This window comes from Brachyistius frenatus, unplaced genomic scaffold, assembly GCF_029030835.1.
Source record: "Brachyistius frenatus isolate BFR_SWC_R1_liver_20210118 unplaced genomic scaffold, ASM2903083v1 Contig_55, whole genome shotgun sequence".
NCBI lineage: Eukaryota > Metazoa > Chordata > Actinopteri > Embiotocidae > Brachyistius > Brachyistius frenatus.
In genome coordinates, this window is record NW_027210654.1 from 1710305 (window position 1) to 1854483 (window position 144179).

Consider the following 144179-nt stretch of genomic DNA (forward strand, 5'->3'; position numbering starts at 1 on the left):
TATCTGAAAAAAAAAAAAAGGAGCATTAAAACAGTAAGTGGATTTCCCACAAGTACATTTTTGGCGTTTATTATTGCTGCAACTCTCAATTCAAATTTTTTTTTTGTCGACAGATAAATAAAATATACAGCATATTGTGCACCTGGCAGAAGGAAAAGAACAGTCCAAACATGCTATTTCTCACCAGTGTGGCAGCGGTAAGACAAGTATGTTAACTATAGTGTGAATTTGAGAGGATTATGACAACCAAGCAGTGCGACGGTGTGTGTTGATCGGTCCTTTCGCCCTTGAGAAGAAAAAGGTTACGGGGCGCCCAAATGTTCAACTAAAGCCAGTGAAGGTGCTGCTACGAGCTTCTGCTGAGGGAAAGCAATATATATATAGATAAACATCTGGCGATAAGAGCATACCGAATACAGAAATGAATGCAACTTGCAATGCAACTGTGGTATGCAGGAGAGAGGAGATAAGACACGTGCAGCTCACAAATATGAGTAATAAGTTGTAAGATATATGGACGCGAGAAAGCACGTGTGCACAAGGCCTTAGCACACGTACATACACTCACATACAACGCGAAGTGCAGAACGGAAGGACACAGAACGAGAAAGCATCACAAATCTTGCCATCTTATCATTTTGACACATCCCAAAAATATCTGGCACGTGTTATTCCTGAAACGCCTCCTTCTTAACATACTGTACGCAAGCCGGTGTGTAATTTTAAATACCACGTTCGCTGAGGGGAAGCAGGCAGGTATGGATTAACAGATAGATGCAAACTGGTGAGTTAAAAAAAAAAAAAAAAATGTAACTGAAATACTTAATTAAACGGTGCAGGGGAAAGTAAAAAAGAAACCTGCCGATTTGTTTTACCCGGCAGTGGTTTTGTAGGAGAAAAATATTTTAAAATTTAAAAAAAAAAAACGAGTGGGTTATATGACCCTCAGGTTATATAGTTAAATTAGTGCTTCTAATATAAACAGAACCTCCGTGTGAAACATTTTTGCCATTTGGATGCCCGGAAAGGATGAATTTAGTTGCACCATCTCTGTAACAGCTTTAATGTTTCCCTCAAACCTATTCGACGAAGAGTCCATCAGCACTGCGGATGAGGAAAATCGAACTACGTGGAAAACATGGCAGGTCACAAAAATGAAGCGGGGAGGAGGGGGGGGGGGGCTAACAACATGATTTGAGCAAACGACCCCGCTTGAGTCATCGTCGCAGCCTATAACCTCGTTTTTTTTTCTCCACAACTCAAGCTGCCTCCAGACGACAGCTCCACAGAGCTTCCGCACGCAGCAGCACGGCGGAACTGATCATAAAACCTTAGCGCGCGGTCCACGCGTCACATAAACCGTCCTCCATCTAATGGAGCGTTTCTTGGTGAATTAAGACACTTTTCATGTTTGATTACACGCCGTAAAAAGAAAATTACATTTTGAATCTCATCTCGAGGACTGTACGGAAATTGGTTGGCGGGGGTTCAAAAAGTGGTGACGGGCACTGTGGTTTTTTTTTGTTGTTTTTTTTTTCGCGAAAGATGGTCTGACTTTCTGGGAGGAAACGGAGTTGTTTTTTTTAAGCTGTTCTTTTTTTTAATTTTTTTGTTTTCTTCAACCGTATCCTGATATACAGGTTGTTGTTGTTTTTTTTTCCACAAGTTTTTGCATAAATACACTTGCTTCGAACAACGCATTTGCACGATGCATTTGCACGACGTCCGTTCGGAGCGTACGTACCGAGATATTTTTCGCAACGCTTCCGTGAGGTCCCGAACGCAGATGACCAGCAGGGGGCGGTGTAGTGGCAGTACGGGTGAGCAGGCGTTTCGCAAAGTACCGGGGTACCCGAAATGGGTGCGAATGCCACAACTCTTCATCCCCCGTTTCAAAAAGACACAATTGCAATTAAGAAGTCGGTTCAGTCAGTATTGCGAGATGTTGCGGGGAGGGTGATCAGGTTTTTTTTTAGTTTTTTTCTTTTCTTTTCTGAAGGTCCAAAGAAAAACAAGGGGAAAAAAAAAGGCCCCAACCGGAAATGTCCATACAGTCCTCGAAAGGACATTTCTGTTCGTACTGAAACAAATCTCCCTCGGTTAGGACTTGGGAAAATGGGCCGTTGTGTTGCTTCATTTTCAAATAGGATACTCGGGAGTAAAACAATGTCGGTGGGCAACGGGTGTTAAAACAGAAACTTTTCAATAGATAGTTCTCTAGCCGAGATATTGTAATCTTCCCGGCGAGGTAGCAGGATAATAAAAAAATAAAACAAACACGTCATCGGAGGGTGACGCATGACAGAAACGACAATGCCACAAACATCCAGCAACGCTGTCATGTTAACAGTGAGTCGGGTGGAGCTGAAGTTTGAAGGGATTTTTTTTTTTTGGGGAGGGGGGGCTGATTCTACAAAAAGATTTTGGTATAGTGCAAAGCCTTTTGGCATGCCCGCAGTTTTTCCACTGTTCTTTGTATACTCCGAGGCAGAAAGCGTCGCTTGTCAATCAAACCACAAAGCAGAGTCACGACACGCAAGACTGACGGCTCGCGTCGTCTCCGTGACTTGATATACATTCTGTTGCCTTGGCGCTGGATGCCAACGGCAAAAACCCATTTCAGCTACACATACGCAAGAATGCCAACACACACGTGCACACACACACACACACACACACACACACACACACACAGCACGCATCAAGAGATCAGTCCTGTGAAGTGGGAGACTCATCAGTCAGGCGGTAGATTCCAGTGCAGGCCTGGTTGTTACAGTTGCAGTTACAGCAGCACAGATCTGCTGTTAGTGAGCTGCCAGTGTGAGTAATGATTCCCTCTTTCAGTTTCCCATGTCCACTACACTCCAGGAGTCCAGAACATGATCCACAGAGAGAAAATAAATAGTTAAAAAAAAAAAAAAAAAAAAAACACATGATAAAAATGCACCAAAATGCTGCTTTATCATAATAAAGCCAAGCACGTTTTGTTCTCAGGGGCTTGATTTAAGATTCTGGTGAGTTTGTTCAAGGATCTTTTTTTTTTTTTTTTGGCTTACTGGCACTTGGAGGTAAATTGTAAATAATACCCTTTTAACAGAATACTGTAAGTCAAGGCTGAACACACACACACACACACACACACACACACACACAAAAAAAGGACCATTTTTACTTTGGTTTTCTCCATATCCTGGCACTAAACGTCTCCCCAGACAATTCTATCAACATTGGGAAGGATTTGACTAAAAGGCCTCGAGTCATCGGTAGCAGCGTTTTAGCTGGCGTTCAAGCTGCTCGTAACAACAGCTGCGCTCAGCCCAGTTTAACCCGCGTGTCTTGATTGTAAACCAGAACCTGGAGTAAGATGGCCACGTCGATCAGGATCTGGACTGAACCGCACACCCAGAACTGAGCTGGGCTTTCATTCAGCACAAAGTAGGTGGTCTTGAAGACATCGCCGGCCGTCCACAGCAGCACCATCTTCACGCTGGAGGAACGGAGACACAAAGAGAAGAGAGAAATAGTTTTGGGAAATAGGCTTGTCTTTTTTTTGTTGTTGTTGTTGTTGTTGTGTTTTGTTTTTGCTCTGGGTTGGATGACAAGATTGGCAATGTCAGCACAATATAGCTGGAAACCTGAGTAGCTTAGCTTAGCCTAAAGCTCAACGGGAAACAGCGAGCCTAGCTCTGTTTAAAAGCAGACACACCCACCAGCACCTCTATATCTAAATAATTAGCGTGTATATATTTCATTTGTACTAAAAAAAAAAAAAAAACAGTGTAAAAATAAAAAAGTCATGTTTTTGCATTCTGTATTTATTTAAAAAAAAAAACTTATCATAGATTTTCTGGTTTGGACTTGATTAAGTTCTCCCTGTGAGTTTGGCCTAAACTGTTGATTGATCAGACCAAGTTAGAAGAAGCAAAGAAAAATGACAGACACAAGAAAAGACTGTCTGGGGCTGAGAAAAAAACCCCCAAAAAACCCGACCTAATAGAAGACGCTAGTTATCCTCCCAGCGGGAAGCCTGATCCCAGCACAGTGCCTGGTAGGACTCCTCTGAAACTTACAGAAAGCAGACTATAGAACAAATCATCTCGCGTCTGCTTATTATATTCGTCCACATATCATTTGTCTTCATCCTTCATCGTACTTTTTTGTCCCGTAATACTCTCTCATGCCGTTCCTTCCTTCATTCCCTCATCTTCTGTTCTCCTGCTGTCTCATTACCGTCATATTCCTTTACCTCTTACCCTTCACGCTTCTTGTTCATACCGACTCCACCCACTCTCTCTGCTCCCTCCTCCGCTCTATATTCCTGCTCTCTGGACGCTGAGGTCCCGTGGGCATGAATGCAATGCGAGTTTGTCCTTTTTATTAGCGCTGACTGGGCAATGAGGACGGAGCGGGACCATCAGTCATCGGCGAGACATACTATGAGGGTCAGAAAGGGGTGAGGGGGAGAAAAAAAAAAGGAAGAGAAGAGAGACAGACGGAGAGCCTGCAGAGGACAGCATTTATCCAGAGAGACAGGGTTATCGAGAGACAGGGTGAAGGCAACACGCCCGTCAGAGAGGAAGAAAAGGACCTCTGTGAGATGGGGGAGGAGACCTCTGTGAGATGGGGGAGGAGACCTCTGAGAGATGGGGAGATGAGATGGGGGAGGAGACCTCTGTGAGATGGGGGAGGAGACCTCTGAGATGGGGAGGAGACCTCTGTGAGATGGGGAGGAGACCTCTGTGAGATGGGGAGGAGACCTTTGTGAGATGGGGAGGAGACCTCTGTGAGATGGGGGAGGAGACCTCTGTGAGATGGGGGAGGAGACCTCTGTGAGATGGGGGAGGATGATGAGTGTGTGTGGGGTTAGAGGCGGCCTAATGACTGTGGGGAGAGCGGTCCTGCGCTATCCTTCAGCTACCCTTGCAGAGTCACATCCAACTTTCCCCTGGCCTCCCTTCAGGCCCGGATGAGGTACCGAAACACTACTGGCAAACAATCCTTCTCTACCATGGAAATGGCAGAGAAATATTCAAAATCTCTCGGAGGTCAAATGTAGATATCGCACGGTGTCAGGGAGTATGCCGAACAACCCGGACCGATGCGTGATGAATTAAAGTTAAACCCACGGCCGTTAGGACACATGGGACGGTCACGCTGCACATCTGGACACTATCACGGACAATCGGGGTTTTCCAGACTATTATAACACTGAGGCGCTGCGACAAAGTGGTTTTTTTTTTTTTTTTCCACAGCACCGAAACCGAACAAACGACAACAACAACAAAAAAAAAAACGATTCTGAGTGTGCAGTGAGCGCAGGTGTGAGATGGAGAGACCGGAGGAAACTGGAGTAAACAGTTTAGGCTGTTTGTCAGTGAGCAAATGCTTCGACAGCTCGAGACCCAAACCGAGTTCCTGCGTCTTGTTTTCCGCCCGCTGGTTAAAGTGAAGAGGGTTAGCTCGCAAGTTACAATAGGTTAGCCGGATCTGAGCACGGATGAGTCATGATTTTCAAATAGTCATTAAAGAATAAAAAAAAAAAAAAGTCAATTAGTATATGCAACTGTCATTCTTTCTGATTTCCCCTGTATTTACTGGCACCTTGCTGTGATGCGTTACTCCTGTCAGAAGGTGGCGGTAATGCACCTAAAAAGCCGCCATTCAACAACATGAAGGAGAAGAGGAACGCGTTGCTACCAGGTTCCGGAACGGACGATTTTTAAAATGGTATTTTTGCTTGAAATCTCAGGCTTCCTTGAGGTGGACTGGACTTCAAGGTGGACCAGCTATTCCAGTTTCAGTGACGATTTCTCCTAAACAGAGAGCCGAGTCCGCTTTCTCAGTTGAGCTCCGTTTGCAACAAATATTAAAACTGGTCTAATTCTTGCAAAGGTAGCTGCCGGCTGAGGTTGCAGCTCTCCTCCTAAACGAGCCCGGCCTCCTTCTACCTGCAGGAGGAGGAGGACGGGAGCAAAGACACAGTGCTTTGATGTCAGGAATGTTATTTATTTTACTGACATTTTTAGATTTGACAGTTTCTAGTGACTTTGCTGTTATAAACATTACCGTTCCCGCTGTAGAAACAATATTTCCTCTTTCTTTCTGACGCTCTTCATACTTTTAAACTGCCAATAATTTTAAGCCAAGGTTACCCAGTCTTGCCTTCGACTGATGCAGTATATCAACCTAGAGCTAAAACTGGTCCAAATGTGAGATAAAAAAAAAAAGTCACCGAGACCAAGCAGAAAACACACGCTGCTTCTTCCCCTAAACAATCCAACCAGTCCTCCTACCTACAATTTAACCACCCCAGGCTCTATTAAAAATCGGGATATTTGCACCACCCTCAGTGCTGATGGAGAAGTGATTGTTTGGAGGACATCTGAGTCTCACTGATGTGTTCTGCTGCCCTAACGATTTCAACTTTCCGGGAGGGGGGATACTCCAGGGTTTGATTAAACTGCTCCAAAAATAAGCGCGCTAAAGAATTTAAAATCGTCATGCTTTGACTTCTCTCTCTCTCTCTCTCTCGAAGCTGCAAGTGTTCCCCTGGAAAAAAAAAGAAGCTTCCTTTTTGTTCCACTGAAGTTCCTCTTCTTCATAAAATACCCTTCGTTGATTCAGATTTCTTATTTAATTTCTCTCCATATCTTTTCCTTTCACCGCGGCATGTTTTTTTTTTTCTCTGCGTTGTCCCACTCAGCTGTCATCTTTCCTTTTATTGCCTCTGTCATTGCCTTTACTCCGCTCCTTGCTTCCCTTTAAAAGGGAATCAAGTTTTATATCATTATTATTTAATAAAGACTTTTATCAGCCACAACTGTGAAACATAATGCCGCCAAATAATCAAGTTGCCCTTTAGAGTACAGTAAGTCAACTGATAGAAACTACCTAATTTGACCTATTACAAAGTATTATTAATAATAATAATAATAATAATTTCTGCTCATTTATGTTTTCTCCAATATGGAGAAAAGTAAAAAGCTGTGTTTTATTCAAGTTATGTAGCTCTCAAAATATATTTTATAAAACACCTGGGTGGGTGGCCTTATGCTCATTAGTCTTCATTGTTGCATCATATTCTTAATTAAGAGCAGCAGCAAGAGGCTAACTAGGTTGCTATGGAATACATCTTAATGTAAATAATGACAGTATTTATTTCCTTGTTCGCTCTCAGAGGTGCTGCCATGCCTGGCATTCATAGACGCACAAAATACAACTTCTCTGCTTTTCTTCTTGAAAGTGAAATTATAGAAAAAAATGTCATATTTCCCGCCTCCTCTCCAGAATAGGATTGTGCATTGGGGAGGAGTGCAGGTTTGGGGTCAAAGTTCAATGAGCTGCACAAGAGAGAAGAGAAACTCTCCTCCCTGGAGATAAGACGTTTTTCTTTGTGTAATGCCAAACTTACAGTTTTTCTGTCACTTCTAATTAATTCGAGTTACATCCCTGATTCTGGTGTTTGACTTTACAAACACATCTTGCGAGACAGGTTGAGTGAATATCCTGTAGCACTGTGAACCATATTTCTGTGGCAAAAAAATGATTAATTACAGCAAGAACTGGAATAAAGTGGCCCCCGTATTAAATGTTTTATTCAGATTTTTCGTTGACAAGGAAGACGTCACTTTGTGGTAATATGTGCACCCAAAGAACAATTAAGCGAACTATAGTGAAGAGGATGGAGAATCATAAAATAGAAGATGAAGAAGAGAGCTATAAGAGACCTTGCTGGTGGAAATGTTGCATACAAATCTCACTTGCTGCACCGTTAACATTTTTGTCCTCTGTTTCCTATGAATCTTTGTTTATGTTTATCCTGCTTTCAGCCTCTGTTTTTCCCGCTACCCTCCCGCCCTCTGCCTAACCTTCCCTACCTCACCCCGCCAAATTCTCTTCTTCCCCCTCCCCCTTTGGCTAATTTCTTTGCTCAGGAGAGGCAAACATCATTAACGACGATGAGTCATTAACAATGTAATTAAGGAGGGCGGGTCATCTGTACAAAAGAAGTCTTTACTACAGAGCAGAGGAACAGAGACAAAACAACCAGTTTGAGGTCGTCCATCTCTGGCAGCCAGGCTCACAAACACACACACACACACACACACACACACACACACACACACACACACACACACACACACACACACACACACACACACACACACACACACACACACACACACACACGCTCAGTTCAAATCAGCTCAGCCTGGACGAGTCTCTCATTGATTACTACTGTCCTGGCACCTCCACCTGAGCTAAGAGGCACGAGATGAGAGAGGGACGGCTGGAACTGTGAACTGTGGTCTGATTGCACTGTGCGATGGTTGAGCCGTGTGGGAGCCGGGCAGTAATTGTGCTTTGTATTGAGCGAGTGTTGTCAGGCTGGCTATTAACCTTTCTAAGCAGCTGGAGTGGATAAGTGGAATACTACAACAGGAAACAGGGCTGAGTGACACTCAGAAAGGGAAACCGAGACAGAGGCCGAGACGGAGGGCGATAACTAGAGAGAGAAGAAATGAAAAGCACATGCGCGTGTTTTTGAGCAATTTACTGGTTTCACGTCCCAAATACTTGCAAAAAGTTGCCTGCAGCATCTTTAAATGTCACTGAATTTTGTATTTGTTCATTTCTGACATTCTTTACAACTTGTAAAATCAATTATATTAGTTGTGTGTTACAGTGCAGCATATTGTCCCAAAGCTATTCCCAGACAGGAATTCATTAAACCGCGACGGCAATGTTTCTAAATGTTTCAAGCAGACTTGGAGATATCCCACAATATCAGAGCGTATAGCAAAGGCACTGTGATTAAGGTCAGATTAAAACAACTGCCACGCCTGGAAAAGATGATGGGCATTGTTTTAAAAAGCACTGATAGCGTAGTGTACTCTGATAGCACGTGTTTGCTTGCAGGAAAAGAAACCCCAAAAACCTATTACTGTAAAACATGGTGCAGTCTCCGGGCCGTATGACCGTGACTAATACATAGCAGACAGTCTAGAGCTCACAGACCGTGTGAGACTCTCCTAAGCGCACGTGTTATTGTGGTTCATGCAGGTGTAAAATACCTGGGGGCAAATGAGCCGCAGTGGGAATTTCAAGGTGAGGAGGCTGCCAAACATTTGCCACCGCCACAAAATGAGGGTCCATTGAGTTCTTTCTGCCCCTTTAATCAAGGGAGCACTTTCAGTCTCTGTCACCGTAACACCACTTTATTTGGAGGTCAAAGTCAGAGTACACCCATTGCTATGTGACTAATAATCCCCAAATCCACAGAAAATTGTACGTCTACGCCATGGTGAGTAGAACCGGTCAAACTTTGTGCCTTTGTTTTCATGCCAATGGCAATATCAGTGTGTTTTAGAATCTCCATAATTGCTTGGGTGAATACTTTATTATTTTAACTGATAAAAGTGTTGGGTGGTGTAACAAAACAAATAGCTGGGTAATAATAAAACGTCAGTGTGACGCAGGATGCAGACAGTTACCGGTGTCAAATTCAGATACGCTGCGTCGCGATCCACCTGCCGACCCTCGACGCCGACCTTTTCACCTTGATACCAGAATAAAACCCACTGAACTCTGAATTGTCGGTGGATATAAGGTCAATTTTATGCAGCAGAAATGTCCAATACTATTTTTGGTAAAATATGCAATTTAAACATGCAATTTCCTCAACCTAATGGAGGATTAAATGAGTACTTCTGATCGTTAATGGCGATGAAACACTTGGCTGATTAGTCAGACAGCAAAGATGTATGTATGACAGCTGCGAAGTCATTTGTCAAGCAAAAATGCGACACCACCATTTCAACTGGATACACTGAGGTAAAAAAAAAAAAAGAAGAAAAGAAAGGGGGCAATTATCCCCCTACAAAATGCTACATTAAAGCTGCAGTATGAAATATTATTTCCTTGATATTTAGTTTGAAATAACAAATTGACCATTACATGTAACAAACAATATTTAACTAAAGTGCCCCTTTAAAAATGTGTGTCTCTGAGAAGCTGTTTCTTTGTATTTAATGTTTTAAAAACCAGACCGAGCCTGAATCAAACAACCAATCAGGGTTAGCTAGTACGTAACTAGCCAATCAGAGTGACTCTACGATCATCCGCTCTCAACATGTCTTGCTTCCGTACTCGCTTGGCAACGTACGCACAGAAGTTGTCATTCAGACATAACTAGCCGAGTAGAATAGACGTTGGCTCGGAAGTTAGTTACAACATTTGACAACCTTGACGTTCCGCGATAAGCTCTTCAAAATGCACGAGGATGTTTGGTGCTTCGTTTGGTGGGAGGGGCTCGGCTTCGTGATTCGAGGCTGCAACGCGAGAGGTGGAAGATCGTGGAACGTGTTTGATCAACTTGTCTACAGCTGCTGTAATCAATAACTACATTAATACGTAATACCAGTTTGAAGCCAAGCAGTGGTTACAACCATAGATCCTAATCTTTAGCCATATAACACTTCTAACGGCAAGGATCAGAAGGCTAAATTATTGCAGCAGGTATACTTCATTACAAAGTATTTTATTCGACTTCCTCTAATGTATGACCGTTTCATGTCTTTTGACATCCCTGCAAATTACCCGTCGCCCTCACCTTTCTAAACCCATCGCTCAGCTGCTTTATCTGTATACAAATCTGTCTCCTTCTATGGTCGTTCATCACATCCCCCGTCTCCCTCTTTCACGATCACCTCTCAGCATCCATCAACCTGCTTCTAAAGCTTCATCCTCAGCCCTCATTCTTTCCTCTACTCCTGTAAACTGTTGTCTTGTTATCTTCTTGTCCCAGCAGCCTCTGCTGCCACCTTGTCCATTCCCCAAGAGACCACTGGATGGATGGATGGATGGATGGATGGATGAATGAATGAATGAATGAATGAATGAATGAATGAATGAATGAATGAATGGATGGATGGATGGATGGATGGATGGATGGATGGATGGATGGATGGATGGATGGATGGATGAATGAATGAATGAATGAATGGATAGATGGATGGATGGATGGATGGATGGATGGATGGATGGATGCTGGAAGTTATTTGCAGCCACAACACAAACAGCTATTTGTGACTGCAGTCCAGAGTAGAAATGTGAAGGTAAGGTGTGGTTACAGTGTAACCTTGGTTCTCTGAGTAAAGAGACTGTCTCTCCACTCGGTTACAATTTCACATGTAACCGAGTGGAGAGACAGTCTTGAGATGATAGAGAACGCAGCTTCATGCAGCTTTAACAGAAACATTGTGGAATGAATTCAATGATAATGAAATGACTGGAATGAGCCCTTTTCCCATTTATGGCTGAGGCACACTGACTGCACAGGTTTGTTGCCTGAAAACTTGATTTTCAAATAAATCGGCTTGTGGTAGAATTGTCAGCCTTTTTTTTTTTTTTTTTTTTGGTGAATTTCCCATGACCAAATACGCAAAATGTTGACCGCAGTATCTCGATGGAAACACAGCACATTTTACACCAACGCTGTGGAGGTAAACAGGCAGATGATCACAAATAAAACCCCTGCAGGCTTAAAGCTTTGAGTGGGGAATCACACTTTGGATGTGAGACTTAAAGAGCCTTCCGGGAGGATGGAGTGGAGTGGGGTGGGGTGGGGTGGGGTTGGGAAGTGGGGGGGGGGGGGATGAAACAGTCCCTGTAATCATTTGATCATACTGATACAAAGCTCTATTCACGGAGACACACTAAGCAGCAGGGGCTGATGTTTAAAGCTTCGAAAGGCTCCTGGAACCGATTCCATATACTTTTCAGCGCAGCTATGCATGTGTGCATTGGGGTGATGTGTGTGTCCAGGCAATGGTGGTTTATATGTGTGGATACACATATGTGCGCCCACACACTAGGGTGCGCGTGAGGTGATTGAGCAGCAGGGCTGCAGCTCTCCCCGAGGGGAGCAGATAGAGAGACGGAAATCAAAGGGCCCGGCGAGAGAGAAGCCGAGCTGCTCTTAACCCACCAACTATGAATTATGCATGTTGATCGATCGCACACAGGCAAACACTGAAAAGTTCCCAACCTGCCAGAAAAAGATGAATTCTTCTTCACAAAATGAAGTGGAGGGGAGGCAAGGAGAAGGAGTATTACACAGAGTTTCCTTAAGGGTATTTAGGTACTTTTTTTGGAGAATGTATACAAGATGCCTGTTGGTAATGGATATACAGTATATGGATATATATTTATTACATCTATAATCTAAAATTTAAAGTTAGTAGAGATCATCTTGTGCTGACTCGGATCAACACAATGACAAACATAGCCTCGGTAGGAAATAGGTCTAGACAAGAAACTTCTCGTCCTATTAAATATACTTTTCATAAACAGTCAACAAGAGGAATTAAACACTTGAAAACCTATAACCCTGTGCAAAGGTTTTTGGCACTTTAGATTCTTATCCACAACACAACGACAAGGAAGGAGGTATCAGGTCGGTTTCAGATTTATTCTCGAGCATGAGACAACATCCCCAAACATACAGCCACAGTCATAAAAAATGATTTTCAACAAGAGGAACAACAAGTCTTACAACAGATGGTATGACCTCCACAAAGCCAAGATCATCATGTCGGCATATAATCACACAAAGAAACGGCAGACAATCCACAGAAGAGCTGGAAGTTGTCCAAGATTCTTGCAAAAGCCTTAACAGCCAGGTACCTTGAAAACCTGTGTGTAAGCGTAACAAGGAGAGGTGCTATTTTGAAGGCTAAGTGGTGGTCACACCAAATAAACCAAAAACACTCAATTTGATTCCATTTGTTTGCTTTGTTTACTTTGTATGACGTCAATAGATGAATAAGAACTATTACCGGATTTTAAAGCACCCTCGCTTTACTTTTAGTGTCTAAAACTGTCATACGTGAAGACAACACAAGGGATCCTTCAGCTTGTAACTCCAAAACGAACCCTGCAAGAATAATATGGTGCATCAAATGAATCTGCTGTGCCCTGAGTTTAGCAGTTTTTGTATATTACTTCAGCTTGTTTCTTTCCTTAAGAGGCTGCAAACAAAACAAAAAAAAATCCTGCTTTTTCACTGTTGCATCACTGTGTGCATTAGTGGTTTTACATACAAACCAATAGGAATGGCTGTAGCCAGTGTTACCGCTGCTTCAGTTATATAAAAGAATATATATTGTACTGGAGAGATTTCTGGTATGTGCTTTACATATTCATAGTAATTGTAAATTCATCAATGTATTCACACAAATAGACACAGCCAAAAGACCCAAAATTGCTGTACTCCACATCCCTACACAGCATAACTAAAGAAAATGTGAGGTCTCCTATGCTGTGTTGCCCCAGGTACAGAAGTGCTGTTCTGACTTTTAGAATTTGTTTTAAAGATGTTAACTAGACTCTTGCAAATACTATTATACAGTATGTGCTTTACACTCTACCATGCATTAAATATAAGCACGCTTAAATGCATGTCCATATGCACATAGACACATAGAGAGACACAATTACAATTTAAGGGCTGATCCCTGTATGTGTATACTGATGGCTTCTGACTCTGAGAAGAAAACATGCTCTTAAGGACACTGTTGGAAGAGGACGTGTGCATAGAGAAAATCTTGTGAGCTATTCATATTGTATTTAAATGATTAAACATTTCTGCTGTATATCCGTTGTACTTACTTCATTTATATGCACAGTCAAATGTCAGAACTACTCAGATATTTCAGAAAATTGAATTGAGGGCTACTCTAGTGACAATGTGTAAATTTGTTTCTCTTTTTTTTTTTTTTTCCAGATTTTTTCTATTGCTGGGTGGCAGCAGCATATGTAGCCAACCATATACTTGTGGGCTCCTCTGGGATACAGCTCTGGCACACAGGTCGCAAATTGCTTAGAGGCCATCACAGTGTCCGCATCACATCCCTCAGGATGAGACTGTAAAGGTAAAAGTACAGGCCGTTATGGCCTGGAAGTAATGGTTGCCTCAAGAGAAACCTTAAAAACTACCATTATGCTGCTATCAAAGGGACATGGTAATAGGAACGCCATTAACGCTTGAAGGGTGCTACCCTGAACTGAAAGCAGGGGGAAAAGCCACTGGGTGTGATGGTGTAGGAGAGAGAGGGACAAAGAAAGGGGGAATAAGAGCTGAATATGCAGCACAAAGCGGAGAGGTATTTATGCTGCAACAAGGCAATTTTCCTTCGTGGATCAATCAAGTTTTTCTGATTTCTGAGTATGTGTAGGCAGCCTGACTGCTGTTGTCACATTCATGACAATAAACAGCAGTCAATTGAATTAAGAGAGACGGAGAAAATGGTCCCGGGAAAGGAAAAAGTAGTGTATTTGCCTGCGTAATGTTGATGCTCAGACACGCCGCCGCCTTCATCGTGCCCGCCGCTGTCACTGAGTGAAGGTTGGCAGCTTTGGTGCAGAGCAGGGAGAGGAGAATGGGCCGGGAAGCAGAATAGATAAAGTTTAATGAGAAGGAAGAGGAAAAACAGGCAGGTTCCCCAGGCAGCAGAGCGCTGAGCAATCCCTCGCACACACAAACACATTGTTTGTATAAACAAATCGCAACTTTAGCAGTCAACTGTAGCATCCATCTGAGTAATGAGAGCTTTCTAATGCGATGACAGCTTCACTCAACGACCGAACGCCGTCAGACGTGAACCTGGCATTTCCATTAAGGCTGTGCTTAGTGAATATTGAGAAACAACTCTCCTCTTAAACTGCAACAGCATGTTACACTCGCACTATATACTGGTGTAACAGTGAGTATAACAGCGGATGTTGAGACGTAACACAAGTGCGGTAGATGTTCAAGTGACGTAACTTCAAATACCGACTCGCTGAAGTTACTGCTTCCCGCTGATCGGTGCACATTACTGCGATGCACTCTGTTCGTGTGCAAAGCGACAGTCTCTGAGCTTTGTGATCGTGTCACGTGTAAGTCAGCGTAGCTCTAACCCTTCAATCTTGTGGGACTGATTGGACTCAAGGTTTTCTAACTCCTGACTCTAATTAGCTTCATCTGATGTCGTTAGCCCTGCGGGAACCTGCACCGTAAATGTTTTAATCATGTATTAAATATGAGCACAATAGAATTATCTGTGTGTTCTTAGTTAAAATATATTGTGCTTGTGAATGATTGTAACTTGAAAGAATGTCTGAACATTATTTTTTAAATGAATGTGTACATAAATGCGGAAAATTCCAGCGGGTTCACTTACTTTTTCTCGCCAGTGCACTTTCCTTATCTAGTCTGTAAACGTCATCCGGTCGTCCTCTCTTTCAGCGTATCTTTCCATCAACACTCTGCCCCTGCCTCGATTTCCCTGGAGGAGTGCTACGAGTGCGAGTGTGCGTACGCACACGCACACATGGAAAAATGCCAACCGTGGCCAGGCAGCGTAATTACACACGGCTGCGACTGAAAGTCTCGCTTTCTCTCGACTCCGCTTTTCCACTACATGTGACTGTTTGAAGGCGATCGTTTGGGTGACCTGGAAAAAAAGGGGGGTGGGGGGGATGGGTGCAGTCCTTGATGAAACAGATACATACCCTCAGCATCACACTTCAGTAATTGGGGCTCGGGGGGATCCGGCTGTACAACAACAAGTAACGGTTTCACATGGGATAACATGAAGGGAAGTGCTGACTATCCGTCACGTCGTCATATCTAGAAATATCTTGTTCAAGCTTAACTGGACATATTGGAGAGTCCTTAAGTATACCTGACGAGGGTCAAACCATCTAAGAAGTGGTGACTGGGCAGTTTCCAGGCAGCATGGTCATTAGGCCACTTGGATCGATAGGGAGGTTGATAAATATTCATTATTTTCTGAAAGTAGTCTTCTAATACTGTGCAAAATGTATTTTAAAATAAATATATACATCCGGTTGGAAAAGAAAAAAAACATTTGTGGCTGCTTTGTTTTTTGGCGGCTGCTGAATATCTAAATTCAGGGAATTGAAGTTCAAAACATACTCATCGGCCACCTCAGAGACCCAATGTACGAAATCTCTGGCGTGACATTCACTCTGAACTCAATCACACGCAGTGCAAGCCCAGATGTACACCCTGAGGACACGCTGAGTGTGGGACATTACTGAGAGAGAACAGTAAATCCTAAGAACACCGCCGCTTCACTTGAAGACAAACGGTCCAAAGCTTATTTCATGTATTTATGGAGTGGTATTAAGCAAAATATGTGCAGGCAGTTCATTCAGAGAGACGTGGAGAACACAAACACAGCATGTGTCACGTCTGTCACTTGTCACTCTTGTCACGCAGTGAAAAGAAGCGCCTCTCGCAGCAAAGCATGCATCATGAAACAAGGCCGCTCTCACCTCCTCGTTTTATTCCCAAGTGCACGTGATTTCTATGTTTTGAGAAATCAACAAAAAAACAAATATAGAAGAGCACGCTGAGACGGAACAACATGCAGCTGCAAAAGGCAAACTGAAAACTGTAGATATTTCAGGTGTTTCTTGAAACCCAGCGCATACGGGTGACTTTTCATTTTATAACTGAACACATTCAAGCTGAAACAACTGGTGGATTCCTCTCAACAACTATTGAATGGATCAATGGAAAATACACACAGACATCAACAAGCTCAGAAATAAGTATGATCATCTTGGTGATCTCTTAACTTTTCACTTAGTGCCATCATAGGTCAAATGTTAATTCATCCAACACTTATACTAATGAGGAATTTATACCAACAGTAAGTAGAAAATGTCAGCCTGGTGACCTGCTAGCCACGATTAGCATGGTAAATATTAAACAAGCTGAACATGAGCATGTTAGCGTTGTCATTGTGAGCGTGTCAGCGTTTAGTTGAAAGCACCGCTGTGCTGAGGTGCAGCCTCAGTGAGCCGCTAGTGTGGCTGTGCACTATTAATCTGGTTCAAGCAATGTCAAACACCACTACACATTCTTTTGTGATTGTAAACACACAAAAAAATCTAACTTGCAATTTGATGAGCTTGAGCTTCACGAGACTGTGAAAATATCTATCTATATATATATATATATATATATATATATATATAGCCATTGTGTCTTGTATGTAACAAGAAGATTTGATTCAACATATGGAAAACCAAAACAAACCCAGGGAGAGTTCCTAATATTAGCCCGCCCTCTCCTCATCACACTCCCCTGGTACGCATGTTAACTTAAGCCTGACTTCCTGAACACCTGCTGGAAAAAAAAAAAAAAAAAAAAAAGATTGTTTCCTACAGAAGAAAAGTGAAATATTTGTTGTATCTCTGCAGGCTTTTAATCAGGCTTTTAATCAGTGACCATCAGAGGATGTGAGGACGAATTCACACACACACACACACACACACACACACACACACACACACACACACACACACACACACACACACACACACACACACACACACACACACACACACACACACACACACACACACACACACACACACACACACACACACACACACACACACACACACACACACACAGAGTATAATGTGGAAATAATGATCATAATTGGCAAGAAGGTTTTGTGCCATTAGGGGCATAATTGTCTCAAAATGCAAACTAAGGCTTTTGTTTGCCTGTGGTCTATCTCTTCATTCAAGGTGACCTTGAATTTAAAGTGGGAACAATATAAACCTTCAAATGTAGCATTTATTAAATCTATCAATAACATTTCTTGAAAGCGACCAAGTGTTTTAATTGATTTTACAGGGAATACATTTTCTGCTAATAGTGCAGTTAAAACACAGTGTATGTAAAGAAGGACTTCATGTAAAGTTAATCCTTTTTGTGTAAAATTGAAATCCATGTGTCAGTGAAACAGACTGAGCTTATGTAACCGTTCAAAGCTCATCCTTTGGGTTTATCCAATCTTTTACTCGCTTTTTTTTCTTTTTCATGTGCACTCCGATGACTATAATGACCTTGTTAGCGTGTTTTGTTTATGAGAATAGAAAGTACTCGGGCTCCTTGGGCAATAGAGATAATGAGAGTACCACTCATGTGGCGTTAGTGAGCTCTTGCGAGCCCTGAGAACCTTTCAGGCCATATGGGAGCGTGCCTCTGTACGCCAGTGGGAGTACAGTGAGTGGTGAGGTTGGGCAGAGCTCTTGTTTGACCTTGGGAGTGTGCTGTACCTCATGCCTTTGGTGGAGCGGTTGTGGAGGTTTTGCAGTAGCTGCGGGAGGCCCAGCATGGCCTCAAACACCACAGCCAGGGAGCCCAGCGTCTCCACGAACACAGCGGAGTCCAGCAGCAGCAAGGTGACGACCGCACACAGCACGGTGAAGCCGAAGCAGAAGAGGAGGTAGTCCTCGAAGGCGCTCCACTGCCAGAAGTAGTGAAGGTTCAAGTCTGGAGAGAGAGGAGAGTAAAGCAAATTCAGACAAAATATTTAACTTGTAGTCGATGTTTGTTGTTCGTATTATTTACGGGCAAGAATGAAGTGAACAGGTGGCAGGTGGAGGAGAGAGGAAATGGAAAGGAAAGCAAAGATTGGGAGTAAGTGACTGAGAGAATTTTAAAATGACAGAAAGCCCGGCGAGATGATCAAAACAAAGATGCAAAGCGAGAGTGAGGAAGTGCGTGTGCCGCGCTGAAGTTGAGAATATGCTTACAATACGTGCAGTTGGAAACGGAAGAGCAAAAGTGACAGGCAGAGAATTGAAAGCAGTCAGTGGGATATAGCGGGAATAAGGAAGGCAGGAGGAGAGTGCAGGAGTGAGAGTGTTTCATTAAAGTATGCATAGAAATTCTGCAAAGACAGCACTCTTAAATCAATACTCTGCACATGCACAATTGAAAGGAACAAAGATAAATTAGATACTCAAAAGCTTTTACATTTCTATTTTGGAATAACGTGGCCTTCAGCGAGGCCAGCCTATACATTTAAGTTTATCAACTTTGGTTTAAAGCTATCTTTTCACTGACACAACCCTATTTATCATGAGTGCCTTCACAATTCAGTAGCACAAAGACCAAAGCTTTTGTTCGTTCTTTAAAACATCAGACTAAAAAGGTGCGATTGTGTGATAGAATGTAACTAATGTGGACAGTCACATTGGTCCTGGTGCCCTTTTCTGTCCTGCAAGCTTCGGGGACGGTCAGCTCGATGCTTGGGGGACGTTTCAGGAGCAGTCGAGGAAGGCTTGTGAGCGGAAAACATTAGCGCTCTAGATTCCCATCACCATCAGCCATCTCTTCAATGGACCATAATGTGAGAATGATCGACAATCTCTCATTGCTTATGTATGACCATTGAGCGGTGGAAAACCAGCTGACATCAGCTTAGGGGGATTGATAAATAAGAACACATTTGTTACCGTGGTGACTCAAGCATGACTCGGCATGCTGCGAACCACCTGATTTCACACTTAATACTACTTGAGTTGCACCTTTATAATTAGTTGGAGTGTGTGTGAACATTTCGCATGTGTGTGCCTGTGCTTGAATTTCACTGTCAAGGGAGGTCAAATGTCAGCAGCACGGACAGGTGACATGCAGGCCGTTTTGGGCTGAAACTTTTTTGTGTGTTATTTTTCATTTATTTATCACCTATTTTGTCAGATTGACAATTTAATATAACACAAAATTGTGTTTTCAGTGAATACCATGTGATAGCAAGTTTTATTCCACATTTCGTGCCTCTCTTTTTTTCTCATGTATCCTGTCCTTGTCTCTAATGTGGAAATACTGAGCAAAAAATGTCAGAAAATAGTTTATAAATAATTCTCACAAGGTGATTGCATTTTCGGTCAACTAAAAACTGGGTTCTCAGTTCTCAGGTACTCTATTTAATGCTCCCGTTGTCCGAGGGTGAAAATGACCCGCAGCTGTGTTCAATCAAGTTATATTTTATTTTATATTTTTATTTTTATAGGAGGCTGCAAGGGTTTCTTTAAAGAAAACCCTCACAGCCTCCTTATCACCAATGATCCCAGAAAATATTAAAATAAAATAGAACTTGGTTGAACACAGCTGCGGGTCATTTTGACCCGAGGACAACGGAAGGATTAAATTGACACAGAAGAGAGAAAAGCAGCAGCAAAATTGTCAATTACTCTTTTTGTGTATCGACTTTTTCATTAATCAACAAACATTTTCAACACCAATCAGTTTAAGGTCAGGACTGGATTAGTTTGTGTGCTGTGCTCTGCTATAACATTTAATTCAGAAATAGATTAGTGAACTGAAAATGAATCAAGTCAAATAAACTTCATTTATTTAGCCCTACATCTCATCATACATCCTCTGTCCTTAGTCCTGAAAATGTGGGACTTTAAAAACAGAGGAGGTCTCACTCCTCCAGAACGAACGCACATGCAAAATATGTTATGTGTGCAGGACAGAAAACCACAGATTTACAGTAAGTACAATCAGTATGAAACATTTTGAAACAAATTTTTAACATATATGAAGAGGACAGCTTTTACAGTCAAAATATTGATAAATGTTTCATAGTTGTCACAGTAATACATTTGGCTTTTTGGCTGCATGCCGTACTGGTAACACATTATAAAGGGACAGGCAGTGTTGTTCCTCTGTTGCCTGGTAGGTAGAGGTATGTGAGGAAACTGCAATGATTTCCCTGTTGATGCAAAGAGGAAACCAGCAGTCACAATTCCTCCGTCTCACTGAAAGAGAAGCAGCTTTAAGTGCGTCTCTGTCTGAACAGGGACTTACGCATTTACAGTATATAATCTCACATGATGTATGTATGTGGTCACACAAAATATGCATGACTACGCCCGGACACCAGGCTGGGACTGTTTTCCATTCTACTCCAGTGAGCTGCATCTGCCGTCGCATCTCGGGACAGACAGAGTGAGACATCACGCGGCAAGTGCAGAGTGGCATGTTTGTGGCAAATAGGGAACGTGATTAATGACTTTATTACCGGTAGCCACAAAAGACACATCGCCCACAGCTGACAACAGGCGAGTGAGGTGAGAGAGGAGAGGCCTAACACAACGCAACGTAACGTAATGCGCACACACACACACGCACGCACGCACGCACGCACGCACGCACGCACGCACGCACGCACGCACGCACGCACACACACACACACACACACACACACACGACATGACAAATATATTCTCTCTGGGCAGACTTGTGTCTGTTATCAGAAAAACTATGACGTGGACAGAAGTGCTGGAGACCGCCGACAGCCTGCCACACTTCAGTTCTCGACAAGGTATTCCCAAATCCCTCCTCGCTCCTGATGCCCCTTTACTTCAAAAGGACATCATGCCATTGCAAAGTCATTGCAGCCACCGGGGGCTGCCAGATGGAGACTGGAGAGCCAGGAGAGGCTGCCCTTTATCAGGAACATAAAAGCCTTTTCGTTTCCTTTCGCAAGGTGGTAAAATATAAACATGCTGACAGCAGCAACAATGAGAGTAGCGTTATTTCAAAACTACCGTCAACTATTCAGAGCATAAAACCTCCAGCCGAGGCACTCACATTTCAACTCTCGCATTTTTTTTTTTTTTTTTTTAGCTCATCTCACCCTCCCCTTCATCTCTCCTGCTTAACGGCAGCACACACACGCACAGACACCGAAATACACTCTTGTCTTGTACCCTTACCAAGCAATCCAATCTATTTCATACATAAAGCAACGCACCAACTTACCCCGGCTCCCTCTTTCTCTCTCCACCCCATTTCATCACTATACAGCCCTGCATGTTTACCTGCATAATCAAATTGCCCGGAAGAGTATAATGAAGAGAGAAAGCTATGCATCATTCATGGACTCATCCCTTTTATTTGTTCTCCTCTCATACCGTGAATCATCCCCAGCTTACTTTCCCTGACACTTCTTTCCTCTCAGTATTTCAGTCCCTTTTTCACACACCTCGAAGTCTTCCCTTCACCCATGCTTTCATGGCGGCTGTCCTGTCCCCCCTGGATGGTACAGGTGGCTTGGCCTTTTCCAAACAGGATCTCCTGTCTGGTGTGTGTCAAGGCCAGGGCCGCACTTCAAAGACCCCAGAGACTCCTGAGTGCCAGGAGAAGATGAGGCTCTTTTCTTCACACAGACTCTTTGTTTACACAAAGCCCATTCAAGATCAAACAATTCAATTACTAAAAACGGCAGAGGAAGCGGTCCCGAGGATGCCAATACCTGTGTATGAAGTTACTCTGGGAAGATGTGAAGTTGCTCAGGCAGGATAAGTCAATCAATTTGTGTTTGTGTGTGTCTGTTGAGGTGAAAGTCTGGAGCATTGCCAGCCTCAACAGGTGTAGCTATGGTGTAGCATGGTCTAGACTTTTGCTGGTAGAGCTTAACAGCAGTGTCATGCAAGCTGCAAAGAGGCGGGGGAAGTTGATTAGAGATGGAAGGAGGGATGGAGAAAGGCAGAGGTTGAGTGAGTCAGTCAAGAAGATGTACAGTACAGAGGCTGAAGTCAAGGTATTTCCCATCAGGCTGAGCAGAGATAGAGAGAGAGCGAGAGAGAGAGAGAGAGTGCAGTATGGAAATGAGAGTAGCAACTCTGAGACAGAGAAAAGGATTGACACTGACAGGGGGAGAGCTTTGAGATAGGCTGACTCAGCACTGCAAGTCTGCGAGAACAACTTGGCTCCATGGAGTCTGCTCTGCGTTGTTTAAGATGTGTGAAAGTTGCTGTTTGACATCTCTTGTAGGCTGTTTGTTCGGTGCTCGGCTCGCTGGTCTAATGTGTGGTTAGAAAAAAAAGTATTAACTGATAGCTTCCCTGATATCTGCAGGTAGTTTGTTCCCCAGCTTTGGAGCGTAGTTGACAAAAGCTGAATCCATAACTATGAAAACAAACATTGTGCTCTATAATGATGTTCCCCAGAGGCAGCATGTAAAGTGAGAATAGTAAAGGACCGAGGCAGCTGCCCTGTGGAACCCCACAGCAGCTGCCATGTTTCTCGGGCACACGATCTCCAATGCTGACATAAAACTTCCTCCCTTTGATGTATGTTTTGAACCAGTTTATGTTCAATTAAGTTCAATTATTCAAGTTGAGCAATTCAAACTCAAATGTATATGATTCAAATTCAGTTTCGACTGACACACATTTCTGACTATAATTTCTTGCATGCTTGCATCTGTGTGTGGTTTTCCCAGCAGAATGGGGTTACACAGCATTGCAATACACTGGATAGTGTATCTGAGATTAATTTGTTTTCTGTTGCATTATCTTTTCAGCTTACGTGTCTAAATCAGTTTTGGATTTGTTGCTTCAGTGCCCTATTAGTTCCAAGTACAACCAGTGCTTTAATCCTTTGTGTGCAGTACATTAACAAAATAAATTAAGTTTTGACAGATGGCCACATTTGTTCCTTTGCATTCTTCTATGCATATCTGTTCACAGGTACAAATGGGAAACATTTGCATAACATTATGTGTATTAGAAGTCATTCATGCAGTAAAATCCAAGTAATGCCTTCAGAAATCAATAGTTTACAGGGTCTTTCTTGAAAGCCTAATGGTGAGGCCCTGGGGAGCTGTTTAAAAGAAGGTTTCCTACAAAGCATGTGCTATAAGCTGCAAGGCTTCACAAAACACAAATCCACACTCAACCATAGAAATAAATGCATTTCTATTACAAAATCCCCCTTTCAAAAGTGTTTTCATATCATCATTTTTTGGGCTCTACAACTGCTGCGACATTTTTAGAGAGAACAGAAGAAAATGAAAAGAAAGAAGTGAAAGTGAATCAGTCAATGCTGCTGCAGGTAATTACTGTATAGTGGAATCTATGTCCATTATCGATGCCTGCTTTTTCCTGTGTAGGGCCATGGGGGAGTGGAAGGGACGATCCCAGCTGATTATGGATCGATTATCAGTTCACGAAACATTTTCTGATGATCGTTTTAGCTATACTGTTTACACATTATATTTTACTAGTGCTATTATTATTAATATTATTATTATCATACTATTACATCTTATTTGCAGCATTTTGACTCTTACAAAAAACAAAACAAAAAAGCCATAAAATTAAATATAATTCAAATTTGGGAGGAGCGTAAAGAGGAGTTAAATGTCTTTTATTCATGCTCCGCAGCAAATCATCTTTTGTCAAGAGCACTCTTTCCTGTCCTCCGCTTCTCCTGTCGTAGCACTTCTGAAAGTGGGCAGCTTTGACCTTGCTAATGAACAATGACTGTGTTTTTCCACCAATGATTATTTCCACACCGAATGTGTTCTTTCTCGCCTCTTGACCGAGACGAGGCTCAACTAATGAGCTATATTGGCATCAACAATGCACAACAACAATTCTGCGACCCCTTGACCTCTTCTACATGCTAATGGTTTCCACATTTATTCCCATTTCATAAAAGAATAATAATGGGATACTTAAGAGCTCCATTTCAATGTCAGAGCACGCACTCCTTCTCTGACAAGGACTGAGCAACTTTCACATTATACATGTGAATAGAGCCACCTCAGTGTGAAACTCCTGGCAATGGACAGATAGAGGCATGCAGAAAAGGTCTATTTAAATTTGTTTTTATAGACATGTACTGGTAAAGATATTCAGCTTTACAATAGGAAGACTCATGAGCCTGTCTGAATGCCTGTTGACAGAATACTATATGTATATCAGTCAGTACAGTCGGTATGACATCTCCACGATTGAAAACATTTGTTTCAGCTTCAGGTCCATTGACAATTCTGGTGTATCGTCACCCACCCACATCCTCCACCCCAATTCAATCTACCTTTTAACATTCATTCTGGCTCTACTGGCTCCGTCCACTTTCGGCCCAAAAAGTCAGTGACTGATGCCTGCAGCTCTGAGATAAATGAGAGTGAGTCAGTCGGCTGCGCTGTGCTACAGCAACAAAAAAAGATACACAGGCCTGCTTCCAGCGCTGGCCAAGGTTCCTGCATGTACTGTGTCTATATGTGTTTACTTCTTTGTTCAAATTTAAGTTTCATGGGCTCATGCGAAACTAGAGTCCGAGATCCATTTTGGCACTTGACACCGAATGAGCTTTCTCAGTTGAAGCTCGGACACTTTGGAAAAGCCCTCTCCTCCAGATCAGGTCGTCAACTTCACGATCAGTATTATGTATTATCACTGGCACTTCCAGATTAGGCCCAATTTAAATTGAATGTTTTTCAGTATTGCTGATTGCTGCTTGTGTACATCCTCCCGAGTTGTTTTGGGTTAATATTGTATTTAATTTATTTTACTTTTGTTGTATTAATTATTTCAAGTCTATCTGGTTTGCTTTAATTCTGTTTGATGTTGTGCAGCACTAAAATTGTGTGTTATATACATATACATAAACGGACTTGATCATAATTCAAAATGAGTATCATTGTGATTCACTATAATTACAGCCATTTGTTTTGTTGAGCGCAATGCATAACAATAAAAAAAAAATTAGATTAGATCTGAAAGTGACCCGAGAACCAATCAGAAATAGACCAGAGGATAATTAGACTTGACTAGAAATTCAAACCCAAATAGACGATAGATAGAAACAGACAGGTGCATGTTGCTTCACCAACTGATGTCTTTCCCCTGCACTTCATAATACACACTTTAATCTCCCATCAAAAATCCTCCTGTGACTACTACCACATGAGCTAATATAAAGTCTGCCTGGATCAACTCATATATTAGATGTATTAACAAGACCTGAGATGTGACAAAGAAATTGGACTCTATCTAACCCAGCTACACTGAAGGCAATGCGGGAACAGACTCAGTTTAGATTTTGGGTTCTCTCTAGCGTTTCTTTCTTTTTTTATGCCCTCTTACTCTGTGGCTCACAGCACCTCCGGCATTCTCTGTAGGTTTCCTATACTGTAAGTTCCATTAAGCAGAGAAAATCAGATATAAAAAGCTCTTCATTGGCTCGTGCTTCACTTGTCCTGATAGTAACTGCATAAGATTCTGCATTTCTCCTCGCACACCAGCTAAATCCGTAAACTTCTCAAATCTTGTGAAGATCACACGGGTTTGGGTGTATCTGCAGGTGGTTTGGCCCTAAGAAACTTCAGCTTGCTCTCTTTGAAGTCCTTTACTTGTTTGGGATTTGCTGTCTGCAGCAAAGTGAAAGTTTGACATTGTTTCAAAGAAAACGTTGCTCTGTTTCCTGTCGTTTTCTTTTTCAAAGGTCATTATGAGCAAGAAGATATGTTTTGTTATGGATGCCGTTGGTTGATGAGCTGTCATCGTCTAATCCCAAACACTAGCAACTTTCATTTCTGACATCAATCAAACTAGATGACTCGGTTTCTCCAAATCTTTCATTTTCACCATTTTTTGTAATTAATAATTTTGTTCCCAGAAACTTTAAAGGCAACAAAACTCTGATTTGATTCTTTATTTTCAGCAGGAGTAGAACACTGGCTGAAAAAACATCAGGAGATTCAGATGAGGCAAAAACATCCCTGGCTTTCTTTAAAAAAATGTCTTCTTGCGCTTTCAGCCGGTGTTGGCAGCTCATGCTGTCAGACTACAATGAGCTCGGGTGGTGAATGCTTGTTTGATAGCAGAACATCAGAGTACTGAGCTGACACTGAGCTGACAGCAAGCAAAAAAGTCCAGGAAAGTCGACTGTGCTAATGCCCATAAATGTAACTGCTTACCTGATTATATGAACAATTACATGTTTTTTTTTATTGTTATAGCTCCACATGTTGGAGTCGAAATAAAACAACAGCTGTGAGACAACAGCGATGGCTTTTGCTAAGTTCAAAATGCAGGACTAATTTTGTTTTTCTTTTTAAAATTATTTCACAATCTTCCAATTTTAACACAATGCATCAGGACAACAATATTATTTACCGTGTGTCAAGGAGAATTTCCAGGTCCTGTAATCAGCATAGCCACAAAATGTACTCCGGCAAAAGGGCTGTTACTTGTTACTTTTTTTTTGGAAACGGGGTTGTACATTCAATAACAACCCCGTTTCCAAAAAACCCCCAAAAAACAAAAAACTAACAGCCCTTTATCCGGAGTACATTTTGTGGCTATGCTGATTACAGCTGATATACAACGGCATTTTAAAGACTGAACTGTGGAAAAGTGTTGGAGTAGTGGACCATGGCGCTGAGCGGTGAAGCCCCAGAGCTGAGCTGCACTGACCTTGGCGCTGAGGATGACAGAGTGGAGTGGAAGCAACTGAGGAGGTGAAACATCGCTGGAGCGCTCTACGCTTCCTAACACATGCTGGGAGAGCGTGACAGAGAGGCCGAGGAGTCGGAGATCAAATTAACTATACTTTGGTTCTTGTTCTTTTGTCCGTTCTTGACTCATTCTGCCTCCCTCAACACTCTCTCACAGACACACAGCGCTGGTGTGGGTGTGCATACTGTACTCGTTGCTGCCCTTTATGATATAGAGCTGAGCGGGTAAAATGACCTACAGATAACATTGCGATATATTGTGATACGCAATATATACATATATATCTTGATATTTTGAAATCTCCTCTAAAGCACTTCATTGAATATTCAATTTAACCTTTTGACGCAGTCAATCCCACCAGTGAGATGACACTGGTGGATGCAATACATGTTTGCATGAAAACATTGTTGTTCATAGTCATCAGTGGTTTCCATTGGAACCATTTTAAACTTGCACGCAACTAAAGGGGGGAAACACAACCATATTAAATTGAACAAAACAGTATTTATCAAAACCAACGTGTGACCCTGATAGCTGGTATGTACGGTACGTAAATTGGAGGAGCTGGGCATACTGAACCCATCATGTGGAGAGGAGCAACATGCTGCCTAAAGCCTGGAATACACTGCCTGCTTTACCTGTTGCTGTGTGGCCTCATTTCATATCAACGGATCAGAGCAGCCACACTCAGACGCGTGTCTCATCAGCGTCTACTCATATTTGACGTTACCCAACATGAACCTCAGCTCACTGAAAATGCTGCTGACTCGTTCGCAAACAGTCTAACAGTAGCTGATGGCGTAACATGAATAACAAGCAGTTTTACATCAACTTGGGCTGATTTTGGATTGATGTCACCAGGTTAATTCAAGGCTGGCGGTTCAGTTTTTCTGATGTGTTTCTTGATGTGACATTAAAACAAGTTCAGTATCCGAGAGCAACAGATAGGAGGTCATTGTGTGACTAACAGTGACAGACTTCTGATAGGGTTTCACAGGTTCAACTATGTGTTGTGTATGTTGCCCAGGATACTCAAAAGGAACTGTGTGTGCTACACAAAGCGTGTAAGTTTGTTTTCATTGCAGTTCATTATCATATTAGCAGGGTATTTTTTTTCAACCAAACTGTCCCAAAATGAATTTACATAATGTTTTAATTAATCATTAGCTAATTCCTTTGGTAATTGTTAACCTCGAGCCCCAGCCAAAGTAGGTCTTATTCCAGCAGTTTAAAAAAAAATTACGTGACAAGCCGCAATATATCCAGTGTATTTCATCTATTGCACATTACTTAAAAACTTAGATATTCTCTGTTCTATTTGCCTCTTTGTTTCCTTTTTGTTTGACACACACAGCCACATATACACACACACACACACACACACACACACACACACACACACACACACACACACACACACACACACACACACACACACACACACACACACACACACACACAGAGTCAAAGTTAAGCTTCCCTGTGTGTGAAGGTGATCTGGCCTGATAATAATCAGCTGTTGACCAGATGGAGGCGTCAGTAGGTCCAGATAAGGACAAAGCAACACACGGGACCAAAAGGGGTCGAGACTATTTGTTGGGGTTTACCAGGACAGACCCATTATCAATGGGGCGCTTTCTTCCTTTGGAGATAAGCAGGTGTAACTCAAAGATAATGTGACTGAGAAATAAAATCAGGGGGAGCAGCGGTACTATTATTAGCTACAGAATTACATTGTGTATGTCAAAAGCTCTCCCGATCAAACAACATGACCTTCATTTCAGAGCTGGCAGTGCGCGATGTGGCCCGTCTGTGTACAAGGGCAAGGCTTTGTTATCTATGTGGGTTTCTAATGGTGTGATTATATCCATTATTAACATCAGTTTTAACATTATTAACGTGAATGTTAATTGATATCAAGAAGCATTCTTGCGTTTTTATTTAGTAGTGGGAATTTGGCGTAAGTCAATGTATCGTTCATGATAATATTGGTTTGACAATTTGATTATGGCAATATTTTAACTTTATGCTTACATATAAAACTATAACACTTTGTATTTTATCGCATTTGTATGTTCTTGGAATTAATACTCAATTAGTTTTCAGTATTTTGTCATATCTTTAAGGTTAACGTTATTTGCAGACATTCTTTTCGTAACATTATTTCAGGGCAGTTCAGCCCACCTTTGAGGTTCATTAATCATATTCTTCAATCACATCTGGCAGGTTGCTGAACCTTCCAACAGCATAACATGCATCATGAGGGCTCGCGAACAATCATTGAAAGAGAGTGAAATATCTGAGGCAACGTGAGACTGGACAGCTTCCGAAGATACATAGCACAAAAACATGAAAGGCAGTAAGGACAGGTCAAATTTAAATTAGTATGACTCTCGCATGAATAAACATGTGACGGCTCACATACTTGCAAACCTGGAAAGCTGATACAGTGTGGTTAATGTCATGAATATGGAAAGAGAGTGCTGCACCTTTACTCACACTGGTACAAATGAGTTCTTCCACCATGTCTGCATTTAGTGTGAGCTGCATGTTTGGAGAGCGAGAGCAGCAGCAGCAGCAGCAGCAGCAGCAGCATGTGCCGTGGGTCACATTTATGGGTGTATAGCGTGACTGTCTAGACTGCTGGCTTTACTATAATAGCTATAATAACTATAATATATGAGAAGAACAACTTAACAAAAGCATGTTAACAGTGTAAACAATAAACTGTTTACCCTATATATGAATCATGATACTTACACTTACATGAAAAAAACAACTATTATTTGTCTCACAGCATGCTCAGAAATGTGAGGAAATAACTCGAATTAGCAGCTATGATCTTCTGCCAGATATTCATCTGTTAATGTTAAAAGCAAAGCAATTTGAATAAACTGCACAAACGAAATGATTTTTCTTTGTCTCACACATGATTGCCTCTGGCTTGACATGCACACAGTAACGACGCGTCATTCTTCATTCGCTTAATTTTCTGCTTGAGCAGTGCATAGAAAATACGAATATGTGATGGCATCACTGAAGTGATCCAGGGGATTCGTGATAATTTATTTTTTCCTGCAAGATACGGAGGACTGTGGACACGCGCACGCACACACACACACACACACACACACACACACACACACACACACACACACACACACACACACACACACACACACACACACACACACACACACACACACTACACTACACTACACAGCCACAACCACTTCATCTTCCTCAGGGTACAATTACCACATCACCCAGTCTGAGTCCACAGTAATTAGCAAAGCGGCGACTCATTAAAACTCATTATTTAGATAGAATGTCCATTGAACTTCCTCCCTATGCGACTGGCTACATTCCTTTGTTCCTTTCTTCCCGCGTCTGTGAAGTTACCCACCAAAGAAAATGTCCATTGAACTTTAATGGGAGTGTTTATACCTGTGGCTTGTTATTTATTTGTCTTTGTTCCAATGGTTCTCTGCTCTAAAAATTTCAACTTTAAGTGACATTTAAACAATTTACTCAAAAACGTGTTCGTCGGATTTGTCACCAAACCTGGTCAGGATCATCTACAAGATGTGTTGATTTAAATTTCTATATGTAAACTTATTTTAAAAGTAAAGGTCTCTGGGCAGCAAGTTAAGCGTTTACAGTAAGGGTTTGTGAATTTGAGGAGGTTTAATTAATTTCCCTGTGTTTCCCACAGCGTTTCTTTTTGCCATCTTTCACTGAAAAGACGGCTTGCTGTAAATAGTTATCATATCAGTAATAAAATGATGAAATGACTTCTGTATGCAATGATACACCGTGTTTACAGGCAGAGCCCGTCCCTTTAAAGGAGCTGGCTGTGCATCTGACGTCAGATTGTGTGGGGAAGTGAAGTTTTCATGCGAGTGAAGGAGTGTGTTGTCAACGTCCTACTGCGGTCGCCATAAATTAGTAAAGGTCCGGTTCCTGCAAATGCAACTGTCTCTCTCTAATAGGCCTCTCCACGGCGGAAAATAAGTTTGGATGTGTGAGGCTAGTTACCGGCCACGAGCCAGGCAGAACGGGCAATATTCAGCACAGAACCAGAGTCTCCATGCTCTGCGCTATCTGGGGAAATATAGGTAACACATGGAAAAAATCAAGAGAAAATTAAATCAAGAGAAAATTAGAAATGCATTTTCAAACAAAAACGTTTTTCTTCTTTGCATGGTGGAGTTTTAACCAGCATTTGTCAATGCAGAGACGAACTGTGTGCACAGACACCGTACAGAGATATCTCCAAATTCTCTGAAACGTTTTATGATATTATGCACCGTAAATTATGAAATCCCCAAATTCTTTGCAATTTTACATTAAAGAACAGTATTCTTAAATTGTTTTCCCACACAGTCTTTCACAGTGATGAACCCGTTCCCATCTTCACTGCTTTCCCAACTTTTTCTGAAACGTGTTGCGAGCGTCAAATTCAAAATGAGCATGTATTTTTCAACGACACAATTTTTCCGCTTCAGCATTTCATTTGGTCTTTGGTCTATTTGTAATTAAAAATATGTTTACATTATTTGCAAATCATCACACGAATTACTAAAAAAAGATTCAAATTCCAGGTACTGGACCTGCCAGGACTTATTCACAAACAGCCACTTTTGAATCTGTATGGTTGTCATTTCACAAACTGTTTTTCCTTTTTGTAAGGAAAGTGCTTGGTGTCATAACATGATATAGATGGAAAATCTGAGTATCAGCAATAGAGCTGTTGACATTAAGTTGCACCATCGTCCACTTCCTTCAACAGTTTAGAGAGAACAGAAATAAAGCGATATTTACTGGGTCGGGCAGAAAGAGGGAAATTACATTGAGAAGCTGTAGCACGAGAAAAACAATGAAGTAAAAGTACAACAGACAAAGGGGTGGATGGAGAGGACAGATAGTAGATATCCTACTATGGAGATAACTGCATGTCTGAGGAATCTCTGGTTAGGATTATGACACAATTAGTCTACTGTTTTAGCGTCACAGTGCCTATTACAATGAGACATGTTTACCTGCAGTACTAAAGTCATCTGTGGAGCCAAAATAAATTCAGAAAGGCAAATTGGTTTGCAGTTTATTCAAAGGTTTAATATATTACTACCACCTCAAAGGTAATCTTCAACCTATCAAGAGAGAAATGATTATCTGAAAGTAACAGATTTAAGGTCATAAAAGATCTCCGCAAACTCATTTATTTTACTTCCAAAATAAACTCGATGTTTAAAACAAAATGGAAGGCATTTAAGTGCCCTGCGTTAAATGACTCGTAATATAAATCTAAATTGATTCAAAATAATGATTTTGCATTTATGCTCGAACATATTGGTCACAGACGACACTTCTAGTTGTTGCAAACTTTATTTTAGAGGCTGCAACTTCGGCGTATCAACTTTGTGTTAACAACAGCTGCCGTCCCCATTTCTGGCTCTGACTGTTTTTTGGATAAAGATCTGATCTTTGTGACATGGTGGAAGTACCACCTGTTGTTACAAAATCCCTCAAACCCAAACCAACCAAAACATTTGACAAAATATACTGTCAACAAACAACAAACCAAATCACCCGCTTAGCAGTTTTTTTCTGTTATGCCAGCTTGATAGCAACATTGCAATTTGTCTGGCTGGTGTTGTCTAGGTCTGACTCCGTAGAGGCGAGTGTGTTTGGGTTTGAGGGCAGTCTTGCAGGTACTGATGTTCTCAGGAAGCACAGCGTGACATGTTGGAGGACGAGTCAGAGAAGTCTGCCCAAGTCTGGAGTCTCATGGATGGCAGAGCGCCCAGGGCACAGCTTCACCTCTCCAATTAGGACAGCAGGAAAGACAGATTTCTGCTCCATCATGTGCTCTAAAACACTGCTGTAAGTTATTCTACAAAATGGATCATCCCGGAATTGTTGTAAAGTTTGGAGACTGAGAAAGTTCGGAGAGTTTTTACTTCACGGCAAGTTTGAGTTGTAACTTGAGGTGTAACCCAGATTATCTCAAACTGTTCAGTGAGTCGTGAACTTGGTGACGAACAGCCTCGACATTGAATATTTGGCCACTGAAATGATGAAAATACACCAATTAAGAATAAAGTTTTGAATGGTAAATTCTTTTAGTTTGCATATTTCCTACAGGGCAGATGTATGTGATTGCAGGTCTGTGTGTGAGAGATAAAATATATGAGGCAAAGGTTTCTCTTAATGAGCGAGCCTAAAGGGTTTTTCAAATTTGGCTCCATCATATTCCCTCTGATCCGGTCCGATCAGAGCGCAGCACATCGAGCAGCGGAGCCGTGCGAGGGTGAGGGAGGATCGGTTGAGGCCAAACTCATTTCAGTTCAATTCAATGAGGGAATAATGAGCTTAAACCTCACAGCAATCAGTGTTTATCATGCCACCTCCTTGATATTGTGAAGTCAAGGATTAATGTGCATTAACCCTCCAAGAATTGCATGAGTCGCTCGCTCATCATATGCACATCACTGTAGCGTTGCAAAAAGAATTACATAGTAATTCTGCTTGTGGTAACAAGCTGTCCATAATCAGCAGTTTTTCTACAAAGTACTTCATGTATATAAGTCTTAGTCATCACTTGTCTTGGACTGTCTCCTCGGACAGCTGGCGTGACAGAAAAGCATACAAAGCTATCCAGCTAGCAAATGTTTGGTTCATTTCTGGAAGTGGCCATGAGTTAATGAAAGAGACATTTTCAGTTTGTCCTATTGAGAGAAGAATTCATTTCATTTGTCATTTGAAGTCTGCAGTGTGGTGCTGAAACTTTGCAGGATTTGCAGGAAGTCAATCAACTGAAAATGAATCAGTGACAGTTCTGATGTATTCACGTTATTAATTGAGAATTAATGCTTTTAAATATGTTGGTTGAATAGTTAAATATTATTAACCTTACTATGTTAAATTATTAGATTCAAAAAAGAAAAAAAAACCTTCTTTCTTAAATCTTTGGTCCTTGTGAGGATACTTATCGATATACTGCTTGGAAATTGTATGGTATTGACTTCATGTTTACTTAGCTGGCCTGATACATATTCATTTTCTGACTCTGTAGCTCTGAAATATAATAATAACAATAATAATAATAATAAAGTACTTGGATTGAATTTCTGTCAGCCAATTTGCCAAGGCAATCAACTGGAGCATCTGCAAAAAACACAATTCCCAATAAAAGACGGCACCCTCGAAAGAGTGACCCTGAAAATAATCTTGGATGGGTTCCCTGTCTTGCAGGCATAAGGGGCACACACACACACACACTCTGGTACCCAAACACAAAAACAGATGTGCAACATGCCCTGAGAGTCTCTCTCTCTCACACACTTAAATACAGTACACGTAACATAACAGATGGGTACCCGAACACCCTCTCTTTACGCACACACACCTGTCAGGTTACATGGTGGAGATGGATGGTGATAAACGGTGTCTGTTTGTCAGGTCGTCTCTCTAGTGCCGGTGTAACGAGGTGACACACTGTCCTGACTGACACAACCGGTTCGACAGGGTCAAAGACAAGTTCATGAATTACTAACCTACATCCATGAATAACTGCTAGGTATCAGGGCAGACCCCCAGAGAGGGGCTGAGAAAATGTGCTCAGTGTCAAATTTTCTATTAGAGAGCTTAGCGTGAGTTTCAATTCCTTCTTGATGTGACCTTTTTTTTGGACCAGGTGAGTCAATTAAGACCACAATCAGATTCACATTAACCACGAAATGTTTCATTAACCCTTTAAAAACACACCTATTTCTTAGGCTTCTGCTCAAAAATTGCAAAAAGAGTATATCTCTGCAACCACAATAAAAAAATAATAATAATATATATATATATATATATATATATATATTTTTTGTAAATTATTTTTTGTAATGGAGATTTATTTCAAATAAAAACATTTTTTAAATCCCTTGTGAGACTAACAGACATCCACAACCCCTTTTTTTCTGAAGGCCTTACGAGCACTTTCGATTTTGGGATGATGGCAACACACTTCAATAGCGAAGAGGACAAAAGAACCCGGATGTTAGAAGTAAAATCAGACAGGGTTCACCTGATGTTTTATCACTGGTACCTAAACTGAAATCCCTGATTGCATGGTTTTAAAGATGTGATACATTTAATAATAAATGTAAGAGTGTACTTACTCTTTTCATGTGACTGATCTGTTTTTTTCTTCTTCATCTAGATCATGAAAATGACGACAAAGTGTCTATTTTGTGTCATTTAAACAAAACAAAAAAAAGAATCCAATGTTTGCCAAATATGTCATAAAAAGCAAACTATTTCCATTGTATGTACTTATTTGATAACTGGCACACACATAAGCACACGTTGTCTGGAGAATACCAGCAGTCGAATAATTCATTAGAACAATGAACAGCCCCTGAGGACTGAATGGTCCTTTGCCATCAGAAGAAAATAGCTTCCTGTTTTACTACCTTTCAAAAGGCCACCACTCCTATTGCAAATGTATCATATGCAGAACACACAGCAGGTACAACTCTGACTAGGAAAAACAGCTTTCTCAATCCAAAAATGGAATTACAAATATTATCTTTGTTTGAGAAAAATGTTTTCACAAAGCTTCCTGTGAGCCTCCGTAAAAACTTAGGAGCAAAAACATGATCTCCCCAAATACTCCCTCTGAGGCATGTCATTTTATTTCCATTTTTCAAATATCCTGCTGAAGTAATCCAATATGCTCGCCTGTTAATAAAGCACCCCTCACCTGCCTAACTTCATTTTACTTGCTAATTAAACTTTGCTGTTATCAGGGGTTTAATTAAAAACACTCCATGTTGAAAGTAAGCAGAACATTTTTTGTGTGTTGTAGGATATGCAAATTAAATTTAGGTAAATGTGTGTGTGTGTGTGTGTTTGTCACACCTGATTCGTCCCGCTGCAGTGCTGTCTGAGTGTTGCAGATAAGCATGAGTGGCAGAGTCGTCATACACTGCACCACACAGTCATTACGTTACTGTGATGGTATATTGAGCAGAGCTCTGTAAATACTTCATACTAAAACCCAGTCATACCTGCGTATCATTCCTAATGTGTTTCAGGTTGAATGGTTGGAGTGGACCACTAACAGAATAAGAGACAGAACCCCTCCCTTTCCCGTGTCTCCTTCTCCGCACTAGACTTTCTGAAGTCCAGCTATCGTGTCCTGACAGTCAGCCGCAAAAATGAACAAAGTACAGCGAGCACCGACTTAGACTTTAAAATCTATTCTTTACCTTTAGACAATAATTAGAAGCACGTTTTGTGTGTGCTCACCGACTTTGTAATTACAACCCCGTTTCCAAAAAGGTTGTGTAAAATGTAAATAAAAACCGAACGCAATAATTTGAAAATCACGTAAAACCTTATTTAATTACAAATATACCAAAGACAACATATCAAATGTTGAAACGGAGAAATGTTATTGTTTTATTAAAAAGATATGCTTATTTTAAATTTGATGCCAACAACATGTTATAAAAAAGTTGGAACAGGAGCATGTTTGCCTCTGTTTTACATCACCTCTTCTGTTTCCAAAGATCTGTGGAGGTTTGGGAACTGAGACCAGTTGCTGGAGTTTTTTAAGTTAAATGTATATGTAGACTTTCAGCTGCTCAACAGTTCAGGGTCTCCCTTTGTGGTGTTTTTCATGTCACGATGTGCCAAATTTTGCAAATGGGTGACAGGTCTGGACGGCGGGCAGGCAGGCAAGTTTAGCACCCAGACTCTTCTACTGGAGAACTAAGCCGTTATAATACATGCAGGATCTAGTTTGGCATTATTTTGCTGAAATAAGTAAGGCCTTCCCTGAAAAAAAAAACATTGTCTGGGTGGAAGCATATGTTGCTCCAAAACCTGTATTAATGGTGCCTTCCCAGATGTGCAAGCTACCCATGCCATGTGCACGAATGCACTGTAATCAACTGTGTGCTGATAACAAGCTGGATGGTCCCTCTCGTCTTTAGCCCAGATTAATGCGTGATATCGAAAAACAATCTCAAATTTGGATTTGTCAGTTTTACAATTTGCCTCAGTCCATCTGAAATGAGCTCGGGCCCAGATAAGGCGGCGGTGTTTCTGGATCATATTTATAAATGGTTTCTTCTTCGCATGGTCAAGTTTTAACCAGAGTTTGTGGATGCAGCGTCTGATGGTAAAGAATATGAAAATATTTCCAGGATTATACACATTCTTTCTTATTAGGCTGCACCCACAAAAACAGAAGCGGTGTCACTAAATCTGGTACCGGTGCTACCTGAAAGAGATCAATTAAACAGTCATGCTGGAAATGGAAGTGTTTAAGACTCACTATCACAGCATGAGATAAAACTCAAGCACAGAGATGATACTCTTACCAATCCAGCCAAAAATCTGTATCTACAAATGCTGGCTGAAGTCACATTATTAAAGGGAATGCAGGCAGCTTTACCCTCAAGGCACTACACCAACTCAGGGTCACAGCTCTTTATCAGTGTCCAAGAAAATAACGCACTTAGGCCACGAAGCAGCCTCAAGTACATATTCACAGCACGGTTAACTACGTGATTGTGGAAGTAAAAGAGAATCTACCTTTCCCTCCCAGTCAAGCTGTCCTTCAGCCCAAAATAGTAGTAATGTGTCTTTTGATTACTCTAGTAATTCATTTAAATTCATTTAAGTTGCTTTTCAATGATATTTCAGTCTTTAAGGCAGGCGGAAGAAGTGAAGCTGTGTGCGATAGCAATGCTGTGAATTTATGAGGTAATACGTTTCTAGAAAACAGTGCGTGTGCTTACTTATTCTTGCCTGGGCAAATAAAAGAAGAGTGAAAGTTCATTTTGTCTCATAAAGACAATGAATTAGTCACCGATTGAGCACGCCTGCTTTAAACAATTCCCTTCACGCTCGCAGTGTCTGCGCTGTCTCACCTCTCCCAAAGAGGTTATCGAGAACAAATTGGAGTCGCCACTCACCGCTTGAGAGTGAATGGTTTTAAGGATGACCACAGGGTCAAAACCAGCCATCAAGAGTCCCATCTCCTGTTCTATTCATGGTCTGGTAAGCTCTCACTGGCTTCCACAGATAGGATGTTAAATTGTGGCTCTTTTCTTTGTGACTCATAAAGTGGGGTTGTAGGTGTAAGTGTGGGCTGGTTAAATAGAAAAGTAAAAAAAAAAAAAAAAAAAGAATATTAACTGCATGCAAGGGCTACACATAAAAAAAAATAAAAATAAAATCATAAGAAGTGATGTCAAATGTGTTAAAGGAGTCAGGTGTGCTTTACTCACTTCAACCAGTAGAGGAGGACGTTGTTCCATCTTTAAATGAAGTCACGCTCCCTCAAATCAACTCTAACTTAATTTCTACTAAGTGTTTAGTACTTCATATTAACAACGTAGATTTAATCAATAACAATTTCTTGACTGGCTTTTACTGTGTTCCCTCAGCACTTAAATTATGTACACTGCAAAGTTACTCCCAACATTCATTGGACCGAGCTTGCCACTTAGCCTCGGGTCATGTTTGCCTTTGAACATATTTTCTCCCCTTACCCCCCATCAGGCTCCCATTCCCTGTATCATAAGGCCAGGACTGTTAATGTGGCACCCTGAGGCGACCACTGGAAGTCACTGCAAAGTCAGAACTCTGAGTCAGCTCACTGTAGAGACCATTGCAATGACTCGGCTGTGGCACACAGGCTTCAATTTTAGCCTTACTTTATTTTTGCTCATGATCCAAAAGTTACATTTAGAGATCATAACAAATTTTCTAACTAGCAAATACCGCTCGACATACTTTGGCCAGAAAATATCTAGACATTTCTGTAGTTTCACCTGTACAGGTGATTTATGTGAAGAGAATATTATAATGGTTTAGGGTTAAGATCCGATCTGTTCAGGACGCCTTCGGAGGTGGCCTGGACCACTTGTGGCCACATTTGTTTAGCAGTGGGAACGCAAAGCGTCCTGAGGACGTATTGTAAGACCGCCTACTCGGCTGACGTCCTCTGAATATCAATAAAAATGAATGGCACAGATGATGGAAACTAAGATCAGGTCCAGGTGGACTGTGAGGCAGTTTGTGTGTAATCAGAAGCACAATACTTTACTTGTTCACATCGAATTCAATAATTACTGGTATTCTATCCTTGTTTCCATGAAAACAGAGGAAATGTTACACTGAAGTCTGAGCATTAAATAGCACAGCAATCCAAACTTGAAGCTGTGCAACATCTCTTTCCTTAGAGGACAGTGAAAGAGGGCAGTTCATCGTTTATTTCTTTGACTGTCACTCTCGTTTTAGTGTTGTCGGCATGGCGACACCTTTACTATGTTACCACGCGCCACGTTTTTGAAGGGTACATCAAAAACCCACATTATTTCCTGGCAACAATAATTACCGCCTACACTTTGTTTGGAAACATTACACTAACGCACCGTGGATAGAGACAATGGTAAACCAGCATGAAAGTAGACCAGCGGGTTTGTGAGAAAGGGGACAATTAAACTCAGGTTGGCAATCAAACAATCCAACAGGCTTAAATGGGATTCTCATATGCATTTTCAATTTGCACCAAAGCATTTAGGAACACTGAATAGCCAGCTGCATTTTGAAAAAAAAAAAAAAAAGAAGCTTTGTGTGCATAGTTTGGTGTGCATTGCTTTGTGTGCATTGTTGGACTGCACATGATTCAGAGCAGCATGCCAGACTTCATCAGTACCACACTGAACACCCGCCTCAGGCTATTTAAGGAACCCAATTCAGCAGACAAACATCACTGTAATTTGGACCACAGAAAATGCACATGGCTGGAACACGTGCACGAAGATGAATATACCTTTTGAAGAATGGAAAAATAAAATCAGAACAGGTGGAGGAGAAAATTGAGCACAATCAGGACCAGCGGCATATAACAGGTATGAATCGGCAGCAACAGGTGGAGGAGGTTGCAAGTCACAAGTGATTCTCTGTTTTATGTTATGTGTAAATTTGTGGTTGGGTTGTGCGAGGCTTTCAGACCTAGAAAATGAGGTCAGCTGGAAGAGGACAGGTGCTGGCATACAAGACACTGGATCAGAGATGACCCATTATGGATTTTGGTAATCTCAGAGGTCTGTTAGTGGAAGTTATGGGGAGGAAGAGGAGGAGAAATGAAACAGCAACAGAAGGATCGACAGAGGGAAGAGAGAGGACAGAAGGAGAACAGTGGAGGAAGGTGGGAAATAAGAAGTGAGATGAAAGAAAATACAAAATAAAAAGAAGAGAGGAGTTCTGGGCGGTTCGTTGAGAAATGACAGGAAATTAAAGATTCACAAAAATAGCTACATGTTTGGAAAATCATGCCAACATGAATCTTGGGGAGAAGCAATTACTTAACATGGAGATGACCCTGTTCTGCTGGAAAGACTTAGCGGTGGGGGGACAGAGGGAGGAGCTGACTGTTGGGACGGAGGGCTGCTCCGATCTATTCTGGTCCTGATCCCACCATCCCCCCTTCGTACCCGCTTGCTGCGAAACCAGACCTCAAGCCTGCCCTTAAAAGAAGGGGGGGCTTACTGTGAGAGGGAGGCCGTGCCATGTTTTACAAACTCACGTCATAAAAAACAAAGTTGCGTACGAAGATTTGATCACTTTCACTGTTTTCTTTGAGTAACATCGAGCATCCACTGGAGTGGCTTAAAGATGTAAAGCCAATGGATTCCACCGTCAGACAAAACAGACAATCCACCACCACTTGTCAGAAATTGTTTTCGCGTGGGCTGATATAAAGAAAAGGGCCGATGATGAGTAATACATCTGCTCTTTGCAGAGACAAGTGAAGCGCAGATGTCTAAGATGATCATTACTCTCACCTCCAAACACACAAGCACTACTCTCAATCAAAACTAATTTCAAAAGATTTGTCACTGACAGCGAAACAAATCGACACGTTCTGTTTCTCCTTTTTACATATCCATCAACATGTCATTTATGTCTTTAATAACGCATTGTATTCTGCATGATCAGAGTATTACAAGACTCCATCATTCATTTTCGGACTCTGTGGCTCTGAAATCTAATAATAACTTAAAAAAAACACTTATATTGAATGTCTGTCAGCGCATTTGCAAAGGCAATCAAGTCGAGCACCTGTAAAAAACACAATTACCCATGAAAGCCTCAAAAGAGTGACCCTGAAAATAATCTTGGATGGGTTCCCCGTCTTGCAGGCATAAGGGGCGCGCACACACACACACACACACACGCACGCACACGCACACACACACAGAGAATACACAGAAGAAGTGGATATTGGTCTGCTTAATCGTAGCTTGCTTCATCCCCTCTCACCCTGCACTAATGCCTCATCCATTTCCTCCTTCTACACACATACGCACAGATCCGTGGTTCCATCACGAGGGTATTATATCGACTTACGTTAATTTTCCCGTAACGATAACCAAAACTGTTAATTCCCTTAATACTTATCTGAACCTTAAACAAAGTCTTTTACATACATTTTCAATAATCTACATTACGGGGACTAAGTTTGTGTCACCAAAGGGGAGGCAGGTCTCTGCAATGTAAACAGGTGTGTGTGTGTGTGTCCCCTCCCTCCCCCCTCAGCATGAGTAATCCAAGTGCAAACAAACATATATAGTCGAGCTCAGAATAGACTAATCTCATGTGTGACAGTGCAGCAACTAATACATCCATTGGACAGTTCTGCTTTGCCTTGCACTTTTCATAAATACCCCAGTATATATTGGATGATGTTTTCATTATGCATCGGGCTACATCTTACCAGTGCAAAGTAAAATGTAATTAAATGTCTAGACACAGGAAGCAAAGAAAAATATGAGACATGCAAATTTGGGAGAAGAAAATAAGTGGCCATCAGAGGTGAGGTATTTTGACAGCAGCATCTTTGCAGTTTAAGCTTTAACAATGGCTCCCTCTCTTGGCAAGAAGTAAGAGTGGAGGCACTTCCAAAATGCTGACACAGAGAAGTTGTATGCTGGATATGTCATTTGCTGCCCTGAAATGATTTGTAACGGACATCCATGTTGAGTTGTTGAGCGTGGGAATATTTAAGACTGTTGAAAATTGTGGTGACTTTGGCACAAGGTTGGTTACCTGAGAGTCGATGCTGCTTGGTGCTCACTCGGTTGGTGTTTTGGACGGTGCAGCAGAGGTGGAGCATGGCAAACATGGTGAGGATCATCACCACACTCTGAAGCAGCAGCGTCAGCTCAAACTGCTTCCCTATCCTGCCGAGCAGAGACCAAAACAACCCATGACGTGCCAGAGTTTAGACGCAGAGTTAATACGGGAGAGAAAAAGTCTGACAATACAGATTACACAAACAATTATTCCATCTTGTGCATTAAAAATAATAGAAATGCCAAATAAACAACAGTAACAAATACCCAAGACGTATAAACATCACTGCTAACGCATGTGATCGTTCTCTTCGATTATATGGGCTTTCCAACAGGACATGTCATATAGGCAATTAAAAGCAAGCCGTACACAGATTTGATATAAATTCAATGTTCATAAAAAAAAAAATCTAGAAAATGTCTTATCCTGTTCCTGCAATCAACAAAAATGATTTGTTATCAGTATATACTTCTGATTATCTAATCACTTTGATATTATTCTGCGATTTTGTCTCTATTGCATTAATTTCATCAGATACCAAGATTGACCTCTGAAATGACCTGAAACTGCCTTTGGCTTCCAGAGGGAGAAAAAAAAGAAGGCAATTTAAAAAAAAAAATTTTTGTTTGTAAGACAGACCAAAGATTCTCTGATCCTCACCAAAAGAATATACGCAGGATGTTGGCAATGAGCAGCACCAGGCAGACTCTGGTGGAGAAGCCCTCGGTGTTGCTGGTCTTCTGGATGTCCTGGAACTGCGGCACATAGGGCAGGGTTCCACCAAACACCATGATGAAGGACGCAAACCAGGACAGCAGCATCCACGAGCCCTCCATATCCTCCCCCTGCAGAACCCCGTCTGCATCCATCGCACTGAGACAATCTCAGGGGTGTCCAGGCGGTCTAGTGGCAGCACCTGGGAAGCTGACAGTTCAGCAGTGTTTTCACTAATAGTTATTGTCCCAATGCAAACACACTTCACAAACTTGGCTCTGAAATTTATATTAGCCAAGTGTCAATCAGACACATCATGAATGAGACATAATAAAACAATTACATTCAATGGCTAACTTGTGCCTGGTTTGAATTACTGCCTCTTCACAATAGTCTCTCTTTTCAGGAAAAAAAAAAAAAAAAAATCGAATTATAGCAGGCATTCGGCTCGGGCACAATGGCGACAATGTCGACACACACAGTTTCAGGGAACATAAAAAAATGTAACACTGGACCAATATGGTCCTTTGAAATCACAAAGCAGGGAAAGTACAGCTGTATTAAAATAATGATGTCCGAAATCCATTTAAGTTGATTTTGCTTCAGGGTGCTGGTGTTGTGCATGTTCACTTTCTGTCGCAGCTTCCTGGGACTCTTAAACAGAACACAGCCATTGTTGATGTTATAGTAACGCCTGAGCTTTTTTTTTATTATAAGTCATGTGAAAAGGGACAATTACTTTATGTGGTCAAAATTACTTTTTGATTCATTGTTGGGGTTGTAGAGTTCACAATATGAAATTTACACATTTGTAGCCTTTTTTTTTTTTTTTTTTTTTTTTTTTTTTTAAGTAACTACAACAATAATACATTATTTCACACATTTCAGTGTGTCAGGAAATACTGACGGACTTGTTTGTCAAAAGAGATTTTATTCATTGCACTTTTTACTGGTTATTTTATTAATCTGGTAAAATGCCAAACATTCTCCAGTTACAGCTTCGCAACTTCTACAATTTCACATTAATGAATAACAATCGATTCAAATAAAAACTGAAAGCAATTCCAAGTTGTAGCTTGTGTGCTCTCTCAGACAGGCTTCAATGTCACATTCAATGTCAGAAGATGATCCTTCTTGAAAACTGTTGCCTGAGGTAAACGAAGATGGTCAAACACTGAACCAGGGTTCAAAACAGTTGATTGTGAACAGAAATAATGACCAACTTGTGTATTGATATCATTTTTACACATACTGCAAAGCTCTTCCTGAAAACCTCATTTTGACTTTTTATTTTAGTCAGTCATATTGCACTGCCGGCTCACATTAGCAGCAAATGCAGGCTCAGAAATTGGAAGCAAGTCACAGTGTTTTGTGAATCAGCTGCCACTTACTTACTGCAGCAGGACAGAGATGGCAATTGGGGATTTTAATTCAAAGATCTGTAAATGTACCACGGCGAGAGAGGACATGGGAAAGGTCAAAGAGTCAATGGCCAGTGAGGGCAGACATGGAAGGGGGGGTATTTGGGCCATTGCTAAGGTGACCCGGGTCGGAGGTGCCAACATTAGCTGCCACAGATAACAAGTGTAAATGCAAGTCTGCCTGTCCTCCTACTAACTGACTTCTGTCATAATGCAACCACACAAGAGGTTCTTTACTCTGAACAGGAAGTTAGTGAGGCATGATTCTTCTTGTTGCTGCTTAGTAGTCATTGTGCAACTTAGGTGTGTTTTTCTTCAGCAAAGTTGAGAAACACAGGTCCAACAGAAATATGCACTCCCCTGTGTTCCCTTACTTACTGGCAGAGGGGGTCAGCTGACAAATCACTCTGTAGCTTAGAGAGCCAGTGAATACTGAGTCAACAACACCCTAAGTACTTTCCGCATCACATAATAAAAACCTCACCAACAGGTTCTCTGATGGTAACTTATCATCCCACCCAGAATATGATTGCTGTTAGTTGTTTGTTTTTTCCAACAAATTAACCAGAAGATGAATGAAGTCTGATTTCTCATTAGACAGCTATTATTTAAACTCAGTAGGTATAGACATGAGGATATCAATATCAAGGCGAGACCACCGCTTAAAAGCCAATACCTGGCAGATGGATCTCATAGAGCAACCGAATCTCAGGTTATCTACGTCTCATACAGAATTTGAACAGATCGTTAACCATGCAAAGTGAATGCAAAATTGCAGCTCTTTAACAAACTCTATAAAATGTTTTTACAAGTTTCCTAAAGTTAAATATTATCCAGGAAACGTAAGAATCCAAGGCAACCTATTTATTTCTGCCTGGTGGTCAGAGTAAACCATCACACCATACAGTACCCTAATATTTAGGGCCACTTTTGGGAACAGAACAAGCTGTTATCTAAGCAAAGCATAGCTTCCTGGGGTTGGGCCAACATGCCTGAACTTCCAGATGTCAATTTTGGGCTACTGGGCAACAACAAGTACAGTAACAGCACACAAAGAAACACATATTACACCGTCTTGGTTAAGCACACGGAGTACCTTTCAGGTATGTAATGTGCCGCCCAGAGATGAACAGTTTTCTAAAAACAAAAAAACCTCAGACAGTCTAAATTTTTCTAAAAAAGAGTCATTTAAGTTTTTTTAAAAGCACGCACGATATCAACAGATCTGACTGGGTATTTACTACGCGTAGGGATTTCACGCCTCAGTGACAGAATTTAACATTTTGCATTTTAACATCTGTGTAAAATGTACAGCTTCACTCACCAGTCTGTCCTTCATTCGGTTTCCTTCAGTTTATTAAAACACAACCCGCACACTCAGGTTGCAGACTCAGGACACACTGGGTTCCCCGGCAGCTCCAAGTTTTGAATACCAACAAGGAGAAGAGACGTGCGCGCGCGCGCGCGCGTGCATTCATAAACAATGTTATTATTACAAACGTATTCAAATTGCAGCATTAAACGTGCATATGGCTAAGGGTGTAATGGGATGAGCAAACGCTTTGAATACCAGGGTTCCTTCTGAAGGGGTAAACAAAAACAACAACAAAAAAAACTACTGAAAAGCTCCCCATTAAAAAAAAAAAAAAAAAAAATCATTTTTGAGCACCGGGGACGCAGATCTCGCGAGATTCTGTCTGTTGTGGAACAGCTGACAGTGCGGTGGGTGGTGCGAGGGACTGCTTGCTTATTTTCGAGGAGTCGCAGACCGACAGCCAAAAACAATCGTTGTGCAGCTGTTTGGGTTTTTTTTTTTTAATTACCGTTTGGGCGCTGATCATCATTTACGTTACAACATGTCTGAGACGGATCCCAAGTCGGTGCAGGACCTTACCAACGTGGTGAGTCGTGATCGTCGCGTCAGCTAACGCTAGCCGCGGTAGCTTAGCTTCAGCGCCGGGCATTATTGTCTACGGCAATAAGGACGCTAACAGTTAGCCTGCTCGGTTGAGTCCGGTGCACAGCGAATCTGTAGATGTAGAATATAAAACAACGTACCGGCCACGTGTTTTTTTTTTTTTTAATTTTTTTTTTTTTAAAAACCCGTTTCAATCGAACCAGGCTGTCCTAAATGCCATTTCGCTTCATCGCGTTACGTAATGGGTCAGTGGGTCGTGTGAATGACATCACCAAATCTGAACCGAGCAGGTCACGCGGCATTTACTTACACATTAATGTTTGTGTTGTCATGGAGATTCACGCCAGTACCCCCCCCCCCCCAAAAAAAAAAAACAACAACAACAAACAAACAAACAAAAAAAACCTCTTAACAACACACTGGTAGTTTTATTTATTTACTTTTGTCACATATTATTCAAAATAAATTGTAGAAAAAAACAACACTTCAAACCATTTCCTGTCAGGGAAGCCCAGTGTTATGAAAGTGTTTTTAATTTATATTTTACCCCTTATTTATAATGCTGCCTCTTGAGATTAGGGTAACGTTTTGTCCAAAGTCTATTGATAAAGATTCCACTGAAGCCTTTCATGCCAGTTGTTAGCATCTGACTAATAACATTTGGTGAAATTAAGCCATTGCCCTTGTGTTTGGGGGTTATAGGCAATACTTTGGGATCCACTGTGGGAGCTGGAGATGCTCAGATGCAGATTAGTCAGAATTTACGAGTGCTTTTATTGTTGTGCAGATATGCTTGTTGCAGGTAGTTGAGTCATCTCCCATAGTTACCAAGCTTTTCCATTGTTGGCAAGGAAACAAGCTGTTGGTCCTTCTTCTGCTGGTTTAAAAATCAATAATTGAAAGCAGAGTTAAGAGCTGGAGTAATGCTGTATTTTAGTGCCACAGGCAGTTTTTTTTTTTTTTTTTTTTTTTTTTTTTTAATGCTGATTAGTCTACTGTCCGTGTTGCAACCACATTAAGACTAAAACTCCAGAAATGAAACTGGCAAATTTGATGTAGGGCTGCTGTCTTCAGTAAACAAACTTTCCTCAGTGGCTTTATTATTCTTCTGCCTCACCGTGTCACCTAAACTAATTCAATGTTTTTTTTTTCACAGGTCCAGACTCTGCTGCAACAGATGCAGGACAAGTTCCAGACCATGTCAGACCAGATCATCGGGAGGAATATCCTAACAATCGTTTAAAAATGCAAGCCATCAGTTGTTCATTGATTGAATGCATGCACGTTATTAAAGTTTGGCCTAGTTGTAATTGAATGAGTAAATAGATTGATGGTGCTATCCTGATTTCTCTCACATCCTCCAGTTTCTCTTCAGATATCCGACTTTGTAAGCTCTCTGATTTACATTTTTATGTTCTTTAACCGATTCTCCACTTGATGAAATGAGCACACGTATTGATGACTTGGAGAAAAACATTGCTGACCTGATGACCCAGGCTGGTGTTGAAGAGATCGAGGGAACACCGGAGAAGGCTAAAGAGGGTCAAGGATCATAATGAAGGTTAGAAGGAAATTGATCGATCTAGAATAGCTAGAAATGCATGGTGAATGTTAATCAATTTAGCCTCATAAAAATGTGGATTTTTAAAAATTTTTTTGTGTGTGTCTGTCCCACAGGTCCCAGAAGGTGTGAAGTCGGTCCTTTATTCAGGAGCAGCAGACTTTTCCATTTTGAGAATGATTTCTATTGATTTGGTGTGTCGTCGTGTGAAATGCTTTTTTATATATTGAATATTGTGAAACGGTTACAGTTATATAATGACTTGAAAAGTTGAACGTTATTTGTAAGCTAGACTAGTGTGATATGCCCTTCTGAATTTACAGTGCTGATATGCAGGAATGCCGCTTGTGGATTTGGTGCGCGAAGCTGGAGATTATCTCGCTGCCATCGTATACATGTATCACCTAATTAAATCCCTTGAGGTGATGGCTGATGGGGACAGTTTTGCCCGAGTCTGTGCTGAGAAGAACAACTCGCAGGCTACCAGGCCAGTAGAACCTCCATCCCCACCAACACGGGCACAGTAAAGATCTTAAGCTTGCAGTGTTTGACAAACAGCGCTGTTACTACCAAGGTTTGGGATGCATTCCAATTCTGATATTCTTCTATTAAAGTTATTTAATACACTGCTGTTTGTCATGTATGACATGATACATATTTGGCCAGGTGCTGAGTGAATTTTTAAAAATACAGCCAACTCTTAAGGTGCTCTGTGTATTACTCAATTTATTTTTTTAAACCGCAATTGTATTTTATGATGCAGATTGTCTGCAACGTCTCCGTGATGCATGGTTTTTGTTCTATATTGTTTATAATGTATTGAAATTATATTTTAGTATTACACTTAAGAGAGAAATTGGGCATGCCATTCTGTAACTGTAAATGTCAATTTTAAAGTCACATCTAATGAAAGTGGAATTAGGCATTTGCAACAATGTCTACTAAAAACTAAAGCGGTTACAAACTAACCACATCTCCGTCACGTCGCTGCATAGTAGAAACCTTTATTGAAATTAATGCAAACAAAGTGCACAAACAATTAAAGTAACAACAGACTTTTAAAGTGCCAAAAGCATCAAACATAAAATGAACAGCATTAAACAAAACCACATTTGGGGGTAGCTTGATGTTGTCACAAAATCTCAGAGTACAACATCAGTCATCAGTCATTTTTATTGCAATATCAAGTACTGTATGTAATATAAAGTGAATGATTCCTTATTACATTTTGGTATCGGAGCTCGTGAGACTGCAGTTTTAGAAGTTTGAAAGTTAGAACACAAAGTCTCCCTCCGTCATGTCGATGGCCCATGCGAACTTATCCCGTTGGCTTTTATTGAAGATTTTTTCTATTGGTACACCCATGGTCTTACACCTAAACAAATAGAGGTGATATTAAATTTGAACCCTCCAGTTAATCTACAAATAAAAATGTAAAATGTTTTCACATTTAACAAAACCATCACGGAGGTTTACGGAGAATACGTACACATTAAACACCGTAGAAATAAACCCATCATCTTTGAGTCGACCGAAAAAAGTATTAACAAGACACCTTCATGTCCTGCATTGTTGACAGCTATTGTCAGTTAGCTTCTAGCAATTTGTACAAAATTATGAGCAAATATAAGAGTTCGATACACAAAACTAACTTTTATCTCTGATAAAATTCTCATTGAATAAACATGGTTATAATTCTATGAATGCAGAACTGCAGTCCAGTTTGAGTTCTTTGTCAAACTATTTTTTGAAGCAAAGTCTTTCAGTAGTTTGGTTGTTTCCACTTCACATTTATTCATTCACAGAGGTGAACTCGACTGAGCAGGTTACCAAGGTGATCTCATTAAACGTGAATCACCTTCACAATACTGGAACGCCCAACTTTAACCCTAGCGGAGCTAGATGAGCCTGATGGGCTTCACTTTGTGGTACATGCCCCAGGAGGAGGCAAAAGTTCAGCACAAAGTATGCATGTACTTGTGTGCGTATTTTCAACAAGATATCCGGAGAGTTTGGAGTAGTTGTGTTAATATTCACTCACCAAGCCACAGTAATGCGCGGGTCCAGGTAGTTGAGCTTTGATGTACCCAGAGCAATCTGTTTGTTCTCTTCTCGGTCAGTTGCCTGGACCTCCAGGTTCAGCAGCTGCTCTTCACAGCGCTTCACTGCTGCCTTCTTCCGCTCCACCACTCTGACAGGAAATACAAAGGCAGGCACGGCAGGGCCAAACAGTCAACTCTGGGAGTTACATCGGAGACACGACTTGTGACTCGGAGGACAATGTCAATTCTTCCCCCATTCTGGGCAAACAAAACATGAGCGTGTGGAAGATGTTTGGGTAAATATCTAAAAAGGAGCAGGGAAAAACACTCCTACAGTATATCAAACATTCAATGTAAAAGATTTCATCAAGGTGCTAAAGGTGAGAGAGGTACATTGTGACATATAACAACATATGACTTTGTACGGAGTCCAATGTAAGTATTTTCGCCACAAATGGATTCAATATTTGGTTAAAAAAAAAAAAAATCTCATCTGACATCCAGCGGGACCAACTGTACAACTGACTGTTCTAGACAAAAAAAGACAGACAATGTGTTTGCAGCAACGCCTTGCCACAACTAACATGATTTCAACTTCAAGATCTTACATTTCATAAATATACCCACAGCTCATTATTCACACTGAAGCAGTTTTAGCAGTCATTCAGAAGCACTTAAACCTGCAGGGTGTCGTCCTCTTGGGAAGTGCGTTGCTTGCGATTCAATCAACAAATAGGTGCTTGTGTTTCACATTTGTAAACAAAAATGTCTAATTGTTTTAATATCCACAGCTTGCTGTTGTTGTGGGGTTTTTTTGTTCCCCCCCCCCCCCTCCTTCTTCTTTTGTATTACTATGACACTTACGTCTGCAGTTTGGAGTCCGACTTGCCTTTGGCCTTGGCTTCTTTCTTGGCCTGTGTCAGCTCTGTCTTGGCCAGGGCCAGCTGTTCCTTTCTAGCATCAATCTGGGTAGAGCACATCAGTTGCATTTGGATCACTGTTTAAGTCAAAATATCACTGGGTGTGCTGTAGATGACAAAACTTTATTGTTCCTGGAATTCTGAAATGGACTTTACCAATAAACATTAAAAAAATATATGACACTATCCTTTCTCATGCAATGTGACTATGTACAGTGTCCAGTAAACCAGTAGCCCTTACCTTGACCTGAAGGTTCGCCATAGATTGTTCAAAGGTCTTTGGCGGCGACCGCTGGTGGTTACAGAGAATAGCAACTGCTCTGTTCGCTCTGTTGTAGGACAGCAGTTTCTCTGACATATTGTCAGACACTTTGGAGGGTGACAATAGTAATTTGTGTTGAAAGAAGAAAATCCAAGTGAGAACATGTATCAAACCAGAATTATGCACAAAACTTGAAAAGATCAAATCAAGCTGGCATCCATCAAGTTAATACTATGGACTCTCAATCTGCACCATCAAATCTCAAACTTCCAACACACACGACACATTTTTTTCAGTTTCATTCATTCAGATCCCTATTAGCTTCCTCTGTTCCTCCTGGGGTTCACAAAATAAACACAGCTGACACATGTCAGCCGGCATATTGTCTCTCAGCGGCAATCCAGAAATGAGAAAGTGTGACACTTTTATCTCTGAATGAAAAACGGTGGCAGAGGCAGCCAATGGGACCCTGATAAGAGGGAGGCAGAGACGCACAGCACTGGGCGCTGTGATAATGTACTCCCTGCCCTGGCTCAAAAAGCTAACTGACATCAGGGTGTCTTGAATCAAGGAAGCTTAAAATGTCTCAAGTGTGACTGTTTTATCATGGGACTCTGTGACATGAGAAAGTCGGCTAATGAGACACTGACAAGAGCTGGATTGATAATAAGCTTCAGTATTGAAGCTGCTGGTCCATGTCCAGCGGCTGAGGAATATGAGCCAGTGCTTTAAACTGCCTGTGCATTTTATGTAAGGTCGGACGGTTTAATAGTGCAGTGAGTACGTGTGACTTACTGTTTGTGAGCTCTTTCAGCTGCTGCTGCAGGGTGATGGAGGCATTGTATGTCCTGAAGACCTTCGCAGTCAGACCTGGCATCAGAGAACTCAGATGTTTGTTCAAAACTGTGGTCTGCAATTAGAAAGGAAACGGAGAGGGACGCTGCCATCGCATGAGCTTCAGTCCAAGTCAATCCTTGTTCTCTACCACTAGGTGGCACTGTGGAAATGTACAATAGCAGTGTCTGGAATATAATACAACAAATAAAACACAAAATACCATCTCTGCCTTCATTATAATCGCCATCCATTAGTGCAGGGAGATTAAAAAAGATCACAGTACTATTTCCCCTGTGACATTTCTGTAGGTATTATAACAAGTTAGACTTGTCCCAGACTGTAGTTAGATAGCAATTAGCTCCTGTCAAATGACAGCAGTTTCAACAGAGCACAGAAATGAAACAGAAGTAAGAGTATAAGGGGGCGCACACACACACTGGTGGGAAAACTAAACAAACACATGCACAAATGGTGTAAACATGAGGACTTGGAGAGGCAGGAAACACATGCATTTTAAATATAAATGAAAGCATACAGTTGCAAAAGAAAAAAAAACACTGACAAGCCAGCTGAAGAGCTCATCACTGACAAGAAGAGAAATAATTCTGATGAAGGCTACAATATTGATGTGGCTGGTTTAATCAGAGCGGGGTCATGCCCTGGCTGTTCGAGCCACAGACTTCTATCAATGTGTGTGTGTGTGTGTGTGTGTGTGTGTGTGTGTGTGTGTGTGTGTGTGTGTGTGTGTGTGTGTGTGTGTGTGTGTGTGTGTGTGTGTGTGTGTGTGTGTGTGTGTGTCCAACTGCAAGAGCTTATTATAAACACAATGAGGGAGTGTTTTAATGTGTGCTGTACGTGCTGGAACACACATTTGCTGCTGTGACTGCCTTGCTAATGAGCAACCTACCTCTGCCCCAGCAATTCTAATGAAGGAGTCTGCGAGTCTGAGGGGCAAATATGATAGCTCTCACATCTGCAACTACCCTGGCATGGTGTGTTGTGTGTGCACAAATGTGTGTGTGTGTGTGTGTGTCACCCGTGTCATCTCCAAAGACATTACTATAGCGTGGCATTACTGCGGTTCTAATTTCCTATCTCTATTACAGGATGCTAACAGGCTGGACTTTCTTATTAACATACTGCAAGCCAATTTGTGGCGATGGCAATTAATACGAGGGAGAAATATTGACTGTAGCTACTCTAAACGAGCTGTGATGATCTGCTGTTCAATTTGTGTCTTCTCTGCATCTGGTAGATGGCGGAAGGGACACAATAGAGTGGAGAGGAAAATTACGAAATACGCTAAATCGGCAGCTCATGGGGACTCTACTGTACTGCAGGGAGTAATTCAAATAATTTGACAAAGATGTAATTGGAGTGAATGTACTGAGGTTACAGTTAACCTGAAACTGAATATGATGTGTGTACTGTAGCTCTAATGATGCGGACTAAAGAGAGGAGGCTTCTAGACAAGCTTGACAAACACCTGCATTTTCAGCCCAGGTTAGACACTCGGACCTCAGCCTGGTTATATTGATGAGCACCATGTTTCTCTCTTTTCTGGGAAATGTTATTCAGCACAATGAGACACTTAACCCCCCACCCCCCCGCCTTCTTTTAAACTTCTCATTCATTATTTTATTGCGTTATTTTTTTCTTTTCAATTTTTTTTTCTTCGTTTGTTTAATTATATTTATGTGCTTTCCTCTTTTGCTCTCCAACTCCCTAAATAACAATTTTATAATCTATTCAATTACTTAAATTCTCCACCATTCTACTTTCCTTAGCCCGAACACCATCTTATTTTCTCTTACTAATTCATCGTAGCTTTTAATCACAGGTTTATAAGAATAAGTACGGGGAAGTAAGAATGCAAAATTTATACACACTTCAGATGTTTCCATGTTTTCCCTGCATCTTCCACCATCTCTCTCCATAAAGCCAGCTGAGTGCAGCTCACGCTACATTTCCACATCTTCCGCCTCAACTCAGCCTTACTGTCACTTCTCCCCTCTTTGCCCTTTCCCCACTTCCATCTCTCCTCCCTCTATTACACCTCCTACCTTTTTCTAGCCCTTGTCCACCTTCTTCCTCTTAAACACCCTTCATGTGGACCAATTGTCACTTTCCCACCGCTCCATCTACTTCTCCACACCGCTATTCCCTCCACCCTCTCGGTGTCCTGGCCTTTCCATGTGTCAATCAGGCCCGGCTTCAGCAGCCATTACCATTCCACCTCCAACACACTCTGACATTTCCTGACACACCGGAGGGCAGAGAGCAGAGGCCCAGACCATCTTCCTTCAATTGCTGTCTTTTCATCTCCCCCCTCACATCCTAGTTCTGTGTGTTATCTTTCTTTACCTACTTGTCAGTCTTAATGTACCAACATGAGACGGTCTCTCTAATTTTCCACTCCCTCCATTTCATTACACGCATTCCTCCAAGGTAGTCACTCATCTGCTGCATACGTTCCCACATACAAGCATGTGTTTCTTCAATGTACCACGAAGGAAGATATTTATCTACAATCAGAGCTCTTAATCCAAAGTCAATAGACTGTGAGCTGCTGCAGAAGTCCAATGGTTTCCACTAAAAGGAACTGCATAGTGAGATTCCTCAACAAGGACGACCTGTTAGCCTGGGTTGTTGTCTCAGAGAGACAAATAATGTGGTTTTATAAAGACTAAGAGCAGCTTTAAAAGCCCCAAATTCCCCAATGTTTGGCAAACCACGTGTACAACTGCTGCAGTCTGTGTGGCCTCCCTGCCTGCAGCTAGAGAAAGAGGTTGAAAGCATGCCATATTTTTATGTGTGGAAATTCATCTGCCCAGCATGTTCACTCTCAATTTTCCCTCACACAGTTTCATTTTTATCTGCCAGAGTCCGTCCCCTTTCTCTTTTGAAACTCTTATTCCACTTTCAGTCCCCCAGCATGCAATATTCTTCCACTCCTGTTTTCTCACTTTACCGCTTTCATCTCTCCACACCAACGGCTCACCCTCATTCAATCTCATCTTTTACACCTTCAAATATAGTCCCCGCTTTTCCTTTACTGCAGCTTTCCGTCGCCACAAAACATTTAAAACAATTTTTAATTCCATTTTTCACCAACTTTTTCAACCTTTTCCTCACATATTACATACCTCAGGGAGTTTCTCACTTTATACACAACCCAGAACCCAAATTCAGGAGCTCTTTTACAGAAAGTTAGTTTTTTTTTTTTTTTAAACTTGAGAAATTTTCACCTAAATTGAGAAATTTCATAACTAATTATTTGAATTTGACAACACACTGTAGTGCACAAGCCGGGAATATTTGACAAAAGTTTTAAAAGTTCACATCTAGGTTGGTTAGAATCACAAAGTGTAGAAAATACTGAGGGAAATATAAGCAGAGACAGTTGGTGAGCTACTCACACTAAGGCGATCAAAAAGCTCATCTCCAGGTTGCTTGTTCTCCAGGAACATTTTAAGATTCTTAAAAACCTGAAAAGATATACAAACAAATTAGATCAAGGTACTTTTACAGGAATGCATCATATTTATTACGCAGGCTAGTTTGCAACTGAGATCTGAAATAAATTGTAAAATTACACAACTTAGTGCATCATAGACATAACAATGTGGGTGTTAGGAGCCTGACCTCATTTGTCCATCTCAGAGCAGTACCAGAGAAGTGAAACTGGCACAATTACATCTGACATTTCCAATGACTCTGTGGGTTCCACTGAAGCATCCGCTCCCCAAATAAACCAGTAAGATATGCAAGATACCAATTAATAGCCACAGATGTGTTGCTAAAACGCACTGGACATTTTCACTGGCTGGATTGTGTCAATTTAGTTTCCCTTGGAAAATAAACTGTAAATGTAAAAAGTAAAGAGCCAGTGCTTTTGGGATAAAAATTTAACATTGGTATCTGTTGAAAAATCTCAGAGAAAAAGAGCTCACCTAATTGGTATTTATGATGTGTTGAAAATTAAAAAGTAATCATTTAGAAATGCATGCTCCCATGTACCCAACACAATATGTCTATTTATCTGCATGTGCACTCACACTGGGGGGTTATTTTGATGAAATTATTCCGTCTTTAAGTCTGTTTAAATTAAGTAGTGAATGCTGTAGGTACTTGTTTTTAAACAAACAAATAGATTGAGCCGTCTTCACAAGGCGTGTTAGAGAGACAAAGAAATGCAGCTCAGTGTTCATATTATCAACCTCGACTTCCTCTATTCTGCCAAGAATCACCAACAGGATTTTTTTCCCCCTTTACTGTAAATTACATATGGGACATACAATATTGGCAGTCCATAGCATGCGCTGCATGCTTCCACCTTATAATTGAATCTTTTTCTATTCATTCCCAGTAGTGCTCAATGCTCTCTGAATGCAGATATTGTGCAGAAATTGCATACGCAGTACACGCTGTATAAAATAGTCTTCAAGTATCGGATTCAAGGATTCTAAACGTCTCCAGAGGTTAGAAATATAAATTATTGTTCCATTTTATTCCAAGTGACATTTAGCAGCAATCTTACTGATTTGCTTGGGAATAGATGATGCTAAAATATGCAGGGACTAATTAATTCTAGCTAATGGGATGCTTTTGAATGCACTCATTTGAATAATTATATGTTCTGCCAAGAAACAAAACACTTTGGCTGTCAGGTGCAAACATTTCTTTTCCCATCTCTGGAATAAAAGATTTCATGGACTGACACCAGAGGACGGTTTGGACATTTACATATGCACACTTGCACAGACACATTAATATGACAGCTGTTTGACAGACTGCAGACAATTAAACACGATTTTTTTTTTCTTCTCCTTTTTCAGAGTCTCCAGACACAATTTTTCATCTATTGTGGGATTGGCTGACCAGCTCATCACAGTCTGTATTATTATTTACGAGATGGTTAATAAAAGCTGAGAAGAGTTGCTGAGTTCTGATATAGGCAGTTTGTTTAGTTAAATATTAGTATAGCCTGGTCATAGCCGGGACACTAAGAAGGTTTTATACAAAATAATATTGCAATGCAGGAAAATAAAACCAATTTGGTTTTCTATTTAAAATGACAGAGACTTGATCAGTGAATAACTTTGAACTGATTTGCGGCAAATGTCTGCATGTTTAATGGGGCAGAGACAAATTATATCAATTAGTCCACATCACTTATATTCCCACTTTCAATTCAGTGATTTGTTTTTTGGTCATTTTGCTGCAATGAAACTTTCACGTGCAACTATTCTATCTTTCCTAAGGAGAAAGCAAAGAGGCAGAGTAGCTTAAAAAAGACTAAACATAGAAAGAAGCAGTGAACCTGATCCACAAGTCATTAAGTTACAGCGTGAACTGTAAAAACGTCGGAAGTACTGGGAACATTGAAGGCATCAACAGGCTCCCTGTCATTAGTGTACACTGTGAAAGTAACCTTTAATGGCTTTGAAAAGGAGCATGTGGCTCTAAAGTGCGGTACAATGTTAGAAGAAAAATATCCTGACTTCCTGTGATGTGACATTTAGAGAACAGGGTGGAGTTTACTTAAAGGTGCATTATGGTGTTTGTGGTATGGTAGAATTCCCCCCCCATTAAGATAGAATACAAGAATGGCAGACAGGAGCAGAGTGACAGTTCAACTATTCTGACAGACAGACAAATTAAACCACCACAGCCACAGGAATCCAATCTACTACGGTGTCCTGAGGACAATTCTCAGTTCCCTCTGTGCTTCAGGCTCTGCGACTGTCGATATGCAAACAAGTGACCTTCTCTGCTGGGACGTTAGCCAAAACCCAAAGGGCAAAACCTAGTTTATTAAAATGAAAAATATTGGGTTTGTAGCACAATAAACGACACTTACACGGGTGTCTTGTACGAATGTCTCCTCCTACTGAGACTGGACAGATTTGACTTGCATACATTATGAAATTAGCTCAAAATAATTGTATTTCCAAACAACTAAAAAAAAAAAATGATTTAGGGAGAAAGTATGACTATGTGAGCCAATCGTCGTTTCTTTATTTACCTTCTTGATGACAGGGACCTTGTTGTAGTAGCGAATTGAGTCTTTACCCAGGAAATCAAATTCCACCACACACTCGTTGCCATCCAGTTGCTCATGCAGGGTGATGTGCTCAACACGGAGCGAGCAGCAACCGACTGTGTCCGCCGTCTCTCCCTCCTCTTTCTCATTACCAGCTCTCAGGGCCAGCTTTTTGGGGTGAGAAAACAGAGATTAATACAGCACCAAATCCACAAATATACACCCAGTACTTTTATCACCATCACTCCAAAATCACAGGGAAAACATGCACCAATCAAATGATCATTAAATATAGACAAATACACCATAAAGAACTGCATAGTAACCACAATAAAGCAAAATCACAATAGAAACAGTCTTTGGCACAAGACAAAAGCAATCACATACTCCATCTATCCTTCCATTCCTTGCAGACCAAGATAATTAGCTTGGGGTCACTGGAAGAAATTGGCTACATATAATCCATTTTTCTCTTTGCAAAAAAAATAATAATCTTTTACCCAGCTGTATGAGAAAAAAGAAAGAAACTATAATAACACATTGCATTGATTTCCAATATGTTCATATGGCGCTCGTTATCCGAGCAGCGTACAAAGGAGAGTCTCGAAACCGACAGCAGTTTCTTTCAAGCGCTGATGTGTAAGGATGTAAAACTGGATTGCTACATGTTTGCTTTAGAGTTTTTCCTTTTGCAATATCGTAGTATCAGACCTTGTCTATGAAGTACAGTGCCACAGCTCTCTGGCGTGAGCCCATCTGTTTAGACTTCAGATCCCGTAGGTAGCCGTTTCTGATGTCATCTACACGGGACTTCAGTTTCCGAGCAACCTCATACTTCTCCCAATCTTTCTCTCCCTGCATTCATCAGATGACAGGAAGAAGGAGGAGGAGGGGGAAGAGGGATGTAGACAAAAAAAAAAAAAAAGAAAAAAAAAAGGGAGCGCAAGATTAGCGAGAAGGGAAAACAAATGAAGAAAAAGAGACAGTGAGGAGGAAGCATAAAGACAGGGGAGGGTGGGGGGAAGGAGCAATGTAAACATAAAACAAAGAACTGAAGTGACAACATGATAACATAAAGTAATTTTCTTGAAAAAGCTTTGAAGCAAAACATTCAATATGGTAATCATGACATAAATGCAGGGTGCTACAGTATAACAAAGACGCACGACATTAACGATAAAATTCTCTCCGTCTGCTGCTGGCTCCAAAGTATATTGTGACCAAGATACAATTAAAACCACTATCAGTCAACACACACGCACATTATCGTGGAGACTAAGTGGAATAACTTAACCTTTTCCACATGAAAGATGAAAAGAAAGGAGAGGAGGAGTGAGCAAGTGAAGGAGAGAAAGGAAGAGAACGAGACGTCGCTCAAGTTTATTCGCAATTACAAAGATTTGTCTCCCAATTTTGTTTAAAAAAATACATTTACAGAAGAATTACACTTAAAATCAGCATCTTCTGTGAAGGGGTTTACATCTCTTGTCAAACACAGATAGTTTGTTTATGCCAGAATCTTAAACTTTTTTTTTCTAGGGACAACTGATTAAATAGAAACAAAACGGTCAAACTTTAATCAGTTGCAGCCTGCATGTTTTTTTTTTTTTTTTTTTTACCGTTTGCAGCAGATTGATTACCTTGAGTTTTGAGTTGGCATTGAGCATGATGTATTTAGTGAGGCCCTGGATGTTTTCACTCCAGCTGGCCAGCCATGTCACAGCGTTGTCATGGCGAACTTCTTTCCAGTGGTGACCAGCAGGCGGCACAGGGACACGGGAGTCTCTACCAGAGGAAAAGACAAGTCAAGAAGGTATGTATAAAAGCAGTCACAGTACAGGTCATATATATGCTGGAGCATCTGTCAGAAGTTCAAAACGTTTTAGCCCTACATTCCAAGCGAACGCATGTAAACTTCTAGTGCAGAAATATAAAACTAGACTGTAAGACTAAACAAGCGTACTGCTTTAATATACCATATTTCAGTAACTGACAAATCTCATCTCTGTAAACCCAAGAGATTTGCTCTTAGCAGCTACAGTGATCCGAGTTTTCGTGAATCCTACTTGACTATGTGTCACAATCCTCTCTTACGCGCTGCAGTTGATGGTGACATCCTCTGGCTGGATCCTCTTTTTCAGCATCCCTTGTTTGGGATGCTCACCTCGACCTCGGAACAGCCCTGGAGGCTCAATCTTAAAGTTGCCAATGCGTTCTTTGTGGTGGTCCAGCAGACAGTAGCCAAATTCAGTGACTAGCTTCTCGTTGGCGTCTTTCAAAACCTACGACAGGAATTCATTTCAAAAATTCAGTTGTGCAGAACCTCGGACCTCCTTCAGACAGTAACAGAAAAAAATAATACTTGTACATACTGAAAACAACATCATTCAAAAGCACTGAAGAGAGGAGTCTGAGCTTCACCTGTTTGTCCTCCTTGCTCATTTGTTTCCTGGCCTCCACCTTGTCGTTATGCATGGCATGAATTTTTCCAAAGTCACACTTGTCAAGATCTTTAATCAGTGACCTCTCCTCGACCGTCATTTCCTAAACAGGAACAATGTGTTACACTCAAGTGAGGTCTCATTCAGAGTTTTTCCATCTTTTTTAAATTAAAATAAGCATAACAAAATGGGATATCTTCTAGTGATAAAACAATTAGCTAACCAGAAAAAGAATCAGTAGCAAAATAACATACAATATATTTACTGTAATGAAAATAGGTGTTCACTGCTACCGAACTATTGTGAAAGGACAGTATTTTCGTCTTTGAATAAATGCATCAATGACAATGGCAATAATATACATATTTATATCCAGAGTTAAGTAGCAACAGTCCTTAAAGGCTTCCAGTTCGAGAGGAGTAATTTAAACTTAAATTTACAATACTGATGACAAACGTATGGACAGCACTTCTTTCGACCCGAGTAAATAACTTGAAGTGAAGGAAGAAACAGACCTTTGTCTGCGCTATCTGCACAATACTGCATTATTACATTTACTGGGAGCTATGAAAATAGAGTAAAGAATCTTTGTTTGTTCAAAAATCAAATTCAAGTAATAACATATGACAGACATTGAAGTGCGTAGGGCTGGCCCCGTCAGTCCATCCAAAAACAAAGAGGCGTTGTTATGAAAGGCCAAAGTACAGACCGCTTCCTCCTAAAGACCTGTTCACACATACAGATTCAACACCAGGTGTGAGGGACAACCAGGTGCGAACCAATCGCAATTATCCTGATTCCAGCAGATACGAGAGCAGAGTTGTTACGACACCACTCCACAACACAGAGTTTGAAACAGGATGGAGAAAAAGCCGATTATCGCCGTCCCGTTTCCCAATTCTCTACAACTTGTCAAGTACTGCGAGGTCAGAAAAGCACAGCAGATGCGTCACAAAGCAACTACTTAGCTGGAGCACACTATATGAACTGCTGCACATGTTCAACGACACAACACTCTCAGAAGAGCTGCTGCAAACTGCTTTGTATCTGGATGTGTGAAGAAGGCCTCTACCACGTGAGCTAAACAAACAGACGGAAAACAGCCACAACGCAGCTTCAACTTCAACCTTCTAAAGTTATCGTCACCGACTCAAAAAGTGAGCGACTCGGTAGCGGCTCTCAAACGTTTCTGGTGCTAAAATATTATGATGAGCCTTTTGCTGCCTGGAAGAAAATATAACACTGCACGAAGTCGAGGCCAACATTTCCGAGACTATCTGCCCGTGTCGAGCAGCAATTTCTTATTTTTTAGGTCATATTGGTCTTGACCAGCCGAACGTAACCGTAAATAATGAACAGTTTTTTTTTTTTTTATGTGTTCAGTATCTTGATCATGACATTATTACCCATTGCTACGACACTGTTAAATAAAAACAACAGTAAAAGCAATAGACATATAAAAGCTTAGATCATAATATAATAAACATTGTAAATGGATAAGTATTTAAAAAGAAATACAAAAGCATCCATCCTGAAGACAAGCATTAAGAATAAAGAAAATGACGCTCATCCATCAGGCTTTTCAGAGCACGATTGTTGTAGTTTTGTTATCGATGGTCATAGTAGATGATAAACACACAAACACACACACTGACAGTGTGGACACGAAGTCAGCCGGCGCGTCTAAGCATGAGTGACAACCGACAGTGGGCGGGCACTGAGGGCAGTGGAGCGAGGACGAGGTTTTTCCGGCTATAATAAAACAGTTTAATTGGATTTGTTCGTATGCAGGAGAGCTAGTTGTCTGGATTAGCATATCAATGCCTTCACATAAATCGTATTTTCAAGTGCATTGAGCACTAAGCAGCGCAAAATTAATTCTGCATGATATGCCTTGGGGCTTGGCACGGTGTTTTCTCCACAGAGGACACCCTGACAGACACCAGCGAGCATGTACCAGTCACACTCAAGCCTGTATTTACACACACAAATTCTACTATTTACTACTACAACACACACACACACACACACACACACACACACACACACACACACACACACACACACACACACACACACACACACACACACACACACACACACACACACACACACACACACACACACACACACAGCCGGAATACAGACAACTAATACTATCCTTGGTTGTGTTGTTGAGACAAAGTTTCTGCAGCTAAAATTAAAGAAGAACATGAATCCACTGCTTCTTGTTCTGAGGGTTGCGGTCGCTGGCTTTTGGGCGAAAGGGGGGGATAAATCTGAGGCAGTTACAAGGCCGACATATAAACTGCTTTCACAAAATGTGCCGCGACCATGAACCTTTCTGGACACTACCAGGAAGAGCTGTATGTTAGGATGCAAATGTCTGAATCGGTTGTACGAGACATTAGACGGACTTTACGCTGCAGGGTCCCTCGTACAACGTCTGCGTAGTAGCCAATGAGCAGGTCACTGTCCGGAGAGTTCACAACATGCAAGGGAGCATGTTGACAACGTTTCTGTCCGCTCGTTCTACCCAGGTGACACCATTCACCCACACAGACAGGAGTATTTTCTGGCCGGTGATCTTTTGTCGTGTGCTACACGTGACCAACACAACAACCAATCATACTCGCAATCACACCGGGAGGCCAAATAACTTGCGTGACGCTTTTTGGCTTTACCTTCCTCCAATCCTTCATGAAGTTTTGGCGGAACACCTTCTTGGTTGTGTACTCATGGGCCAACATCTGGGCAAAGAACAGCGCCACTTCCTCTGCTGCCAGGCTCAGCTTCACCTTCTTACCTGCACACAAACAGAAACGGGTCACTTCTGTGTGACGTTCAATCAACTGGGTTAGAGAATGCTTTATTTTATTACCGTCAATACTTTCTTGCTGAACAAGCTCTGCTGTTCACTAACACACACAATTGTTTAGAAGCTCAGAGTTCAATCAAAATCCAACATGCTTTACCACCCACCACCGCTCCTCGAGAGGGCTGTCAGGCTAATCCATGAGTTTATGGAGGTAGGTGCACAGACAAGGACAGAGATCTACATTCAAGCCCACTACTAGGAGTGAGCTACAAAAACAAGAACATGCACGTACAGGAATTAACAGATCAAACCAACTCCCCATAGGACACCATTGTGGGTAGACTGCTAAACGAAGCAAAAACAATTACAGTCATCAATCAGCGTTTGTCCCGATACACGTCTGGCATCCTAAAGATCCAACTTTGTGTGGGTAAGTCTTTTGTGTTTTAGCAAGTGAGTTTAAGGCATGCACACAAGCGTTCTTACATTCACTTCAAAGAGTTCTTATTATATATACAACTTCGTCCACTGTTTGTCCTCCTTAGAGTTCCCACCCTGCCTAGTTTTAATTTCAACGATTAGGAAAGATTGTGAATCTACATTACAGTATATCAGAACAAACTTAAAGCATCTCTAAAAGTGTCTTGTGACCTAGCCTGTAACAGCCGAGTGTTGTTGAAGAAGTTAAGATGGATTGAAATGATGTCAGTGAAAGAAAAAAAAAAAAAAAGCCATGAAAATGATAACTACCAATTTCTCCTTGAACGTCAAACTGACCTGAGGACGCTTCATTCTATTTTTAGGGTCAACTGTCCTACTAAAAATGCCTCCTTTTCTACAAAACTAGGCCAGAAGGGACTTGATGCCTCTGCAGAACAGAGTGGCGCTTCATGTTCTGGGATTAAATGGGATGGATCTGTTGATTTTATTGCTCACTGGGAACGACCAGCATGAAGAGCTCAGACTTGAAAAGTCAATATTGTCTTTTAAAAAGGCTTCGGAAGAAATGTCTTCTTTTTGACAGGCTTTCTCAAAATGTAACATTATTTACTATGAAATACTTCAGCTACATTATTTTATTGGACACACTGAAGAAACGGGCAGGGCCGTCTAAATTTGGTCCAACTTATTTTTCACAAGCTACTTCATCCAAACACTTCATTTAAAACTATAAAGTTGACAAATTCAAATTAGACTGATTAACAAAGATTTAGTCCCATGCAAAAATATATTTGTTTGTGTATTCTTGTACGCTGAATCCAACTACATTTTTTAGAATTAATTTGTTAGTCAGTGTTTTCTTTTTGTTACAGTCAACACACACGCATTCAAAACCTTGCCTGCCAGAAAAATTCTAAGTCAGCATTAAAAGTACTTTAAGGTGGTACTATCTTAGCCTGGCATACCCAAATTTATATTACAGCAGTAAACAAGCTGTGAGCATTAGTCTGGCAGAGTTTTTGATTGTATGGATGAAAGTTGAACTGAAAAAGGTTAAAGGTCAGAACATAATACTTTAAACATAACAATTTTAAACAGCAAAACACTTTTTTTTTTAACAACTTTAAACATAATCATTTACAGTCAAGTGTGAAATTTTGATATACACTTAGACTGTGAGTCAGCTATTCAATTTAAAATAAAATAATGGATACTAAATAAAGCATCAGCTTTAATTTGACTCCATTTGCATCATTGGAAAGGTTCAAAGGTTATTTGACACTTGGCTATTAAATGTTTCTCTGACGGCCGATACCGTTTAGATTAAGGCGAAGTTATCTGTCAGTATGAGAGGTAAAGAGGTGACCATGCAAGCAAAAACGATACTAAAGAGGCTGTGATGGCTTGGACATGTATGGCTGATGACTGGACTGTTTTTATGCTCAGTAATAATCCCAAGAACTCGGGTCCAAAAGTAAACTGGTCTCAACAGTACCTGAGAGGTACCAACAATTGTATAAAACAAATTGTATCAAAAAGTGTGTAAAACCCTTTCAATCCTGCTTCAATCACCCTTTCTAACATACTCTACCTCCATGCACAACTGACCATTATAGTAGAAGTTGACATTGTTTGGTAAAGGCTGGTATTCAGGCGGGAAGTACGGTCCATTGTGTTGTAAAAACTTCCATTTCACCCCTTTTTCATACTTCTCTTCCTCCCACCTGACAAAAACAAAGCGAGATGATTTCAGGAAAGTGAAAATGTCAGCTCTGTTGTTTACACACGCAGTAATTTGTCTTTGACTCTGTGTGTGTGTGTGTGTGTGTGTGTGTGTGTGTGTGTGTGTGTGTGTGTGTGTGTGTGTGTGTGTGTGTGTGTGTGTGTGTGTGTGTGTCCAGGTCATCACAGGATGAATAAAAGCAGCATTTCCAAACCATCTCCAGCGATTCCTCTCCTCCTCTTCCTTCATTTTGATCTTTAACTGCTTTGCTTCCTCAATCGCCTCCTTTGTCTTTTTCGGCTTTTTTGTGACCGGATGCTCTTCTTCCTCTTTTTTTACTGTCTGTGTAAAGAAAAATTCAAACATTTCCATTGTGAACTGCATTTCTAAGAATCAACCTTACAATTATTGATGGAGACAGACGTTTACCTCTTTTGTTGTCTTCTTTGACCGTTTTTTCTGATGCTCTCTGTCACTTTCTTCTTTGTGAGCATGTTTCTCATCATTTTTCTTGAAGCTGCAGGTATACAGAGGCGGACAGAATAGTAATAGCTTACAAAATATGGAGAGAATTAAGGTTGGAAGTTCATTGACTACCTGAGACACCTTGTCAGACTTACGTAGGTGAAGTAGTGGCATGTGAAGGGCTTTCAATGGACTCATCTGTAATTCTTTTCCTTTTCATCCCTTGCGTCTTTATCTTTGTAGTGAAGTCGTCATCCTGTGGGTCTTGCTTCACAGACTCACTTAACCACAAAAAAAAAAGAGGGGAGGGGGGGTCATTTCCCCCCAAATCGCAGGTCTATGCTCTTTGTAGTCTCACTGAAATATGCATTTCAGCTAAAACATGAGCTCAGTTATTCAAATTTACTTGCAAAACTCCACTCTAAAGCTTGTAGTAAAAACTAACAGGCAACTTTAAAAAAAAAAAAAAATCCAATTTTATAAGTTATAATTTCAGTTTCAATTTGTTTGACCCCACTGGGACATTATTTCAATATTGTAGCACTTGGACAAACACATTTCTAAACTCTTATTAAGGGTTGTGTATTTTCTTAATTTCTAATGCGACTTGAGCTGGTGATTTTGAATTAGCCCGTACTTAAAAAGATAATAAAAAGGCAGAATACCAGCTTAATGGCTTTTTTCATTGCCACCTGCTGTTCTGCTGGCCACAGAGTCAGGGTAAAATTACCCTTCCATGTGGAATAGACAAAAAAAAGAAACCTCAAGCAGACCATAATGACTCACTGACCACAAGAAATCACACATGATTGTGGTAATTAAGTAACATTATCAAAACAGTAATGATAATCATATAATTACGGCAGTTAGAAATGAAAAAAAAAAAAATTACTGCAAGCTTGGTTTTCCCTACGAAGTGAAGAATTGATAGGTGGGGAAATGGCCGAAATTAAGAAATCAACAAATTAGAGTCACCGCTGCTCATAAATAAGTGTTCTCCTTTCCTTCACATAATCTTTATTAAGGGCGTAAATGGGGAAAATGTAAAGCACTGTAGCACATAATTGTCAAATGGGCTTACTGAATCCAAATTACAAGCCACTATGATAGCAACTACACATTTAAGAGGCTAATGCACTGTCTCTGCACTTCTACACAACGACCCCTGATGGCTTCAGATCGAGGGTAATGAGCCTCCACACCGGTTCTCCGGTGTAGGACTCCATCTGGTCTTTCCTGCACATGTCGTATGAGCTCAGGCATAAAACAAAGATGATGAGACCTTTGTTTTACAGCTGAAGAAAAAAAAAACGTTTAGACTCCGATGGATTAAAACAAGACACAAACTTACTGAAACCATCCTATTTTACATCTTCAAATATGAAAGAAGAGGAATCGAATATGGTTTCACAGTAAAGCTTGTTTTTGACTCTTTCCATTCATCTAGAAAGTTGTATACAAGTACCTAAACCTTACACTTTTTTTCTATCAACTGCTCACAGGAAAACAACCATCTTCATTGTGACATGTTAACAAAAGTACAAATCCTGTTTTTACTTTCTCACAAAACTACTATTGTACTTTTATTTGACAGTATGTACAAGAAAATATGGGCCAAACACAGCCGCATTTGCTTAATTAGTGACAACAGGTAGAAGGCTTTGCATACGACTTGGAGGGATTTTTAATTTGACAAGTAAATGCAGAGACCTCGATGCCAGCCTGCAGGTGTCGCAGTGTCACAATCACGTCCATTCCAACGGGAATTACTGACACATCAATGTTCCTAATCTTTGCGGGAGGCAAATGTCTTGTGAGTCCAGGCTCCTTTTAATTTCGCTGAAAATATCATTCGTAGGAAAGGCCTTTCTTCAACTCTCTCTTTGTAGTCTTTGTAAGAAACTTTGCCAATGTAAGTGTGTACTGATGCCAAGCTGTTCTGTTCAACTGCTCACTGTGAAGAGAAAAAAAAATGAGCGCTGGTGGAAATGGTCACAGATTTTTTTTTTTTGCTATACTGCACCGCTGAGAAAAATCCATAACCAGTTTTACGAAGGAGGGTGGGTCACTGCGTCCATTGACATTTACGGTCTGTGGTTCTAATAGCCTTATGTTTCCTCACTAACTCTACTGCGAGGCCTAAAACTTTCCTTCCTGCATGAAACCCACTCAACTAGCACAGTTACGACCTGAGTCTTTCTGGAGGGGAAAAAAAAAAAAAACCTTAAGGGAAACATTAAAGGCCAAAATTTTGCCAAATAATTTTTCCAACTGACATCTCCTTTGAAATGTCAATCATAACATCGGGTTGGGCTAAATCCACTTCTGGGAAATGAGCCATTAACAACTCTATAGAAACACTGCTGCGAGACAGATTTGACACAGCAGGTCTTCGGCCACAGTCTGCCATCCTGGCAACACCCTGCAGCGCAACCAACTACTCAAAACATGCATTCTCATTTATTACTGTCCTGACAAGCCACAAATATGTCTCTTCTGTGCAGAGTGAAATTAATTTTCCATGAGACATTGTATAAAATGGGAAGGCTTCTGTCCAGACCCCTTGAACATCAAAACACAAAGATTAATTTCCACCACCTCAGGAGGAAGAAAGAAAGAAGGGGGGGGGGAATAAGATTTCTGGCACAGTTGCACCCTCGTAGCTTGTCAGCTTATCATCTTAGCTTTAATAGTATACCAGCTCATGGCATTAGGGCTTCATCCCTACCTGGCACTGCCGGCAGACTCAAGATTTTCTGTCTTGGGTGTCTTGACCTAAGAGGAGCACATGTATTAAAGCGCCGCCCAGCATACTTGCAGTGCAAAGACAGCAACACAGCTGGCCAATGACAGCAACACACGAACAGAAAAATCCATACAAATGCAAGTGTTAGATTGTACTCTAAATAAGCATCCAGTGAGCAAATCTAAACTTCTGCACAGAAATGTAATTTATTAAGGAAAGGGAAAAAAAAAAAAGTGGTCATTGTATTCAGAAATCAACAGAGACAAAACAAGTTAAAATTTTGATAAAAAAAAAATTAAAAAAAATCTATCAGGCAAAAACGCTATTTGATGATTTGTTGCTTTTTACAGTATGATATCACTGTAAATTGGAGTGCCGGTAAGAAAAAAAAAATAATTGAAGATGCCAAAATAATGATTGTTTTAATAATCAACAGATGTACCTATTAAAACAACAAAAAAAACACTATGTACAGCTCCAAGCGTAGCCTGATGCTATAGATTTAAAACAATGTAATCAAAACACTGCTCTAACATAATTGCTTCCAGTGGGAGAGGCATTTGTATGCATGAGAACAAACTTGAACAATGTTGTGGGATTCAAATAGCACGGAGGTTACCCAGGAGGAAAAGCTGCTGCACAGACTGTATCAATGACAGCCTGAGCTCGGGTCACTGGGTAACAGCAACTGGAATATTCAGCCTGGTATTTGGCATGCTAATTCAAGACGGGGTGAGAGTTTCACATGGACCCACATGATCATCGCAATCCCTTCCCTGGTCGAGATGACACAGAATTTCCATTGAGTCAGAGAGATAAATTAGGGTCAGACTAAATAGAGGACAGCCGGTTAAATTTGAGCCACCGCTAACCCCGTGCAAGATAGAACAGAGGAGAAGGAGTAATGTACCTTCTTATGAGACTTTCTATTGCTGGTTTTCTCTCGAGATTTAGTTGGCTTCGCGCTGTTCATCACGATGTCAAGATAGGACCGGCACGACCGCGAGAAGAGGAGAAAAGGCTCGTTAGTGATAAAGCATCAGTAACATACAAGCACTTAGAGAAATAATGTAGAACTGCAAGAAGAAATCCACTTTCCCTTCTGCTTTTAAACGGGCCGCCAACAGACAGTTTGAGCTGCACTCGTAGCAAGTGGAGGCTTAAAGGCACATTAGGCTGACGTTAAGACTCGCGTCTCTGTCTGGTTAGGATCATTCTAATCAGACAAAGCGGAAAAAATGTCACCGATCAGACGACCAGTGTCTCAGGAGAGCTCTGCACATGTTTCTTTTCAGTTCGACCTTTCCAACCTTCAGGGCCGGATGTGAAACGAAACTGAGCAGCAATTACTCCCCCAGCTACATCTTTTTTCTTTTTAAATTTTGAAATCCCAATCTTGACTCAGGCAATACGATAGTTAAAGTGGGATGCACTTACTCGGGGGGGGGGGGGGGGGATTAGTTTCACGAGTGTTGTAGCTGAGGAGGAGAATAAGTTTATCTTCAATCAGTAATTCAGTCGGTGTGCCATGAAATAACACCAGGCTGTGTCGCAGAAAGCTGCCTGCTCCGCTGCCAGTGGCGCTTACAGGTGTCTATTCATCTCATGGCTCTCATCAATTACACAAGCCGATGACAGATCACTCCGCATTCATTTGTCTGCTCACACATGCACGGTAATAAACGCATCGGATATCAAAGTAAATGAATTTATTCATACGAAAACGGGAGTGCCGGCGGGGCTCGGCGAAATGAACGCACTCAGTGCCACCAGCTCAACACACGCTTGAGTCTTGACAGTCAGTGGACACTCTCCTGCTGCCACACGGCTCATATCGTTGACTAACACTGCAAGTGCGTTATATTGTATATTGGGTTTATTCAAATAAATGTGTCTCCGCATTTGATCCATGAAAGTGACTTGATAATAGTACCCCCCCCCCACCCCACCCCACCCCTAATGTCTTATGATGGAGTAATGATGAAGCTCTGGCTAAACTGTGCCTGGCAGCGAATCTTTTTGTTTTGTTTTGTTTTGTTTTGTTGTTTTTCTAAACCCATCTTTCTTCCCATCGGTCCCCACAGCATTCACCCGGCGGTGCAGTCCCCGGCATCTGCGCCTTCACTGTCGCTCCGCCTTTTCAGTTTGGTCGATTTGCGCTTCGCTTTCTCGTCGCGTTTGGCGTCCTTCTGCCTCCTCATCTCTCACAGGTACCCTCGGCAGAAGAAAAGGTGAACAAACACGTTTACAGTGGGGCAAAACAACAACAACAACAACAACAACAACAAAAAGTTCACATTTGATTGTGTCTGCGCCTGAAAAAAAAAAAAAAAAAAAAAAACAACCTCGGCCTTTGAAGTCGTTAGCCAATTAGCTAGCAAACGGAAGCTAACGCAGGCACATTTAAAAACAACAACAACAAACAAAAAAACAACAACGTACAGTTTAGCTAGTTTATGGTAAATATGTCAAAGTAAATTAAAAAAAAAAAAAAAGTACATTACACATTATAAATCGACCGGTAACTCACCACTTGTAATATCCGTAAATGAGGGGGGGAAAAAATAAAAAAAATGCAAACTTTTCAGGCGCCCGGTGATGGACAGACCATAATGTCGGCTGGTCCCTGCTGGCATTGCGCTACGGTGACGTCAGTTCCAGCTGAATGCTGATTGGGCGAAGAGGTTCCTCTTTGGTAGGTTGGGTGGCGTTACGGCCAAATGACGTGACCCGTTTAATTCCGTACCTGTCCGGGCGGGGAGGCAAAAATGCATTTCCTCTTGGAGTTAAAACCTCGACTTTAAGAGGATTAGAGATGAGAGATTCGAGATTTGAACTCAGAAAACGTGAAAGGATGAAATAAGAGCAATATACTGTGTTTTGGGCATCGTTATAAATTAGTCCATGAAGCCTGTTGACATGGTAATGTTGTGGTAGGGTAAAGATTACAAGTCGAAATTTAAAAAGCTACAAGGGGTTTTAGACAAAATTTGCTGATTGGCAAACTTATTTTGTTTTTGACTGAGCAGTATTATTATCTCATAAATAAAATGATAATGATGTAGGCTACATTACTCTGCTAAATTCTGTGTCCGAATAACGGATTCTGAAATAGTTGCACCTTAGAGGCTTTAAGCGAGCAAGGGTCAAGAAACACTTGACTTTAGTAATTGCCTGGCTGCTGATTAAACTCTTGACACAAGTTTAGTTCACTCCAGTTATTTGGTTTGCCATGTGGTAGTGTCATCTTGTCCCCTCTTCAGGTCCATAGTATTTATTTTCACTTCCTCTGCCATTTGTACAGGGGATTGCATTTTACAACCCAATCACTATTCTAATCTTTGATGCAATAATTGATCTCAGTCAGCCCACTTTATTCCAGCACAGGAGAAATAGCACAGTATACTGCTCAAAATACCTGAAAATGTCGTATCAAAGTAGAAACTAATGTGTCTTTGACGGACTATGATGAGACTGAAACTTTAAATAGTATCCATGTCAAGGCTGGGTTTCAATCTAAAGTTGTACAGCGTTAGGATAGTAGCAGCTGGAGGTTATAAAATGTAATCAATAATTGCCTACTGCTGGTTCAAAAACCTTTGTGATATGAAAAAGTTTTTACTGTAAGTAAGACTCTGTCGCCAACAGATTATGACTTTAATGTGATGCTCAGTGATGCATGTACAACCCGTAAATCTGTCCCCCTGAAGCTTCTCAATCAGATGGTGAAACAAATGGACATGCATCATTATCAGTCCTCTCATTTTCCCTTTATTCATTTATCATCTAATTGATATTTAGCATGCATATTAATGAATCCCATCAAATGCTGGTGCACCAGATGTATGAGTATGTACAATAGGATTCAGCGTCTTTTCATATTAATGTATTTCATATCTGTCCAAGAAGAAAGTGCACACTATTTCCTGCAAGTCATTTTCTCTATCACTTGTGTCTGTTAATACCATTCATAGAAGCATACTGTCATTTACATACACTCTATTAGCAACCGAACAAATTGATCAATCTGGGGCCTTGGTTGTTAATGGCAACATGCTGCTTCAATGTGAACTCAAAAGGCAATATTCATGACGAGCTTTAAATAAAATTGCAAATTATTAAATATGGTAGTTAAAATACAGAGAGGAAGAACAATCCTTCATAACACCATCCGGTTCTTTCAGGGATGAAGAATAAGCAGTCGGAAAACGTGTTAAAGATGTAATGATTTGCACATTGCTGAGGCAATGAAAGGCAAAAGCAATGTAAATGTGCTGCAAGATGTCTCTGATACTTAAAAAAAACAACACTTGCTGTGCCATTTTGCCTTTTACCATAATGTTTGCCATGATGTTTTGCCATATAGGATGATGATTTGACCTGATAATACATGATGGGCTCACAAAATGTACCAATATTAGCCTTCTGTGAAATTGTGAGTAGATTATATAAAAAAAAATAAAATCTGGATTCACTTGTAGGAAATATAAATCATTTCACGTTTATTGGTTTGGAAACTTTGAAAACATTTTATACAATGTGTTAACAGTACTGATATTCATGATCACTAATTATTATTATTTTTTTCCTTCAGCTGAGATCAAATACATCCAACTGTAAACATAAAAAAGATTGCAGTGGAGTTTGTCCTGAAACATCCTATTAAGTTATTTTATGTTGATAGTAGTTATTTGGCACTCTTAAGAACATACTCCATTAAATTTTTTTTTTAAAAAACACAAAAAACCCCACTAAATTATAGATGTAGAGAACCTGCACATACTTCTTCTCCTGCAAAGTTAAAAAAAAATATATATATATATATTTTGAATAACTAGCCAGAGTTAAAAATAACCTGACAGCATAATTATATATGTTGTAACATAACTATGGGATATTTTGATATATGTATGTTGTTTTGTGTTTATTTATAGAGTGTGTCTTTGGTGTGTGAATATCAATATGCTGTTGGTCCCTTTGCTATAAATATAGGCTATGCTGTTTTGTGTTTTATTGTTTCCTCATATCTGCCCTGGGACAGCTGCTGGAAATAACAAGTCGCTAAATCCGGTTCAAAGCAGCTTTCCTTTTTTTTTTTTTTTTTTTTTTTTTTTAGAATATATTTTGTACATGGTCCCTTGATATAAATACATTTATCAAACTAACAATAAATTAAACTGCGTAACATATTTGACAGAAGAACATTTCACTGCTTTTCAAATCCTGTTTTTTTTTTTTAGACTAAAGAAGAGACCTCCAATGTAACCCCTTTTTTTTTTTTTTTTTTTTTTAAACTCGTTGCTATGACAACCGTACTGTCTCTTTAAGAGACCCGGAAACGATTCCTTCCCGTGTGTCCACCGGTCGCGGGTTCCAAACAGAAAGCTGAGCTCCCTCCCGGCGATGATATCCCACCCTGTTATCTGGGCTTTCCGCAGCAGTGTGAGGTGCTGGCGACACCGGGCTGTCCTCAAAGTAGCTCTGGAGGCCTCGGACGTCGGCGGTTGGCGCTGGTACTCTACCCCGGTTCGTCGCGGTGTCTCCGGCATGGAGGAGATACTGGCGAGGGTCGTCGCGCCGTTACCCTCGTACGAAACGAGAGACAAATCCCCGCCTCCCCCCGAATCAAACAGCCTGGAGTTCATGCACTTCTACGGGAGTCTCGACAAGGAAGACAAACTCGATTTCCTGACGAAGCTGTCGCAGGACTTCGGGGTGGACCACAAAAGCGTTTCGGAGCTCGCTGTCAAGCTGTTGGACACTCAGCTACGGGAATTGGCGACCATTTTGCAAGTTGAAGACAGGCTTCGTTACTGTTTGACCCCCCGTTATAAACAGCTGCTCAGCCACATAAGCAGAGTCGAAGGGGGTGTGAAGTTTCTGGTGGATCTCCGAGCTGATGTGCTTGAAATAATCTCATCCAAAGCTAGCGAGAGCCCGCCAGTCAGGGTAATACGTTTGTTTACATTTTCTACGGGTAGTCGCATGACTCTAAAAGAGGCGTTCGCGTTTATGGATTTGACACGATTACTTGAGTCGTGGCGACATTGCATGCGATTTAAATTAACAGTAGGTTGAAAATTTGCCACCTGCAAACTAAAAACCAAAGCACAAAGACATAAACTGCACCCCGTGCTTTGCCCCATATCACGTGGCTCACATTGCATCATAGTTTGAATGCCACCGACCTTTGCCCCAGTTACCTCCACCGCCAGATTGGATGTACTTAACTAGATTCTTTGATTTTTCTCTTACTTTAGAGTGGCTTGGCAGGTGGAGCTTGTTTTGCACAACACATTCAAGCTCTGTTTCAGTTCTTCCTTCATATTTTCTGTGTATCTTGGCTGGACAGATCAATTTACAGTGCAGATCAGAGTTGCCTTTCTCTGTTCCTGGAAAGCTCTTGTGTTAAAAAAACAAACAAACAAAAAAAACCAGACCTTTTAACAAAGTCTAATTTTGAAGAGGCAAGAGCTACTGTGCAGCTGCTACAAGGTTAAAGAGTTGAATATTAATCAGGCATGTAATGGCTATTTTGAATGAATCTTTTCATGACAAAGCAGAAATAAAATTGTTAGAAAAGGTACCAGAAAGAGAGAAGAAAAACAACTTTAACATTTCCATCGCAGAAATGGCTCCCATGCTCTTTGCCCCCTTAATAGCATATTTTTTTGGCAACTTATTTTTCAAAAAAGCCATTCTCATGTACCTCGTTGTTCAGTCAAATACAATTACAGCTTTCAATTCGGTTCAGCATTGGCATGGAGCATCATTTAAATGGAGACCTTGTAGTAAGACTGGAATATGTTTCCAGGTAGCAGGCTCAGTGGCATTTAGTTCAAGCACTTAGTGTGTTTGAAAAAACAAATGAGCGCAATGGGGTATTTTCCATTTAAGAGCCGAACTGCTCTTTCGACAAATTTAGCTTAAAAAAAGTATTGTTTTGAGTGTCCCAAAGCACACATTTATATAAAAGTAAAGTACGTTAGATGTTTTGGTTTTGATAGATGCACACTAATTTAATGAAAAGATGTAATGTTTGAAGGGATAACTCTTACAAGAGCGTGCCAGCTACCAAAATTGGCCATGTGACTGCTTTTCTGGCAGGTGCATCACCTGCAAAGTAGCATCCAAATTGATCCTTTTTTAATCATATCTACAAGAGTGTTTAAAATGCTCATCACAATTTTCTAAAGACTTATGTTTGAACATTAGTTTGCTTTTATTTTCTGATAACCTTATAAGATATTCAGGTTACTGTCAAACTGGAAAAAGATCAGCAACACATCCTAACTACTAAGACCCTGGAACCAGGAAGTGTTTGGCAATTTTGCTCAAAAAATAGTTTCAACAATGAACTAAATGAATAAAAATAGTTAGGATTGTTTTTCTGTGGATCAATCAATTAGTGCTTTTGCTCTAGTTTTAGACATGAAATAAAATCTTGCCTCCAGTACAGAGAAATAGAAAAAAAAAAAAAAATTCTCAGTATTAGGCACTTGTCCATTGCAATATCAAAATGATAATTTCCTTATTTACATGTGCGAGTAAGCAATCACAATGTGTATGCGGCAGTTCCTTCAGCTAAGATATACTTTCAGGTTGTTTTTTCCTTTGGGTTTCATGCCTGCTGTTAGTCTGACTTACATTCTTTAATGTTTGCTGCGTCTCAAAGTTGGACTCACACTGATTTGTTGTGAAACCGGATTTATAAATTGACCATTGGCTTCTTGTTCTGGGGAATTGCTGTTTGAGTGTGACAGGCCACCAGCAGCTCTTTTGTTGAAACCAAAAGCTGAAAGCACCTTCAGTGTAACGATGTAGACATAATACGAAATACAAAAACTGGCCATTAAGAAGAATGCATTAGTTTTGTAGTTCAAAAACACAATACAGTGAACCCTCGTTTTTCGCGGGGGTTACGTTCCAAATAGAAACCGTGATAGGCGAAATCCGTGAAGTAGTAACCTTTATTTTACAATTGAAATAGATAGAACTGGACATTAAATATATCTACGTTACATATAGTCGTAATGTGATTTCAATGCACGATGCAAATCCGTGAAGCAGCGAGACCGTGAAAGGTGAACCGCGTTATAGCGAGGGTTCACTGTATTAGAGATACGGTGGGGTAATCCAAAGCAAAGAGTTTTATTTTTTGTCCACTTTTCTCAAACACACCAGAAAAAAAATTTAAACTGCTCATTTGTAAATTTCTTAAGCTGAGAGGCTTTAATTTAGGTTATAAAACTGATATCCCTGTAATCACAAGCTGTGATGTTAAAAGGAAAATCTCCATGCCTGCGATCATAATGGGCTATTTAATGCAGGCTTGCTTATTCCCCTTTGCCGTCTTCAGTTTTTATGTTTTGTTTTGCTGTGGAAAAGAGCTAAAAGCATATGTGCCTTTGACCTTGCAATCATTTATGCTACTGCCTAATATAATTTCCAAAGACCCTGACTGCACTATCGCCGGAGGACTTCTCATTTCCCGTTCTGCTAAATATCTATTTTTTTTCTACATGCTGTGAGGTGGTTCGGATGCATTTTTATCTCAATAAGCGAGGCCCACTGAGAGCCTTTGTGGCTTTAAAAAGGTCTGAGCTACCTACAGAGTACTGACTTGTATTCAGTGCTGACCACCTTGGTCTTGAGGGTGTCCAGCAGTCTTTGCTTGTTGTTATTGCCAGAATTGATTGAGCTAAAAAATAAGGAAAGGTCATGTACCTGTACATGTATTGATGGCATGTGCATAACAGGGGAGGGAAAAACCTGCCAATCAAAACATGATGATAATCAAAGCGGAACTAAAACATCAAAGAGAAGAAAAATTCAGCAATTTCTGTTTGTACTAAAGTTTAAATTCACAAGGCTGCAGTTGCTGTGGTTCTTCCAAGAGCTATGTCACTTTAAATTCGTCGTAGATTAGTCTCTCTCGGTTGGGTAATAGATTTTTGACGTTCCGTCTCTCTCATGCTACCTCCAGGCCTTTTACTCTTGCTCACCTGTCCACAAATTGAGTGGATGAAAGATGTTAAAACTAGTCAGAGATGTCATTTTAGTCAGCTCCTTGGGAATACACAGAGTATCAGTGTTACTATTTTTTCTCCACAGACACTCAGCCAGGCTGACAAGTGGCTTGCATCCCACTGGAGTAGAGGTACTGGCAGACTCAGAGTCTGAACCATAAACACTCAGGCAGTCAGTGGTCATTTGGCCTTGTTGTAGACAGACTGTTTCTTCCAGGCACTGCGGTCTCAATCACTCTGTTTAATCACCAAATAACTCCAGCTCAAGGTAGAGAGGGTCCTTGTAGCAGAGGCTATATCAGCTCACACCATCAGCGCCTCACTGCTTTGATACACCTCCTGTGTCAAAAAGTGTTGCTTCATTTTCTTTCTAATGGAGTGCAGGATTTTCTTCTTTGCCCCCTTCCCTCCTTTCCTCCGTCTTGCTCCCAACCTGAGGCTACAAATGCTAAACCCTTTCATTTCTAAAGACTCTATCCTCTGCGAGGTCAAAGGAATACACATCTCAGTTTGACCTCACTTTTGCATGGGTGAGAATTGGCTACCAAAGGCAGCGGCTACTCTTTTCTCACCGTGGTGTTGATGTGCCGTGTTCTCCACAGAAATGGAGGGCTGTGATTATCGGCCATCTCAGATTATTTCACCTCGAGAACCTTGTGAAGTTCAACAAACAAATAATCACCATCACATACTGGAAGCAGTGAGGGAAGTTTTGCTGAACTTTATTTTTCTTCTAGGGGTTACTTTTGATTTGCTCTTCGCTCAAGAGAATTTTCCAGTGTGAAACCGCTCAGCCATTGATCTGAATAATGCAGGGCCTGATGCATATACAGTATGTGGGGGAGAATTTGAAATTTTGTTAGTTTTGGATTCGATGGTTGCTTGCAGAGAATTTCAGCCAGTGGCTTTTGTACCATGACTGTAGTTGTGCTTGTTTGTATTAGGTATTATTATGATTGACAAGCCGGCCTAAAAGCAAGCCCAAAGAGAAGTCATCCTATGGAACAGCCAATATAAGCTCTATTTATGTGCTTGAGGGTGTGCAGCGTGTGCGCTTATTTGTGTGTTTGCAAGAGATTTGCTCTAAATGAAGTCTGACCTTTGCTGGAGGACAGGACTGCTTTGAAATGGCAAGTTGTTTATTGAAGTGCCCCTTCTACGCCCATTGCAAGCTCCAACAAATCACTATTCATAATGGGAAAGCATTTATACAGCATATAGGCACTTAGGGGACCATACAGCTGGCACAGTGAAAAAGATTTGGGAACAAAATTGTTCTCTGTCTACAAACAAACTCAAGCAACTTCACAGTCAATCAATATGAGGGCGCTTGTGAGTTTTCTCAATAATAATAAAAAAAAAGTCTTATCCAATTCTTAATAGTCAAACAAAAGCTGCAATTCCTAGAGAATATTTTATAATATTTTTTGTTTTTCTTAAAAAGGCATAAAATAAACTTTTCTGTTGCTACAGTAAAATGTCATTCCTCACAGCGCCTACATACCTGAATATTGTGGATTCTGTAACCTTCTGATAAGATTTACTAGCATAGACAGAGCGGCTGCTGAACTGCTCTCAAAAAGGGAAAGAATGTAGTGAATTTTCAATTATCGGTTGGATGTGGATGATAATTCTCAGTTCTTACCTTTTTCTCTTGCAGGACCTGAATGGTACGCTGAAGAGCTTGCTGTCTGAGTGGTTCTCTGTAGGTCTGCTCCGACTTGAGAGAATAACCTGGCAGTCGCCCTGCCAGATCCTGCAAAAGATTAGCCAGTAAGGCTCAGTCATGCACCATACACCTTGTTACTGTCTTTCCATACCCATTTCATTTTATTTTAATGTATTTTTCCTGCAAGTACATTATATAGCACAGCAGGAAAAATAATTGTTTGCTAAACCCCTCCTGTGAACAGTGATTGTCCAGTCACAGCTTAGTAGCTATAAGTAGGCACGGCAGATCTGTCAAGCTTTAGATTTCTGCACATGGTGAAGTGCAGTTCATGGGGCCATAAGAGCAGAGAGAACTAAATAGTTTTTTTGTCTTTCCAAGACAAAAAAAAACAAGATAAGTTTAAAGAACTAATTAAAAAGTAATTTAAATCAAATCTGATGGCCAATCTGCCATTGTTATCATTATAAAATAAAAGGTTTGGAGATAATAACATCAGTAACTGCAGAGCGTGGGGATTGCAAATGGCCGTTTGAAAACTATGAACCCTCTACCAGGTATGAGGCAGTGCACCCTGTGAGGAACTGGACTGACCTGAAGCGCAGAGTGGGACCGTACCGACGCTGTTATGCCTTCACCCACGCCGCCATGCCGGGGGAGCCCCTGGTTGTGCTGCACGTGGCCCTCACTGAGGACATCTCTGATAACATTCAGGTCAGAAGCATTAGCTGCAGGCTGCTGTAATGGCTCGTTGCACTTTACCACACCCTAGAGGTTAGTTATACATCTGAGGTTTACTATTTTGTTCCTCCTAATAGTTGACAAATTGATTATTTCTGTTAGGAAAACACACTAAGACCTTTAAACTGCACATCCCTGTGGATGCAACCTTTACAGTTCTTTTTTTTTTTTTGCTGTTCCCAGTGAGGGAAAGGTGCAACAATTTCCAGCAGCCCCTCAAGTAGTTGAACAAGAACCCTGCCTAGATTCCATCTCTGCAGCCGAGAACACTGAGAATGGATTTATATGTAGAGTAATGCTGAATTTGTCTTTGTGTTTCAGAGCATTGTCCGGGAGTTCGCCACCCTTGAATCAGAAGAGGACGTGAATAAAATTAATTCAGCCATCTTCTACTCCATCTCCTCAACCCAGGCTGGCCTTCAAGGGGTGGAGCTGGGCAACTACCTCATCAAGAGGGTGGTGCGAGAACTGCAGGTGGGTGAAGGAGGGGAGGCGGGTAGTAGCACACAAACCCTGTCAGCAAAAAAACTGAACAAATAAGCAAGATGCAGTGCAACTACAATGATTTTTCCTTGAATCAATGTAGTATTTACTGTTGTTTATCTGTATTTACAGGAAGTGCCATTATTGGTAAACAGATTGTTTTCAAAAGTCACACAAAGTGTTTTTGAAGAAGATGCAGAATAAAAGTATATCATATCTGAGGATAAGACCATTGACCACCACTGACTAACTAATTGGATTGTAGCATAGAATGTTTGGTGACCAATTTTGTTAAACACTGATTCCTGTGTCCTGTAAAGACTTGGTTTGGGTACATCTCAAGATAAGGCTTAATTAGAGAGAAGAGGCAAGGCTTTGTAAACATCCATTATCTAAACACAATAACCATAAAGAACCCAGTCTTATCAGTGAAGCTTTTAAACCATCCCATCCCATTACAGCTAGATAATAACATATTATCATGACAGTGCACATGACACGTGCACAGATGCAGCCGTTACCTCCTACAGAGCTCCTTCGCTTCCTCCCGTGATGAAGTCTCAAAAAGGCATTTTTGTCTTCAGGTGTTGCACGGTGGGTAAAGTGTTATTCCAGTGAGAAATATAGCTGTGACTGGAAAGATTTTAGTTTTCCCTCTCAAAAGTTTTCATTCTTATTTTAGTGTCCTTGCAGAATCATAAATCTCCCACTTGTTTCAGTACTTTCTCATACACACATGAATGCATATACACATAAACAGAGACGGGCAGTAATGAAATCTCATCCATCCTTCTCGATAAGCACAGAAGAGCCCTTCATGTCAGGCCACTCCAGCTTGCACTTGTTCAATGATTGGAACACTGAATGGAACATCAAAAGCCTCTCTACCCAACAGATGGGAAATAGCTCTGTATAGTGTATCCTCATAAAAAAAAAAAAAAAAAAATCAACTTTAAGCTGCTTCCACTTCATTTATTCATGTTATAGGACTGTTTTGATTGCTGCAAGGGGTTTACTTATTGGCATTTTTTAATAACGGAGACACAGTTGTGAGCTCTGCAGATATGATTTTGTGTTTCCTGCTTTGGCATTTCAAGTGTTTGTGTCTGAGGTTGGAAAGTAGGTTGTATGCTGTGAAACCCTCAAAGATGGGGATGTTGTCTTCACCAAGAGGTCTAAGAGCTTTGCATGTCAACATCTTCACCTGTCATCTTTGTAATGCAAGACGAATAACTGAAAAAGAGGTGTGCTACTTTTTTAGCCTCCAGAAAAGTACAGAGTAGGAACTACAAATCAGTGATGTTGAGAAAGAAGGACTGAAAGTTTTAAAGTGAGCCAAATGCATAACCAATGGAAAAGGTGTAATGCATTTAATGAGACATTTTACCCAAATGCATCACTGCCATACACCTAAAAAAAAAATGCAGATATTGCACTCAGCCTTTGAGTAAGATAAAAAGACAGTATCAAGCTCAACCAATATTTCAAAATGAAAATAATGTTTGATTATTATATTATATTATTATAGACGTAAGTAAGCATAGCCTCCGTTAATGCAGTGGCATCCCCAGTGACCCCGACCAGTAGATGCACTGCCACGGATTCAACAAATAAATTAGGCGCTGGATTCATCTTTGGGGATGCAGCTATTTGTCCTTTTATTCACCGTTAATATATGATTTGAGGGACGGCATCTAGAAGCCATAAAAGCTACCATTTTAGAAAGCTAGCAGGTGGGTAACATAATGCAGGAAATGCAAAGGCATTATGACAGACAAAAAACATGAAACAACGTCAATATTTTCCTCAGACCTATTCATAAATTACAAAGAAAAACTCTCGATAACAAAATGTACAATAATGTAACTTTCTATCCAACAAAAAATGGACTTCAGCGGCCTCCGCCAGTTGTGGAAATGGTAACAAACACGTCACAACAAGCCTCGGAAAACCATAAATACCCCAAAATGGGGCGTTCAAACGGACTCTTTTCGCGAAGACAGTTAACGACGTCATCCTGAAAGCAGCAAAAGGCTGAGATGGTAGTTACTACTTTACTGCTAAGCTAGTTTTAGGTTTTACCTTCAGCAGGATTTTTGCCGGAGTTGTATTCACCATCGCGATAAGAGTTTGTCTTCTGCTTCATATGTTGAATGGATGAATTACTGATGTGTTGCTTCGTAGAATTTATATTTTCGAAGTATAGTTTACAGAAAGGAAAAAACAAAAAAAATAATAAATCTGTAAGTAAACATAGTTTTAGCAAAGGTGGTCGCAACAGTTACGTTTAATTTGCTGTTCAGAAGCTCTGTTACTGAAGCTCACGAATGTTGACACTCGTCAAAATATAGGCTAAGAAAAAACATATTTTGCAGTCATCATTCAATTTTGATGAAAACTTTACTTCCTGAATTTGTGGCATTTTAGGAGAGTATAAAGTTTTGAGATTGAACTCCTCTGTTACTTTTGAATCTTTTTCTGGACACTTTTTTTTTGTATCCAAAGCACCCCATAAATGCATACATTTTTTATGACCCTAGTGCGAATCGTAGTCCTGACCCTGTCAGTTTAAGTGCAACGCTCTACCTGTGAGGCTACACAAAACATGACTTGTACTCCGGTTTCTTCTGACAGAGCTTTACCTTAGTAAAGGTGAAGAGAGGGACAGTGCAGCCACAGAGGAACCCACTATGATGATGGAAAGATGATAGATTAGAAAAGAAAAGGTCACACTAGAGAGTCAAGGTGAAAAGAGGACGTCTCGCTTGTCTTTGTTGATTGGACCCTGGGGCACAGCTCTGGCAGCGTTTCTTCTTTTTCCCTGTATTCTTCCTCCCTGTTCCTTTTTTCTACCATTTTCGCTAACTTCATTTCCACCGCTGTCTTTTCGGTCAACCCTTCCCACTCTCGACATGGGAACAGCCAGGTATAAGCAGAGGTTAGAGTGAAGCGCGCAAGATCGCGATATAGTCGAGGGAGGAGACGCAAAGGGAAGAGCCAGCAGGACATGGAAAGTGAGAAGGCTGGATTTGGAAGTGAAGGGACGGTGAAATCAAGGAGGAAGAAAGGAAAACAATGTTGCAGGGCGCGGCAGACAGACAGCGGCGTGTCCCTCCGGGGGTCGTCTGACACTTCTACTTTCATCGGCAGCCTCTCACTTCTCTGCCCGCCACATTGCTCCATCACTTATCAACCTAGATGTCGAACCGCGAAAACGGGCCGGGAAGGGGAGGCAAAAGGAAGAGAACTCGTGAGGTTGGTGGGTGGGTGCCTGGTTTTGTGTGTGGGCGGTCGAGACGAGACGGAGACACAGGGTGGAGGCAGTTGAGGGAACAGGACGGTTATTACAGGTGAGGGTGCATGGGACGGAGGAGGAGGATAGAATAATAGGGAGGGAAGGAGAAAGGGAAGATCATCCATCTCCATCAGCAAAGCAGGAGTTGATTTGTAATGCCCTCCCTGTCTGAGGAACGAAAGGCCCGAGCGGCAGGCCTGAGCCCAAACGAGAAAATTTTGTTTGCGGTTTTGATGCCGAGGTTGAGCGTTCGTCTCGCTTATTCCCAGTGTTGCAAAACTGGTGTCCTTTACATTCTAGTGGAGATTAAATTTCTTGGATTTTCTTTATGCCTTTACCTTGTTTTCTCATCCCCATCCCTTTCCCAGTTTTTTGTGGTAAAGGTTTTCTTATCTGCCAACTGTTTAAGGCAGGTTGAGGCAAGTCTCTGCCTGAATGCAAATGATCCTGCAGTCTGTATCAAAATAGGACATTTAAAAAAAAAAAAAAAAAAACTTTTTTACACTTTTTTGCATGTTTTCTTTACATTCCTATGTAACTTGGGTCTTTGGAAACCATTGTTTTGTGCACTATACTCACCGGACTGCAGTCTTCCTGTCATAGTGTTGATTACTGATCTGCCATCATGCGTCAGTTCTGCTTTGGAAATATCTGACCCATCACTTGGCATTTAGATAAAATTCTTATCATCAGTTGCTTCAAACATGTTTTTATCTTCAGATTTGCTGTCATAACCCCCCACGTTATTAAAGAAAGCACTGTTCTGCCGTCTACCTGACACACCATCAATGTGACAATCAATGTAATTTTTAGTAGCTGGAGAAAGATTGAGGCCTCACCAGAATATGAATCCTCATGTCTCTGTACCCGCTATTAAATACCTGCACCCTGGTGGATAAAAAAAAAAAAAAAAAAAAAAGAGTTTGACATTCTGACACCAGCAGATGGTAATGTGTAATATATGGGAGGTGGGACCATAATGAATGAATTAGACATGGTGCAAAAAGTGTTTAAGGCTTAACTTACCGGTGTCCTTCTCTCTTCATGTCTTCCAGAGTGAGTTCCCTCACATGGCCCAGTTCTCCAGCCTGTCACCCATCCCTGGCTTCTCTTCCTGGCTCCAAGGCCTGCTCAGCCAGTACAGGAAGGAGGGCCGGGGCTCTGACCTCCTCTCTGAGCACGAGTGGAAGGAGGTGGAAGAAGCCACCGACTCAACCTCAGGGACTCCGGCTGTCGACTCCCTCCGTAAGCTCATCGGCACCAGCGAGTGGATGCGCTCGGAGAGGCTGTCCAGCGTCCTGGAGCCCGTCCTGATGCGTCTCTGCGCTTGGTACCTCTACGGGGAGAAGCGGCGAGGCTATGCCCTCAACCCCGTGGCTAATTTTCACCTGCAAAATGGTGCCACCATGTGGCGGCTCAACTGGCACGCCGACACCAGTCCCAGGGGTGTGGCGAACTCTTGTGGCATCATGGTGAACTATCGTTACTTCCTGAACGAGACATCTAAAAACAGCGCTCTGTACCTGCAGAATAAGGTCATCACGGCGTCGGAACAGGTGCTGGGGCTCGTGTCCCAATTTCAGAAGAACAGCAAACTGTGAGGAAGAGATGAGGCTACACTCAGCTTAGACACTTGCCGTCGATAATATATTGAATGACAAATATAATTTTGTTAAATTTGCTCTTGACATTTGGCATGATAGACCAAATATCTAAAAAAAAATTTTTTTTTTTAAAAAAAAAAGCTTAAAAAGCACCACTGAATGGACGTCAGTTGATTTTTTTATTTTTTATTATTGAAATTAGACCATTTCTCCGATGACGTAACTCATCCCGTCCGCTATCAGCCTCATTAGATTTTCTGGCCGCAGCTGTTTGATGTCGTGCTAGTGATTCCTCGGATGGGCTGGAGCTAATGAAGCACAAAGCGTCTATCAGTGCCATAGCATGTTCTTGGATAACAGTGTGTGCAATGGTGACGCGGGAGTGATGAGGGAGTGATGAGGGAGTGAAGCTACAAGAATAAATGATGTTTAGATTCTTTCGTTTGACTGAACTGTCTTGCTGTGAACATGTGAAGAATGGGAGGGAATTGGATCTTTGTCTTTTTTCTTTTTTTTTTCCCCCCATTGGTTGGGTTTATCTACACCTGCTGTTACACTACTTATTCCCACTACACGTTATACACAGCGGCATGAAATCACAGAGTGGAAATATTATTTCATATTAAATAACTCTAAACAAAATGGGATTTCCCCCCCCCGCGTGTATCGTGACTGCTCGTATTTTACAATTGACTGTACTGTAACCCAGGGGGCTGCACCCTCCTGGCACCTCCATTCAGGTGATTTTTTTTTTTTTGGGGGGGGGGGGGGGGGGTAATTTCACACGCACAAAACCTCTCCTGAGAGCCATCGCTGATGTTGTAACTGCTCCGTACAGGTGCCAAGCAGGGCTCATATCAGCCTACACCCCATTGTTGTGAAATAATATATCACAGCAAGTTGACTGTGAAATTACATTTTATCTCTCCAAGGAGCCAAACTTTCTTTTCATTTTTTCACACTCCCTATCTCTCTCTCTCTCTCTCTCCCCTTTTCTTTCTTTGTGGCGCTCTGTGTCCTAGAAACTAATGGAGTGAGAAATAAAGTTAAAGTAAATGGCTAGATTAATGGTCGGCTGTGAGGAAGAAAGGGGAGGGGAGAATAAAGAAGCATAAAAAGGACAGTTGTTTAAAGGATGCCCTTGAGAGATGGTGTGAGATTCTCTGGAGATATCGGTGACAATAACAGACCCCCGTACGTCTCTGTGCAGAGATGCGCGTGGGGACCGAACGGCACCATCGCGCCGCCGTCTCACAATATAGATCCCGGATGGACACCGTGGTATGGGTTGCCATGGAAACAACAGCGACATGTTCCACACCTGCTGTTGCCAGCTGGGGCTTGTTTTTGTGTCACCTTTGCCCAGGATTGACCAATAGTGACCATGGAGCGGGATGGGGTTAAAAGTCTGCCAGCTTTTAATTATAAACTCTTGTTTTTAAAAATGATGTCCCATAGTGAATGTAATGACTTTTTAAAAGTAGTCAGTCAGTTATTTCCCCTTGGACTGAGAAGACAAATTGCTCACATGGTGAGCAGCTACGGCACTGAAATCTGATTTACGGACACATTGGGCCCCTCTAAATTAAATGATACAAACCTCCTCAGTGGAGGACATTTAGAGGACGAGTCAGTCCATTCTGCACACCTACCGGATGATAAAGCTTGTAAAGGTTTTAAATATAAATAAACTGTAAAATGCTATACAAGTCTACTTTTTGGGTGTTAAATGGGGTTGATTTGAACATGGCTGTGGAAATTAATCTAATCTGAACACGTAATTACTTAAAATATCATAAGAAAGACAGCGGTTGATCCGTGATCAAAAGGCAGTCAAATTGGATCTCTATGTCTGCGCTTTTTGTAGACAAATGTAGCAGCAAGTATTCTGATCACTGCCGATTTTTACTTTGGCGCAGCGTGTGCTTTGACAAGTCTTCATTTTTATCTAATCAGATTTCAGTTTTGTCACATTTCCAGCCCTGCACATGTTGATAATGGATTCCAAGCCAAGTTCAATATTGTACTGCTCCGTTGTGTGACACGTCTTCGAGCCAATACTTCCCGAAAAGCAGCGGAAGACCTAATTACAATTGATTACAAACTGTCTGCTGCGGAAATTCATGCCTCATCTAAAAATAATTCAGCCATTCAGACAATCCTTTTATTTTTTCTTCCAAGATGTTAAGTGCATGTGTGCGTGGCAGTGCTGCATTTCATTTCTTGGTTCGGAGGAAATTGCCTTACAAATGAAGCTAATCCATTTTTTACAGATCACAGTGGCCAGAGAAGTCAGATAGTGGTGGCTGTGGCTTTGTCACATATTAATTCATTCTGATAAGGTCTGACATTTAAAAGCCTTTTTTTCCCTCATCTGCACAGTGGGTTTAAAGGGACATCAATGGAAGCAAGTGCTGGACTGTATCACTGATAACCTCTGACATGTTGTATTCTAGGATAAGTTTGAGTCTTAGGAAAAAAAAGAGCCCTGACCACAAATTAATAAAAATATTGTATATTGGCTTGAGTTTTGATTTTTAAAGGGTTTCAATAGATCCACAATCGTACACTTTGCTATTCATCAGCATCTCCAAAACTTCATCAAAACACGAGAAGCATCTCTCCGAGACAAAATGCCTTCATTTCATTTCACTGAAGTCCATGATGACATTAAATGTTACTGAGTGTAAACACTGGCACAGAACACGGACAAACCCATTCCAGCTCAGTGGAGTCCCATGTTTCTTGTGATCACTGTGCCACCGTGGAAAACATGTGCAAAAGTGCCAAGTCAGAATCTGTCCACCAGTGACATCCTCAAAGGCAATTACAGCAGAGAGGAAGCCATAAAAAGGGAACAAAATGTTGAAATGTAATTATTTTTTTCACATACAAACATGATGGAAGAATGCTAACTGAATCTTCCTCATTAGCTGCATCTTCCGGCAACCAGCAAATTGTTGCCCCATACTGTAAACTCTGACCTTGTACTGACAAACAGTTTAATTTGCATTTTTTTTTATTTTTTTTTTTTAAACCAAGATCTATTAAAACTCCAGCTTCAAGAACTGGAAAATGTAGGTTTAGATATTATTAATTTTGCTGTAACATATCATAGGTCTAATTTCTTGCGCAAGGAAGACTCAAAAGCTCACCTTATGTGCTTCCTCTGACTGTGCTGGTGCATTTTGACCAGCTTTGATTGACAGTGGCCAAACAACCTGCCAAAAGCTATCAGATTTCACGAAACTCTGATGCCTCTTTTTTTCCTACAGAGCCACTTCAATTCAGTAAAAAGAGCAAAGATAAAACAGCACAGACAAACATCTTTGTTCTCATGCAGTACTTCATTATCCATATAACCCCATTAAAAAGTGTTGGTGTTGAAAGTTATTCATTAACCCTAAAAAAAAAAAAATTGCCAATGAGTTTTGAAATGTGTTGTTTTTTTTGCAGGCAATCGGCTCAGTTTGAAAGAAGTGTCGTCTAGGATTTTGTAGGGTGTGCCATGTTATTGTAACACTCACTCCTGACATTTGAGGAAATCAATGGATCCCGCTTTTTGGGCCCGAGTCGCTTTCTGTGATGAGGGCTTTTGCCCGCATGCTCTAAATGTCATTGTGCGGTCTATTCACTGCAGCGTTTGCAGGTAAGTGATGATGTGAGGAGAGTGGGATTTTCACTTGATACTGGGCCGGCTTTACCTGCAGGCCACTGACTTTCAAGTGTGTGTGTGTGTGTGCGAGCGCGTGTGAGGGGGAGGGTTCATCCGAGTGTGTTAATCCATTCTTCCTGGTTGCTGTCCCTGGCCCTCCTTCATGCTTCTCACTTCACATCATCGCCATTCTCTTCCTTCTCCTCCCCTTCCTGCACCCACAGCCCATCCAATCCCTTGGTCCGTCTTCAAAGGGCTTCACGGTTTTACGAGCAATCAGGACACACGTACACTCGCTGTCCACGTGTGTGTCACCACACACACACACACACACACACACACACACACACACACACGGTGCTACGCACCACCTTTTGAATCTGCCCATATTTCGTCAGATGTAACCTTTAGAGGGCAGCAGAGCTTCACTCAGAGTGAATTGTGCTTATACTTGAACAATGCTTCTCTGACGTGCAGGTTGGCCAAACACCTTCCTTCCCTTGCTTTTCTAATTCACCACATCCTCTCTCTTTCTTCTTCTATACCTTCCTCTTGCATACCTTCCTTTCTCTCCCTCTTCTCCCCCTTGGACGTATGCTGTTAATCCTTCTAACCCCCCCACCCCCCTCCCACCACCACCACCACCACCACCACCACCTCTGTCCCAGTTGTGGAGTCAGTTGGAGATTGACAGATCTTCTATATCTGGTTATAGGCTGTAATTAAAACTCATTTGGCTTGCTGATGGCATTTTCCGCCCACATTCATTCGTAGCAATTAGTCAGTATTAGTTGACCTGACGTCTTGTATCAGATTGGGTTATTGAATGCAAAAGAGGTACACAGGCAGAAGCCGTGGTGGCATCAGCCAGGGGTGACAGACACTTTTAGGCCTGACGCAGCTGCCAGACAGATTGAAATGAGTGTGTGAAAACCTTTGCTTCCTGTCTGTCTTTCATGCACAAACACACACACAAAGACTTTTGTCCATCGATTCCCCCAGCTGCTTCCTCAGATCACAGAAACACATTCCATAAAGAGCATGTATGTATGCACATATGCGTCCAGTACACACACACACACACACACACACACACACACACACACACACACACACACACACACACACACACACACACACACACACACACACACACACACACACACACACACACACACACACACACACACACACACACAAACAGTAGGTTCTGTTAGTGAAATCATTGATTGGGTAAACAGTCTGAGGCTCAGAGGTGATGATCACTCACCGACTGAAGTCTTCAAATGCTAATCCCACTTCAGCTCTTCAGTCGTCCTCTTTCCATCTTTTCTCAGCCACCTGGAAAACACCTCTCTGTCACACTTTCTGCTAATTTAAATTACCTCCTACTGTGCAGGAGTGAAAACCACCAAACTTCTGACCGTTGGAAAGCAAACCAAATGATGAAAAATTTATCAGAGCAGATGTTCTGTCCTATCTGCTCTCTCTGCTTTCAGCAATGTTTAAGTACTGACAAAGCAAATTTTTTAACTTCTGAGAAGTAAAATGTCCTAGGAAGGCACACATGAACCAGAAAATATCTGCAACCTTTAGCAGGCTACTGGCATGGTTACCTAATGTAGATGCAAAACAGTACCTGAATCAGATTAAAGGGCTACCCCAAAGATGTCGTATCACACTGCCATACAGGAGAGTAGCTAATAAGAGTCAGATTAAACAAGATTAAAACTGTGCAGCCATGTTAGCAGCTCGCAGGGTTACACTTGGGTACAATGGCACTTTGAGTTGAATTTAAATGTCAGCATGCTCTCAGTGACATGGCTAGCATATTCTATGTTCTCAGATTTGGTGTGTTAGCATTTGCTAATTAGCAATAACCACATTGTGCAGAGTGCAATGACATGTTGATCAAGTATAAAGTAGGCTATTAGAATTTTTTTTGAATTTGGACCTGCTGATGCACTAAAACAGTGATGTCCAAACCTCCAGTGGTACATGTACCACACATGTACCACTGAAGGCTTGCATGGCTCCACCTGGTGGTATGAAAGAGCTTGCTAAATGAGGGCCAAAGTTTCTGAGGCTATTGCATCATTAAATGAGTGAATTTTATTTGAAAGCTGTTGGTATCTGTATTGGGAAGTGGTACTTGGGAGATTCGGTCTGAAAAGTTTGGGAAGCTATGCAATCGATAAAAAAGTTAAAGGGTTACCAAAGTTCACTCTGATTGAGACGTAAATGTTTTCATCAAATTGAGCAGCAATCCGTCTAATATTTTTCGTAGCATGTGACACAAACCACAAATATTAACTTCATGGTGGCCCAAGAGGAAAAGTCAGGGAATCACCAAAGCCAACTGGATTACTCATCTGGGAGCCATAAATATCTGTACAAAACTTCACAGCAATCCATGCAGGAATTGTTAAGGTATTGTGGAAAAAAGTGGTGGACCAAACAACCAACAGACACTGCAGCAGGGGCAGAGTTATCCTGACTTTTAACCCCAAAAACAATCAATCCTACACCTCAACTAGTAAAACCAACAGACATTGCAGGGTTATTGATAACTGCATTTTTTAAACTATATGCCCCGTAAGCTTTCTATAACAGTCTCCAACCCATACACTCAGATAACCCAGATGATATCATCAACCATTTTTTCAGACTCCACAAAGTTCTGCTTCAGAAGACGTTATATAACTGTTTCCAAATGACTACTTCCAAAGACCTTTATGTAAAATCACTGGAAGTCCATTTAAATAAAAGGAATCCTCTGTATATTTTTCTCTCACATTCATAATCGAAGGTTTAGGGATCATTTATGAAATTATGTTACTAATTAATATTGCATTAAAAGCTCACAGGTGTGTCATTCACACTCCATTTGAAGTAGAGAATAAGAGACTAGCATTCTTAATGAGTTGCTTCTTGTATCTTCAAAAGATTTCTTTATCTGATGCAACAGATAACATATGCAGTGACTGAGACTTCTCTTCTTACTTTTTTCTCACAGACAAAACTGAATAACAAGTCTTGCTTTTCCCGTCAACACGGTCGGTTTGTCTTTTATAGTTGCTGCGTGCATTCCGGCGACCCATTAAGGCTATAGACCTCCGCCACACTTTCAATCTCACTTATGCATCTGCACAGTTACGTTCAAAAATTGGTTTATTCTGTTTCTTCCTCCTCAGATCAGCTCACACTGCACTCTCTCTGTCTCGACTCTGCATCTATACCTCCCTTCATCCAGACATGCACAGCGGTTGCAGAGCTGCATATTGAAAGGATGCGCGGTCTCACTTCATGAAGCTGTGAGTCTCATTTAAATAGACGCAGCAGCTGGGCTGACACGCAAGCCTTGCCTCCCGAATCCATGCTACTCTTGCAACGGAGAGGCGAGAGAGGGGAAGCCGACAATGGTGTAACAAATTGCATTTTCTTATTTTTCATTCCGTCGATTTATTCCTTCCCTCCACTGCATTGCCACCCATCAACACCTCCTCGCCTCCACCCACACCTCCACCACTCCTCCATCCGGTTTCCCATCTCGCTCTTTCCTCTTTCTTTCCTTTGGAGCAGAAGGCCTATAGTAGTGTTAATAAGGGAGGTTAATTAGCCTTGCTGCGTCAACACAAGTTGAAATGTTCACTGTGATTGTTGCCTGTCTCAAGACCTTTTAAAATCTCTGCAAGTTGATGTTCAAATGAGTGAAAGACTACACGAACACTCATGTTCTACTTTGAGATCACATTACAGTGTACATGGAGCATAAGAAGCCTGGTAGCTGTTTATTTGGTTTCATACAGTCACATGTTTCTGATCTCTGTCAGTTCAGACACTCCCAGGGTGTCAGATTGACGTTCTGTCAAAGACGTAGGTGTCAGTAAGAAAAGTACAAGGTGCCTTTTAGCCATCCAGGTCGAAGATGGAGGTAATACGATGGAGTGTACATGAAGTCTACATAGATAGGACGTCATGGGTGGTTGGCTGGAACAAACGCAGGACTTTCACAAACAGAACTGATGTTTGTGTCCGTGAGAAATTAATGTAAACTCCAAACATAACATAACGTTTATAACTAAATGGACGTAAAGTAACTTATGTAAAATTACTTATTTTTTACCCAAACCATGATCTTTTCCTAATCCTAACCAAGTAGTTTTAGTGCCTGACCGGGAACCAAGAGTGACCGAGTCACATTTAAACACCCAGTCCATGTTCTTTACCTGAACCTATGTGTTATTTTTGTGCCACCTTGTGCATACGTCCTGCAGGCTGTGACAAAACAGCAGTACTTAATGCTCTGCGATGAGAACAGTTTGGTCCAACTTCTTTATATCAAGCCACTGTTATTTCTACCAGCTATGCTGCCTCAGCAGTGGTGGATTATCTCAGTTTGGCTTCCACTTAGACTCTGTCTCATTCATCTACTTTGCTGGACTGGCATTCCTGGTCTCGTTTGGAGTACTCCGCTAACATTAGGAGATTCAGATTTCACCAAACTAGAGTAAGTTCTTATCCAGATTTTTGAAACAGCAGCACATAACTACGACACCCCAAAAAGGGATCATAACAGAGGTACTGTTTTCAGACAGTCTCTCAAGGGAGGCATTCATGGTGGTCCCATTAAAAGTGGCACATATGGTTGTTTAAGAAATGAAAGACAGATATGAGTAAAAACGGGTGCTTTAAATGGCACAAAGTTAAAAACATTATATTCAGTAAGTAGCTGCAAGTATACCGTTTCAATATACAGCATAACATTAACCTGCGATGTCTGTCTTTGAAAAGTACATGACTTGTTAACTGTCCATGTATACGGTCATTGTATTTACTTTGTAGTTTTGCATTTTGTGGATAATTTTAACTCCACAAAAGGTGAAATGACCACAGTACCTCAGAGAGAGGTTGGGAGGTCAATGTGATCCATTATTCCTCGTCTGTCTCTTCTCCTCTCTTTTTCTCCACTTCCCCTCACTTTCATCAGCACAAACACCTCCTCCCTTTCTATTTCCACTCCATCTCAGCCACTCCCTTCGTTGTCTATTCTATTGCCTTCATCCGACTCAAAGCTGTGGTCACTTGGGCCACTCCAGGTGACCGATGAGCTGAGCCATTGATCACTGTAAAGTCTGACTTTTACACTTAATGAAAACCGGTGTTTGCTCGCGCGTGCACCCGCATGAGTGTTGGTGGGAACTTTATTAAATTAATGCAAGAGGAGAGAGGAGAGGCAGGCAGATGGATTGATCCAGCACAGCATATTCATGTGTTGTACTCAAGACTGCTGCTCATTCATCCTGAAGCATCTGTCAATTGGTCTTCTAGACATTTTGCACCTGCGTCACCCTGCCCTTGCGTGTTTTTCTTCGTGCGGTTTGTGAACGATTTAAAGAAGCCTTTGATTGGTAATAGGATGTTCAGGTGCGTCTTGAATGACTGGCACAATATCAAGATTCATTTATGCAAAGTGATGATACGTATGCCTCAAAGTGATTCACGCTCAAACAAGGACAACAAGCTCTCCACTTTGAAAATATAATTTGCGTCACTGGAGGTCAGAGCAAGCTGTTGCTTAGCTGCAGGGGTCCTACTATTAAGCGCTGATTTAAAGTTTTATATGAGCTTGGAATATCTTACAATAATTCTACACACCAAAACAGATCAGTTCTACAATTTGATTTGATTAATGCGAGAAACCGTGTTACAGTAAAAGTGCTGTAGAGATGCCTTAGTATTGAAGCACAAAACAACCACAACAACAACCAAAGTCTCTGCACTTATTGGCACATTTTCATTTTTACTGAATGGTGACAAACTGATTTTCTTTTTTTTTGTCTGGAAATGGATGCCCTCGCCTCACTTATCATCATGTGTGCTTTGTCAACTATTTGCATGGACCATGTGTTGATCCAATCTCAACCACAACTTTGCTTTTACCGTGGAAGGAAAAAATAAATTGAAAAAGACTTTAATGCATGTTTAGAATTCTTCCCTGAGACCACTCCTGCTCAAGATCAATCTGCTGAAGAGCTCATCTTCTTCCATGACCACTCCACCTGTAGCTACCATCCTTCCACACATGTTAATTGGCTACGTGAGCATTTAAATTTCAAATTTAAGGCACTCATTATGTGGACATCAAGTCGGTGCTAGTGGAGGATTTTAGAGGCAAGAGCAGAAGGTTTTAGTTTCTATCCAGCAGATGTCCACTGTTGAGTGATAATATGCAACTCTGATTGAGAAGAGCTTCATCACATTTATGCTTCTCCAGATTTGTTTGGGCAAAAGCAGAAAATCAAGTCCTTCATAAAGCTATACGTTGTACGTTAACATTTTTACCAACTACAAAAGTATTAGCAGCAAAATGCGCTCATTTGGTAGGAGAACGTTCTCTATGACCGATATTGTTTATTACATTGCATGTGTACTGCAAATTTTGAAGGTTGGTTCAGGTGAAACTACTTTTTTGTACTTTGTATACTAAATAGTATTAAAAAGATTTGAAACTAGTTCTCTTTCACATAAAAAGAACGCAGGACACTGACTTGCATGGAACAGATTAAAGCAATAACTTTAACAACTTCAAGTACCTTCTCATGTAACCTGAGTTACATGCATTTTTGTGACCACTAGTATGTGCAAATTTCCCCATGGACCTGAATCTTGAGCAGAAAGTGTGCATTAAACTAAGTGTCGTAGTTTATAAGCTTATCATTCGTTTCCTAATTTCATATCTTAATCTGTAAAGTAACTGGAATGAAGTAGAGTAAAAGTATGTTATTTCAAACTTTATCGAAGGAAAGTATTAGCATTAAGAAATATAAAATGGATATTCTTAAATGAAATATCCCAAAACATTTACTGCATCAGTACATAATAAGTAAACATGATGTCTTGACTACACAAAGGTGAAAACTGACACATAAGGTCCATCTTTCAGCTGTGAGCAAAAACTTGAACCTAGGATTGCTAAAAACCCAATTTCTCCAGTGGGGAGACCTGACTCATCTTGTGGCAGGTGGCGGTGGATGGTGGTGGTGTGTGTGTAAAACAGAGGATAAGGAGCAAGGCTAATGTATGAATGGGAAGAGTTTTATTGTGAATTAGGAGCAGAAGAAGTTGGAATGGATGTATTTATGGTTCAAACTCACTGCTGACCTTCAGTAAACTGCAGTAAGTAATTTTAGTTATTCATTTCTTTTACTTCTCTACGCCCACATCTCTATGGAAATGGGTTAAACAGCAATGGAAAAACATTTAAAAGCAGAAAGGGGAGATGTATATGGGGAGAGCCATAGTTTCCACTTCAGATGTGGATGTAGCTTGTGACTGTGACCCTTTGTTCGAGACGGGGACATATCATTCACTGTGGCAGATGCAGAGGTGAGGCAATAGTGCTTTTTATTATTCTAGATTAGTGATTAATGTTTACACAGATGGGCAGATTGGAACAGAAGGTGAGAGTGGAATTGCAGTGTAGCACCAATGCTAAATAGTGACTAAACACAGCCTTGTTTGCAATTAGATTTTTTGGATACAACAACAGAGCATCAATAGCGGTGACCTTACAGCAGCTGAATGTTTCAAATCTGTTTTCATGTCAGTGCAGTCCATCAAAAAGCGAATTAAAGTAGTTCCCAGACATTTCACACAAAATACATCTTTTTAGAAACATTTTTGTCATCTTGTGCAGAACATAGAGGGATTTTGATTTATTTTGGCCTCTTACGTGCAGTTCAGTCAGATAAGAAACTGGCCTCTCATGCATTAGAGATGTATAAAGGTATAACTTCCCATGCATACGTCAGTGAAGCTGCCAACCCTTTCAACAACAGGAGTCCTTTATGCTGTGTGCTCATGTCCCCTTTGAGTTCATACAACATATTTGGTGTTCAGCATGTTTGGATAAGCACTAAAATTTGTTTAATTTTTAAATAAAATACCATATATTCAATATGGTATTTTATTAAAAAAATTCACCTTAAAAAAAATTTAAATTATGAAAATAAGAATATCGGTCCATCTTCCCAGCTTTACAAATGAATCAATCTGAATCATTTTGTTGGTATTGTTTTACCTCAGAGACAAGTTAAAACTGCTGAAAACATCTCAGTATGGGTAGTGTTGGCAGTAGCTTCAGCAGCTTTGGTGGGGAGGTTTGGAAGACCTAATAGAGCTGAAAAAGAGTCTGTTTGGTTTGGTGTTGACAACCACAGCGGTCAGTGGCTCTGACCTTCAGCTCTCCAGCCCGGCAGTCTGCCACATATTTCTCTCTGACCTTATCTTGAAGAAACAGAACCTGATAGTCGACTGCTGTCACGGAAGTGTCAAATTATTCATGATTCTGCTGCCACACAGAAATCACAGCACTTCACTTTCCTTAGAAAAAAAGACAAGAGACATTTCTACCATAACCATCAACAACACTTAAGCTTTCATTAGACGAACATGTTAATCCTGTGGGTTTCTAAGTGAGTTCTTGTTCCTCAGAATACCATCAGGTACTGAATTTTTTTTTTTTAATTTATGATACATGTGGTTTGAAAATTACATGCATTTTCATTTTGATGTGGCAGAAAACATCCGTGACCACTTCCATAGGAGGTTTGAAATAGCAGGTTAAAAAGTGTTGAACATCTTGGGAGCTTTTCCATGAAAGTTTGAATAAATAATACTTCATCGCATCATCACACACGCACACACACACACACACACACACACACACACACACACACACACACACACACACACACACACACACACACACACACACACACACACACACACACACACACACACACACACACACACACACACACACACACACACACATGCACACAATGTTATTTCTATTTATATTGGCCAATATTAAATACCTGAAAACTTACCATGGTTAAACCGAACCATGATTACAACTAAAAGTAACTTTTTGTCTAATGTTACCCAAACCTAACCTTAAACTAAGTCCTCATTCTCAAATGACAATCAGTTTTAGGAGGACATCATTTCAAGTGTAGTAATGAATACTAGAATTTTGAAGAGATTGTGCTGAAAATTGTGTCTGTTCAGAAGGAGTAACTACTCAAACTTGAAAGAGGTGGCCACATTTGTGTAAACTGAAATATACATAGATATTTAGGATTAAACAACTTGATCAATTGCCTTATTGTATCTGGTAATACAACATATCTTATCTTTGTCACGCAAGTATAACCAAAACGATAAACTTGCATCTGTCCTTTACCGACTATTTCAGTTTGCATAAATGCACCCCTGTCCTCCAAGTTTGAGTGGTTCATCCTTCGAACAGAGTCGACACAATCTCTTAGTCCTGCTGCTTATTGCCACTCTATGTTTATGTGCTAAACGAGAAATAATGTCCTTGTTATTTCACTAGTTAATCTACACAAGGCATTTTGAAGAAGTAAATGCGCTAAAGCTAGTAGTTTGATTCATTCTTAAAAAGTTAAACTTAAATCTTTAAATGTTGACTTTATTATTGAAATGGTATGTCAACTTTATTCTCAACATTTCTACTTTATTCTCGAAATAAAGAAAATTAAAAAAAATTCTCCCTCCTCTGTTTTTTTTTCATCCCTTCATGTGGCCCTAATACTCTGTTGTACAAAAGGGAGGAGAATCCCCTCAATGTGACAATAAAAAGATTATGTCCTCACAACATGGGTAACTAAACACACACACACACACACACACACACACACACACACACACACACACACACACACACACACACACACACACACACACACACACACACACACACACACACACACACACACACACACACACACACACACTGTCACAACAGCTTTTTAGCCCTCTCTCAATTTTCTAGAAAGAAAAAACACACACACACACACAGACACGGACACATTAGAGTGCTTGTGCAGCCTTGAAATGGAAGACCAAAGGAACATTAATGGAAATATCAAGCCTCTCGCTGTCCTCCTTGCAACCGTACAGACATCACAAACAACCTGGTTGCTACTTTGCCACGGACAGCTTAACCAATCTGAGGCAAAGCAGAGGAATAAACAAGTCGGCTGAGGAGAGGAGAGGAGACGAGATGAGAGCAATTGGGGACGCAAAAGAGGATGCGGTGAAGAACATGAAAGAAATGAGACACATAACTAGAGAAGATGTTAAGGTTTTTAGGCAGCTTTGCAGCACAGATGCAATATTATACTAGTTTTTCTATTCAAACCCACAAGACTCAGAAGGCTTGTTCTCAGCTTTGCTGTTCTGTCACATGACTGTCCAGCAACTCAGCTTGACCAAAACACGATGGTAAATTGTCCTTGTCAATGTTTTCTTTGGAAAGCATGACTAGCCACACAAAGGTCGGGAGTGTCCATGCCAAATAAGTACAGATTAGTCTATAGTCAAGAGTTTGGAGAGTGTGTTTGTCTTAAAATGAGCTGAAATCATCAGCATGCACAGCAAACTGGCTCCATCTATCTATAGATGTAACCAGGTGTTAGCTCCAAGGCCAGGGAACAAAACAGTGCTTGGATTAGTTTGTGGGGGTTGTAGGTTATTCCAAACTTAATGCAACCTTAACAAAACACAAAACGAACCTACAGTAAGTGAATGACCCTGAGGGGGAACAACATGTACTCATTAGCAACCCACGCAACAGGTGTGCAAAATGCCAGAACTTGATTAACTACGAATAAAATTGAGGCAGTTTGCCAACAACTCAATATTAACTTTATACAAAAGGAAACAATCCTGACGAGGAACAAAACAACAGTAAATACATTTCCAAAGTTAATTACTATAAAAGTTAATTAGAAACAAACTGGTCACTTCTACCATGCCCCCTGCAGACCCTTGGTGCAGTTCAAGTTCCAGGTGAAAGTAACTGACACTCATTGCTTTAGTCCAATCTTGCACTGGTGCAGGAGATTCAAAGAAGAGTGTTCAAAGTAAAAGTAAAGGAAGAAACAAAAAATTATAATGCATACCAATTTCTAAATTAGATTATTATGGAACTCTAGAACTTATATTTTGACATTGCAAAATTAAATGTGGGTGTCTCTTTTAAGAATGATGAGCGTTGACACATCAAAAGTATTTTTAAAGCACTTAGACCTGCTTTGTAATCCAAAAAAGAAATGGAGATTTAAATTTATAAAATAGTTTCACCCGCTTTACATAACACAGCTTTCTTCTTCTGTCTTTATCTCCTCTCCTCATGCCCAGTGTGCTTCGACGGCTTTACATCTGATTGAAATTCCGCTTCTGTCAGATGTAGATTACATTGGCATTAGATAAATATTACTTACAAAACCCTGTGGGAAAAGTATTTCTTTTAATGCTAATCTCTGGGTATCTGGAGGAATACGCTCTTGGTGTGTTGGTGACAGCACTGAAAACATAAACTATATTATATCATGAAATTATGTTTACATGTTAAGGGAACCACAGGTGCATGATATTGGCGAGTACTGTTCACTATTGTCCTCTTGTGAAGTGCCATTATGCTTCCTGTCATTCCCAATAGTCATGTTGTAATTTGATGGCCTTTTTAAGGCTAATTATGACAACATAATGGCATTGTGTTAGGCCCTGTATCTAGAAATGCACTGTGCCATTATTGGGTTTCCAATGACAATTATATCAGCATTTCCTTCAGCGCTGTGTCAATTGGTCAAATACAAGAGTTGAGCTGCAGGGCGAAGCAGAAGAGAGGTCGCTGAAGGACAGGAAGTGATATACATTAGATGATTTTATTGTTCCCCTTTGTTATTAAGCAGGTAATATATCTCCGATAGAAATAATTCATAAACAAAACTGAAGTACATGGAAATAGGTGGAAATAAAAAGATGCCTCATTTCCAACTGTCCAAACATGGTGATGCTGAACTGTGTAGTCATAAACATGATCATAAACTTTTAATTTAATATTAACATGCTGCACAAAGGCTACAAGTAAGAACCTGCTTTAGGGCAAAAACATTTACAATGCCATTTTATGAGGCCATTTTTTGGGGCTTGTGCTCAGTTTTAGAACACAAAATGTTATGTGTAAAATCATTTGTTAAAGTCATATTCTGCTGCATTTAATTAAAAATAAATGTAGGACAATTTATTCATATTTTGCTCTGCACAATACATTCATATTCTCCTGTTTAATGTGTTTCAATTCACTTTCTATCTAACACTTACTTTGACACTTTTAAAAATATATATGCTTTTAGCTTAATATTGTTGTTTTTCTTTTATATCTTGTCTTGCATCAATAAATTCATACCGTTTCATTAATGTTTGGCCAGATTACATGTCATTGGCAGTAGATATTCATGACCCCAGGAAGACCCCCTGACAACAGTTTCTTACTGACCAATACACTGTGTTGACGAGCAGAGAGCAATAAGCCACATTGATTTCCTAAAGTGAGCTTGTGAAGGTAAAGCATGTCTGCTGCTGTAGTGTAATGTTTTGCATTTCACTGCTTGGACTTCCAGTTTGCTGTGAAATTATCACACTTGGACAAAACAAACAGATGGGCAAAATGACAGGAGATGAAATTGCCAGATTCTACAAAATTGTCCATTTAAAGACATAAACTAAAGAGCAATCATTTCAAAGCTAAGGCTTTTGTAGGTGCTGTCACTTATAATGATTTTCTTAAACTTGGTTAAATTATTTTGCACACACACACACACACACACACACACACACACACACACACACACACACACACACACACACACACACACACACACACACACACACACACACACACACACACACACACACACACACACACACACACCAGAGTGTATATAAAAATGCCACGAAGCTATGTCCATTGACAAGTGAAGCCGATGGGGAAGTGCCTTTGAATGCAAAACCGCTGAGGGCTGGCTTCAAAAAACCTCCAACTAACTCCAATTGAAAAACTGTCAACTTCCCTCATGAAATGCAAAGTCAATAAAAATGTTTTACACAAGTTATGGTGTCACACTCTAAATTCACTCATTCTGATAGTTTTTCTTGCGGTTCACTTGGAAATATTTTCATAATTAATCAGATATTAGGCCACAAAACACAGTATGGTGTCTGGTCTGATTGGCATTCCTGGGCATCAGTCAGGTTTCCACTATAGGTGGGTGGGCGTAGTGTCTTTGGGTTCCCAGTCAGATCCACCGCTCGCTCCTCCCTAGCTCATCAAAACGGGGTCACGTTTGGCTAAAAAAAAAAAAAATCCAAGATGGCGATGACCAAAATGCCAAAATTGAGGTTTTAATATGACAGTTCACAAACGTCACGGTAGGTTGCCTCTTGTTTCTGCATTCACTTTCATTTCTTAAAGTTAGAAGGGCTGCCTTAAAATGCTTTTTTCCATTTTCCCTACTTTCCTAACTCATAACAGGCTTTATTCATCTAGATGCAACTGAATGAAATATAACTCGACTTGGTCTTCTATAATTTAGTAACGTTTTATCTCAGTTTCCATCTACATGGTTGCTTGATAATTCCCAAATGAGTCTGCCTATTTGTACTACTACTCACATGGTGCTTTCTGTATCATATGAAAGTGTCCCATTTAAGCAAGATAAATCAGAAATCCTGCTTTCATTGACAACCATTGTCTACCAATGGATAAAAAAAAAAAAAAAGTCTATCCACATGGAGGATTATATTAACTAATCAGGGCACAGCTTCTTCAAGCGATGTTTCTGCAAAATTTGATGATTGCAAAATCCAGTCCTTAGGGTACAGTTCAAAGGAAACGCGATGGAAAGTAAATGGTGTATGCAATTCAGCTAGTAAATTTGGTCAAATATCCTGCATGACTTCATCAATATTCCTCCTGCTGACATTTACCTAGCTTCAAAAGGGAACATATCAAATGACAAAAATTCTGCAGTCTTCTCCCTTAAAGTGTGAGACAAATTCAGTTGAACAATAATAAATCCATATATGATGAGTTAAGGGAGACAGGAAAAATCCATGTCCTCTGGATGTACCAGTGGTGTCAATAGAAATGGAAGAAGTCAGGCGCTAAGTGACTCATTATAATGTCCATGCATGACATCCTGCATTAGCATATCAAATCATGCTGCGCTGCCCTCGAGTTGAAAGCAGGTGGGAGCATGTGTATGTTTATGTTTGCATGTCAGAAAATACACATGCACGTGCCTCAATAATTCTCTCTGTCCTAACACAAGCAAAGCCATTAGCTAACTGTGGAGTGGTTTCAAAATGGCAAAATCACAAAGAAAATGGTATCAACTCAAGCTCTGGAAATAATGTTTGTGCTGCTACTGATTCTTTCCATCTGTTTTCATTAAAATGAAAATGAGACAGTCCATCCATCTTTCTGTCAAAGTGATATGCGTGTATCCAGGGAACAACGACCGTGAATACATTCACTATCCAATATCCATTCAAATGACTGTGCAACTAGTATGTACAGTGTGTGCTTCAATAAATGAACCATGGCTGAGGTCATGACATTTCTGATGAGGATTGGATTAGAATTTCAAAAGGTTTGTGGCATTAAGAAGGATGCTGTAAGAAGGAGCTGTGGCTGCCATATACTCTGCTGAATGTGTAACTCGCCTCTTTGGCTTTGCATTCACATCCTGTCAATACAATGAGAATATATTGTTTTTAAATCAAACAATAAACAAAACAACAACAACAACAACAACAAAAACAGCTTTGAATTCAAATCCCCTAGTTACAAATTTGGCTAAATCGTTAGCTGCACAGCCAGCTGTCTAGTCATGCAAAATAAATTCAAAATTCGTCTTAGTTAATTTTATCACCTTTATCAATTTTATCACTGTCCACCAAATTATTTTTATATTGACTGAATAGGGAACAGTGACCTTTCAGCCACTTCGTCGAGTGATAGTTTACTAAACCCTTGCCTTGAAAAGCGATTATCCTAAGATCATAAGAAAGGGTCATCATAAGAAGGGCAGGCAACTTTGTATTTCTCAACACGATGTCTTTTAAAACACAAAATACTAGACTAAAAGTGTAAAGGCCAGATTAAACAATGTGTTCATGTGGCAGTGTCAACCCACTGTGATGTCCCCCATTGGTTTGTGAACTGCTGTTTTGAGGCTATAAATCTGGCATGTAGACTGGCTCAATCTTGGTTTTTGTAACTTTTTGAATTGGAGTCGGTTTGAACTTGTCTCTAGTGGCCATCAGTAATATTGCACTTTAAGAAACTTCCACATTAGCTTCACTTTTCAAATGACTGAAAATCTGACCTCTTGATTTTAGAAAAAAAAACACATTATTCCAGAATAGGTCTTTATTTAGCTCATCTAAAAATTCGACATAATAGCTAATTAAATACTTCATTGTTCAAGAATGAGACATTATACAAAGCCAGCAAAATGATAAGCTGAGGCAGTGTAACTAAATCTTGGAGGTCTTACTGAAGCTCCGTTCTGAATAGCTTTTCTTTTTACTTTCAGTACATATTGCAGCTACCCTTATATAGAATGTACTGTTGCATGCAGTATGCATCCAATTGGGACACACCACTTTGTCATTAAAATGAGCCTTCAACTTTGACCCTCGGTCATTTCCGTCACAATCTGTCGTGCGCCTTTTTAAGCAAAAGGAAAAAGGATGAAACGTCACATCGTTTTGATGCCTTTTCGTCCTGCAGACATGAAAATATGACCGGATGCTGTAGGACATCCTGGTATTTTTGGCTTACATTTCACATACTGGTGTATTGTGACATAAATAATATGGTAGTATGGGTATTGGAACGCACAGTGAATCTTGTCAGGTCCCTTTAAGTTTTGCACCTTTGTTTTCTCTCTTTTTTTTTTATTTTTTAAAACTGTATAATGCATTCGCTGCTCATTGCAGGAAGATAATGCTTTTTGTGAATCGCCCTTCTTGTGTGACCCTGCAGCAGAGGTTTGCCTCACCTTTTCCAGATTGCCCACAATTCTTGCTCCAGTTGTCCTCCACTTTCACTGAGCTAGCTGCCCGGCCTCCTCTCATGAACTCCATTTTTCCACTCTGCCGGATCAACTGTCGGAAGCGGTTCCGATCTGGTTGTAGTCCTCTTCCCAGGCAGCTGAGCCTGTCGTTTATCTCCTGCTGAGTGATGATAGTTCCCCAAAGGGATAAGATGTTTTCCTTCGTCCGTCTCTTTTTCCTACCACCCATGTTTGATGTGAAATTGTTCTTATTTGTGTGCTTTGTTCACCATGATTTTGGCATCCATTTTGGGTATACAGAATTTTCTCCCCATTGATCTCTATACAGTCTTATTTGCATTCACCAGTTTTATTCTTATATCCTCGCAGATGAGATGCTTTATAGTCAAGTTACAACTTTCCTCCCTCAGGGTTTTGTTTTATGCAAGTTCTCATAGCTGAATAAAGGGCGTGTCTCAGTTTTGCGCCACCAAACTGAGGGCAGGTAATCATTTGTTTTACATTAATACAAATGAAATAATACAAGAATTGTGAAGATTGTTATTCAGGAGCAGACCTACATCTCAACTGTTTCTTACAACTCTTTTCTACACATCCCTAATGCAGCTTTGGGTTTTGAATGTTGCATCATTACTATTAAACACGACAATTAGCAACATCATGTTTATTATCATCATGTTTATCATCATCAACAGCCGTAATAAATAAAACTGTACGAGTGGAAAGCAAAGTATGACAATTTAAAATGTGCGTAACGATGTATATTCGATGAGTGTGTTACTGATTCCCTGATAGTAGCCATAATAATTATACAGTTCCAAAGAAAGATTATTAGCAGTATTTTTTATAGATCCTTCTTTTATATTAGCTCATTCAATGTTTTTGTTGTCATGCAAAAGGAAATTCTTATTGCAGCAAGTCAACTTAAAATCTATCACTGTGCAATCCAGCAATGTATAACTGGGTAAGATGTGACGTGGGAAATATGAGGGTGTGATGCAAGTGCTCCTTGTTCCTGTGTGTGGAGAGGGAAAGAAAAGTCTTCATCTTAACATCCATATATCTGTACAGCGCTGTGGAGATACAGAATGTGAGACTATCCATGTTCGACTTTCACTTATTTTCATCAAAACAATAATGCCCAAGAACTTGAGATCATCAATAAAAGCAAAAAAAAAAAAAAAAAAGTTAATGGATAGAAAATTGATTTAAAAGAGGAATCCTCCAGGCCAGCTCAGAGTGCAGAGTTGGATATCAGCTCCAGTCATCTAGCTGGAGGCCTGGTGCAAAGTGCTGATAAAAACACATCCTGGAAAACCTGTGTAGGCAACACCGGACCAAACAGATCTATGGACTCCCGAAGAAGATCTAGCTCCCTCGAAGAAGGGAAGCTCCCTTGATAATTATATTTCTTAAGGGCTTTTTTTTTTTTTTTCTTCCTGTTTGCACCAACAATACAGAAATGATGCAAGCCAGCCAGCAGTTCACTTCTAACAATAATAACACCGCTACCAATGAAGGAATAGTTTTACTTATTTCAAGTTGGGTTGTTATTAAGTTCTTGGATCCCGACTCGCATACTAAGAACAACACCAGAGTCACCCAATAATACAAACCAGCTAACCGATCGAGGGCGCGGTAGACCAGAAAATCCTGTGTTCTGGGAGGCAAAATGACCATCTATATCGAAGGAGTCTGGTGGCTTTGAAGAGAGCGACAGAACAGATTCAGTTCCCCTGTGGGAAAGAACTTTCTGAGAGGAAGGTAAACCAATCACCATAAACGTACGTCACTATTGTTCCTGTTGTGCTGAGAAGGTACCAACGAAAAAGTTCCTCCGGTCCAATGTAGAGTTTGCAGCCACAATAATCAACGAACTTTATTTTTCTTTTAAACTACAAATGTATCTTATCAAATAAGCCCACCTTATAATGTGCCTAGACTGCAGAACAACATTGTATTCAAGTGTTTTCATATGCCCTCAGTTTTGCCCACAATAACAATAATTAAAAAAAAAACTTTACGATTACTTTTATCTTCCTGGGTTTGTATGTGGGAGTGTACGTGTGTGCGTTGGAGAGTGAGACAGGAAGGACGTAATGCATGTACATTACGCAGGAACGCGGAGGAGATGCGATTCCATTTCCGTCTGCCTACAGGCCATTTCTGCTAGCTGTGATAAGTGTGCTACGTTCACAGGTAAACTGACTCAATTATATGATGTGGCGTATAGCGCCCATCTGCATGACGTCTGAAGCAGCGGGCTTCATGTATTCCATCTGATCTAATAGCAGATACAATCATACGAGCAAAAGAACGGTCCTGCTCTCTCAACACATCCACCATGCATTATGCAAAGAAACATTCTGTGTCTCCTTCCACAATGTTACACACATACATCTTTAATACTTAAAGCGCCCACTTAAATGGACCATTAGACAGACATGATTCAAAGCACACCCAAGTGCTACTTCAAAATGTTTGTTTTGTGAATTGTATATATTTTTTCCTCATTAGTTTGTGCAGACTCGGAAGTGAAAGGAAAAACTTGGGAGGCGGGAAAGGACTTTTGCCCAGTTATTCAAACCAAAGACACGCTTGGATGTGCCTTAAGGTGTGTTCAGACTGAACACAAAGCAAATTCTAAAAGGCGGTGTGGCTGCATGCACAGTCAAAGGAAGTATTTGAGTGGCTGTGAGTTCGCTAACTGACATCAGATACTGACTTTCTGTTTGATCAGGAATTTTTCTGGAGGGATTTGCTCATTTTCCTCATGGTCAGACTGTGGATTCACTCACATTTACACTGAAATATTGTATAACATCAGAGAATAGGGTTGTGTTACATGCCTACAACAACAACAACAACAACAAAGTTGATAGAATTATCAAAGCAAGCTTGGTTCCAGGGTAAAATCAGAGGGTGGTCCTGAAAATAGTTGGAGTTTACAGGTATTAGTTTCAGTGCAGACTGGCTGGGCAAGCAGTGACAGCCAAAACTATCAGACTGTTGATATCGTGTTTCTATAAGCAGAACATTTGTAAAAGATCTGATGGGTAAAAGTAGACATGCTAATAGTTAATTAATTGTTAGGAAATTAAGCAACAGTATTGACTTCAAATATCATCCAAACCAAAAATACCAAACATCATTGTAAATGGAATATATTTAGTTTTCAAAGTGTTCTGCTTCATTTTAGACTGGGAAATTGTGATAAGCCGGTTTGCTGTTCCCTGTGTGCAATGACGCCAATGTGGAAGTGCCTTACGGTGCAATTACCACTCAGGGCCACTGGGGGATAGCTCCAAAAAACCTCAGGCTCCAACAGACTCGTATTCAAAAAGCATCAGTTTCTCATGAAAAACCGAGTCAGTATTTTTTTTTTCCACATACCATTATGGTGTCATTAGCTAAAGTCCCCAGCACAGACTAACAAAGTAGGAAAATAAACACATTTTCATTAAAGATGCTATAATCAATATTTCTTGCAATTCACATGAATACATATGTGATATGAGTCAAAGATGAGAATATTACCCAACTTTCCTCAGATCTAAATGAATGTTCACATTGCTCTGGGATGTTCTTCTGTATATGAAACTGCTTGTTAGCAAGTTGGCCAATTTAAAGAGGTCTACAACAGATCATTATCGTTTTTGCAGCTTTGGAGTGGTAAAAATAATAATGAATTAATGCAGGTTTAAAGCAAAGTCGATATGCTTTAAATCAGTAATGAAGAAACTACAAACAAGAGACCACAGTGATTTTCAGTACATGTCTAGAAAAAGAACAGCCCTACAACTTGTTTATTTTATTCGGTTTGATTAAAAAGAGGAAAAAGCAAAACAATTGGAAAACGCATTAACTCAGGGTGGCAATTAACAAAAGGAAACTAAATGTTACAAGCTGAAGAACGGCCATGTCTTAAGAAGGAAGCATTTATTTGTTGTTACAGTCTGTTGTGTCTGTTTTTCCTATAACAGATGGAAAGTGATGCTGTTGAAATATGTGCAGCAGATATCGGAACACTATGTTTTCATCTGGAGGTGCTTACTAAGCAGCTGATATCAATAATGATTTTAAGGCTAAGGATAAAATGCACAATATTAATAGAGCTACACTACCAAATCCCACCAGTCTGCAACATGACATGTCAACTACACCACCACCATGTTAAACCGTATTCGCAGGCACAGAAGTTACTTCATGGCATATTGCCACCTTTAATGACACTACAAATTCACACTTTAACACTTGCTTTGCACTGACACTGCTTAACAGCGGTACCAGAGGGTATTAACACTGTTCTTTGTTTTTCTTATTCAAATTACTTGCGTACGTAAAAAAAACCTGGTTTCACCGTTTTGTTATTTGCATACTTCCCCTCACCCTGACAACATTCTTTTGCACAAGCATATAACTGCTTTTTCTCCGCTTTTTAAAATCGTCTTATGCATTCAACTTTGCATTCAAAGTCAGTCTGAGGTTCCTCTAAAAAGACTACGATAGGTCATGACAAATTATGGAAACTAAATGGTTTAATTTTATGGTCTGTCTCTGGAAATCACTGCGGTCATGCGATTAAAAAAAAAAAGAAAAAAAAACATCTCACAACAAGAGCTGGTCATTAAACAATTACACACTAATTAGCAAATAAATAAACAACACGATTAATCAATGAATCCATTAAGTGAGCAGTCTCGTGGGACTCCCATAATGTCTATCGTTTCACGGTGCATGATACTAAAAATGAATAACACTCTTCAAAAGAGGAGGACAGTTGATACATTTTTCTTATAATTGCTGATATGTTGAATTAATTTATGGGTTGCTAATCAGTTAAACAGATACTTATTCATCACCAAATTACCTTTTTATATCTCCCATGAAATATCTTCAAAATACTTGACAGATTGTGCTGAAGCTCAAAAGCTGATTCAAGTCTTTAGAACTCTAAATCCACTTCAGAATGATGGACATAAACTACACTCATAACAAAACTGAAGCAGGAACTCAGGCCTGTATGGTCAGGAAATCTGGTCTCAGTTTGGTAAATCAGACGGAAAATATTGATTGCAGAGTGCTGCAGAGCAGAATGACAGATTTGCACAATTATGCTAATCAAATGTGACAGCGCAGAGTTCACTGTGCCATTAATCTGCGAGGAAGAAAGCAAGCGCCTCTGTCGAAAAGAGCATTAAGCATCTGAAAGCAGCTACCCACACAAATCAAGCTTTAAGTCCCCTGTTATTTGTATTTAATCTTCACTCACCCTTCTCTTTCAGGATTTAGTGTATTAGTAAGCGGACAAAGCTTTGCAGAATTCTGCACAAATTGTATAGATCCATATCATCACCTGAAAACATTTTTTGCTCTGGCACTTGGAACACACCGAGTATTTCTAGAGAGGGAAATTGTTTCAAGTTCCTTTGGTGACATCGTAAAAGACAATCACCTCGTTGATTTGCGCTGCGTATATAGTAAATAACCAAACGTGGAAAAATAGTTTGCTTCATGTATTTCAATGGATTGCATTCCTTCTAATATTCGATGGACTGCATTTCAATGTATTCACATCGTGGATTTATCTGCAAAGTCAAACACCGAAGACAGTGAAGGATGATTCTTCCTCATAAGGAGATACGTTCTTAAACTATGATTAGGCTTCCACTACAAAAGGTGGTGTAACAAGCATTAAATATACTGGATCCTACAATTCCCATCATGCAACAAAATTTTCCCATTTATCTCCCAACCATGCTTTCTCAAGAATTTACTGTACTCCCCACAGAGTAGCCAAAGACAAGTGTTTTACCTACGAATGAAAATACTGAACCTGATGGCTAAAACTGGTACACCGCCTCTTAAATTGTGTAATATGTTAATAACTTGTACTTATCAAGTGGAGGCTTTTTGACAAAATAATACTTAGAAAAGTTGCTTTAAAAATATCAATGCAACTTCAAACCAATAATTGCTGTCAAATCAAGTTTAAACACCAAGAATTTCTTCTCCCTTCACGTCATCATCCAATGCCGTACAAATAGTTCTTATAACTGTTATACAGATTTCTAGTAGGTATATTGTAGTAATACATTAATTATGTTTTAAATTATATTGAACTCAAAAGCTTTATTTTTAGGAGATGTTGATTAAAAGAAAAAGAGTTTCAAAATAAGAAATACTGGATCTCTACTTGTGAAGTCACTCATGCTACAATTTACTTTACAAAATATCGAAGACCAAGTAAATCTTCCTCAATGACTGGTACAGCATAATCAACTCCTTTGCTGCTCACCCATAAACTCGTTCTGTTTCACAAGTTCCACCAAGCATATGGCAACACTACTTCTGGCTCAGCTCTGGAGCTTCAAGGGGGACAATAATGCAACATAAGCAGTGTGTTTAGCCACATTTTGGCAAAATTAAAATCCGCATTTGCTCGTTTGAGCCCCGTTTGGCTGTGGGGTCCAAAGCAGCCGCCTCTGTCTCCGGAGAGCGCTGCGATGTCCCCCTGTGTACCCATCTCTGAATAAAATCATAATGTGCAATATTTTTACATAACCAAATATCCATTTTGCTGTAATTAAAGATAGTGCTTTATGACATTTTAATGTGGGGACTCTGCTGTTGTAAACAGCTGTGTCAGGTCAGTCTTTCCTGAGAAAATCCTGTGTTGCACAGACAGTCATTTTTCTTATTTGTCAATGTGAGAAGGAGCAGTTTCCTTGAAATGCACAGAATAGTGGGCACAGCAGCAGTAGTGGCTGTGCAGCTGGGCAAAAAGAAAACAACAGCAGGTTTGGATAAAGGATGGCAGTGAGTATACTTTATAATTGCTCTGGACAAGGGACTGTTGAGTGGGGACACCAGAAAAACTATGACCTGCTATGCACAAAACAAAAAGCAATGTGGACAACTATTTCATCAAGACTTGTGAATTCTCACACGAGGAGGAATGCTGGGATTTTCAAATTTATTTTATTGCCACTTTTATAATCCACTCAAATTCAGACATTTCTGAAATAGTTGTCCATTTCCACATCCATTTGAAAGATATATCACAAATAATAAAAACAATTATGTTAAAGGACAAAAGCAACAAATGTCTGCTATAATTGAAAGAAAAAAAATTCACTTTCACAAACATGAAAGTTAAAAATTCCCCAGGAAACTATTGCAAATAATCACCTTTTCACTGCAACATGATTAAATAGGTATTCCCTCGGTATGCACATCCATGCACGCTCATCTAAAATTAAATGCCTGTTGTCAGACATGAGTATTTCTTCCTCTTTAGCAATTTTTCTTGTTTCACCCATTTCCTATCTGCACACATCTAAACAAACATATGAATGCATGACCATGACTCTCCTTTTTATGAACAGGAAATATTCTTTCCGTGGCAGTAGGTTATTGACACCAAAAAAAATCCATCTCTCCCGTCACGTCGTCCAGTTCGTCAGGGGGGGAGGCGTGGGTGGGTGTGAAGCCCAAGGCGTCCCCAGGCCAGATGGGACATATAATCCCTGCAGCATGCTCCGAGTCTGCCTTGGGGTCTTCTCGTCGCTGGACATGCCCAGACTAAATCCAGAGGGAGAGGGACCAGGAGGCATCCTAATCAGATGACTGAACCAACTCAACTGCACTTCTATTTTGAGTTCCTTCCATGTAGCAACGCTCCTCAATCTGTGCCAAACACTGTATCCAGATTGTGAGGAACTCATTTTGGCTGCTTAAATCTGCAATCCTATTCAGTTGGTTTCTTTCCAAAACTTACGACCAAGTGACAACTGGAACATCGATGGACTAGCAAGTTGAGACGTTTCCATCTGCTGTAGGCTCAGCTTCCTTCTTACTGTACATATCCTCCTGTTGCCCTCTAACACAACCTTAAACTTGTGAATGAGACCTGACCCACAAAATACTTAAAGCACTTCATGTACACCAGCATATTTTTTTCCAACCCATGTCAGACAGTCAATCATCTTAACTACATGATCGTCAATGTACTCAAAGCATACAGAACACAAATTCATAATATTCAATACAGATCTTCATTACTCTTGTATGCAAAATGTTAACGCGTCAAGGCTACCGGATATGTAGTAGACTAACTATATAGTAGGGATGTGTCATTTTCAGATAGACATGAAAGAATAAACCTCATCTTGTCTGGCACCTGATAGTAACGGCTTAGTTCCACCAGGAGGTGGCAGTAATTCACTTAGAATCTGTATGAATGGGAAGACATGTTGCTACCAGACTCTCGTAAAATAATTGCGGCACGCGAGATAAGATGCGACGGTACAAACAGGAAACATGTAAAGACGATTACAAGTGTCAAATAGTTCTGTGTGGAACAAAAAAAAAAACTATTAAACAAGAAGGATGTACAGCAATGGGTAAAGCTACCATATCACAAGTCTCTGAGAGCTATGCACAGTCATCCGAGAAAGAAGCACAGAGCAGATGATCCAGTCATGGCTATCTTTTTCAGCACAGGATGCAAGTTTGATGTTCCACATTCAGAGCGAACAACGGCCCTCATCTCAAAGATGATAGCTGATGATATGCTTCGGATAGGCTTTGTCAAAGACAACAGTTTCTCAAGTTTAATGGCATTTGTTCATGCCGTGAGTCTCGCTCCCTTTCTGTATTGTTGTGGGGTTCTTAACAATAGCAACAAACCCACAGTCAATTATCATAGGACTATCACCTTAGAACTATTCGGCTATCAGTGAGACTTCAATTAATATGTAGTCAAGTACTGTACTCATTTTGCCATAAAGAATTAAAAAACAATTGAAATGTTCAAAATTATAAACATGATCATACAGTCTCGTCTGCTTCTAAATATATTGTATATCTCAATAAAATTAAACCATTTTGATTGTGCAAGTCCTGTCAGAAATACAGTAAATGTAAATACCATTATAAATGCGAAAACCACAGGCAGCTACTCAGATATTGGACTGCGAGAAGTAGGGCTGCCAACTTTAAACATGGGAGAACTTGTCAACTAGAAGCAAACATGGACATGTGCGCCTCCTACTTGGAAGCATTAACAGGACATGTATTATATCTGTTATCGGGATAAGTGCAACCATGAAAATCCTGAAATAGCTGATGCCTGTCATCAAATAAATCGCCAGCTTCTGTTATCATCTGGTGTTAGATTATGTCAGGCATAGCCAGTTGCTGCTAATTGCATGCTCTGAGAAGAGCATGATACTGCCATCTGTCACCGAGTAAGATCTCCATAATGCTTAGATGAGTATGAAAAGATAATCACTCTATTCAAACAAGTAGCAGGTCCATCGAGACAAACAACCACTGCTGCCAACACTGTCCTGGACCAGTTCTAAAATGCACTTTAAATGATCGTTTTCTGGTAGGGGAAGACATCCCGCTAAGAAAAAAGAAAAGTTGCACCAAATTCAGAGTCCGAGGAGAGCACGATCCTGCCATCCAAGATTATTTTGGCAAGTTTTTTTTTGTTGTTATTTGATATGTGACGATACAACCCAAATGATATAGACTTATCCGAGTACACCCACTAAGGCAGCTATGGACATACCACCTGGAATCCTCAAGAACTGTTACTGCCAATTATGGTTGCTTATGTTTTCTCCTGATTGCAGCGCTGTGGTGGAGATGGCTGATGGCCAAAATGACATAAACCAAATTCCTAATTTTTTTGTGTGTGATTGCATAATAGTCTCCTTTTCAGGGCATTTACATTTCCTTTACCTTCTTCACAGTTGCAGCATCCTGCTTGTTTACCAGGGAGAATCTTTCAATGTGAAGCAGCAACAGTTGGACTGGTTCCCTGTTTGCAAAATCTCAAGTCAGCTCTAAAATGCCTGAAAGTGATCTGTACACAGTAGAAAGAAGCCGAGTAGTGGAACTAATCTCCAAAATACAAAAGTAGTGAGAGCTGAACACAGACAGACTTTTTCTTTTGGATCTAGTACAGACATACACGGGTTTAGCTGCCAAAGACGCAGCAAATAAAAAGGAGACCAGCATGGGCTACCGAGCAGGATCAGAGTGCCTCTTGGCATTCACAGTTCATTTTGCATCAGTCACAAACAAATAAATAAAACAACAATAATAATAATTCTGCCTCCCTGTGCCATATCAGCTAAAGCCATGTTTCTACTGTATGTCTCCAGGGAATAAAATCCATAAAACATTCCAAGAAACTCTAGGTTCCACTGCTGCTTGAAGTAAGATTAGGAAAGTTAATCAGCTGACATTTCAAAGAGGGACAGTTGTTAAATCATTATTTGTGTGCTGCAATACAAAACGATGACAACCTGAGACCTTTTTTTTTTTTAAAAAAAAAGGTACATCTCATCTCAAACCGACTTCACTGTTGGTCCATCTATCTTAAGGCTTCTGTGGCTCCATGTTGTTTTTCAAGCACAATAAACTAAAATGTAATGAACCTAAGTGAAAGTTTAAAATGTCAGCTGTAAAATGCTGAGGAAAACATTAGTAACATTCAGTTTAGCAAGTCCCGCCCACAAAAGTTCCTGAGCCTACATTTAATCAATTTGTTTTGTATCTATAAATCGAGCCCTGCATTGACACCTGCCACTGAAGTGCATCAGCTACTCTAATCTTTGCCGTCCTCAAAATGCAGGTTCATTTAAGGTTAATTCGCAAAACTCCATATTCTTATTACATTCAGAGGGCGATACCTGGGAATTGAAATCCTTTGAAATCCTCTGTCACATGTGTCCCAGTTCAAAAGGGGTGACGATCCCAAAGCATAACAGGTGGGTTTCAACAATCAGAAGGTACTTTACTTACCAAGACCTGAATAAATTAAAGTCCAAGCAAGTTCATCCAACACAAAGAGGGGGAGGGAGGGGGGGGGATAAGGCTAGACTAGGAAGGACTTGACTTTACAATCCAGAAATTTGGTTTTGAGACTAGGAGTATAAACGCTGACTGACTGATTAGTGACTCGCTGCAGGTGAGGCTGATTGGGAAGGTGGGAACAGGTGAGGTGGGCGTGGCATGAAGGAGGCTGAGCATGGAGAGAGAGAGAGAGAGAGAGGCAGGAAGTGACAACCTCTGGTGGGTGGGAAGAGTAACACAAGGAATACAATTAATAAGAAGGCAGACAGACAAACCATGACATGAGAAGCATGAAAATGATGTCAGTTATATGCTGTGGTCTTCACAGTCACAGCCACAGCACGGCAACACAAGTTAACCAGAAACTTTGGACTGACATCATTTGTTTCATTCTTTTTTGTTGGAACAAACAAAGGCAACTTTTTACCTCACACTAGTTATTTGTATTTTCTGTGTACGTACATGCTGTTTTACACACAAAACAGCCCAGAAAAAAACACAATACATCACAAAAAACTAATTTCCTCATCATTAATTATTATTATTAATAGCCCACAGCGCAGGAAAATGTTGTACCAATCTTATAATCCCCTGGCTGCTGGTACGCTTCATAAAATAGCTGTTGTCATCTTCTCTGTGCCTTCGTTCCTATTGGCAGCGGGGATTTCTATCTTTTTTTCATCCAATGGTGTTTTGACTTGCACTTAATCTGCTATTTCACACTGTTTCCATCATTTTCAACTGGATGTCTCATCGGCCATCAGAATGAAACAAATGAAAAGTGTGTTGCGGCGTGACAATTTTCCCCGTGAAGTCATGCGGCGACAACGAGCCTGCAGGAGTGTAATAGCCTCAGCGGAGTGGTCACTGTGATCAGCAATCCATCTCCCTGCATGCTCCTTCATAAAGGAACAGTCTGCGCTTTCAGTCCAACTTGAGAGATTGCAAAAAAGCACAGGTGGATAGGGTGTTCATATACTCGCAGGGCATATAACCTGAATGTGTGTATGTGTTTGTGCATGTGCTGATGGGGCCAGCTGGTAGGACATCAGGCTGTTGTTTGCTGGAGAGGGGTCCAGTGCCAACTGGGCATTTCCTGTTTTGCTGCTTCGTTAGACGCACTTAAACACATGCAATGATGTCGCCCCTCGTCCGGGTACATCATACATGGACATTCTGGTAAATTGTGGCGAGCAGATTAACATGTATCATAATGTACTTGTTGAAGAGGCACTGGGGCGAACAACATTGCAGTCATGTTAACCAGGGACAATTTAGGAGATTCCTTAATGTAACCTGCATGGGAAAACAAACATTTCTAATTTCAACATGTCACTGTCGTCTCAGGACAGTTCTGCCACCCCCTGTGGTGCTCATTTAGTTTTCCTATCTTTGTTTTAGCGAGCTGACTTTTTTAGCCCTTCCATCCCTCCTCCTCCTCCTCCTCCTCCTACTCCTCCTCCTACTCCTACTCCCTCTCATTTTTTCTCTGTCTCTTTCTCTATCTTTCTCTCTTAGGCAAAGTACACACGCAAAGTCAAGTTGTTCAGAACAGCGGTGTCTCTTGATGAAAACCCAGGGGAAATGTGCAGGGAATTGCTTTCATTTTGTTAAAAACGAGGCCATTCTTTTCTTTTGTGTTCAGCACGACCAGGCACAGCTGTTTGCTCAATACCAACTCTCCTACAAATGGATTTTCCTCCTCTTTTTTCCTCAACCTCTGCCTCGCTCACAGCTTTGTTGGGACTATGTGCACAGTTGTAATTTGTTTGCTCTTGCTTATCAGAGGAAAAGGGATGGAAGTGTTAAAATTGGCAGATGTTAATAAGATTAATGCCGTTTTATTCAGGAAAAATGCAGAATATCTCAAATACTGCAACTACTACTAATAACAATAACAGTGTTACTAATTTCAGATTACTTTTTGGATATTCTATGTAAACACTTCAACAGATGTTATGGAGAAACTGTACAGATCAATCACCTGTCATGAGCAAGCTGTTCGTTTGTAACTGCACTCTCTGCTCTGTGGATGCGCTAAAGCCTGTATGAAATATTCATCAAGGCAGGCTGAACATGGCAGCATTGAGGCTGCTCTGTAATTGAGAGCACAGGGGATCCACGTTAGTGTGACCTGACAGCAGAAAGAGGGAATCACAGGAGCAGTCAGAGAGCTGTTTATTTGGAAAAAAAAATGGTTGTTTCATTCAATGTAGTGTTTGATTTTAAGGGACATTGAACAGTGTATACTCACTGCACTAAAGAGAAGTGTGGTCAAAAGCACAGACACAGAAAGGTGGACATAACACACCTGGAAAGAAAATGGCGACAATGAAGTGTTGTTCCCACAACTGGTCCCAGACACTTCTGATTATTTACACTTTTACACATACCGATTATCTCATATTGCAGTGTAAGAAATCAAGGGGGTCAAAGGTAAAAAAAAATGTCCCCACAAATCTCAAAATGCCCCAAACAACTGAGATTGAGAGGAAAAAATTACCGACAATTTTGTGAAAAAATTATATTTACGAGTGGAGTATCGTAATCCAACATTTAGCCATTATTTCATGCTTTATTCATTTAATTTAATTTTGATTTTTTTGTTTTTGTGTCTTACACATTCACACAAACAGCACTGTTGTTCACACTATGTATGTAACTGTTACAAAATCAGGCAGAGACCAGGCAACTTTGCACGTGCAATGATGAAGTTTTCAATTTATCTATCGGCTTGTGCATCACGCGTATAGGAAGGCTATTGAGAGCAAAATAAAAGCATAAATAGTTAGACTTGTCTCCTGCTTTCTTGCCAGAATGCACACCTTTCTTTGAAATGTTATGCTTTTTATTTAGTCCTGTTAAATAAATAGCAGCAAATTGGTTAATCTGGGCTCATCTCATTAGAAACAACAACTTTGCGCACTAAATTAGCCAATCTTTTACACAGTGTTTATATTGTTTTAAATGTCCTATGCTGTCATATCGTCATACAACATTTATCTGCCAACAGCTCTTTTCTACACACAATTTTCACAGCAACGACAAACAATCTGAGGGGTCCAGTTAATGAAACGGATCAATGAGTCGGGAGGATTATTGGATTGAAAAAAGCAGTTTTCACAGCAGCAATTTCTGACATTTCGACAATATTAAGATGATGCTCATGTTACCAGGAAATTGTGCCTGCACGTATTTGTATTGACCTTAAATCTCTTTGGCGTTGATGTTGCACCGCTGTCTTTCAGTACAACAACACAATTGTTTTCAGTCATTGTTAGATGTCACATTGTCAGCTGCTCAATCTACATCAGTAGTTCTCAACTGTTGGCTTGCAACCTAAATGAGTGTCATGGGGCCATCTTGTGTGGTTCGCAAATGTGAATGTGAAAAAGTCAAACATTTACGTTGAAGCCCACATAACTTTTACTGCTGCGCTTTTATTTTGAAGGACATATGACGTAGCATAGATACAGGTTGATGCCAGCATTTTAATGACAGCAATGTCCAAAACTACAATGGTGATATCAGTAATTGGGTTGTTAGCCCTTGTTGCCCTTTTGCTGCATGTAAGCATTGTGTATCAATGCCCTGTTTTTTTTTATTTGGTTTTTTTAATAATGACTTAATGTCTCATGTAAAATGTGGTTCCTGAAGATGGACCAGTTGATCTGCTCTTGACTAACTGTCAAGGACCAAGTTGTTAATGCATACTCTACAGTCAGATGCAGTGTATCACTTTCATATTTTTTATAATATAGTATTTTCTTCCATTTCTGCAAAAAAAAATAATAGTGTAAAGTAATGCCACAGCACATAAAAGCAAAAACAAGGTTCTCTGGCTGAAATAAGCTGCGTGTCTTTTCTCTGGCCTTCATTAATGCACTGTCTCATGAGAGCAGCTCAGAACAGCATGCTTTTTGAACATCACATATATTTATAAGTCACAGAGGATAACTTCTCCCTCAGGATACAGCAGGCTTCTAAATTGGCTGCTCTGTCATTGTTGGTTTCTTCTCAGCCTCCACAAATAAAACGCAGTCCCATCTTAGCCCTTTCTGGGTTGACAAGCTGCCTGATGGCTGGATACCCAATTTTTTCTCAGACTATCAGCTCGTCAACCTCTTCAGTAATCACAAGTTTCGGTTTGGTGGATGCTCATCAGGTCATCCTCTCCCTGGCCTGACTGCAGCCTCACACCTCCCATCTGCCTCACTTCAATCAGGAGGACTTCAAAGGCTGGTACAAGCAGCATGAAATATCCCATTGCTATTCCCACTTACATCTGTTTCCACCCAGTTATGAAATCTTGTAAAGCTGCTGCGGGTGATCTGTGTTTTTAGGCAGCCTGGGACAGCGTGAAGCTGATGAGCAGAGAAACACCATTAATTTCTGTTTTTTAGGCAATGTAACATGAGAAGATCGATATCTGTCTATGGATGGAGCTAATGCCTCCAGACGGAAACAGCTAGCCAGACTGTGTCCAAAGATAAAACAAATTCACCTTCCAGTGCAACTAAATCACACTAATTAATTGGGGTCCTATTTGTTTAATCTGTACAATTAGAAACCATGGATGCCTATGGGGAAACAGTTTGCACATCTAAAGAAAGTCCTGTTTTAGCTGGCCTCCATTTCTTTTCTTTTTTTATTAATATCTTGCTGCAGTGATGTACTGGTGTACGCCAGGACCTTGTGACATCACTGTGTTTATGGGTGGAACAGAACATACATCTTAGTGTCAGGTGCCATGTGGTGTCCTTTCAACCTGAATGGGAAGTAAAACAATAAAATTTTTTTTTTTTAAGCCAATTATTTAACCAAAAATTGTTCCAGACCCAAGTAATGGTTTGAAAAGTTTGCAGACAATTTGAGACTGTTTGTAAGCTCATTCAGAGCTAGAGGTTAGCTCGCCCACTGCTGCAGTCCACCAAGTAGCATAGTAAGTGATACTGTATGTCAGAAAGCCTGCAGCCCCACATATTTCACAGGGATGAGGGATTTTCACCTCTTAGAATTCAACTTTTCAGAACTTTGAACTACAAAGCAAACGGCCTGTTTTTGGTGCTGAACTCTGAGGTAATGGAAAAAGAAGCTCATATTTACTTCTTTTCTAGTTGTTTTTCTTCTTCTATTGTTTATTGATCAGTGACACACTACCTAAATTTCCTCTAATTGGGCTGAAAGTCCAAACCATCCAGGACGTGTTTTCACACACCAAACAAACCAGTGTGCAGGTTCAGTTTGGTCTGGACCACATCTTTTGGTTGGACCACATTTTCCCGAGGCACCTTTCACACCTGCCATATTAGTTCGGACCAAACTGAAAAGTCCAAAGGTCTGAACCAAACAAGTTCTGTGTGAAAGCACCCTAAAGAAAGTTAACATAATAACTTTGAGTATATAATAAGTCTACCACTCTTTTTGAAAAAGAAAGTCACACTTATGATACTTCAGTGGTGATAATTTATGGATTAAATCTATGTCTGAAGTATAAATTAATCCTAGTGGCATATACATCTGAAGAGTAAACACCTCAACACCTTTAGAGAGAAGTGTAACTCTGTTTCCACACTTACAGATTCAACACAGTTCTGTTTCAGAGATAAACGAATACACAGTGGTTACTGTTACTGAAGTCAACCAGCAATGGTTGAAATACACAAAAACCCTTTTAGTTATTCATAGACTTAGTGATATGACATGTTCCCCTTGGCAACACATCAAAGGACACACACATACACACACAGACAGATGTTAATCACATCACCGCTTGTTTTTAAGCATGGAAGGAATCATAGGTGATATATTTCATTTCCATTACAAAACACTATCATTTTCCAGCAGCAGGTGATTAGAACATTTTTTAATTATTGTGATGTTGAGGTGTCCACGCAGACAGCAGTCGTAATTTCCGACTGACAAAGACATATGGCTTCAGTTATCATAAAAAAACAGCCTCCAAACAAAACCTCCTTCGCAACCAAGAACACTACAGTTTGTTCTCCAGCCATCATAAACACCATATGTTTCTGCAGGCACATTTTGCACCATGAATATGAAGCCATTACAAACACAGTGACATTCAGCATGTATAGGCAAAGAGTCACAAACAGCAGTTTTAGATACTTGTCTCGGTCGGATGTGTTGTTAAAGTATCTGTCAGATGTTTACTGTACCCCAGCAGTCCTCTGACTTGTGGATAGGTTTACAGGAGACCAGCTCAGCAGTCTGATCAAGGACAACAAGAGGTTATTAAGTAAATCTACTCTCAGCAATTGTTGCCTTCCGCTCAGCTCCCCCTCAGTCTCAGCCAGGGGCCCCCTGTGTGATATGGATTGTTTTCAAGTAACAGGCGGTGAAAATGGCCATCTCATTATTTTTAATGGGTGTTTGAGATGGGTTCCGTTGCAGTGGTGCACTGTCATTTAGATGCCTGGGCAGCGAGCGGGATGAAAAAGAAAAATGGATTTGGTGCACAGGGGAGAGACTTTTGCATTGTGGTGGAGGTGGGCTCTGACTATTGGTGCAGCCATGAGAATGTCTTAATATGTGTTTACTTTGATCAGAGTGATGCCGACACGGACGGACGGGAGGGTGCAAGGAGCGAGATAGAAAAGTAGGCTGCAGAAAGAGACCTGTTCTTTGTCTGCTGAAGCATTACTGTGTTTGTATCTGGCTGTAACCCAGGCGGCCACAGCACACGCTAATTGTGATCATTTTTCAATCTCCACTCGTTTGTTGGCCTGCGAGCTCGTCTTTAAACCCCCCCGCCCCAAACAACACTGTGATTACACACATCTTCTGTAACCCCGGAGCTGCCAGCAGGCTGAACAAAACTGCATTTTTTTCACCACATTTTCCATCTAGATGAGTTTTAATTAAGTCCCTTCGCTGTGATCCCCTGTGGCTGCTCTAATCAGACCATGGGAGCGTTGCAGCATTTTTGCTTGTATTGTGAGGGATCCTGTAGCATCTGTTGGGCCCCCCGTCTCACTGTAACACCCACTCTGTCAGTCAGTCAGGCCGCATACTGGGAGACACGCAAAAACATGGGCACTGGGGCAGGCTGTTCGATACAGCAAAAGACAATCAGCGGGTGGTTGTCGTATCATTGATTAAGATTGGTGAGGTTATTACACTGCATGGATATGCACAGATGCTCCCTGATGAAGGCCAGAACTGCTGGACGACTCATTTATAATAGTAGACATATGGAAAAATCCTTTGAAATAAGAAAATTGTTTTAATCTGATTTCTTAGTAAACGTTTTGTGTTTGGTAATCATTACATCACGTGAGATATTTTGGAAAGTGTTTAATTAGCTTTCATTTAGTTGACGACTTTTTGTGAAGTTACAGGTCACATTAAAACAAAAAGACATGCACATGCGCCGTGTCAGTCTCAACATAACGTTAGCGGTTCTACAACCTCTAGTAACTATTCATACAGCTGTGGAACAGTACACAGTGTGGGTCGCCTCATATGTCTCATATTGCTGTTTATTTGTGGCTTGTAATGGGCACCATTTCCCATAAGCCCTAAATGTTTGCAGGCAAAATGCCACGGCTCAACTGAAGAGGCGAGTTCAGAAATCAGTCGATGGGTAGCAGCTAGCTCCGACATGTCTGTAATAACAGCAGGACAGAGAGGAGGGAAAGCTGCAGATGTTTTTAGACTTGAACTAAAAACATTAAAAAATATTAGAAGAGAGCATTTGTCAATATTATGCATATCGGGAAAAAAAAAACACAAGTTATGGTAATGACATACAGCAAAGGTTACCTGATGTGCCACTGTGAACCAAACCAAATTTTCCAAGTTCCACTTACCACAGCAGATACCAACTATTTTTGTCATACAAAGACAATCTATTATTTGACCATGTAACAGGCTTAAACAGACTAAATAACAACATAAGGCTACTTAAGTGAAGAATATTTTTACCAAATCTAATCACTCACAAAAATCACTCAAAATCAGCAGGAGGTGCGTACAAACAGCTGTTTGTGGTTTGCATCTGTCTCTCTCACTTGCTAAAATCAACAACTGAGAAGTCAGAAACTAACTGCATCAAGCTAATGCATGGCATGATGTGACTTCAACCTACGTGGCTAGGCACGGGAAAATCTTATTCTAAAATATTTAAATGATGAACATCTCGTTCTGACATCATTGTAATGTGATGCGTGTGTGTGTGTGGTAACTGCTGCCTCTAATAAAATGAAATGAAATAACAATTCTTAGGACTTGGCCAGTTGAACGGCAATGTTTTTTTTTTTCACCGAGGCTCTTGCGTACCATCAGGTGGAGCCTCGCTTTACCAAAGTCCGGGAATCACTCACATACAGTAAACAACAAAACTTAGTCCAGTTTCCGGTGCAATATGTGCAGTGAAGGTGGTCGTGTCAAACACATGTCTGTAAAGAAAAACAACATCAAATTATACGTTCAGTATAACCTTTCACACCTCATCACACCTGTTTGTCTATTCCTGCATCTGAACTGTCAGAAAATGGAAGCACATCCAAACACAGGTGACAGACATCACCACTCTGAAGACTTTCACACTAACTGAACAGGAGGAATTTGAAACAGACTCATTCTCCCCATGTTGCTTTAAGAATTTAATTTCGGAAATATGATGTGTTTAATTGCTTAACACACTCGCGCACTGTCATCGCCGTCGCAATCAAGGCAGAACTGTGCAAAAAAAAAAATGAGCTTAACTATGAGTAACTAAATCAGTGTTTGATTTCATACTAATTGATACGATAGATTTGCTTTATACAATTCACAAACATTATCTCCCTCACTTTTATAACTACAATGGTGTATTTGTCTGTGTTTGTCCAAGGGTTTTAGGATTTGTGTAAAAAAAAAAAATCATGCTGAGTGATTTAAGCAGCAAACCAATGATGCTCTGCTCTCTCAATTACATGGCTGTTTTGTTTGGAATTTTCAATGCGATCAAACGAAAGTTGGAATCGAGAAGTGTTCAATTTCTCGAAGAAAAGGCTTTGTCTTCTCATAATTATGTTCTTTCTTTCTATTAAAAAAGGATTAGACAAAAAAAAAAATCCAATTGGAGACGGTTGGTAGGTTTGACGCCTTATCTTCACTCATTTCTCCATGTATCAAATTTACTGCTTGATATCCGCATTGTTCTCACTTTATTGATGGGTCGGATCTTAAATGAATTATCCTTGATTTGCTCACCTCCCCTTCTTTTTGTCATTCAGCGTGGAACAGTGAGAAGTGGTGCAAATTAAAGTGTGATTAAAATTAGTCACATTTAGTCAGCACTGTATTCAGGGGAGATAAGTGTTAACTCTAAGAGGTAACACTGCAAGTTGTACCGACATACAGGCATCAACGTGTGTGTGGCTGGTGGTATGCTACACGTTCTCCTGTTGAGCAGGAGAAAACAAAAATTGTTCCTCATTACCGTCAAAAAAGCAGGAGACCTTTGTTTATGTGTGTCTTCCCCCCGTGTGGCATATATCGTTAGCAGCACGACGAGGTGATGAGACGAGATGACGAGCCCCGACTTTAAATCACATCCGTTTAAGAGAAAATCCACAGATCTCCAGAAAGCCTTTTAGATTTCACCTGCTGTGCTGAACAATATGAACCAAAACACCCACACACTTTCCACACACACACACACACATGAGTGTTTGTTTTAACAGCAGCATACTAAGGCATGTTTTTCCTGTAACAACCATAATTGTTACTAGGTTGAATTTTTGGACTACCTCGGATGCACATGTGGAGCATCCCTTGCAGACAGCAGGATTTGATACACGACCTCTGTCTGCATTACACATGCAGCGTTCTCTACTGGGAAGCCTGATGGACAAGCACATGTCCTTTGTGCTGCGCTGGTGAGTAATCTCTGTCTTTGTCCTTGAAACTGCTGCAGTAACAAGGGCATTAGGCCAATTAGCTATTAACAATTTCCTGTGTGTCATTACTAGCTGGTATTACCAGACACAAATGCCCTTAATGAATAGATAAGGTCTGCCCACGCTCCATTAAAGATTGTTTTCAGTCGTTGCATCCTAATGGTCATAACCTCGGGTTCATTTTGAAACTATTAGGGGAAGCTTTTAACGAATCGGCACTGACCACAATATGAGGTATGTTGTGCACAACAGAGATCCTCCCCCAATGTGTGCAGAGTGCGACTCTATGAGGGTAAACGACCATTACAGACTTTGTGAAGTAAATTTAAGGACAAAAAAAAAGCATTGTTTTTGCTCCAGCTTCAATGTCTTGATATTTGTTGCTATAATTTTGGTATCACTTTGTGTAGCTCTACCACCACCGCCATTGTTGGAACTTCGTTTTCAAAACATTTTGCTTGACTTCAACGACATCACACTTAGCCACCCCAACTGGTTGCTGATTGGTCTGCACTTCACAGTCGCTGAACAAACCTTTATGCGAACAGACGCTGTAAGCAATGGGCTATGCCATTGAATGCACTGACTCCCACTGGATTACAATGATACTGAAAAAATCACAAGAACTCACAATTTTACAAAATATACTTCATAATCAAGATCGGAAATGGAAGTGTGCACCAGGATTTTGTGATACAACTGTTAACTGTTAATTGGTCACTCAGGAAACTTTATTTTCCAAAATCTAAATAGAAATATGTTGCAGCCTATGGTCTCACTTACTGTATCCATGGCAACATTATACCATCCGTTTCTTGTAAAAGTCTATTGCCGTGTCTCAAATTGTGTAATTATATACTTACATTCCCCATTTTGAATGTAAAAGTGCATCCACGTTGTTAAGTAGGGCAACATGCAGGGACTAAAAGTACATTGTTAAAATTTTGAAATGATCTTAGATTGCATTCTACCCATTTAGACGAGGCTAAGTGAGTAAGTAAGAAGCACAACTTGCTGAAGGAGTCAAAAACTGCATGCTTCACTGATTTTAACAGCGTCTGCGGACATTAAGTCTAGGTACTGGAAAACGCTTTGTAGAAAAGCTCTTAGAAACTGCTCCTAACTTCAAATATCAATCATTCAATTTGATCTGGTCTCATCAGATTAGGGAGAAATATTGGATAATATCAAAAACACCACACACTACATGCAAGCCTACAGTGTCATGCACACTCACATATACTGTACACTCTGTCATAACACGCAATCAATAGCTTAGACCTCAACCCACTTCATAATTTCCATTTTAATTTCACAACCCAGTCATCAACAACAGAGACATGATCACTGAAACCGATACGACAGGTGATCGTTTGCTCGTTCATGCCTTCCTGTTATTAATCCTTTGTTGTGTGTTAATATCAAGCTGTCCTTGCTTTGGACTTTGAGTGATGTTATGCAAATTATTAGGCTCTTTCTCATCTAAATGCAAAGGTGGGTCTATTGGTGTGTTGTTCTACTGAGCTTTTTCTGTTGAATGTTGCTATCATCAGTTTATATCCCTAATCACAAGATTTAAGAGGTTTGGATGTTTTATGAAGACAGATGAGAAACCTTTTTTTTTTTTTTTTTTTTTTTTTTTTTAGGATCTTATGGGCATTTAAGTATTCAACTCTTGGTATTGTTAAAAAAAATAAATTATTTTGTTATTTTTCATTTATTTTTGAATATGTTCAGTCCTTAATCTGTCTAAATCTGAGGAAAGGTCTTCACAAAGTTTGCTAAAAACAACATGACTACTGCAAACATAAATCATTGCACATACATATTATCCATCCATGTGCATGTTCCCACACGTGGATCTCTGTTCTGTCTTTATGTCATGTTTTGTTTGTGTTTACGCATGTTTATCAATCAAGATTTGGATCCTGAAAAATGTATTAAGTGATCATATTACAGTAAAAACGGGAGAAACAGCTACATAATTGGCGAACAAAGATCACTGTCAAAGTTGTATTGGTTGAAGTTCATGCCCCAAAGGGTGTGTGTGTGTGTGTGTGTGTGTGTGTGTGTGTGTGTGTGTGTGTGTGTGTGTGTGTGTGTGTGTGTGTGTGTGTGTGTGTGTCATACAAAAGAGGACAAACAGAAAATACTTGTTTTCCTGATTTAACTCTCGCTAAGCTTCATGTCTTGCCACGTGCAGTTCGGGTCTTTTCCCTCCCAACCCAAATAATTTGTGGATTACAGGGTCGTGCTTGTCAACAGTGAATGCAGCCACACTGCTCGCAAATGATGTTGGGGATTCCTAACTCTCTAATCATCTTAGAAACAGGAGCATCATCAATAAAGCAGCGCTGTGCTTTCGCATGTGCCTGTGTGCACAATTTAAAAAGTACATACAGTGCTGCTCACGTCTTTATTACTTGTGCCATAGAGACAGAGACATATGGGACAGAGGGCATTTTACTGAGAAGCATACATGTAATAAAAGCAGAGCTAATTTTGTGTTTTACTGCTTTCTATTAATATAAAAAAAAATATCTCTTAGAGATGAACTCATTTGCGAAGTCATGTTTTTCAGCACATGAAAGGGTACGTATCCGTATATCGACGGATTATTTCTACTATTCAATGGGCAATTGTAGTTAAACTGGAGAAAGAGAGAGCCAGAAAGACTCAGGTAGTGAAGAAGCTGAGACGGAGCAGGAGGGAGGGAGGGTGTGGACCGCGGCAAGGGATGAATAAGGATGATAAAAGACCGGGGCCCAGGCAAAGTTTATCCCCAGGGCTTGTACCATGGCGCTGTTCCTTAAGTCTAAAGGCCCCTTCAGGAGGTTAGGGTCAGGCAGCAGCCCAAATCGATGGGCCGAGAAGGGACTGTGAAGCTCCATGCTAATACTCGCTCCATGATAATGCCGCATGCGGAATCCCTGCTGGGCATTGTCATCCATCACCCTGCTGATGCCACCGACGCAGAGGCTGGGGGAGAGAGACACAGACTTGTACAGATAGATAAATGGCTGAGGATTTCTCAGGGATCTTCGCTGTATATCCCAGAGCTGATTTTAATAAAAGTGGTCATAGGGCAGCAGGAACTGGCTGCGACGTGTCTCTGGCCCTTCAGACAGAGAGATAAACGTCAGGTCTTGCAGGTCTTGTGGGACAGAAAGATGTTAATCCATATATTACATATTACTTGCCTCAGCCTCAGCGTCAGCGCTGATACATCATAGTAGCTATTGATTGGCCGCTGTCTTGACAAGGGCTGCTAAATGAGATATTTCATCCTCAAGAGGAAAGGCCACTGTATTAATTTTCTAACCACAGGTCCACTGCCTGGCCAGTGTTGTTTTACCTCAAGTTTAATTTAGTTTCATGAGAGGTCTGTGGGGCAATGTTTGAAATTATGCTCCATCTCCAGAGCAGAGTCATTTTCATTGTGTGTGAGGCTCGTGATGGAAACATTACAATCTGCCCTCATATATCTCGGAGGCATTTTCAGCTTTTACACCCTTTGTTACAGCTACAGATGCAAAGACACATTTCATACTATTTCCAACATTTTCCTGGCAGCATGTGATCTTTACATTGACTCGGACTGCCTTATTTACAGCCTCGGTAAAGATGGTCAGCAATAAAGATGACAACTCTCCAAATAAAAGCTTAAATGAGACCAGAGTCATGCCAGCATCTATATCAGCACACAGCCGAAACAATATCGTTCAGTTTAATTGTAGACATGTGTGGTATGTACACACTGTTTTCAGTTGGGGTGAACGTTGACACACGAGTTTACACTTTGAGGGAACTTTGAGCAGCAGTGACAGCAGCTGTATGACGGTGTCAACATGTTTCCAGCCCATTTTGGAGGAACATACAAATTCATTTTCCAGTGCCCCTTGTTGTGGTGTCGCACTGTGGTGTGATCAGACACTAATTTCTTTTAATCATGGAAACACCTACTCTCCATCCAGAACTAAATTATTTTACGTGAAAAAACACTCCGCTTTGCCGTCACACCTCGATGGACATTCAGACCAAAAAAAAGTGGTTCAAGCGATACAATGGATACATGGATTTACATTCATGTTGGGGCCCTTACTTGTATGACTTATCAATTACAGTGAGAGCTCACCAGATGCCAAAACACTGCTCATTTCATAATATTGTGCGTCAATGTTTACAGGATTTTATAACTTGGGAAATATATAAAGCAGCCACTTAATCCTCTGTCTTGCTGACAAAAGCAAACAGTAAATATAAAAACCAACTGTCAGGATTGTGTGTATGCATACATCTGATTGTCACGTTGTGTTGAGGCAAAAGTTGTACCAGTTTAACATTTCTACTCGACAAACCTGTATTGATTTATTTTGTTTTTTCAGGTCCTGGTCCTGCATTGACATCTCTACTGCAACACCTTGAACTGAATAACGGGGCTGCATTTCTTTCACACAGTTTCCGTCTGAGTGACCTTTGAGTCATGGTTCCTTTTCAGTGTCGATATTTTGACGCATCGCAGTCGGAAAAGCACCTGTATAAACAATTTGATTAAAGATGGTTGAATTCCATTTAGCTGCTTCTTTTTTAGGGCCTCGATATCATTACTACCAACAAGGTTTTTGTGTTTCGGTGCAGTTTGTTTGTCTGTTTCTCAGCAGGATTAGTGAAAAACCACCGTCCCGATGATCCTGGAACTTGGTGGAAGGGCGTAGCATGGGCCAAGGAAGAATCCATACAATTTTTAAATTTCATTAACATTGTGATAAAGGTAATTTTTCCGACTAAATGCCATACATTTTAAAATCCTGTAGATGGCATTAAAGGTAAAGAAGGACGTAACATTGGGAATCAGTGGTTCACTGGCCATTGGGAATACTGGTACGTATCGCGGTGGGCCTATGGACTGTCAAAAAATCCATAGAGTTTTTACTGCCATTATCTGTTTCTGTACCAGCCCTCTCTGTGTGTCTGTCACACACATGCGAGTGTACGACGGGCGGTCCAGTCCCAACGGATAAGTGCAGGATACTCCCTGGAAATACGATGACTCCGCATTAGAAGCCACATTCACGGGTACCAGTAAACCCCTGGGAAACACAAGCATCTGTTCAAACGTAATACAGCAACTGTTATAGACTGCTTGCTTTACTCGGAGACAGTGGTTTTATAGAGGACAATATTATAGAAGACTGTACCAGCGGCCTTGGCGGAGGCCTGTGCTTTCTGAGCTCTCTGTGCCCTGCTAGTTGTTAATGTTATCACTGGTTTCCACCTGTTTCCTTCCAACTGTGACAAAAAAGTCAAAAAAAGCCCGCTCTGAAAAAGGTCTATTAATTCATCTTTAACACCTTGTAATAAATAGTCTTACAACTTCAGGAGCAGAGAAGCTTTTTGTATTCTCTACCAACCCAGCACAGTGATTTGATTCTGTTTCATACGTATTCATTTACAGCTTTAGTTCAGTTTTAATGAGAAAAATGACATGACAAAACACAAGGTCACCACAACACCGGCTTTCATCTCTCCTTTCACAAACTGAGGTTGTTCATCACGTCCTTGTAATGGGTTTATTTAGATGTAACACATTAGGTATTTAGAGTATTTATTTTGAGTCATGGTAAAACCACAACCTTTGGGTCGGTCTCTTTATTTTATTCCACGAGAGATGAGAGCATGTTGTGGGTGTCAGTGTATTTACAGTCACTATCTCCTCGTAGGACAGTGCTTTAACTATCGCCCCTCTTATCAGTCGTGTCCTCCTTCAGCAAACACACAGGACATTCAAACTGACCCGATGTGCCGCTCTGATCGCTTCCCTATGTCTTTTTGTGTCGCTCCCTCTTTCCTTTACTTTCTCTCCGCAGAAACATTCTGCGCTCAATTGATTGAGAGAAAAGGGCATCTGAGGTGAAAACTGCACTCCTTGATTTTTGTTTCTGGCGACAGAAGGTTTTTTTTCCCCTCCTTTATTCTATTCTCTATGCTCTGTGTTACATTGTGTTAAAAGGTGTCAGTTTGAGAAGATAAATGTAGCGTGGGCTATCGGTGGACGCCAGCAGGAAGAGTGAGGGAGAGGATATAAAGGCAAACATTCATTCTCATTAGCACTCAGTTGAATTACTTAGCCGGTTGACTTCTGTATCTCTCAACATCACTGAGCTGCTCTGCAGCCATTTTTAAAGCCACTGAAGACTTTCTTTCTTATTTTTTCTCTTTTCTTTCTGTGGTTATTCCTTTTCAGCTCAGATATATAAATAAATGGGTACTTATATATTGTTTTTGATTTGAGTATTTCTGCATCTGTTTCTCCTGTTCTGCCACCTTCCTCATGAGGTGTGTGGACTTTCGCACTGTAGTGCAGTTTGTTTGGTCCAAACCGTGAAAAAAAAAAAAAAGAGTTGTATTATTGTTTATTAGTTGTGGCCACAGACAGTTATACAGACTGACAGGCAACTATTGATTGGACAGTTTTGTTGATGTCAGCCTGCATCATCATCATTTTTATGGACCCATAGGGGTAAATCAAATACTGGTGACTGATCATAATGAGTCTATTTATCATCTCCGGTGTCACAAAGAGCTCAGGAAGAAATAACTCATTATAAACATTATTAAACAAGACTACAACTCAACAAGAGATGGATCATGATTTATGAATAGTTATTAAATCATGAAAAAAAAGTCCAGTAGTTCGTCTGGCTATTGTCTTTTCTTACAAATATATATATATTTTTGTTTGTTTTCAATAGCATTTTTAACCAGACAAAGTAAGTTGGATGTTGGGCGTGGAGAGTGATCATCTCAAACATGATCGCTAAGGACATGCTTCCCATGATTCCAAGGAATATGTGGTTTCGTGTATGCCCAAAAAAATTTAAACATATTTTCTTCAAATAATAGTTGAATATTCCCAGTGAATACCCAATATTATCTTTTTTATAAATGATACAGAAATATAAATGATACAGAAATTATTAATAAAATAAAATATGGGCACTGACTGGTGGTTATATTTAACCACTTTTCTATAAGAAATTCCCAAAATACATAGTCCACAAAATTGTGTTATTCTCATAAATTTATGACATTGGTCATCTTTTTTTTTTTTAAAGCCACAAACAAATCAAGCCAAAGTTTGCTCTGAGCTCAACCTCCCCTTTCAGGCAGGTTCTTGTTTGCACCAGGGCTTCCACATCAACTGTAATCAATCAAACTAAATGTTGAAACCCACCAGAGATATTTTGAAACACATCAAACAGGTTAAGTGTGAAAGCTGTCAGAGTTACACAAGAGGAACGAAGCAAACACACAAGAGGCTTAAATAAAAGGCAAGCTTTACTCACAGAAAGCTGTTGCAGTTACAAAAAAATAAAAGAAGCTGGCAAAGAACCCAAAAACCTGAAAACAAAGTAAAAAAAAAAAAACCCTCAAAAAACAGCACTAGAAACAAGGTGCTGGAAATACATTAACTCACAGAGGGAGAACAAATACGAAGTGGCAGCTGAAGAGGAGAAAGGCTTAGATATACAGAATAAACAAGATGGCTGATAGTCCAACAAGGCACAAATGAGTACGGGAGCTGAAGCAAACCCACACGAAGCTCGGAAGTAAAGTACACATTGTTGCAACAGGTGAGTGACTACAAAATAAAACAAGAAGTGACAAACAAAAAACAAAATGAGACCAGCGAACAGAAACTAAAAATCCTCCTTATTGCTATGGCACATTTTATTTGGCAAATTTGTTCTTTAAACTTGTGCATCTGCATACGTTTGGGAACTGTTTTTGCATTGCGTACGACACTGCCATATCTCATGTAACTTTGGATCCATTATTTATTTTTCCGTCAATATTGTTTGACAGAAATTTGTCTTCCACTGGCGAGATCAATATATGTATGTGACACAACATTTAATCATTTGACACACAAACGTGTGCATGGGGAGATCACATACACACCCAGATGCACACACAGTTACGTTTCCGTCACTGCAGAAGACTCACGTCATTTCTTTTAGCTCTCCATTCATGTTAACCAGTACGTCCAAACACTATCTCTTACCTAAACTTTAAACCATGTCTTTGCCCGAAAATTGAATGACTTACAACAAGTAGGACGCACAACATAAGTAAAGTACACACACCCACACTCGTCATACACACACACACACACACACACACCAGTGCGATAACAGTACTCACATCGTTATGCAGATTTAAAACACTGTGTGAGCTGACACCATAGCTTATCTGTCACCGGAGCTGGGCAGCAATGAGAAAATATTCAATTCACTTGCAGATTAACCTGCCAGAACCGTGTAAATCTTAACACCTTTAATAGCTTTTAATACTTCAGAAAAAAAAAAAAGTGCTGTAATTTTAAAATCTGTCCTGCACCATGGCACTCACATTTCAGCGCCTTTGACTACTGTACACACTGTGTTTGATCTCCAGTCAGTGTGTCATGATTAAATACAAATATATGTCCCTCATATCACCTGTTAAACAATCGTATATGCTGATAATCACAGGCTGACAACCAAAGAGCCCCCAGATTTAGATGTCTTATTCCTCGCTGTGATACAGTCTACAGTAAAATAAATACAAACGCTTTACACACAGTTGGTTTGTTATTCTTTTCACCCGTATCTGAGAGTCAATTTAAACAATGTGTGATGTACATTTTTGCCTTGTGTCCAGTCATGCAGATAATTTAAATTATATACTTTGATTGTTACAATTCAGTTTAAAGGCTGTTCAATTATTATGCCTGATTAGGCCTCCTCTGTGGACCGTGCAGCTGTGTTCACTTCGCTTGATTAACATCTCTGTGACCCTGTTGGTGTTATTGCACCTGTTAGGGTAAGAGATTTCCAATTTAAACCATTGTTATTGCTTCAGGTAGTCCGATGACCTCATGTAACTTATAGCATAGCTGCACTGAATTCAATGTAAACAAAGATATAATTAGCCAGAACAACTGAAAAACCCCATGGTGTTAAAAATATTTCAAGGGCAACTTAAAAAAAAACTGCATTCATTAATTCACATTAAATAATGTGAATTATTTATTTAATTACTAATTATTTAGTAGTAGTAGCTATAAAGCTCTACTAATTAACCCACTTGGTTGCTAACTTTTACCTCCTGCTGGTTGTTTCAGGACTTGCAGCACACAGCAGCTTATTCAGAGCTTTTTGCTGCAAACAGTCATTGGAAATGAGGTTTATGAAAGTGGTAAGATAAGCCAAAATAGCTAGGTAAAAGATAATAAAATGCTCCAAAGAGCTGAGGTGCGTTGCACAGTTTGGTAATAATACTCTGTTAATTTGAAACTAATAGTTATTCCTTTCATATCCCTGTCATACTTGATCAGTCTAACACATAATTTGAAATGAGGTTTAAATTGTATTCACCATCGAATCCAAAATCTAAAAATTAAACAGGAATTTTGTACAGACTCGAAGGTTGTCTGGACTCCATCCATTCCATCACCATGTAAACCCTGTTCATCACACTGCATTAGGCGTTATCAATAATGACAAACGATTGTTTTCTTAATAACAAGGTTGTATTGACTTTATTATACATAAGGAGAAATATTCATCAATAAAGCCTCTAAACTATCTCATGTCTCTGCTCACACTTAAAATGTAGTAAACAAAACCTTACATATCGCCTACTTCACCACGAGCCTGAGCAGCACTGGTTTCAGTTATTATGCAACTTTTAAATGGAGCGAATCTCAAACTGCCCTCTAGCTGGATTCTCGCATACCCTTTGGAGACTTTAAATCTTCATTATCCAATATTTTTTTATGATTCTTGTAATAGGATTTGTTTATTTGCTATTTTTTTATGACTCTTGTAACGGCTTTGTTATTTCTAGTGTTTATCTGGCCCTGTGTTGTGTTGTGTTTGTGTGCGCCTCTCTTGAAAAAGCGATCTCGGTCTCAACCACACTATTTGATACCTCAAAATACAAAATGAATGAGCTATTTGACTTATTTGAAAGAAAAATCAGCACAGCTTCAATTTAAAACTAATATCTACAAGCAGTGTAGGTCTTGGGACATTTTCCCAAAATGGCTGCTCAAACTAAACAGCTGGTGTTTTTGTCAACGGCTGGACCGAAAGCCAGTCAGAGGATGCTACAAAATGTTTCCTGAATTTTGTCGCTACCAACCTTTAAAATAAAAGAGCATTACCTTTTTGATGCAATGTCCTGGGTTGTAGCAGTTTGCCCAGAAAACAGCCTCTAGCCTGTGATTAGGGAAACTAATCTAAACTAAAAGTTCTTTCATACAGAGTCCTTATATTTATCAAGACAAAAAAATGAACTCTAAAAAAAAAAATCCTCTCATCTGTGCTGCTATCTTTCAGAGGAGGTGTTCTGCAGACTGTAGTTTCTCTATCCTTCTGTTCCTGTAATACCTATCTTGACACTGAACTTCACTGCATCAACATGTTCCAACACCTGACACATTTTCTGTCGGCCTCCTTAATCTCTGTGGGCTGATGTTTGAGAACCATGCAGCACACAGACTGTCTCTGCTTCAGTGCTCTGATAAAAAAACAAAAACATGTTTCTATAATGTGTGCATACAAAATTAGAGCAAATGTTTAAGCAAAGTGAGGGATGAATGAATTATGTTGCTGCCTGCAGTTAGTGGACATATTTTTATATCTATTTACATCCACAGGGAATCAACCCATGTGCAATTACTCACAATCCCAGTGTATGCTCTGTATATTTATAATCTTATTATGTTCATCTAATTAGGGCCCGAGCACCAAGTGGTGCAACTACCAAGCCGATTCAGTTGGTGCCATAAAAGCATCAAAGTTTGGTACCCAACCCCAGTCATTGGTTATAATTTCAATTGTATTATTATAACAAAAACTCAAAGTCTCTTACTCTTTCCTTGACACGTTTGAGAAGAACTCATTTGGGGCAATAGCGTACATTAAACAGAGCTGTGAAAAAAACTCAGCGTGTGAGGAATGTTTTAAATACTTGTAGAGATCAATTAAAAGCAGAAAAGCAACTTGTAGAACTCTGTAGAACTCAATGTGACCTTGATGAAGACTGCATTGGTGTTGGCATGTGCTAAGCTGTTTTTTTTTTTTTTTACTTGTATGCCGCAGTCCGTTAAAAAGAGGAAAAGCTTAATCTTTTCTTTCAGATTTTTGCAAATTGCTTTCACCACATTGCCAAGGAATCAAGGAATTATCTCTTTTTGTTCTCTTGTTTTTGTGTTTTTTCTCTCTCTTTATTTATCCCCCATATTTCTTCAGGGAAGACTGCAAACTGCTCGCGATGAAGGCTCCTCAAACAGTACCAAGCAAAACATGACAATAACTCTATAATACGATAAGTAGCTTAGCTAACCACTTTGCTGACACGCAACCACTAAAGTGGTCTCCCAAATCCGTAGCTTCAACTTCAGGGCTTCTTGTGTCAAATCAAATTCAGGAATTAACAGGCAGAGGTTTGATATTAAAGCCCCAAGGTGATGCAGGATTGGGTTTTTAAAAATGTTTGCAATTAATGTGTGCAGAAGCATATTTTCCCATTGGTAGCGAGTGTTTGCCTTGTAATGCAGTGCAGTGCCTAATTTATTTACACTAAGGCTGCTTTTTAAATCGGCATGGAGGCTATTTTGGTTTATTAAAAGTAAAGATACTATACAATGGTTAATGGGAAATGTTGTGATCAGTATATAGTTTAATACAATCCTTCAAGCTACATGCAAGAATCCTGGAGGTCACGGTGGGAATCAATGTCACTATTGATGGTTCACTATTATCAACGTGATTGGGATGGTACACACGGAGTGGGTGGAATATAATGATTAAGAGTGGACCTGTAGACCATCATTCATTTCTTTGCTTACATCCTGCCCCTTTTATCTAATTTCTTTATTTTGAAACTTTTGAAAGATAAATACTTTCCTCTGGTGTTGGTGAAGATCAAAACAGAGCTAAAAGGAGAAGCTCAATCATATCGTAAACATTTTCACTTGACTAACAGTTCACTGTTGTTACAATAGAAAGACTGAGACAAATATTCACACTTGCATACACTGCAATGCAAATTACTTTAGTTACACTAATTATGCATTCAATATCCTAAAAAAAATAATCCGAGGGGAGGAGAGAAATTGATTCCACCTTATCTTAAAAAAAAATGGGTTTACCTAAAGAAATAATACCCCACATTCACAACCCTTCGGTATCATTATGATAATGGTATACACAATACCGTGTATCTCCACCCTGCTGGTTTTAAATTTGCTATTTGATTGAGCCACCATGGCTCATTTCTAAATTACTGCCACAATGTTAGCATTCATTTCCTCCACAGGAACGCAATCCATTGGTCCATGAAGTCAACAGGCGCTGATTGAACTGGAGCAAAGAGCAAAGTGGAGGACAAAATGTGTTCGGCAATTGACCCAATCACCGAAGACTTCAGTGGTTTCTGAAAAAAAACGAAATTGTCTGAATCAGACCACGATAACTCATTTATAAACAATTGTGGTTTGAATGAGAAATGTGGAGGGTTATGAAAATGTATTATTATTTTAATTAAAAAAAAATCTGTGTTACATTTCAGAAGCCCAACATTTAGCAACATTGTTTCAATATGCGTCTATGGATGTCACTACTTGCAGAATATGGTTTAACATTGTATACAAGCCAAAACAATGGGTAAACATGCATACAATAAACTCATGTGCTGTATTGTTATAATATTAACAAGCCAGCAGAATGTGGATTCTTAAACTACTGTATAATGTGGTACTGCACATTCAAAGATGGTACATACATATTACATGATAACATGACATGGCTTTTCTTATTTAAATGCTAATGGTCTAAACTGTCAGAAGGTTTAGTGTTATACTTGTACGATATTTTAAATAGAGCATTGTTGGAGACTGAGACTTTCTACTTGTTTTTTTTCTCAAGGCCTTGTGAGTTCTGCAGTTAAGGAGCCATTTTCAGAAGCCAATATGCTGCCAGCTCTTCCCTGTCATCACTTATTTAGTGTGTCAATACCCAGTCAATATACGATCACACAGGGCAGAAGTTGTCATTGACATATGTTTCTACTGTCAGACAGCTGGACACGCATAAAATTGCGATGGGACTCGGAGTAGCAGTGGAGACACACAGGCAGGAAATAGAGCCTTGGTTGCTAGGCAGCATCCAACAAAGAGTAAATAACTATTTTAAACTTGAGTATATCAAAACGGTGACAAAAAGCAAACATTATTTTCTAAGAACTTCATCCCTGGGTACATGTTCAGGAAAAGGGAATGATGTGTAATGTTAAAAGTCAGTGCCAGTTCAGAACATAACAAGCCACTCATGTGAGGGGAGCGAAAAGGAAGGTTAGGATTGTGGTTATTCTAATAACCGTAACAAGACTTAACAATGTCAAACATTTCCCGTATTTTAGGGGCCACAAAACATGCAGAGAGGCGGTAGATGTTTTACCTATTCACACCATGTAAATCTGTGATGTGGGCCTCATTTCATGCTCTACAAAACACATGGCAACACAAAATACTTGCATATGTCTGGAACTATTAGAAATTTAAACCAATAACAAAAGTGTTGTTGTGTGACAAGATAAAAATTGACAGATTAACTTTAATCCAGACCAGTATCATAGAAATTGGATCCATATTGGACATATTGGATTCTGTATCTCACACTTAATGTGTACCTGAGGTTCACACGGGACCAGATGTAGACTTGTCTCACAGACTTGCAATTACCAATTGCAACAGCACTTTTATTAAAGGTAAACATGATCTTTCTGCTAACCCAGTGTTTTCACTGTCAAACCCTCACGTACCCACATAAATACTTTAATCAGTTGCTGTAATTGTGCATTTTTACAACCATCAACCAAAGCTCAGTGGCAATGCTTAGAGATTGCAGACAGTTTTTATTTTTTAAATCTCTATTTTTTATAGTAAAATGTGTTAAAGCCAATTTAATAATTAAACACCAGTATCTGCAGCCCAGGTGCTGAGGAGAATGATATATAAGTCATAAATATTACTTTGTAAGAACAAAACAAAACAATTTACACAAATCACTGATTGGAAAATAAGAAATATAGACCCTTTAAAAACAAAAATTGCCCCTTTCTGTCAGAGCTCATGAAGTAAAAGGCTATAACAGGAGAAAAAAAAAGAGAAAGCAAATTGTCCACTGTTCAGACAGTTATTACAATAATAATTACAGTTATTACAATGTGTTACATTTAGGTCACTCAAGTCAATAAGTTTTTTTTCATGAAAGACATAGTTTCAGATAAATTCGGGGCCCCCTATATTTCTGTTAAAGCAGGGTTCTCCAACTAGCAACTTGCAAGCTATCCTGTAGCTTGCAAGCTACATGGTTGACTATGTATTTGTTATTGTTTGCATAAAAGAAGCTTAGTCAGCTGTTTTGGTGAATACATATTACAGTGTCCAAGAACTACATGAGTTTCTCTCAGACACTTTCATTTTGTCAAAGTTTCTCAGGGGAAAAAAGGTTGGAGACTGTAAACTTACCTGTAATCCAAGTGGAGAAACCAGTGCGTCCAATTCCATGGAGCAGATCCTCCATCCGGCTGTCATCCTGCCTCCTACTTCCTGCCTCCTACTTGTCCTCAGTCCTCTCTTAGAAATCTACAATACAAAAAAAAAAAAAAAAAAAAAAAAAATCCAACCTGCATATTGTACAGTTTGAATTTCCATTAATGTCATTTAAAAAGAAATGCAGGCAGTGTGGTTTAATCATAGTCATCATTTATCACTCTTATTTCTAATGTTAATGTTTCGCAAACCTGAACACAGTTTTTTGTTAAATTATTGTGTGTTACAATGGCATAGGACCTAAATTGGGATTTTGCTGAAAAGCCCAATAATGATGGTTATATCTGTCAGTAGGGTTGTTTTATTTCAGCAGTGTTTGTAAAATGAGATTTTCCTCCTAAGAAAAACAATAGCAAAAGTTGTTTCAGGAAGTGCCCCAAAACAACATATGCTTACGTTAAAAAAACAGTGGTCATAGGAATTATGATTTTCATATACATCCATATTAGTGTGGAAAAATATTAGTTCTATAAGCCTAAATAGCAAAATTACTTAAATCAAAGTGATGTGAGAATGGGAAAGGACAGAGTTTCTCTAATCGACTTCATCTCCAAAATTGAAAATGTAAAAGAGTAAACGAAAGACACCAAAAAGTGACACTGTTGGTCACAATTCGAGTTAGTTAAACACTTCCCAATGGCCCAATAAATAAATAAAGTCTGTTTTGTCTGTTAAAGAAGGTCATCATGGCTGAATGAAAGATTGCGCAACAAAGATTGCTTTTCAGAAACTTTAACGCTGAGATCTTCTATCTCACTTGATTCTTGGCACAGCTAATAATTTACAAGTATAATGAAAGGGCTCAATGCTGTTATGTCATGCCATAATGACTTTCCAGCTAATAAGAAGATAAACTATTCATTACTGGGTGTTGTTAGGACAAGCAAATTTACTTAATTGTTATGCAAACTGACTGTATTTGACCGTTAATACTGTAACTCCTGAGTAAATGACACTAATTCTGTTATATTATCTAACTACAGAGCACTGCAGTGAAGTGCTATTTCACCATAATCACATCAAAAATACACACAACACTGGACACTTTGCTGACACCCTTTCAGCTTTCTCAATATGTTTCTCTTTCTTATTTTGCCTATATAAACTAAAAGAAGAATGTATTGCCAGGGTTGCAACTGCTTTTCTTCTCTTGCTGGGACAAAGATTGTGGATGGTAATATATGAGCCCAACATGTACCACTTCAAGAAGTGAAGGGGTGACTTAAGTGCATATATCAATGAAAGAGCAGAGAGACGGGCACCTGCAGAGATAAGAGAGGGCAAAATGCCAAACAGTCACGGACAGAGGATAGTTAGGTCATCTAACTGATGTGCCACTGAAATCCATTCTCCTTGTTGTTTCTGGTAATTGATTCCTGCTACATCGGTGGAAAGTCCACAGTCCATAAATTTACACATCAATTTGCCTCCAACATGTTCCAGTGACCACACACACATCAGTTGCATCAGTGTAAATCTGTCCCAGGGAGCGAATGTGCTGAGTCCGTTTGCTGCTCCTTGTAGTTATCAGGAGGAAAATCACTGGCTTCTGACCGTAAAGGGACACAATGAGCCCGGCACTGAAAACAAATTAGTACTCTGGGGCACTGTGATACTTCCCTTTTTGCTGCCCAGTTAGGTGGGGGCGACATAATAAAAAAAAAAAAAAAAAAGCATTAGCGACGGAGGTTAGTCCCGAGGTGTGTTGTGTTGGAACTAAAAACCAATAGGACACCAACACTGTGCCTGTTTACACTGAGTAACTCAGTACGGCGTCTTCACACACATTTATGTCTGATATTATGGGGTTAAAACATGCAAAGGTCAGGCTGAAAAACAAGATCCTAATATAAATTGCTACGTTGACAGTGTGTTTGATATAAATAAAGCCTTTTGGTTATTTTCACGGGTTGTTTTACGTCTTTTGCCCCTGAGGACAATGTATGGCATTGCACACTGTATGATGCGCTAAAAATACATAGACAGATATACAGTATATATATATATATATATATATTTTTTTTTTGCATGTATAGCAAAGCCTCTGACTGCTTTCTGTGGAGTTAACCAACCTGCAAAGAAGACATTTCACATCTCTGGGCAGTATAATACCAACATGACTTTAACAAACATATTATTTAAAAAAGATCACCGGGCCTGAAATGGGTCCCTGAGGAACTTGTATTACAGCCAGTATGTCATGTTGCCACAGTTTAACAAATCGTAACAATGTAAAGTAGCATAATGATAAATCCTCTGAGGCTATGCACCTTTAGTCTCTTAGCTAAGTCATTAGATGCCTGAAAGCCATAAAAGAGACACAAGAGCAAACACAATCTCAAGCTCTTTTATACAAACATACCTGAGATGAATACAAACTCTGTGACCTTATTTTTTTTTTATCACAACGCACACATTGGAAACCAGTTGAGCAATATCCTATTCCATGTTTACAAAAGGTATGTGGTCTGTTGCTAAAAGTTGATTTCATGTGCCAGTAATATATATATGGTAATGTATGACGGGCTATCACATGAGGACAGATGCTGTGTCGCTGGCATCATACACAAACATCCACAACCTCCATCTTTCTTGTGTTGCCTCATTTGCATACCAAGGCTTCCTATTCAACATCTTTCAGACAACACAGAAAATGAGAGCAGCCGTATGTTGGCGACCTTGAAATACATATCAATGACAAACTGACAAAAGTAGGAAAGAGACTTCATTAGGTGTTTGTTCTACTGTGGACTTTAGAAAAGGGATATCTAACTTGGAAAGGCTATTAGGAGAAATATTCACAGCATATTAACTGTGCATCTCTGCATGTAATGAAGGAGGCTGATCTTTCTTAGTGGTCTTTATTTCTTCACTCGCTGACTCCTTTACGATACCCTGCTAATGAGGATGAGGATCCATATTGAATTAAAGAAGGATCTTTTCTGTGTTGTCATGTGAAGCACACACCCACACATTAGTATAAAAATTCCTCATTGCAAGTAAACATCCTGCAATCAAAGACACATATTTAAACTCAGGATTCTCGCTCTGCAGTAAAGTGTCACCACTGACTGATACATTATAACATTGTGAAACTGTGAATGTGTAAGCAGAATTTTACTGTTGTATTCGTGCTAGTTTGAAATACTTTATTTATTAGCTCAGTGGGTCTAAAGCTAGGGGTCAGGTCCATCTAAAGGGTCACAAGATGAAGCTCTGGGGTCATAGGATAATTAACAGGAGAGGAACTAAGGTACAACAATATAAATACATTTTTTTGGACTTTTATATTGTCTGGATATATTTTTCTATCGCTTTTGAGGTAAAATATTAGAGAGTTTATTATTTTTGGGTGTTGGACAGTTATTTAGATTAAATAATCAGAGATTTATAGGGTGGAGCTCTCTCACAAACATCTGAAATGTAGAAATACAGGGTCCCGACAAAATGGTTTTTTTCTTGAGGGATTTTAAACCAACTACGTTGAGAACGAAGCCGTTTAACATTAAACAATTCAATGTTGTCTATATTCATATTATATTTTCTTCAGTACGACTGTGTCAAATAAATGTGATGCATTAAGTATTCCCCTTTCAAACAAAGTGTAGGAGTATGAAGTAAAACAAATTATAATTAAAGAACCAAAAGGTCCT

The 144179-nt window shown here is 40.3% G+C and overlaps 4 protein-coding genes across 4 annotated transcripts; 2 read left to right on the plus strand and 2 right to left on the minus strand.

Annotated features, from left to right (window-relative positions):
- Positions 1–3142: 3142 nt before the first annotated feature.
- On the minus strand, positions 3143–45858 carry LOC138624812 (solute carrier family 66 member 2). The gene is made up of 5 exons (XM_069705347.1): positions 45751–45858; positions 42952–43215; positions 42265–42398; positions 18148–18364; positions 3143–3487 (listed from the first exon to the last, which is right to left on the minus strand). Exons 2-5 carry the CDS (start codon positions 43158–43160, stop codon positions 3313–3315), a joined length of 735 nt encoding a protein of 244 aa, XP_069561448.1. The 5' UTR covers positions 43161–43215; positions 45751–45858; the 3' UTR covers positions 3143–3312.
- A 285-nt stretch (positions 45859–46143) lies between these two features.
- hsbp1b (heat shock factor binding protein 1b) lies at positions 46144–49605 on the plus strand. The gene is made up of 4 exons (XM_069705348.1): positions 46144–46327; positions 47501–47567; positions 47779–47905; positions 48022–49605. The coding sequence occupies exons 1-3, from the start codon at positions 46283–46285 to the stop codon at positions 47898–47900; spliced, it is 234 nt and encodes a 77-aa protein (XP_069561449.1). The 5' UTR covers positions 46144–46282; the 3' UTR covers positions 47901–47905; positions 48022–49605.
- A 1169-nt stretch (positions 49606–50774) lies between these two features.
- LOC138624811 (DNA topoisomerase 1) lies at positions 50775–65746 on the minus strand. The gene is made up of 12 exons (XM_069705346.1): positions 65650–65746; positions 65321–65436; positions 63138–63259; positions 60434–60556; positions 60107–60294; positions 59653–59797; positions 58724–58867; positions 57995–58180; positions 55386–55454; positions 51925–52039; positions 51109–51236; positions 50775–50912 (listed from the first exon to the last, which is right to left on the minus strand). The coding sequence occupies exons 1-12, from the start codon at positions 65682–65684 to the stop codon at positions 50808–50810; spliced, it is 1476 nt and encodes a 491-aa protein (XP_069561447.1). The 5' UTR covers positions 65685–65746; the 3' UTR covers positions 50775–50807.
- An 8197-nt stretch (positions 65747–73943) lies between these two features.
- On the plus strand, positions 73944–87952 carry mlycd (malonyl-CoA decarboxylase). The gene is made up of 5 exons (XM_069705345.1): positions 73944–74595; positions 79336–79448; positions 79902–80058; positions 80407–80559; positions 84919–87952. The coding sequence occupies exons 1-5, from the start codon at positions 74050–74052 to the stop codon at positions 85462–85464; spliced, it is 1515 nt and encodes a 504-aa protein (XP_069561446.1). The 5' UTR covers positions 73944–74049; the 3' UTR covers positions 85465–87952.
- Positions 87953–144179: the final 56227 nt, after the last annotated feature.

Bases quoted from the DNA above. Each gene is read 5' to 3' on its own strand.
- LOC138624812 (XM_069705347.1), bottom strand. From the start codon at position 43,160: ATGGATGCAGACGGGGTTCTGCAGGGGGAGGATATGGAGGGCTCGTGG. The intron at 18,365-42,264 runs GTAACCAACCTT...CTCTCTCTCCAG, and splicing joins CAAGCAGCATCGACTCTCAG to ACTTGAACCTTCACTACTTC. The intron at 3,488-18,147 runs GTACAGCACACT...CCGTTCCTCCAG, and splicing joins CGCTCCACCAAAGGCATGAG to CGTGAAGATGGTGCTGCTGT.
- hsbp1b (XM_069705348.1), top strand. From the start codon at position 46,283: ATGTCTGAGACGGATCCCAAGTCGGTGCAGGACCTTACCAACGTG. The intron at 46,328-47,500 runs GTGAGTCGTGAT...TTTTTTTCACAG, and splicing joins TGCAGGACCTTACCAACGTG to GTCCAGACTCTGCTGCAACA. The intron at 47,568-47,778 runs ATATCCTAACAA...CCGATTCTCCAC, and splicing joins AGACCAGATCATCGGGAGGA to TTGATGAAATGAGCACACGT.
- LOC138624811 (XM_069705346.1), bottom strand. From the start codon at position 65,684: ATGAAGGAAGAGGAGGAGAGGAATCGCTGGAGATG. The intron at 60,295-60,433 runs GTGAAGCTCAGA...TTCCTGTCGTAG, and splicing joins TGAGCAAGGAGGACAAACAG to GTTTTGAAAGACGCCAACGA. The intron at 51,237-51,924 runs GTAAGTCACACG...CACCCTCCAAAG, and splicing joins GCTGAAAGAGCTCACAAACA to TGTCTGACAATATGTCAGAG.
- mlycd (XM_069705345.1), top strand. From the start codon at position 74,050: ATGATATCCCACCCTGTTATCTGGGCTTTCCGCAGCAGTGTGAGGTGC. The intron at 74,596-79,335 runs GTAATACGTTTG...TTTCTCTTGCAG, and splicing joins GCGAGAGCCCGCCAGTCAGG to GACCTGAATGGTACGCTGAA. The intron at 79,449-79,901 runs GTAAGGCTCAGT...ACCCTCTACCAG, and splicing joins ATCCTGCAAAAGATTAGCCA to GTATGAGGCAGTGCACCCTG.